The following is a 144,179-nucleotide window of genomic DNA, read 5'->3' on the forward strand; positions in this document are numbered from 1 at the left end:
AGCAAACAGAGAGGACGTGTTTCCAGTACATAGAATGAGTCACAGTTTGCAAAGCTCACCCAGGTACAAAACCTTGTGCAGCTCCCTCAACCACGTCATCGGAGAAGCTGTGTCATCCTCCTCATGTCACAGATAAAGAAACTCACGGAGAGGTTGAGTCCCACCCAAGTGCCACACTCAGAAGAGAAACCAGATTTGAGCCTGAGTCTGATGACTGAATCCCAAGTAATGCCCACCTCATGGTGCTGCTGTCCTATCCCTCACAAGTGATAGAGAAGGAAGGGCATTTTCATCAGATTTCACCTCCACTCCTGAGAGTCTAACAGGATCAGGCCCCGTCTCCGAGGACAGATTTTTTTTTTTTTAATAGCTTGCTTTCTGAATGTCCCCAGGGATAGGAGATTCAGCAACTGAAGCAGACCTCAGCCAGAAAGAGGGTCCTTCCCACTATTCCCCACACTCCCCCATATCCCTTCCACAGCCACACCTTCTGGTTCCCCAGTGCCTGCTGGGGTGAGGAAAAGCTCAGACCCTCAGCCTACAGGCAGGCCATGCTCTTCACACACACACACACACACACACACACACACACAATCTCTCTCCCTCTCTTTCTCTCTCCCTCTCTCTCTTCTCTCTCTCTCACTAGCACTGGTGCTAGCTAACAGCAGTTAGCTGTTCCCAAGTCCCCAAAAACAACAGGTGTCCCATGGCTAATCCTGCTTCCTGCCTCCCAAATAGCACTTTGTACACCTTGCTGGTGACTCACTGATGTCCAGGGGTGATTCAGTGGAGGATTCCCAAGACCACAGCTGTTCAGAGTCAGGCAGGCAGGGTCAGGGTGCAGCTCTGCCCTTCGTAGAAAGTGATTTTTGCCTCTTTAAATGCTACTTCCAGGATGCCTCGGTGGCTCAGCGGTTGAGCACCTGCCTTAGGCCCAGGGCGTGATCCCACAGTGCTGGGATCAAGTCCCACATCGAGCTCCCTGCATGGGGCCTACTTCTCCCTCTGCCTATGTCTCTGCCTCTCTCTGTGTGTCTCTTGTGAATAAATTTTAAAAAATAAATGTTTTTAAAATAAATAAATAAATTAGCGCTACTTCCCTCACCTCTCTCATAAGGATCATCATCCCAAACTCGGGAAACCTCAGCGAGAACGAAGGGGGCATCACACTTGAATACGCCTCATCCAATACCATGTCGTTCGCATGCGCCAGAGGAAGTGCTTCGTGAACAAGATGGCCCTGAGCACTGCAAATGCCTCCATAAATTGTGAAGCCAGTTGGAAACCACAGAGATGGAAAGACCAACTGTCATGTGCTAGAAGAATGTGCATTGTTATCATTTTTAGACAAGAGTGGGTGTTCCACAAAGACTCATCAGTTCCGCAGTTTATTGAGTGCTTCAGTGTTCCAGGCACCATGCCCAGTGGGGGGTGAGTGGGGGAGCGGTATTCAGAATTCCTCAGTGGCCCTGGGCTACAGGCAGTCCTCACTCAGCAGGAATACTGTACTCCTTCCCCTTCTCTTAAACTAACACAACAAAGACCAATGCGTATCTGCAAAATAAGGCCACCTCCAGCTTAACAGGGGAAGCAACCTGGTGCATCAGCAAGGATAGAGCATTAGAACACCTCCCAGGGGGCACCTGGGTGGCTCAGTTGATTGAGCCTCTGCCTTCAGCTCAAGTTGTGATCCCAGGGTCCTGGGATTGAGCTCCGCATTGGGTTCCCTGCTCAGTGGGGAGTCTGTTTCTCCCTCTGCCCCTCCCCTTGCTAGTGTGCGCTCGCTCGCTCTCTCTCTCTCTCTCTCTCTCTCGCAAATATATGAATAAAATCTTTAAAAAAAAAAAAACCCTCTCAGCTCCCCTCTGACTCTACCACATACATGCTCTGTGTCCTCCGACAAACCACTTATGTCATCTACCATATGAGTACTTACCCAGGCAGTAAATGAAAATAAAACTTATATCTAAGCAGCAAAGCACCAAGCAAATATTGTGATAAAGACTTCTACTATTTCTCAATGTTATGTCTCTGTTTTTCCAGAGGTGAGCACATGGCTGGTCAAAATCAAGGCTACACTTCCCAGACTTGCTTGCTGTGAAGTGTGGTCATGTGACTAAGTTCCGCCACTGGGATGTGAACAAAGTGTGGTGGGACAGATTCCGGTAGATTCTGGAAAAGTTCCTTGGAGACACTCACCCAACCCACTCTGCCCCTTCTTCCCACCTTCCCTCATGCTCTGTTTACAATGTAGATATGACTAAGGAAGCTCTGTCGTGGGCCAGGAAGAGTGGAGTGGAGAGTGGAGTGGAAAGTTAGAATGGCCACAGTCCCAAGGACTTTGTGGAAAGAGCTATCACAGCTGCCCTGAATGGGATCGCCTATGAATGCTTACATGAGAGAAAAATAAGAATCTATTTAAGCCACTGTCATTTCGAGTGTTCTATCATTCACAGCTTAACCTGATTCTAGCTGATATAAATATAGTTTTCTATATTTAGAATGGCCTTTCTGACAATGGGCATTGTACAGTAGAATGGAATGGATGAGTAAGAAAGTCAACTCCTGTCACAAATAATACTCAAAAAATTACTGTATGAACTTCTGTTAAGTTATAGAACCGAATCTTACACCAGCTAGATTCCAAGGACCATCTAGATTCCATGTCCAATGGGCATGAGACCAACGTGTATGGAAAGATCCCTGACAATAATCAACCATATCATGAATAATTCATGCAAACTATATTCCCAAAACACCTACCATGGGCCAGGTGCTGGGACTATAGAGGAGCTAAGACGTGGTCCCTGCCCTCAAGTGGCTCACAGCCTGGTGAGGACCACTAATAGCACCGCTGCGGGATCTGGGTTATAACAGAAATGTTTGAGGTGTTACAGAAACATGGGAGTAGAGATATATGGTATCTCTGGTAGGAGACTAAAGGAAAACCAGGGAAGGTTTCATAGAGGAGACTTTTGAGCTTGATATTAATGGGTAGATGAGAGCTATCCAGAAAAAGAAGAGTAGAGAAAGTATCCCAACAAAAGCACAAAGTGCAGAGGCAAGAAGGTGTGGGTCGAAACCCAGCGCAGGGGATCCAGCAGAGCCCACCCACTGCAAACCACAGAGCAACACCTGGGGGGAATCATCACCCCAGGAGAACCCCGCCAGCCTCCAAGACAGAGCGGCAAGCCCAGGTTTCACTTTCCACGGTGACTCAGAGGATGACATAGGATGGCTGTGGGCTCCCCAGTGATTTCTCATAGGGGCCGCTTCTGCATTTAGAGTTCTTGCTGATGAGTAATGAGACAGAAAGTCTTTACAGAAAGAAAGTGAGAATATATCAGAGTGCTCAAAGCGGGAAGAGGGAGACGTGGGCCAAGCAAAAGAGAAATGAGTGTTATTAATTCCATTTTTAGAGACAGCGCAGGGGCCGGTCTCGCTGCCTCCTTGTCCGCCCCTCAGAAGGAATGGAGGATCTCAATCCCACAGCTATGTCAACCCAAAGGTCAAGTCGAATGTCCATAGCGCCTCCCCACATGTTCCTGACTTTTCTTCTACATCAGAACTGAAGCTTCGCCCTCTGGAGAATATTTGGACGTGGCTTTGCAGTCTCTGAGAGCCATCCCTGCCCTGCCCCACCACCCTGCCAGAGCTGCCTTCCAGAAATCGAGGACACAACTCACATCTTCTTGGACCTGCTCACACACTCAGCCCCTGGCCTGCCTGGAATTCAGCAAAAGCCTCCATGTAGAAAGAGTCCAGGTAATAAGAAGGATGACTTTGGGGGGAAAGCGTGCCTGCCTCATGTAAAATCCTATGTGAGGATTCTTTCAGCAATCCTCGTGGAAGGCGTGTTGATCCACCCTGCTCAGGGGAGAAACAGGTTTGACCTAATTGTACCAGGGCTTGTAGCAAGTCAGTGTCCCCCGTTACTGCCTTCCCGAGGAGGAGGTGTCCATTCCTGGTCCCAAACACCCCATTTTTGCATGGTATGTATGAGTAAAGAGACTCACTGTCCGCCTCCAGCTGACAACATTGTCTGGCCCATCCTGGGGGCCACAGAGATATAAAGAAACATGAAGTACTGCCCTTACCTTGTAGGGCAAGCTCATTTAAGAAATGGGTGCTGTGGATCAAGCACTGTGCTGGACGTCTAGCATGAATCACGTATTTAATCCCTATAACAACTCCAGGGAGGTTAAGGTTACTGTGCCTATTCTGCAGACAAGGAAGCAAAGACACACGGAAGTTAAAAGTGATTCGTCAAAGATCCAAGAAAACCATGTCTCTCCATGATATTATGGTTGGGGAACCGTGAGAACCTGTCCTATGTCAGCAAACCCCGAGTTGGAGAATCAAGGCTTCAATGCCCCCAAAACCCTAGTGAATACTAGACAACAGGCCAGGATTTGTCACCGGGGGTACATGTGACACGGGAGGCTGATGGCAGAGCTGTTGGGTGCATGGCCTAGGCAGCCAGATCGCTTGGGTTTGAAAGCTGGCTCTGCTGGATATAAGCTGCATCTCTTCTGGCAAGTCACATACCTCCCTGTGCCTGTCTCCTCATGTGGAATTTCTGGGACAAAATAGTAGAAACCTATGGGGTTATCCATGAGATTGAATGAGCTAAATGTTGAGAGTTTAGAGCCCCACCTGCCATAGAGAAAGCATCCAAAATATTGTTGTCATCGTTACATGATTAATTGCCCAAAAGGGCACGGGGGAAAAGGAGACTACCTGACACTCTAGTTCCTGAAGGAGAGGTCAAAGGGCAGAGTCCCAAAAGGATTTGGGTGGATAAAGTGAGAAGAGATTAAATAACAGCTCTTTCTTAAGTTTCGGGGCCGGTTCTTCCGTGACTGTTTGTCATTCCTTGGGAAATGTCACCAACCAACAAGTCAGTGCTGTCGAGACGGGTCATGAATCACTCTGCAGGGCTGAATCACTGCCAAGGCACAAGGTCTGGGGACCTCCAGGTGAGGCCGGGTGGACACTTCTCCTTTCAGAGGCGGACTCCCCACCCGGGGAAGTGCACCTCGTGTGCTGCGGGTGGCCACCAGGGGGAGTCCAAGGGGACTGAAATGACCTAAAACTCCCTGAACATAGGGTGACTTCCCAGCCCACCTCCTCGTCTGCAAACTAACCTCAGGCCAGAGGCTTGTGTTAGGGGTCAGGTGAGACACAAGGAGCTCTGAGGCTTTGCCCTTCCCCTTGAGGGCAAGGGCACGTCTGGTAAGGAGGGCCTGCTGTGTACCCGGCATTCCGCTGGGCGCCTAACCTACATTGTCTTCCTTAATCCTTGCAACAGCTATGATGAGCCAAGTTTTGTATATTGTTCAAGGCTCAGTTCAGCAGGGATAATATTCATGGCATGATTACTAAGTGCCAGGCACTGCGCTAAGCACTTTATGGGGATTAGCTCATTTAATTCCGAGAACTACCCAGTAAGTAGGTGCTACTGTTACACCCATTTTACGGCAAAAGAGACTGAGGCTTAAGGAAATTAAATAACTTCCCTTGCCCAAGAGCACAGATCTAATGGGGGGGGGGGGATGTAACTCAGGATATGAACCCATGGAGTCTGATTATAGAACAATAGCAGTACCCTGGCCACCCCACTGATCTTTCCAGAAAGCCCTTCGCTTGTGGCTACACTGTGCTCCCTCTTCTCCAAATTCTGATCTTACTTACAGCCAGTCCAATGAAGAGATTTGTATTCATTTCTTCTCTCTCACACTCGGCTACATTCCACTGTCCCATCCTATCCCCACCCTACCACCTTCCCTACCACCTTCCAGGTAAAGAGTCAGTTCCTTGAAGGCGATCACCCTACCTCAGCTTCTTCCTGTGTAGCTGCCATCTATTACCCACGCAGGGTGTCTACCATCATCAAGGGCACTTTCATTCTTTAAGTTTGTTGTCAATTTCGTCTTCACAGTAATTTGGGGAAGGAAATCATATCACCCACATTGTATAGACAGAAGAGTAAGTCTTGGAATCACATGACTCTAGACCCATGAGTGTCACCTAGCTAGCAAGTAGAATAGGGAGGACCCCAAGCTTACCAGCCCCCACCCCTTGCTCTAAGCTACTATCTGCCCCTCCACCTTGCATAGAGCTGCACCCAGAGTGAAAAAAATCATCAGAACATGAGCTTGAAGGCTTCGGCCAGAGTCCCTGATCAATGATTGACTAGTAGAACTTGAGTGGGTCATCTTAGACCCTGGAGATTGGGGCCAAAAGCATCATCTGTCAATTCCTGTCCTGGTGCAATTTTCAGACTCAGGCTCTCCGCTCTCTTCAATCTTGTTCCTGCCCCTTGGGATTGCATGCTTGAATGTCACTAGTCTAAGACCTCCTTTAGGACAAGAACCTGATCATATTCACCATCATGTTCCTGGAGCAGAGCTAGAACCCCAAATATGGTGAGCTCAATAGATGATCAGTAAATAAAGGAGAAAATAAAGTAAATTAATATATCTAGTCCCTCGAACACTCTACACCCAGATCCTCACTATGAGCTGGCTTGGGCACTTCCTACCAGTCTTCACCCTCAATTCCATTATGCAAATTTGGACAACAAAAAAGGATTTTTCGAGCTTTATGAAATGCAGGGGATCTCTCTCTCTCTCTCCTTACCTCTCTTCCCCTCTCTTCCCAACAATCAACTCTGCCTTCCTTGCCTTTTGAGGAGAATTCCATGGGATGGGATTAGGATTTCCCATAGTCACCTCACACTTTGGAAGCCCATTAAAAAAGATAATACTTCATCTGCGCCTTGAATCCAGAACATTGGTAAGAACCTACGAGATAGTCCGTCTGTCTGGAACCCTGATGCCAGAACAAAGAGGCAGAAAAGGGTTTAGTCTCTTTTCAAGAAAGTAGTGGTGTCAAGAGTCCAGCAACAGCATGAAGTCAGATGGGTTGTCCACAGTGCCAGTGGCAACATGCTGGTGGTGCTGTCCAGGGCTGACCTTAGCTGTGGCTGCTGCTGTCCAGTCTCCCTGGGTTCACATCCTGGTCCTCCAGCAACAACCATTTGTTGAGTGTCAGGCAATCCACATGCACAAACCTATTTAATGCTGAATGTAACCATCAGAGATTCGATCTGTTGGGGTCCCTGTGAGGACAATGGGTGTTAGAGGTTTGAGTCACTTGTCAAAACCAACAGCTAATAAGTAGCATCTACTCCCCTCTCTCCTGTAGGCATGAGCCTCTCGCCCAACACTGGGTACACCTAGGAGCAGACACATGACCTTGATTTAGATGCCACCTCTTTTTTTACTTAAAACCCTAGAACTAAGTGCTGGTTATACCAGTGAGTGCAATTATCCAAATACAAACTCATTTTCTTGACTTGGTATCTTCCAGCTGGTCTGTGGGACGCACTGACTCTAAAGGTCTGGCCTCTGTGGGCTAGTGTGATGGAAAAGGCACAACTGAAAGACCCCATGTTCCCAGGCCTGACTCTTAGCCCCATCACTTACCAAGTCACTTAACCTCGGTCAGCTTCAACTTCCTTAACTGGAAAATGAACATATTTATACCTCAGAGTCAGCTGTGAAGATTAAGTACCAACCCAGCATGAGCCCAAGCACAGTAGATGCTTCCTGTCCAGTAGTAGCTCTGTCCCTTCCCCTATGGCTGTTCCCAACATTAGGCCAAAAGAGTGACAGCCCATGGAACAGCCAGACATCAAGGCTTGGTTGTTACTGTTGTTGATAGGTAGGGATGTGGGGTGTGGGTGCTACATAGGAATGCATCGTGATATATAAGGATGCTCTGAGGAATTGGTTAGAAATAGAGATTCTTGGATTCCACCCATAGAGATTCAGATTCAGTAAATCTGGATTTTATTTTTAAACCAGCTTATAGGGCACGACGAGACAGGTGGTCACCAGACCACCCTCTGAGGGACACCGCCCCGGGGTCACCTTATTCCATTCTCAGTGTCCATCTACTCCTCATACCGTCTCACTATTTTTAGCTTATTTTTTTTTTAGTCATCATTTTTCTTCCCGTCAACATGCTTTCATAACTAAACAAATCTATTTTTAAGACCTATTTCACATGAGTACCTTAAACGCAAATGTATTGAAAGGAAATATGACAGGCGGTTAACAGGAGCGTGGGCCCCGGAGCCGAAACTGCCTGATTGAAATCCCATCCCTGCTGCTTCCCGGCTGTGTAAGTTTAGACAGGCTATTTAAAGTCTCTGTGTCTCCATACACCATGTGTCCAAAGCGGGTAATAAGCGTAACTACATCACAAGGCTATTGTGATGATGAACTCTCTGACTTCCTGTAAAGCACTTACCCCAGTGCCTGGTACATCATAAGCACCTATAACATGTAGATATTCTTTAAAAAAATTTTTTTTATTTATTTATTTGAGAGAGAGAGAGCCCAAGGTAGGGGAAGGCAGAGGCAGAGGGAGAGGGAGATGGGAGCCCTGATGAGGGCCGCGATCCCAGGACCCTGGGATCATGACCTGAGCCAAAGGGAGATGCTTAAACTGACCAAGCCACCCCTATAGTTATTCTTATTATGACTAATTTTTTTTTCAAAGTACCCCTTGCTACAAATAAAAAATAAGCACCAAAATACATGCACAACTGTGAGAAATAACTGAAAGTTCATCCATAAACCATCTGAAGTCATCCAAGTATCCCAGGCCGTGCACATTCCCTGCTCAGGCAAACATTACTCTGGAAGGTACCGAGTGGCCCAACCCAGTGGTGCCAATCACTGGACAGACAGACTGGGGAGGGAGTGTATTTTGGAGTTGCTTTGGATGGAATTTTGAGTTTGCCAGTTAAGCTGAGAGCTTGCATACCACTAGGATAAATTTCCTTGGGAATCCACTGTTTGGGTTCCTGGAGAAGCAGCCTGGAGACACCGTCTGCCCGGGGATTAGGAGCTGATCCCTCTGTGGGAAACAAAGCAGGTTGCCCAATAGCAGCCTCATTAGCACTCCGTGCTTATCTACAGATCTCAACGTGCCTCAAAACATTCATTACTGCTCACAACACCAGCCCGTCAGCCCAGAATCACAGTCCCCATTCTGCAGATGGGGAAATTGATAGAAAGGGCTATTAAGTGGCTGTGCTATTAAGGCCTGTTGAGCAAACCAGGGGCTGTGGCAAGAAGGAGAGTAATGACTCCTGAAGGGGGGCAGCCCGGGTGCTTGCCCTGGACGGAGATGCACAGGAGGCAGGAGGTGCCCTTTGCTGTCCTGTCCGTGTGGCGGGCTAGGAACAGGACCGGGTTTCTGGAGAGTGTTACAAGAGGTGGCCTAGCCATGGGTGGAGCAAAAAGTGTCACTGGATTCATGGGCAGAGAGGTTTTCCAGAAGGAGTCTAACTTCCCCTTCCCATCTAGTTCTCCACCAGAAAGAGAAGGTAAAGTCAGGAGGGTCCAGAAAACAGGGCGGATTTGGCTGAGGGTTGTGACCCAGACTGACAAAGGTCGTGACCATTAAGGAAAGCCCAGAGCATGGCAGGCATCAGGTCCAAGGAACAAGATGAAGGGCAAGAGAGCCCAGGAGCAGGGCGCCTGGGGGGCTCAGTGGGTGAAGCCTCTGCCTTCTGCTCAGGTCATGGTCCCTGGGTCCTGGGATCAAGCCCCATGTCAGGGCCCCTGCTCAGTGGGGAGTCTGCTTCTCCCTCTCCCCACCCTCTAGCCCTGCTCATGCTTACTCTATCTTTCTCCCTCTCAAATAAAATAAATAATAATTTTTAAAAGATTTTATTTATTCATGAAAGACACAGAAAAGGAGGCAGAGACATACCCAGAAGGAGAAGCAGGCTCCCCTGCAGGGAACCTGATGCAGGACTCCATCTCAGGGCCCTGGGATCATAACCTAAGCCAAGGCAGATGCTCAACCACTGCGCCCCCAGGTATCCCAATAATAAAATCTTTAAAGAAAAAAAAAAAGATAGCTCAGAAGCTACAGACGAGGTTCAAAACTTACTCCAGGAAGATGTAGAAAGAATCTTCAAAATGTTTGTTTCAGAAATTTGTCCAAAGCAAGTAATAGGACAGTTATGTAAAGATTTCTATAAAATCGTGTGAAACTATCCATAAGTGACATTGTTTGCAACAGTCTAATTTTTACTCACAAAAATTATAGGTCATCTAAACATTCAAAATCGGGAATTGATTATAAAGAGGTTATGGCATACCTACACTATGAAGTCGTTAAAAATATATTAAGGATATTTAATTATATGAAGAAAAGAACATATAAATAAGTGAAACTTCAGAACACTGAATAATAAACACGATCATAAAGACATAAAAGGAAACAGAGTTCTACACTTAAGAAAAAATTAGAAAGAAATACCACTAAAAGCATGTGGATGATTGGGGTGATAGAATCATGTGCGATTTGAATTTTGCAAATCTGTTTTTGTATAACACGCGTTTACTACAATTTCAACGATAAGTCTGTATTATGTAATTTCAAAATGTTAAGTTTTTTCACCTTTACTGTGAATATTGTTGGGCTTTTAGTTAGAGACTCGCTCTACTTGGGGGGATGGCTGTGGAGTTCTAAAACAGATCCACAGATTTAAAGGAGTAGGTTGTATTTGTTGCCTGGATACTTCATGGGCTCCAAATAGCCAAGGTGCTTTCAGCCCTCTGCATTTATGAAAAGCATCACAGCGCAGGAGAGTGAACCCCGAATCAGGAGTCAAGAGATCCAGTTGGTTGTCCCAGATGAGCTCCTTACCCACTCCACACACTGGAGCAAAGCGCTTCACCTCAGATTCCTCACTTCAGATGGGAAAAACGGTGCATGCCTTGACGATCCCACAGTTGCGTGGTTTGTAAGAAAAGCATGCGCAAGTCGTGGTTGTCATATATAGCATCCTAGACCTTGACCCAGTGAACAGGGTCAAAGCCCACCCTCGGTAAGCTCTGCCCATCCACGTATATCTACTCCCTGGATCGTCCACCCACTGGGAACAAGTTTTCACAGTTGCAACCTTAGAGATACATTTTAGCTCCTGGAAGACCTTCTGGATCGTCCAAGAAATACCAAATCGGGAGTGGAATTCTTGGAAATGCATAAGCACTTATGTTGAGGGTGACTCTCAGCGACTCAGGATGTCTTCATTAGCTGAAAAATCCCATCCATTCCAGACTCAACGGGATTAACACGAGAGAGCCACTGGTGGTGGGTGGTGGAGCCTATGGGTTATTACTTTGAAGGACATTACCCATATTCAACCGCTGACACACATTTGTGCAGAACCAGGAGCTTCATCTTCCTGTAGAAAGCCCCTGTGCAACTCTTAACCGCCTAGCAAATATCCTTTGTGTCTTCACAATTATTCTGCGCTAAACATAGATATTGTTAAGCCCTAAAGAATGCTCAGAAAGTTCCCTGTCCACTTGTGACCCCAGGGAGTCATGCCTCTGAAACATTAATTTACTGATAACCCACCTGACCCCCCCAACCCCACTGGGCATGCGCATAGCTATGCTTGAACATGGACAAATACTTTTGATTGCTCTTTTCTACTTTGTAAAATTGTCTTGCTCATAAATACCCATGTGTTAGTGGCTTCCATGATCTCAACGGATGTACCAAACCATAAAACAAATCACTGGACATTTAAGAAGTCAAGACCTCAGTGCCATGAGATTGGGAAAATGGCTTAACTGCTCTGACCTCAATTTCTCTGTGTATAAAAGGAGGTTGGACTTCCCTAACTTGCCTTAAATTTCATCAAATTTAAACCCTATACATTTTCTGGATCTTCCAGGTCTTCAGAACTGGGAGTAAGAGAAAGGCAGTGTCAACCATGTGCAAGGACCACGCCAGAAGCTTTATATGCATAACAGACAATGCAGGACTCGATCTCAGGGCCCTGGGATCAACACCTTCTCAACACCTTCCCCCTTGATAGCATTCCCATTTTACAGGTAAGGAAAGTAAGTCTAAAATCAATAATGTCCAGAGTTACCGCTGGGAAGTGGCATAACTGAAATAAGAACACAAGCACGTCGAGTACATCACACCGACCCCACTAAAGACCAGAGGTGAAGGGCATGATGACAATCCCTTGTTCTGTGGTGTGGATAGTAGCCTCTGCTGGCAGGCGTGGCATTCAAGGTGTTCTCTTTATCTGTTGAAGGAGTCTTGTAAGGTCTCCAAACTCGGAAATGAAAATAATAGGACACCAAGGAAAAGATACCAATCACATATGTCACATGCCCTTTGCTCCCTCTCAGATGTAGTACTTACCATTTCCCACACTGCTTCCAGCCCTCTTGCTAAGGGCAGGATACTCAAAGCCTGAGTGGTTCTGAGCCCCAGCGATACCTGACTCTGGGCCACCCCAGGGTGGGGGATAGGGCCTGCCTGCAGCTTGCAGAAGAGGACATACAGGAATTACTGGGCATGCTCCAGCAAAGGCACAGGGTAGGAGGTAGGAGGATGGAGGAGAAAGATGGCATAATGATTTAGTCACTTTCCCAAAGCATAAGTTGTGGGCCCATGAAAAATCCAATTATAATTTTCTTTCATCTCATTGGAAAACAAAGAGATGTTTTTGCTTCAATCTACTTATGGAATTACACACATCAAGCACGATTCTTGAACAGAAGGGCCTCAAGCCAGGGCTCCCATAAAGGTGCTCACTGGCCCCTGGTGTGGGGACACAGCCCACCTTCAGGAAATGGTGCTATAGACTTGACATGCCTGGCTGCAGAGCAACGGCCACAATCCCTCATCTCAGGTGGGATCCCCAAGAAGGAAAAATACATCCCAACCATCCCAACACATTACCATGGGCTCTACTTATTAGAGAATTTTGCCAAGGATCTCCAGGAAAAGAGGAAACACCTTTGTTCCATCAAAGGCCATCACTTGAGCAAAAATAGGAAACCAGTGGTCCTTCAAAATTATCCTGAAAGTGTTGCTTTTACTCTGGGACTCTAGTAGTGATCCCAAATTTCTCCGAAAAATTAGGACAATTACCCATCACCATCTCTGACTTAGAGGCTCAGTGCCTTGATGTTTTGTAGGCTGATGATTTTTTGGAGGTATCCGGTTGTGTTACAGGTTGTTATATTTTTGATCTAGAATTTCTCTGTCCCCCTCCAGGCTCACTGTTTAAACCTGTGCACACGCTTAGTCTCTGGCCCTGGTTGTGGAGCCAGGGAGACAGGAGCACACCCAAGCTACGGCTGGTAGGCTGTGCTTTGGTTCTTGATTCTTCACACCTTTTCTAAGACCACGCTTTCTGCCAAATGGGCCGTGTCCACCACAGCATCAAAGACTTTAAGAGCATGGAAGAGGGAAATGTGACCTTTAAAATTCTAAGGAAAAAAAGACTGAGTCCTTACTTGTTTATTGTTGTTGTCGTTGTGCAAGACAGAGTGTCACTAAGTGTGTCTGAGGAAGGCCACCAGAAACTGCAACCAGGATCAAGACCTCCAATGAACTCAGATCCTCCTCATGTTTACAGGGCCTCTGAGCTGGTGTACTTTCTATGTACACAGGTGATCTCCTAAATCCCCAAAAAGTAACTTTGGGCTTGTGGTCTTGCATTACCTCATCAGTAGGAGGAGCTCCTGGCCATCTTAACAGATCAAACCCATGTCATCTGAGGACAAGCATAAAGATGCTTCACAAAGATTCTCCTTCTTTTGCCAACTTTGAAGGACCTGGCTTCAAATTTATTAAAGGATTTGGAAGGACACCTGGGTGGCTGGGAGGTTGAGCCTTCAGCTCAGGGAGTGATCCTGGGTCCGGGGATCAAGTCCCACATCGGGCTCTCTGAGAAGAGCCTGCTTCTCCCTCTGCCTGGGTCTCTGCCTCTCTCTGTGTCTCTAATGACTAAATAAATAGTCTTTTAAAACAAAATGAATTTGGAGAGTTTTCAGCTGAATCCAGACCGTGTGCTTTTCCCTCTTCTCTACCCACTCCCCCCACTCCCCAGCCTCTTCAATAGGTCTGTAAGTAGCGAGAGTGTTGGGGGATAAGAGATTATTAGAGTTTAGAGGACACGTAACCAGTCTCTAGCCCTGGTTACTGACCCACTTACAGCTATTTTCAAAATGTTCTATGACCTCGTCACCTTGTCCTGCCTCTCCTGTGATTCTGTAGTTCAAATCGCATGTCACACACTCATGCTTTCCCCCCATCCTGTCATCTGAAGCCCATTGTTCTAGACTGCCAGAGTTTGAGTTCTGAGGATCAGCCAAGATCCTCAGGGGGGCTACATTCTCTGTGGCATCCACAAACCTAAAAAGCAGGGGATCTCTGCCTTCGCCCAAGCCACCGATTAAACTGTTGAACAACATCGGGTAGGGATTATGCTCTTCATGTCCTCTCCCAAGACTTGTGTTAATTTGCTAATGAGTACTTTTAGGGTAGATCATTATTTGGGCAACTTAGAATCCATCTAACTATTTTATCATCCAGCACCCATGACCCCAACTTGTCTGAAAAAGACCCCAACTTATCCACAAAAAGATCCCATTGAAGGCCATACTGAAATCCAGACAATTCTGCTCCTGAGGATATTATGAGACAACTAATCTCATCACCGTATTCCAGAAAACAGCCTTTAACTCTAGGTGGTGGCCATAAGGCAACAGATTCTTCTTCGCTAGCAGATAAGCAGGAAATCTCCATGGGTTATCATATACTTTATTCTTTATGCATGTGAATCCAATGTGAATCCAATGTGGGTCAATCAGCTGTCTTCCACCTTGTTATTTTGCCATTTGGAACAGTGGCCTCTGAGGCTGCCATGGCAGGAAAGAGGCTATTGGAGGCCTGCCAGCTCCTGCCCCCACTCACCATCCATTACCCAGAAAGACGCGTATAGCTCCAAACTGACTCCAAGGACCCCTGTGAAATGTTGAGGAGAAAATATTTGGTGACACGAACCACTTCTGCCATAGTCGGGTTATGTTTCTGCGTGTGATCCCATGATCATATTTTCCCTCTTGTGTGCTTGCAAACCTGATCATCCACTCAGGATTTCTAGAATCCTCCTCCATACGGAAGTCTTTGGACAGATTTCATTAGCAGCAACCACCAGAGTCATAAATACCGGTACAATAACCTAGATGTTCCAAAATACTGCTTAAGAAGTCCCTTTCATGTAGCTGGAAAAAAAAAAAAAATCTAATACTCTGGCCACTCCTGGATAAGAACTCCCAGTTCCGAACAGCATGCTTGACTAAGTCTGATTAATGAATTTCTGAAGTTATTTTTGTTGATCCTCCCACCCTTGACGCCATAATTTGCCTGTGGCAACATGTGTGTAGATTAATGAGGCTTTCAGCAGCCAGTGGAAAAGTGTTCATTAGCTTAATTATCCACACCTTCAAACCGAGGGCAACTCAGGGCTGTCAGGACACAGCAGAGAATCTGTGCTAGGGAAGGGCACCTACTCAGTGCTGCCCAACAGGGCAATCTTCCTTCCAGAGAGGAGAGGAATTGGGGAAAGAAGTGGGTACACAGGAGACAAAATGGCAAGATTCAGTGTGATTACCCAACTGCACACTGAATGTAAACCTGAATAAGCAGGTACCTCCTAGGTTTCCAGCCTGCTTTCTCCTCATGCGCAGGACAAGCCCCCAACTCAGAGACCAATCCCTCCTAAGTCAATGGGGACCAGATGTACGGATCTTTGTCAAGCAAATCAAATGGCAAAGCCACGTCTGTCTTATCCTGCACCTGTGTAATTTTATTGGTCAGTTGTAGTCAGCTCCCACCTTGGACATGGGACTTAGGACACAGAACCTTCCCAGTGATCCTGGTCCCATGCCTCCAGTAGCTCCCATGTAGCCCCCCAAGGAGCTAGTCCTGCTTCTGAGCCCAAGCCTAAGGGGGGAAATTTCTCCTGCCTCTTCACATTGACCCTCTTCCTGCAGAGATCTCAGCCTGTTGCTTCTCCAGTCTCTCCATTGCTATGCTCCGCCAACTAGGACCCATTTTTTGCTTATCATCCCAGACACGGAGCTTTCACTTTGGCCTTCTCCACCCAAAGGCTTATAGAGTTCCCTGCTGGAAGTTATGCAAGACAGAAATGGTCCTATGGGAGTTCCTGGCTCTTAGGAGGTAAGACTCATACACGGAGCTGATCACTAAAGGGAAAAGGGCTTCAGCATCTTGTAAATTAGTCTTTCTCAAACTTGCTTGGTCATAAGAATGACCTTTTAAAGATACAACTTCCAAGGTTCTACCCATGAAGACTCTAATTTAGAAAATCTGCGGTGAGACCCAAACATCTTCCTAAGCACCCAGGAGATCCTTATCATGAGGCAAGTTTGCAACACCAGTAAATGACTATATGACAGTAGTAGTGACTATTGACTAAACCTTCAGAAGCCTCTCAAGGTACTAAGAACTTTACATATATTGACTCATTTAATTATTGCAACAAACCATTCCAGACAGGTACTAACTTCTCATTCTAGTAACAAGAACACCCAGATCCAGATACATTGACTTATTGCTCAAAATTCCACATTTATTAAGGGGCACGGTTAAGATTCAAAACTTCATCTCCCTGGTTCCTGATCCACATCAACTAAAATAACCTGTTTGTAAAAGCTAAATGCTGGTGTAGACCAGCAGTCTCTGAGCTTTTTTTGATAGAGCATCTATCAACAAAGAAATTTCAAGCACAGACCTTCAATGTATGCGTATATATTTTTAATGTGTATATACACATATTACCATTCTAGTATGTTATCAATATTATAAAATATACATAAAATGGCTATTTAAAAGGTTGAAATCAAGATGAATTAAGCAATTCTTAGTAATTTTAATTCTATTTAACAACACTAATGAATATTTTCTGCTTTTTAAAAAAGTTATCGATACAATAAAAATTCTTTCAGTGAGGCCAATGTGATTTTGAAAGGCTTTTCTAAGTTTTTTTAACCTTGGATTAGGCTGTATGATGTAGTGATTAATGGTTTGGTTCTAAATTCAGTTTGTTCTGACACTTGCTTTTAGTGCATGTCATTGCTGGAAAAGATGCCTTACAAAGATGCATAAATTCAGATGAAAGAAATGCAGCGTTGTTTCCTTACCCAGTCATAATGCTCATTTTTCAATTCCATCTACCAATTATGCAAAGATTCTTGGTGAAATTTAGCTAGTAAATTCCCAAGCTCCCTGATAATAATCGATTTTCTCCACAATTTATTGAAATCAAAAAACAAAACGGGTTCAACATCCAGTAACTTTACATTTGCAAACTTAAAACAGGCTAGAGTGTTCTGTTTCAGTCTTCCCGGGAATAGAGATCTCCCTTACAGGCATCATTTTTTTTTTTTTTAAGATTTTTATTTATTCATTCATGAGAGACACAGAGAGAGAGAGAGAGGCAGAGACACAGGCAGAGGGAAAAGCAGGCTCCATGCAGGGAGCCCGACGTGAGAGTTGATCCCAGGACTCCAGGATCACGCCCTGGACTGAAGGAAGGCCCTAAACTGCTGAGCCACCCAGGGATCCCCCAGACATCATTTTTAACAGCGTTAACACTGGAAAGATTTCAAATCGCCAGTGCTCAGTCTTCAGGGGAAAAGTATCGTTTTTCCCTTTGTATTCAAGAGTAATATGCATACAGGAAAATATACACAACATAAGGGTATAGATTAAGTGTATTTGCGTTTTAACTGAGCACACCCAGTTGAAGACACAGAAAAAGAAACTGAACATCATCTGCAGCCGCATTATCAAAAGGCCCTTTGTGCCTTTTCCAGTTATTTCCACCACCACCACCACATTCCCCCCACCCCCGCCCCACGTAACCATTATCCTTGTTTTCAGATTCGTTTTGCCTGTTTGTTTTTTTAAAACTTCATGTAAGTAAAATCATACAGGAGGCACCTTTTTTGTGTGTCTGGCTCATTTTGCTCAAAATCTCATTTGTGAAATTCATCCATATCGTTGAGGTTCTCGTGGATTGCTTATTCTCACTGCATAGAATATTGTCTTCTGGGCAGCCCCGGTGGCCCAGGGGTTTAGTGCTGCCTTCAGCCCGGGGCCTGATCCTGGAGACCCGGGATCGAGTCCCACATTGGGCTCCCTGCATGGAGCCTGCTTCTCCCTCTGCCTGTGTCTCTGTCTCTCTCTCTCTCTGCGTGTGTCTGTCATGAATAAATAAATAAAATCTTAAAAAAAAAAAAAAGAATATTATCTTCTGTGAAATAAACAAGTGTATCCATTTTGCTTTTGATGGGTGTTCGGATAAATCCCAGTGTTCATATATTAGCAACTGTGTTGCTATGTGCATTTCAATGCCTGTCTTATGGACAACATGTTTGCATTTCTATCTGGGAAAATCCCTAGAGTGGAATTGCTGGGTCACTGGGTTTGCTTATGCTCTGCTTTTTAGACACTGCCAAACAGACTGGTTCCATACATTTACATTCTCAGCACTGTGGGAGTTCTGGGTGCCCCGCATTCTCGCCCCCTCTTGGTATTGTCTGTCTTTTTTCATTTTAACTATTTTGGTGCATTTATGATGGTATCTCATTGTGGTTTACCAATTTCTTTGAAAGACAGTTACTCTCTCATTATTAAGCTGTGGCATTTACCCTGAGGGGACAACTTAAGTGCACATTTGTGGGTTTTTTCCTGTATCTGCTATAGCTTATTCCTGACAGCCACTTGCCAGCCTGGAAAAGATCAAATAATTTGAACCTTTGATTTGATTCACTCACTATTTCAAATACTCGGCCAGAAGAGCATGAGGGAATCTCTGCCTGAATAAAGTATTTCCAGGCGTACTCCCTATCTAATTAGAAAGTATTATAAAGACTGCTATATTTTAAACTTCTTGCTCTGTATAATGATCCACATCAGAGAGATCCTACTGTGTTCTGTGCTTTTGTGGCTTTAACTTCCTGGCTTAAATAGCTTGCGATGGACCATGCAGCAAATAAATTTCACTTAAGGTGGTAGCTCATGAAATTTGTCTGTTTCTTTTTCACTCCAGTCAACATAAATACCCAAAATATTGCTTTTGTTAAGAAACTCACTTACTGTTAAGAATGTAATTTTTTTCTGGTACATCTTTCCTTTAAGAGTTTACAAGAAAGTGTCCTCCAATGTATTTCATTATTGAAAAGCACAATCTAGAAACAGCTTAAGCTGAAATGTGTTGTAAGTATCTATATTTCCCACCAATTGCATAGCAAATCTGTCACGCTGAATTATTTGTTTAATGTTCCTTCAACTTTTTGGCCACAGATGCTATGCATCTTCCAACCATGATGAGCAAGGAGTCCATTTGGATGTATCACCAGGTAGTGTTCAGATATTTCTTTAGCCATTATTACCATAGCAAGAGGTGCAAGCATTTGACCAATGTATTATGGCTTCTCAGTTACACTTTTAAGTAATAAATTCAAAATTATCAAATTTCACTAAAAGTTGTAAAGGGCTGGATTGAGTATATCATGACATTAACTGGTTGGAAAAAAAAAAAAAAAACTCTGAATGTCTTCCTAATTGCAATGGCTTCACACCCTCATCGATTATGCCAAGACACAAGGAGAAACTCATCATTAACCACAGTGGATGAAAGATCATATTTCAAAGAGTCTTCTTCATAATTTTTTAAGTCTTTGGACCAACTCTGTGATTGATGTGATTAGCCTGCCATTATTTTTATCCAGTCATTAGCTGAAAAGCAGCAAGCACTAGGACTTGCAGAAGTAGCAAGCCAGCCATTCTCCTGCTCTCCCCTTGGGTTTGCCTCATTAATATTATCTTCAGCTTACAGTTCCTTCATGGACTCATTTAAATCACTTGTCCATTTGATAAGGATTAGATAAGTTGAAATGAGGTATCATGGGCTGTAAATCCATTTGACGGGCACATAGACACAAATCAGCTAAATGCTTATAGGAGCCATACAAATTTCCATTTTGGGAAGATTCTCTTCACATTGAAGAGTTCCTCTGTGAGTGCTTCCCTGCACTTCACCATCACGGTTTCCAATGTCGGAGCTGTAAGATCTTCTAGAAAGCATCTTGCCAGCCTCTTCACCTGACAGATGAGGAGTTGGAGGCACCAGAGAGGAATAGAGGCCATGTGGACTGATGGCTTGGCATGCAGGGCCTGGTGATAGGGAACATGGGTTCAAATCCCAGCCTCTGCCACTTCTTCTCTGTGTAGACTGGAGAAAATTATTTTATCTCTCTAGGCCTGTTTCATGAGCTGTATACCTAAAGAGTATGAGGGTTCCTACATGTAAATTTTATCTCCACAAACCTAGTTTTAAAAGGAAGAGAGGGAAGAAAGAAGGCAGGCAGGCAAGCCTAGATGCTGAGACCTGAAATTAAATAGATATTCTCTAATGAGCCTAGAGGCTTTCAAGGAGTAGAATTTTTATCTTAATTATCTCTGTGGGGATCCCTGGGTGGCCCAGCGGTTTGGCGCCTGCCTTTGGCCCAGGTCGCGATCCTGGAGACCTGGGATCGAATCCCATGTCAGGCTCCTGGTGCATGGAGCTTGCTTCTCCCTCTGCCTGTGTCTCTGCCTCTCTCTCTCTCTCTCTCTGTGTGACTATCATAAATAAATAAAAATTTTAAAAAAAATTATCTCTGTGGTCTGGCATGCTTAGCACAGTGCCAGGCACACAGTAGATACTTAAAATTATTGCTGATTAGAGTGGATTGAGGGTGGCCCCAAAAGATATGTCCACATCCAAATCCCTAGAACCTGTGACTATGATCCTATTGGGAAAAGCGTCGTTGCACATGTAAATTAAGGATCTTGAGTTGAGAACATCCTGGATTACCCAGGTGGACCCTAAATTCAGTGACAAGTGTCCTTGTAAGAGACAGAAGAGAAGACACAGAACACAGAGGAGAAGGCCATGTGAAGATAGAGGCAGAGATTGGAGTGATGCAGCCAGAAGCCAAGGACTGCCAGAGCCAGCAGAAATTCAGGAAGAAGCAAGGAGGGATTTGGAGTGAGTACAACTCTGCCAACACTTTGATTTTGAACTTCTGGTCTTCAGAACCATAAGAGAATCCATTTCTGTCATTTTAAGCCACCAAATGCGTGGTAATTTTTTTACCTAGGAAACTAATATACTGATCCTCTTGGCTTCACATAATCACACAGTTTGTTATTACCTAATCCAGTGATTTCCAAACTGAAGTTCTACAGAGCCCTCTGTGGCTGTCCTGGTTATGACATTAACAAGTATGGTACAAGTATTAACAAGTATTGTGTATTTGGAGGTACTGTTAAGATTTCTTAGAACAAAATATTTTGCAGCTAAAAATATATATATAACAAATTTAAAATTTTGATCAGCCAACCCTAAATCTTGTCCAGCTCTATGTGTTAACACTGAAGATCAGAGAAGTTATGTAACTTGTCCAAGTTCTCTTGGAAGCAAGAGGCAAGGCCATAGTCAGTTCCACCATCTTCCTCTCCATGGAGAGCTCTACTTGGACACCAAAAAGCCGCAATAAACTACTGTCCTTAGTAAAGAAAGGAAAAAACATTAGCAGCACTCCCATTATAGTCAAAGACAATAAAATATGCCCATATTATCAGCACTGCCATTCAACATTAAGCTACAGGGTCTGAACACTGTGCCAGGGAGAAAATGCAAAAGAAAGAAGAATTCAGGTAATGGGTGGGGGCTGTGAGGGGTGCTTCTGACTGGCTATAGGGGATTTAAGGAAAACACTCATGCTATACATACCCAAAGAGGGAGAACATTCTTCCTCCACAGTCTGAGCAGTTAGCACAATCTGTGTCATCTTGGAGTCAGACAAAAGTGAATTCTATCTTCAATAAATGGTGCTGGGGAAATTGGACAGCCACATGCAGAAGAATGAAACTGGACTGTTCTCTTACACCATACACAAAGATAAACTCAAAATGGATGAAAGACCTAAATGTGATACAGAAATCCATCAAAATCCTAGAGAACACAAGCAGCAACCTCTTTGACCTTGGCCACAGCAACTTCTTGCAAGACACATCACTAAAAGCAAAGAGAACAAAGGCAAAAATGAACTATTGGGACTTCATCAAGATAAAAAGCTTCTGCACAGCAAAGGAAGTAGTCAACAAAACTAAAAGGCAACCTACAGAATGGGAGAAGATATTTGCAAATAACATATCAGATAAATGGTTAGTATCTAAGATCTATAAAGAACTTATCAAACTCAACACCCAAAAAAATAAACAACCCAGTCAAGAAATGGTCAGAAGACACGAACAGACATTTCTCTAAAGAAGACCTACACACGGCCAACAAGCACATGAAAAATGCTCCACATCACTTGTCATCAGGGCAATACAAATCAAAACCACAATGAGATACCACTTTACACCAGTGTGAATGGCCTAAAATTAATAAGATGGGAAACAACAAATGTTGGTGAGGATGTGGAGAATGGGCTCATGGACAACTCTTGTTGCACTATTGGTAGGAATGCAGGCTGGTACAGCCACTCTGGAAAACAGGGTGGAGGGTCCTCAAGAAGTTAAAAATAGAGCTACCCCATGACCCAACAATTGGATTACTGGGTATTTGCCCCAAAGATACAGATGTAGTGAAACAAAGGGGCACCTGCATCCCAATGATCATAGCAGCAATGTCCACAATAGCCAAACTGCAGAAGGAGCCGAAATGTCTGTTGACAGATGAATGAATAAAGAAGAAGCAGTATATGTGTATATACAATGGAATATTACTCAACCATCAGAAAGGATGAGTACCTGCCATTTACATTGGCACGGATGGAACTGGAAGGTATGCTGAGTAACATAAGTCAATCGGAGAAAGACAATTATCATCATATGGTTTCACTCATGTGGAATATAATAGTGCAAGGGACCATAAAGGAACGGGGGGTGGACTGAGAGGGGAAGAAATCAGAGAGGAGGACAAACCATGAGGGACTCTAACTCTGCGGAACCAGTAAAGGGTTGCTGAAGGGGAGGTGGGCGGGGGGATAAGGTAACTGGGTGATGGGCACTAAGGAGGGCATGTGATGAAATGCGCTTATCATGTTATACCATATGTTGGCAAATTGAATTTAAATTTTTAAAAAAGAGCAAATTGCACCTGCCACCCTATCACTTATATCTGTGCGACCTTGAGCAAAATTAACTTCTCTGAGGCTCAGCGTCCTGAGCACATGGTGGCTGTAGGACTTCAATGAGATGACACAGCCTAGTGATTCTGACCCCGAATCTGTGGCTAGGCTAGTAGACTCTCACCTCTATGATACTAGCTGTAGACTTTGGGCAATTACCTGTCTGTGCCTGAGTTTCCTTACCTGTAAAATGGGGATAATGCTATCTGCCTCCAAGGGTTAGCATGAAAGTTAGAATAAGCTAATAGCTATAAAGTACTTAAATAGTGCCTGTCAGAATAGTGCCATATGAACACTTGTTAAACTAAAAATCAACATGAAAATGTACCTAAGGAAGAGGTGACAGGGACGTGGAGGGCTACAGAGGCAGTGGGAGGTCTAGCATCTGTTCTGGCCCAGAGATGACATAAATAGATTCCCTGGCTCCCTGTTCCAAACTCATATGTTCACAGGGGACCAAGTACAGCACCCGTGCCTGGCGCAGGGGGCCAACTGTGTGTATGGGTGGCTGTTATTATCAAGCCTAGGGTGGGCAAAGCATGGGCTGCTCCAAAGGAGCACCCTTGGGTGCTGGATAGGGAGCTTTCTGTCCTGGGCTGTAGAAGAGCCCCATCCGGAGTGATAGAGAAGGACACATCCTCTGGGAAGACCCCCCAGGCAGGTTAGGGAGTGGGGGCAAGGCTCCCAGAATTCTGCAAGGCTACCTGCCCCGTGGTCCTTCCAAGAGACCAAATGCCCCTCCACCTGCCATGCTTCCTCTATTGGGTGCTCAGATGGGAGCTCAATGGGAAAGATTTTACTTTCCAAAGGAGGGTCCGTGAGGGTTTGATGACGGGCTCCTCTTTCCAGGCTCTCTGTTTCCCCTTCAAGGGGTGAGTCGCACTGCTGCGAAATGACAAACTCAGCTAAATAAGATAATAGGAAAGACACTTGTGGCCCAGCTGACACAGACACCCACCCAGCGGGGCTCGCAGGCCCCACTCGGGCAGGAGGCTGCTTTTGGTAAAAGAGAATGGTTGTGAATAAGGGAACCACCCAAGATCCTTTCTTCTCGTCCTGATTGCTGACAGCATTCCACGTGGTATTTTCTTTTTCCACCAGGAGCCTGGAGTCTGGCAGGCATTGGTATCACTCACAGGGGAGGGAAGTGAGGGCCAGAGAGGAATGAGTGTGTGCCAACCTTCCTCGGACAACCTGGGAAAGCATCAGTGCCCTCCACCATCACGGGGACTGACTCTACCCCCAGCACCGACCTATGCTTCACTTTGTCTCCCAAAGCCTCCACCAAAAAGCATTTGGACACTGAGGGATGCATGTGTAAAACCACAGGATGTCTACATTCCACAGTACATTCCACAGTGGAATTTTAAAATTCCACTCCCTGCTTAAAATTGACGGCAGGTGATGGGTGGAAAGAGCTTGGCCGAACCCCGGGACCTACAGGAGGGACATTGGGGTCTGCTAAGCTATTTCCTCTACTTTTGTGTAGGCTCAGCAATTTCCATAATAAGAAAACCTTTGTTGTTGTCACTGAGGAGCTTTGGTCCAGCCACCTCTCAGCCTAGCCCTTAACCTGCTAGAGCAACCAGAGCTTGCTGGGAAAGTTTAAGCACCTCACTTCCCGGCCACGTCCCGTGATAGAGGAGGGCACTGGCTCCAGTACTCTCTGAGCCTTGCCCAGCTCTGCTAGCCCAAGAGCTGTTGGTCCCTAATGTGTTCCAACCTTTCACCACCCCCGAGCACCCCAGGCCTGTGTGTTTGTAGCAATCTTTCATGGCATGCAGAGGGCAACGTAGTTAGAGCAAAGATTCTGGAACCCCAGTGCCTGGTTCTGAATCCTGAGTCGACCACACAACAATTACGTGACTTTGGACAACTCATTTAACGTCTCTAGGCATCAATTTGCTGATCTGAAAAATGGGGATAATGATATCCACCTCATGGAGTTATTATAAGAATTTGAGGAGTTTATATTCATAAAACACTGAAAACAGTGTTTGCCATATGGTGTTACAGAAATCATAAATCGTTAAATAAAGAAAAGGAAAAATTTCAGAAGCCGGCTGGGTTTTCTGTGTCAGGCTGGCCAATTTTGTCTCCAAAGTGCCAGATAGTAAATGTTTTTGGCTTCACTGGTCATATGGCTTTGTCACATCCAGACTGAAGGAATTTGAAGCCGTTACCCTCCTCCCTCGGTCTCTGCCCTTATGTCACCTGTCACCAAGGTTCTATGTGCCAGATGGTGTTACCACAAAATTAAAGCAAACTCGCAAGATAAGCTATGGTATTTATTAAGCCACTGCAACCTGTGTGGCTTCTTTAGTGCCTGTGACACAGCCTGGCCTAGCCTGATGCACGGTAAGCACCCTGGAGGCCATAAGAAGGCACCTGCTGCTCCCTCCCAAGGGGGGGGGGAAGTTATGTGAAGTGCCCCAGTTTTGTTTCTTTCCATTGTCATACATCATTTCAAGTCCCTCTACCCTGCTGGCTGTCATCTTCTGAACACCTGCGAATCTGTGCTCTGCCTTCTCTAAGCCCATACTCAGGATTGATCATGATTCCCAGATGGAACTGACTTTCAGCAGAACAGGACCACCTAGGGGAATGCACCTAGACTCACCGCCAGTGTGCGTGGAGAGAGGGAGGTCAGATCATACTGTTGATACATATGGTGTCGCCTCTGACTTGAAACCCAGGCTTGTGCTGAGCCCACCTTTTTATACAGTTTCTGTATAATTGGCTTTTAATGGAGATCAAGATGCCCTGTTACATTTCCTCCTTAGGCTGTCATCCCCTTTGACACTGTCACCCAGCTGAAGAGAATAGGACAACCTGGGAAAAACAGAAAGCATTGCAAATATCCACAGTTCTCTGTCTCTTGCATATCAAAGTCCCACATTTTTGGAAGGATTCTGAGAAATGATAGTTCAGGGGGAGCTGTAGTTCTGGGGACTGTTCTTTCCAAGCTTAAAATCAGGATAGAGATTTTTTAAAACTGCACACTGCTTCTGTGCGGGGCCCACTGGGGGGATTCCTTTGGAGGCTGACATTGAGGAACAAGGGAAGTATTGGCAGTCCTTTGAATGGAAAGGAAAGCACTTTTGGCCTCTGGGCTCCTGAGGCAATCTGGAGGGTGCGGTTATCACAGATCTTGTGGTTCAAGGCTTCAGAGAAGGAAGGACTCTTAACTGCCATCATAGGGACTATAGGAGGAGTAGAGGACCTGACCTGCTGGGTGCTATCCAGCTCGGGAGCAAATAAATTGGACTTGGGCACTAAGCAGGTCTGCAGTCAAATCCTAGTTCTACCTTTAGCTCCATGCAAACCTCTGGCATGTCCCTAAACTTCCTTTGAATTCCATTGGAACGGCGGCACCTGGTTTGAAGACTTGGTGCAAGGATTACATGGCAAAGGTCTATAAACCCCAGGATCTCAGAAGGTGCTGGAGCTAGGAGTGCCAATGCTCACTCATTCTTCTCCTTCTAGATGTCAGGTACTTCTTCCACAAGGTACTAGGTACTTCTGCTAGGTACTGGGTACTTCTCCCACAAGGTACCAGATACTTCTGGTGGGTACTAGGTACTTGTCCCATTAGGTTCTTCTTCTACTAGGATAAAGGATAGAAGAAACTGTAGAGACAAAAAGATTCACTTTATTTAAATGTTTTGTGACACTCTATGGAACTGGAGTCTGCCCAAGGGCAGTGGTTCATGTTACATACTAGAATATGGATGTGCAATCATATCCATATTTTGGATATGGGAAGCTTTTAAAAAAAAAATCCCAATGTCTGGACCCACCACAAGGGATTCTGACTCAAGGGTCAGGGGGACTATGATATGCAGCTGGGCTCAAGCACCATAGCTCCAGCACCTCCTACCTCCCAGCAAAGGGACCCCTACCCACATAGCAGTCTCAGATCAGAGTGATAACATTGGTGGGGTCCCAACAAGCACCCAGACTTAGAAGTTCTGTCCTTGACGGCCAAGCACCATGACTGCCTACCATGTGACTTTCCACTCTCTTTTTCTCAAGAGAGAAAAACGTGGATTTGATAAACTCTATCTAGGAGAACACAGTACCTCAAGCCTTGGGGCTCCTCCTTTCCCAAGAGATAATTTGCTACAATAAAGAGAAGGGAATGCAAGATGAGATGTTCTTCAAAGTCTCTATATCTTGCTGTAAATCATGAGAATTTTTTCCTGTGCCTTCTACTCTGTAATAAACCCATTAGAGATTAGAGGAAACCTGGCTCCCAGGGCCCCAGATGTGAAATAAGAAATAGCAATTGAATGCCACTGTTGTCAGAGTAGAAACGTCTCAAGTATAAAAGAGGAAGTCAGGTCACCTTGTCCCTAGGCAAACAGTGACCAAGGATGTCTCAGGACCTTGACCATGAAAGAATGTCCTCATCTCCCCTCCTAAGGTAGGGGTGGTAGGAATGAGGAAGCAGGGAGGGGGTGGTTTTCACTGTCCAGAATTGTTTGAAACAATCCCAAGAAAGAAATCTCTGCAGCAGAGAACAGAGAATGCAATGCCAGTGATGCCTGATTGTATCCCAATATTATCTTGAGTAGACAATGGAAGGGGTCTTGTTGAAAAATCCATTTGCTGATATATGTCTCTTGGAATTCTAAAGCTTTCACACCTAGCTAGTGAAAGCTAGCTTTTTTTTTTTTTTTTTAAATTCATCAAGAGGCTGGCACAGAAAAGGAAAACACCTCTGTTCTTGGGCCAAAAATGATCCCAAACACAGAGAGAGAGAGGGTAGTTAAAACATGAAAAAGTAAAAGTGCAAGGAACCAGGTCAGAATCGAGGCGGGTCCAGAAAAAAGCAAGCGACACGAAGGCTCAGAATGTTAGCCCTGCTCAACAGACAAATGTGACCCAACGAACACCAGTCCTTCCCGGTATCCCCAGTACAATGACATTTCTGCCTTTCCCATGAAAATATGAGTAAAACCGTAGACACAAAGAAGATCTGCCCCTAGCACTTCCACAGTGGACAAATATATATGTTCCTGCAATTTTACACATCTGTATGCCAAGGCAAGGAAGCAGGGGGTGGAGGGGCATCTGTGGAATATTCCAGAAATCACACCAGCCCCATAAACTTGAGGGATATCTCATTATTACTCTCCACGTGTTCCTATAATCTTTATTTATGCAACCAACATGTACGTGCCCAGGCACACAGTAGGTATCCCAAGAACCAAAAGGAAGTAGAGAAGTAGAAAAAGGGATTGACTTCCACCAGTGAGGTAAAAATTCCTGACTTCACGGTGACATTCTGCCAAGAAACAAGGCTGTCTTCTCTGTCAGACAGTCCTCTGAAGGCTTCAAACCACCAGAGTCTCAGCCCCCCAGCCCTGCACATCCCCTCCTCTGTTCCCAGCCTGGGCTCTGACCTGAGCAAGTCATCCAGGCCCTCTGCACCCTAACTCCTTGCCAACTAAAATGATGGCAGTTGCCCTACCTGCCTTGCGGGGTTGTTGTAAGAATCAAGGAAGGATAAAAGCAGCACAGTGACCTGCAAGGCTAGGCATGCACACAGGGTCTACTAGAACAGCATGGGAGGTGAGGAGGTGGGGATGTACCCTGATAGGGGGGAAGAGGAGGAGGCTGCCGCCGATGGTGATGACCAGGGTGACCACAGCCATGACCGTGACCCTTGTATTCTCATACTACAGATTCTGTGCACACAATGAGCAGTGACCAGGTGTGAAAGGAAGAGACTCATTGGCAGATCACTGTTTTTCCTCCCCCTGCAAGCACACCTTGGTTTAGGGCATAATCCTAGACAAGGACACTCATACTACTGAATTTCTTTTCTGCAAATCATTTGCAGCATTTTCTTTTTTGATTACATTAAGGATGAGTACTCCATGGAAGTTGTCAAAGATGCTCCGATAGGAGCAAGTGGCAGTGACTACCAATGACACCCAAGGCTCCACGCAATAACGCCAATATTCTGCCTCTCTGCCTGGGCATGCAGCAAGCCAGTGCGGATGGGATCTCCCACATGCACCCAACAATTCCTCTGGACCCATGGGAAAAGTACAGCACTCCTCCCTCCGTGATGCTCTCCCACGATGTTGCAACAACCTTTCTGAACCAGAGACCAGAAGAGGGAGGAAGGCAACTAATGTTTATTGAGTGCTAACTAGGTACTTTACTTAATCCTCACAATTATCCTATGCAATAAAAATCATTACCCCATTTTATGGATGAGACAACTCCAGGTCTCAGAGATAAAGTGACTTGTCCAAGACCACGTTGCTAATAAACGATGGAACTAGAGCTTGGGAGAGGCCTGGGTCAAAGCACAGTAAGGGCTATGGCAAGTGCAGAAATAAATATTCTGAGGTAAATACACCTTTAAGGAGCTTTTGGTCCAGGGGGGAGACAAACAGGTGCAACTAACATGAAATACAAGTAGAATGTGAGAAACGGCAACATACAAGTAATGGACTCCAGGTGCCAAAGGAAGGAACAATGAATTCTGAGCCCAGGATCCAGGAAGTCTTTGAAGAACAGATGGCATTTGAAGGGGACCATGAAAGATGGGTAGGTCCGTAGCAGGAGGAGAATGGAGAGAGGAGGGTGGAGAGGGAGGATCATCAGGAAGAAAGAGGAGACCTGGTGAAGGCCCAGGAGTCTGAGAGCACCTGAGAGGTTGCCAAGTCAAGAGGGTGGTGACCACATCACCTCCCTGCTGCTCATCCCTTTCCTTCATGAGTATGGTCCAGGCCTCTGGACAAGGTTCACCAGGACCTTCAAGAACTGGGCTTCCTGCTAAGTCATGAATCGCCCTTGTGGTGTCAGTCTCCGGAACGCCCCACACCCTCTTTCACACCTAAGTCATTCTTGATGAGACATATTTCCACTCCCAGCAGCCACCCTTATTCATCTTTGAGTGCTAGACATGGTATCCTCACCCCAGGCAGAGTTAGGCTTCCCCTGAGCAGGTTCTTAGAGACCCTCCACTTCCATATTAAGGTGCTTAGCAAGCTGCATGGCACTCGCCAGTGTGTGTGTCTCTATCTGCCATGAGGCCGTGAGCTCAGTGAGCTTGGAGGCCTTACTTTGTCCTCCAGAGTGACCACCTGGCACACAGGAGGCCATCAGCAGATAAAGCAGAATGGTTAACTGAATGACCCAACCGGGGAAGAACTGAGAAATGAAACAAGGAAGAAAATGTGGGCCAGGTTTTGAGTTGGGGGTGTGGGCAGAGCTTTCAATGCCAGTTTAATTTCTTGCATTTTTCCTGGGTGGACAAGGGGGAAGCATTGATGGGCCCCCGAGGAGGGGAAGTGGCCTGTCCTATGGATCAGATTGCAATGTGACAGATGCAAAGAAGAGCAGGACCTGGGAGGCCCCTTAGGAAGCTTTTGTGATGGTCCCGACAAGAAATGAGAAGGTGGACATGCTACTCACTTGAAGAAGCCTTTTCAAAACGGGACCCAGAGGGCAAAGTGCACATCCAAGGCTATAGCTGAACAGCCAAGACGGGTCCTTGGGGGTTAGCAGCGCTCTTGGTGATGCCAGAGGGGACTGTGTGGACAAGTCAGGGGAGGGTGAGAAATTGTCACGTGCACAAAGGAACTCTTAAGAAATATGACACAAATAAGTGGAAGCATTGGCAAGGACACCCCTGGGAAACCGCCTAGTAGATGAGTCAGCCCCTGAGAAATCTAGGCTGATGGTCTGGCAAAACGTTCGCCAGCCGAATCTATCATTGAAAACCTCCGAGGGCTTCTGGGAGCATGTGGATTATGGGCTGTGGGAATCTTGGGTCATAAAACTTTCGCCCAGCTGCTCAAGTGCCTGGCCGGGCAATTAAGGAGGATTCTTTCAAGCAGATCAAAAGGCTCTGATGAGGTGATCTCAGGAAGCTTCCTGCCCTCCCTGCGAGGAAGGCAGGAGTCAGGTCTCATTATCCTCATTTTACAGATGAGAAAAGTAGGTTCCCTGGTGACTAAGTCCCTTGCCCGAAGTCAAAAAGCCAGCAAAGGGTGGAACTCAAAATAAGCGTCTTGATCACCCTACTCCGAGGACACTGGTGCTGCCGAGCCTCCCATCCTGTGGAAGACAGACTGTTTCTGGGAAGTTTCACACTTGAGTGTTAGAGTGTGGCACGCGGTTCACAGGTGCCATCCCAACTCAGCACGCACAGGTACTTCCCAGCACACGCAGTCACTTGGCATCTGTCATGTGCAACATCAGATGTTTGACAGTCTTCTCACATTAGCATTTTATAAAACCCGGGGCCCCGATCTAACAATAAGAACCCGGTTAGTCTGCGGCCCACCAAGACGTAAACCATCTCAGAGGACACACATGATCTTAGCAGCCTTCTTAGGGAACTTCTTCCCAAGTTCCTAGAGTCACGCCTGGCCTCCAATCCCAGGTCTGCCCCTGCTATTCTCAGGACCTGAGCAAGTTCCTTAATCTAAGTCTCCTTCCCAAACCTAAGAACTGGAGATTTCAGAATATCTCTCTAACTGGGTAGTTGTGAGGATTCGGTGAGGTCAGGCATATAAAGAACACAGCCCAGACCCCAGCATGGAGGAACCATTCAATAAATGTTGACAGTTCCTATAGCATTGATCATAAGAGTGACTTGAGTTCGAAAAGTTATTTGTTCTCTAGCTGTTCATTTTCTGGATATTAAGGATTTGAGTCCAAATCTTAGTATTTGGCCAATACCCCCCTTCTGGACCAAGGCAGTTCATTTAGACTCTTAATAATCTTAACTATCTGTTATGTTTTAAATGAGAGGTGACTTACAACTCTTAATGCAAAGGATACTTGCTACAGTGAGAATATTTTAAGACTCACAGAGGTGGGTCCAGCTTTTCATGGCTTCAAAATTCTCTCTGGGGTCCTGCCTTATACCTCCTTGCTCTTGCCATTGTTACCTAGCCATTAATGGGCCCAGCTCCAACCAATTAAAGGCAACCCACAAAGAGAGGCCCAAGGCCCATGTGCTGATGCAAGGAGACATGTGTGTTTCTGTGGTGCCTGGCTCCAACAGCATCTTTGTTTGAGTCAGTTTTATAGTGTCTTGTGACCTAGAAGACTCTCTCTCCAAATGAGCCCCGGTTGTTCAACGTGTTTGAGAAAGCATGTCCTATTATCGGTTGTTACTCCCTTGGGTATTATGGTTACACTTCATACACACCAGTGTCCTGCCCTCACCCCATCAGCTCATCCCACAGGTCACCTGCAGTGTGGTGACAGTTCACATACACTCCTCTGCCTTCATACTCCAAATTCTTACTTCTCTTGATCTGTGCTCTTTCTCTGCCATGACAGTGCATTTGGTCCCCTCTCAGGGCAGGCCAGGGAGCTGGAGCTTCCAAGAATAACCCTCAACTAATACAGGACGAGAATTAGTAAATAAATACCCCAGTCGTCTCACCCCTCAGTGGGGTGATTCTTACATAAGCCAAAACTGTCTCTTAAAGTTGCAGGTGCCCACAGTGGCAAGAGACTCACTCATGCACTTTCACTGGCTTCCTCCCTTCCTTGGCTCACTTCATCACCCCTAATGCAGTTTCCTCGGATCACCTCCACATTAACTACTGTCATCCAAATCCCTGCCTGGAGTCTGCTTTGGAGGAACTCAAACCAAGACAAATTCTTCAATGAAAAATAACATTTACATTATAATAACACAAATTGGGGCACCCAAGTGGCTCTGTGGTTGAGTATCTGCCTTTGGCTCAGGTTGTGAGCCCAGGGTCCTGGGATCGAGTCCTGCACTGGGCTCCCTGCAGGGAGCTTGCCTCTTCCTCTGCCTATATCTCTGCCTCTGTGTGTCTCTCATGAATAAATAAATTAAATATTTTTAAAAATAAAAATAAAATAAATAACACAATTATTTAGCTATTACTACCACATTAAATAGACATTGGCACTGACACAGGATATGGAGCAAGTCTGAGAAGAAAGTCCCTAATTTCGACATGGTGCTTTGTCTCCAGAGACTCCTCTAATACCAGCTACTAGTTAACTGAAGGTCAGGGCCTCACTCTCTGGTCAAATTCGTCCCAGTTGTGGATGTGATGTGAATGCTCCCAGAGCCTGTGGCCAGCCCAAACTAAGCACTCACAAGTAAATTAATTAGACTTCCCACGGCTGAAAGACCGCTGCTTTTTTATTCACTCAACATCAACTTCCCGCCATTCTCTTTCATCCTTTTTTTTCCAGATCACAAATGGAAAAGGGAAAAATAAATATACCCTCTAATCCTTTTCTGGCCCAACCCTCAGAAAGTCTTCACTCAGCTGATGCAAAGTGTCTTCTCAATGACTCTGGATTGGCCACCTTCTCCTGGTTGTCTCTGGCACCCCCATCAGAAAAGTGCTCTTCCCTCTGCTCCACAGATGTTGCTCACAGGTCTCTCTTTTCCACCAAGACTTGTTAAACTTGGCCTTACGGGCTTTGTCCTTCAGAAGATTTCATAAGTATTTGGAACCTGGTGGCAATTTGAAACAAAATTACATAGTTAAACTTACCATGCCCTGAAATCGTTTTTAGATTTTTGCATGTGTCTTAGAGTGGGTGCATTAGTTTTCTATTGCTGTGAAACACAACACCACAAATGTAGAGGCTTAAAACAACACACACCTGTGTTGTCATGGTTTCCACAAGCCAGAAGTTCAGGCATAGCTTAACCGGCTTCTGTGCTGAGGGTCTCACTGGATTGCAATACACATGCCAGTTGGGCTGCCTTCTCATCCGGAGGCTCAAGTGGGAAAGAATCAACTTCCAATTTCATATAGGTCGTTGGCAGGATTCATTTCCTGTGACTCTCTCCCTGAGGACCCTGTCTTTTTGCTGGCTGTCAGCAAGAGCCTATGCTCAGATCCTTGGGACCAACTTTAGCTCCTTGCCAGGTAGACTTATCTACTTCATTGAGCCCACAGGGAGAATCTCTGATATGACAGTCTTATACGACCTAATCATAAGAGTGACATCCCACCCCTATTGCCATATCCTCTTACTTAGGAGCAAGTCACAGTTCCTGCTGGCAATCACATTTGAAAACCACCTGTACTTCATATTTTTCTCTGAATTGAGTCCCCCCTCTTTCTTAGCCTCTTCTTTGGCAATAACATCCAGTAACATTTTCTTACGGCACTTTAAAGTAAATGGCTAATGCCTGATTGTTTTTAATCATAATTTGCTCAACATCAAAATTAATTTCACCCTACCCCCGTCATCAGTGGTACACAGCCTCTGAGATGGTCCCCAGTGCTTCTCATCCCCTGCTATTCAACCCTCGTGTAATCCCTTCCTAAGTATGGACTGTATCTAGCTATGTGTTTCTAATTAATAAACGTTGGCAAAACTGATGGATGTCACTTCCAAGATAAGGTCACAAAAGATTGTGACTTCTATCTCGTGTGTGTTCTATCTTGATTTTTCACTTTCTCACTATGATGAAGCCAGTACTTGTTGTGAGATACTCTATGGAGGGGCCCATGTGGCAGGGCACCAAGGAGGGCCTCCAGCCAACGGTTCCTGGGGCACTGAGGACCCCAGCACAAGAGCTAACAAGGAACTGAATCCTGCCAACAGCTGTATGAGTGAGCTAGAAAGCAAGCTCACAGCCGAGCTCTTAACACGACTCCAGCCATCTGAGAGACCTAGAGCCAGAGAAATTGGTTAAACCTCTCCTGGATTGCTGACCCAGAAAAACTGTCAGATACTAAATGGTGCTGTTTGAAGCCAGTCAGTGTTGGGGTAATTTGTTGCACAGCAATAGACAGCTAGTACACCCCTGAACAATGGTTTATGCCCTGCACCTAGAAAATATAATTCTAAGGGAATAGGGTTAGGTGCTGTTCCAGTGGGACAGGTGGGGTAATGGAGAGTGGCTTGAATGAGTGGCTCAGAAGCTTCCCAATCTGCCTCTTTACATCAGCCTTGGAGCTTAGATAAGAAGCTGGGAGGGGGGAAACTGAAACAGAAGAAAACAAAACAAAGCAAAAAATAGAATTATGTCCTTAAAATATCACTGAGCTACCGGGAGGCAAGGTGGCCTTGCTTGGGGCATATGTGAGCAGATAAGATGTAAACAGAGATGGGCATTCTCCTTGGGTCAGCATGGAACACAGTGGTGCTGGGGAGAGACAGTAGCCCCACCACAGATACCAAGCACCGTGGCCTTGGCAAGGACCTCCAAAGCTTGGCTGTGAACATCAGAGCAGAAAGCTACAGCTGAGAAGAAGGAGAGTAAACAAAAGGCTGGAGCCAGAAGGACAGAGTTCACATGTACACAGGAACCAGACCCTGGGACTTCCAGAAATAACCGAGGTGAGGTCCTTGGCAGGGAACCTTAGACAGTGGGGTAAGAGACCGACACAAGGTTAGCATAAGGTAAACATAAATATTTATTGGCTATTGACAACACAGAGGGTGTGGTGGCTATGGAGACCCTAATCCTCCCCATAGGCTGGGGTCCCTGGGGACCCAAGACTACACAATATTTTTTCTTTCTGATGGTTTGTAAGTCCCAGAGTGCAGCCATTCCCTTGCCATCTAGTGTGATGTATGCTGGACACTCGGTGAAGAATACAGACGGAGAGAAAGACACAGTAGTGTTTCTCATTTAATGATTTTAATACAGATTTCTGCATCACCCCCTTGGCCTTGTCCCTTGGCTAGAGGCTGCTTCATTTGCAGGGTTTGTCAGGGGCAGAAGCCTATACGTATGTCCAGTGGTGCCCCGTGCAAACATCAGCCAGCCACCTTCCCCCTCATCACTTCGCAGCCGGACTCCAGCTCAGATTGTTGAGAAGTATAACCTCAAAGTCCTCCCAGACTGAACCCACTCTTCCAGTTCTGGCGGAACAATCAACCCAGAAAATGTGGGATAGAGGAGAGCATTAATGCCTGCATGAACCATTTCCAAAATAATAAATGATACTGTTCTAAACCATTAAGTGTTCGGGTAATTTGTTACACAGCAAGAGATAACTAATACGCCCTCTCCTAATGCTTGTGTGTCATACCTAAAGGAGCAGCATTAAGACACCATTCCAAGGTGGGTAGGTGGGATAATGATGAAAAAAGCAGGACAACTTGGGTGAGGGGAATTAGCTGACAAACCAAAGCCTTGGGTTTTAGTCCCAGCTGTCCCAAGATCTATCAGCTGTGATACTCAGTGAGATCATTTCCTCTTCTGTAAAGTGGAATTAATGATAAATGCCTTTCTTACATCACACTGTTATTATGAAACTAAAATTATAGAACCCGAGTAAAAGCTTTGTAATATGTGAGGTTATACACTGAGTAAGGGGTTATAATCATCAACATTATCATTATCATCTTTATTGCTGGCTGTTCTAAGGTAAAACCAACAAAAGTTTGAGTATCCCAGTTAAAGTCCAACCAAGTAAACAGAAACCACTCTACGTATTTGGAACAGGAGGAAATTAGTGCGGGGAATGGGTTATACAGGTGACACAAGGGCTGAAAAACCCACCAGAAAATAATGAGGCAATCCAGAAGTGAATAATAGCAGAAAGCTGCTACTGCCCCTTAGCTGGAGGGACAGAGGAGGAGGCAGGGGTATAGGAGACCAAGTCCTGGGGTCACCCTCTAACCATGGTGGGATCCAGAGTCAAGGAAGCTTCTTTCACTTCTATTCAGTGAGAAATGCCACAGCATGCTAGAAACGAGAGTAACATAATGGAGAGACTCAAAGTCCCGAAGCCTCAGACCCCAGGAGTGCATGGGAATTCATCTGGTCCAAGCCCTCATTCTCCAGGCAAGACCCCAAAGAAGAAAATGATGTGACTTGACCAAGAACATGACACAGCTGGCATGGGGCAGCCTGGAACCCAAACATCCGAAGTCACAGCTCTTTTTCACAACACGAAACTTTACAATGACAAACAGCAGAGGCAGTTCAATTCGATGAAGAGATGTGCTCCAAGAGTTCATTTCTAAGACTGTTGTGTGGACCATAGAATTAATTTTCCCACAGAAACAAGGTTATGTTGGCTGATTAGGTTTCCCGACTGGCTGTCAAATGCCTATTTAACTCGCAACATGGGAAGGAAAGGAAGCTTCCTACTCCAGAGTAATGAGAAATCCAGAAGCTGATGGACATCCTTCTCATGCCTTCCACCCCCAGGCCCCCAGGCCCAGCCCAGGGCAGAACAGAAGAGAGGATCCTCCCCCATCTCCCTCTGCCACACCGGTTGATGCTTCTCCTTGCTCTGCAATTAAAGGGAGATGGGTGGGGGGCTCCTCCTCACAGTCTGCCTGGTGAGAAAGTCTTCCTTCACCACCAGGTCCTTTCCCCCCGTTTGCTCCTATGGTTGCAAGGCCAGCAACAATGGGACCAGGAGCTTCTGGAAGGCTGAAAGAACGTCTTTCTTTCTTCTTTTTTTTCTCTTTTGTCCCTTACACCTTGGAACCCTTGAGGCCAACCCCATCCTGCCTTCCTCACCCACAACCATGTCCTCCCTAGGAGGGTCTAAATGAACATCTTCAGGAAGGGGATTTGGGAAAAGCATAGTCCTTCTAGAATAATTCTATATTTAGAAAATGCAAAACAATTCCTTGCATTCTCATACTCTAAGCTAAAGTCACATGCGTGCAAAGGCACAAATTCAGCAAAATCCTAATTAGAGTAGGGATGCTTCTTGAGCTAACCTTAGACACTTGAGAGAATAAATGTGACAGGGCTTGCGGATGGTGAGGGTGCGAGGGACAGCTGGCGAGGTGAGAGTGCTGTCTTCCTCCTTTCTCAGGGGCTGCCATGAGCTCATTCCCCTCCAGGGGAGGGGGGCAGAGATTTCCTCGGACGGTTGTCAGGTTGCCCACATTTGATGCTCTGGTCTGACACATGTCACCTGCAGCTGGTGAGCTCCAGTTCCAGGAGCCAACCACCCGAAAGAGAGGAACTGGGCATTCTGCCGAAAATTAGACCAAGGGCGAAATTCCTGGGAACTTAAAATGAAATGCAACTTGTAGCTAATGGAGAAATGGAAACTGAAAAAGATTTTCTGCTCCGCTGGTTGAAAGGCAGAGATATATTTCCTCAAACCTTGACACCACCTCCCCACTGAAGAGGACAGGAAATCAAAGTTTGTACGGCTTTGGCAGCACTCACAAGGCAGTGCCCTTTGCTGTGAAGCTTCCTCAGTCTGCAGAGGCGGAAATGACTGTTCCCCATCCTTCACCCCTTGCCCCGGCCCCTTGTTCTCATCTCACTAGGTCAGGGCCACCGGATATGGCCACACTGGCAGTGCACTGCACAAGTCAAAAGGTGCTGTTTTTTCACCCACTGCAGTGTGGATGGTGCCCCCTGGAGTTGTACTGTGCTACTATTAGAACAAAGCTTGCCAGTTGCCTTGTATTGAGGCTGACACCCACAAAGCCAGGACCTTTTAGCTGAGTTGCGGTCACTTCTGTATCCCTGGCACCTACAACAGTGCCTGGTGCGGAGTAGAACCTCAATATAAACTCCTAGGGATTTAAGAAGCAACAAATTCAAGAGGCACCGAGGTGGCTCAGTGGTGGAGTGTCTGCCTTCAGCTCAGGTCGTGATCCCGGGGTCCTGGGATCGAGTCTGGCATCAGGCTCTCTATAGGGAGCCTGCTTCTCCCTCTGCCTATGTCTCTGCCTCTCTCTGTGTGTGTCTCTCATGAATAAATAGAACCTTAAAAAAAAAAAAAGCAACAAATTCGAGGAGAGAGTCAGCCCCAGTCTTAGACAAAAAAAAAAAAAAGTAATTATTTGAAATGGAAGCAAAATCCTAATTAGAGTAGGGAGGCTCCTTGAACTAACCTTAGATACTTGAAAGAATAACTATGACATACGTGGTTAAGATCCGGTTCCAGAGTCAGAAGGATCTGGGAATCGAATCCCAGCTCCACAGCTTACTAAACCATCCCAGGCACATTTCTAAACCTCCCTAAGCCTTAATTTCCTCCCCTGTGAGGATCAAATGAGCTCTTGCCTTAGCATAGTGCCTGACACGTGATAATGGTCCATACCTCTTAGCTGTAGTGATGAAGTATGTTGTTAGTGGCGATGAATCAATACAGCAATAATCCCAAAAGACAAATTTTAGCCATTGATATTTATAATCCACAAGAAGAAATATAGCCAAGGCATAGTAGGTGCTAAATTAATGCTTATTGAAGGAGAGAGGCGGAGAGAGGGAGGGAGTGGGTGGGGAGAGGGCACTGAACGGGGAATCAGAAGCCGGCTTCACATCTGCCATCACTAACAGTGTGACTTTGGGCAAATTCCTTTCTCAGCCTCAATGTGCTCCTTTTTAGTAAGGAAGGGCCTGGAAGCTGTCTCGAGTGCCTGCTGGATCCCCTCCCGCAGAGAGGAGCCCTCCGGCCCCCATCACTTCTGCTGTGTTCCCTCATCTCCTGCAGGGGGTGCTGCTGAGTTAAGAAGGAAACCTGTTTTTCTGCAGCCTGGTTCCCAGCTGCCAAGTTTCTGTATTAACAGCAGAATGGGAATTAGGGAAATCACTTACTTGTTGCTGAAAATGCCTGAAGCAGTAAACGAGTCATTCCATTTCCTTTCTTGCACTTGGCCTCTCCCGGTGCCATGAAAGCACCATGGGTGTGGGGAGGCAGCTGGCCCTGGATTCCAAGTCTATTCCTCTACATCCGGCCGGTGACCTTGGGCAAAGGCATTTGCCTTCCAAGAGGGGGCAGGGGCCCTTTGTAGTCTGCCCAGTGAGGGTAAGAATACCACCACCCCGGGAACTTTGGGGGAAATTAATGAAATAGCGTTCAGCAGTTAAAGAGCACTGTGTCTGGCATGTAGGGGGGTATTCCAAAAAATGCTAGTTCCGTTTCCTTGCCCTCTTTTCATTCACCAGAGTCCATGGTCAGGGTTTGAGAAGAACTGAACAGGGAACGGTGATAGAGCCATGAGGAGGCAGCTTTCCGAAGGGGCTGCTGGAGGAGAGGACACGCCATCTGAGACAGGAAGGATGAGAGAAAAGGTGTCCCGGGGAAAAGAACCAGCAAGTGCAAAGGCCCTGCCCATCTCATCCAGCTTCCCCTCCCCCATCCCTTACAAACTGACCCACAATCCAGTGGCTCTGTCCTCAGAGCCCTGAGGCACACCCGAGGACAGCAGTCATCTGCCCAGTTATATGAATTATGTACCAGGTCATGTCTCTTTGAAGACCCAGGAGTGCATTTTATTCATCTCTGTCTTCCCAGAGCTTAGCACAACAAATGCCTTGATGAACAAATGAACCAATGGAAGTGCCGCATGCGTCTTCTTTCCAAGTCTCTTATCGGCTGTGCTTGTATACATGCATCCTGACTTTTAGCTGCCACCCATCTTTGCATATCTTGCACTTGGTACATTTATTGGGTGCCCAATGAATGCTTACTTTGTTGAACTCAAACTGCATTTTCATTTAGTGAGCACCTGCTGTGTGCCAGGCATTTTGGTGAGTGCTGGAGATGGAAAGATGCATGGAAGGCCCCTCCTAGAAGAATAAAAGTACAGGGTCACATACTATGTTCACATCTCATGACTGGGTGCTCTTGATACATGCTCTTCCACTAATACCTCACAAAACCGTGCAACGTAGGGTCTCTGACTGCACCATTTCACAGGTGAGGGAATGAAGGCCCTGGGAGGGAGACTCACACAGGGTGGCAGAGCCAGACTGAGAGCCAGGTGTCTGGTGCAAGAGCCCCTGCCAGTCACCACTTTGTCGTGTACATGCAATTTAGACATGAGTTCAGTTTGGGAGAGCAAGTGAGTGGGGATGACAGCTGGGCAAGAGTCCCCAGAAGACAGCAGGCGTGAACCGGACCTTGAAAGACAGGAGGAGTTCTCCAGATGGGATCACGGTGGCAGTGAGGAAGGCACAGAAGAGAGGGAAAAGGAAACGTTCTAGACAGAGGGAAGAGATGTCGCAGCCCAAGGAAAAGACGGCGACAAGGAAGTGACACAGAGCCGGTCCAGGAAACACAGGCTGCTCCTCCTCTCTGGAAAGTCAAGAGCTGAATCTAAAGCAGGCCTCTAGAATAGCATTTTCTAGAGACAAAGTGTCTCCCATAGGAGTTTCCACCCTCTTTTAGCAGCTGATCTGTGTGACTTGCCCGCTTGTAGTCTGGTCCCAAGCACGTAGTCACCATGCACTAAATGGTGTGCCTGGCACCAGCCACCGGAACTCCCACTCTCAGTGGAACACCTGAGGTTCGAACCTCTCTGGGCTTACACATCAACTCCAGTGTTCAAATGCCACCTTGCACAAGTTATTTCTCTGTGACCAGTTTCCTCGTCTGTTAAGTGAGAAGAGCGATCCTGTAAGACCGTAATCTTAAATGAGTTCGATCATGTAAAGGGCTGAGGACACAGCCTGGCAAAGAGTAAGCGCTGAGTAGACGCTGGATACCACCCGTGTGCGCTGCTGTCGAGGACACCCTCCTCATGTGATGCTTATGAAGCGCCAGGCACTGGGCTAGAAGCACAAGGTTCAGTGATGAGTAAGACCAAGCCCCAGCCCTCCGGTGGGTCAGTCTAGAAAGAGTGAGGCTTACAAAAGGGATTATAGCAGGGGGAAATAAATTAATAATAAGGAAGCGCTAGTGTCTGTGGTGGGATTTCTGGGTGCCCGGTACCATGGAAAGCTAGCATATATCCTACCCTCCACCACCACCCCCAGAGCTTTAGGGAGATGCCCCAGGTTCTAGGTTCTACTTAAGGAACCAAGGTCCCTCATCAAGGGATGCAGCTGGTGTCCTGGTTCAAACCAGAGGCCGAACTTCTACACTTCTCCCGCGGTGTGCAGAGGAGGAACGCGGCACAAGGAGGAACAAGCTCGTGCTCCGGTGGGTGAATGTGGAGGCCACGCAGAGGACACGATATTTAAAGGGTCTGTGATTTGGGACACCTGGGTGGTTCAGTTGATTAAGCACCTGCCTTCGGCTCAGGTCATGATCCTGGGGTCCTGGGATTGAGTCCCACGGCGGGCTCCCTACTCAGCAGGGAGTCTGCTTCTCCCTCTCCCTCTGTTAAATAAATAAATAAAATATTTTTTTAAAAAAAATTTAAATAAAGGATCTGTGATTTAAAGGATGCTGGCAGCACAGGATGCGAGGTCTAGTGGTGGGAATGGTACCGTCATTTATAGAGAACAACGAAAAGTTGTCATGCCAGAAGCGGAGGGCAAGTGTGGGAGCTCCGGCGGGAAAGAGGCCTTGAACGCCGACCTATGGCATTCAGACTTGTTGCTGGAAAAGCCAGAATCGCTGAAGCTTCTAATCAGGGAGATGCTGAGCAAAAGAAACAGCACCCCCACCTCCACTCTTCTGATGCCCCCACCCCCGGCCCCCAGAACTGGGGCCAAGGCAGGATCCACAGGCTTCCAATTAACACACCCCGTCAAGGAGCCTGTCCAGCCTCCATATGGTGCGTAAATAATTTACAGTGACGGAGCGTGTTTATGTGGGATGGCAGCCAGCCGCCTTGCTCCTTCAGCCCCAGTGCTTCCTCTCGCTCCACTGGCCAGTGAGGTCCCCCCGGACCCAGGGGGAGGAGGCCCGGGAGCACCCAAAGACTCCCTCCAGCATGACCCGCCCCTGGGGAGGCAGAGATTTCCCAGTCCAGGAAGGCTGCAGAGCACCCCCAGCCCTGGTTCCCAGGGAAATCACGTCCAAGCCGCTGAGGCCTGATGGGGCCTTGTGTGTTCTCAGCACATTTCTCAGAAACAAGCCAGAGAGGTCTGACGTGGCCTAGGGGACAGGGCTGAGGGCAGGACCCAGACGGGAGAGGCGGGGTGGCGGGGGCCTGGCCGGCAGGGCTGCTGCCTGAGGCTTCGGGGGCTCCAGCTCGGTCCCCAGCTGCTTCAGCAGCTGCAGCCACTGCACCCTATCACCCTGCCCACGCGGGTCCCAGAGCACCCTTCGGCCTGTGCACCGGCTCTCCCTCAGTGCCAAAATTCAGTCTACCAGATGCAATAATCACAAAGGTGATCGCGATTCATAAGAAAAAAATAGACTTTTATCTCCCTCTTCGCTGTTCCTGGCACAGGTCTCCTAAAACCCTTGGAATTTCCTAAGTGAGGGGGTGAGCGAGGTGTCCTTTGTTATGTTAAATGAGGTAACTTTTGGAAAGCCCCTAAGTCACCTAAGGCTGAGGGCTGGCTGCCAGGGTTGGAAACTTCAGCTCCACCCTCTGACCTCCTGAGAGAAGAACAGGCCTGGAGGTTGACTTCTGTGGCCAATGGCCAATGATTGAATTGATTGTGCCTATATAATGAAGCCTCCATAAAAACCCCAAAAAGAAGGGTGTGGGACAGCTTCCAGATTGGCGAACCACAACACTTGACACACTGCTGGCCCCCAAACCCACGCGGACACAATTTCCTGCATTTGGGACCTCGCCCTATACCTCTTCATCCGCCCGTTAATTCATATCCTTTAATATCCTTCGTGATGAACCAGCAAGCCGATGGGTAACCTGGTTTCCTGAGTCGTGTGAGCTGCCCTAGCAAATTTATGGAACCCGAGGAGGGGATTATGGGAACCTCTGATTTATCACCAGCCGGTCAGAAGCACAGAGACAACCTGCCCTTGTGATGGACACCTGAAGTGGAGACAGTCTTAGGTACTCAGCCCCTTGGTCTGTGCAGTCAGATGCCACCTCAGGTAGCAGTAGACAGTATGAGAATTTAGATTCTAGGACACCCTGGTGTCGCAGAGAATTGCTTGACGGTGTCGGAAAGTACCACACATCCAAACTGGTGTCAGAATCCTAGTGATGAAAGCAAAGTGATCTCCAGTTTTAAATCCTCCTATAATAATCCATACCAAAGTCATGGGACTTGGGCACTGGGACACCACGACTCACCATTTGTATCTAACTGGTGAGATGTTGTGAAACCAAGTGGCCATGGCAGTGACTTCAGGCCGAGTAGAAAAATGCCTTTTGCTCAGATCTCGGCCCAAGAGGAAATGGTTAAATTGGATAAGGATTGCCATCCGATAGGATTAGGAAGAGAGCTCCCAGAGTTCACCTATCTAGGCTTGGATTTTACTAAACTCTTGCTGCAACTCTGAATTATCTTGTTAAATATAATAACTTGTAATATTGAGCAACAGAAATACTTGGCAGGGGCTTAATGTTACATGCAAGCAAACACACACACACACACACACACACACACACACACACACACACACCAATTCTCATTATTCATGGTAATTGTGTTCTATAAAGTTGCCCTGAACACTGAATTAGTGAATGCTGTATCATCGCTCCTAGGCGAGATGGAAGGTTAGGGTCTGGGGGCCTCTGGCCACAACATTTTCATCAACTCATCAATACATAACCTTGTGTTGTGTGTGTGTGTCTCTGTTTAAAGGCATCCTATTCAATACATATTGCTGATTTATCAGCCCTGAACTCGTTGCCAACAGCACTGTTATCTCACGATCTGAATGAAGCTTATCTCACACACCTGTTTTCTCCAGAAGGCACATCCCTGCCCCTGTGCCCAGGAACACAGCACCAAAGGCAGTGGCTGGGAAGCCATTTTAAACAGTGAAATCACAGGGAGAGAGAGGAAAAAAAAAAAAAAAGGCACCAAGATACTCAAAACATGGTACTGACAGGTTACAAAACGGACCCTTGTTGACAGGACAGGAGCTGAAACGAGAAGTCGGAGCATCATCCCACCCGGGACGTGTCAGGGGAGTCAAATTTTGTCACCGCTCTGTGTGTGTCCTTGAATGGTTAAAAGGGCCACCGAGTATTGATTTGGAGGTTACAAGCAAATATTAGCCAACAGGGGCAAATTTACAAATGCAGAAACCACAAATAATGAGGTTCCACTATGTGCACGTGTGTGTACATATGTACCTATTGCACGTACATACAATACCGTGTGTGTGTGTGTGTGTGTGGTATGATACTTGACTGTGGTCCCCAGGGAGGCCAGCCACCCGAGCTCCCTCCACTGGGCTCCCCAGGAGACGGGGAACAGCTACGGCTATGCTTGGCAGCTCCGGGATGCCAGAGCTGGAACGTCCCCCTGAGCAGCGCTAACGCCACACCTCATGCAGTAAGCACTGAGCGGAAGCCTTCTCTGTGGACCACTGCAAACAGCCTATACTGCCCTCTGCCCGGAAGTCATCCCCTCACATGACCTCCTGGTTAGGGACAACTGAGGCCCACAGGCCCACCCAGCACCTCTCTCCTTGGAGCCCCTCCTGACTTGCACACAGGCAGTGGCCCCCTCCCTCCTCAGTGTGTCCTCCGCGAATCCTGTGGGGTAATGGGGTTCCCTGTAGAGCCTGCTTCCTCATCTAGACTGTTAGACCCAAAAGGCAGGACTCCTGCCTTGTGTGCAACTTTATACTCCTAGCTCCCCGCCACAGTGCTCCGTGAGCAGGAGCTGTTGAGTTTTCTCAAATCACAGATGGCAGAAGCGGCAGGAACATTCCCGATCAGCCACCCCAGGACGCTCAAAGTGGGGGGACAGGAGGGGGCGTCTATGACCAATCGGCAGCGGCAGCCTCACCAGGGGAGCTGGTTAGAAATGCAGATTCCAGGGGCCCCTCCCCAGACCTTCAGAAATGGAATTCCGGGGACAGGGACCCAGCAATCGGTACTGTAACAAGTCTTCCAGAATATTCTTATGCCTACTAAATTTGAGAAGCTATGAATCTGTTCTACTCCTCCATCCCCATGGAGACTTGGTGAAGGAAGCTGTTTCCCTCAAAATCAGACATTTGGCTAAGGGCATTTCAGGGGGAGGAGGCCAGCAGGTGCCATCGCTGAAAGCAGCCTTTCGAGGTGCTTCTCAAGACAAGCATGGTTCTACCTTTGGTTCTCATTCACGGGGCTTCTCTTCTCTGCTCCTCTCTTGTTCACTCCTCCTCCTCCTCCTCCTCCTTTCTCTCTCTCTGTCCTTCCCCACTTCTCTGATGCTCCCTTCTCTCTCTCATCCGGGGGAAATAGCTCATACTCTCTCGGCCCCTATTTGACTTGCATGTCACGGAAATGACCCTGCCTCCCCTGGCCAGCTCAGGTCAATCCCGAGGACACGTTACTTCCAAGGGGATGTTTTTGTGACAGCTGGAGAAAGGGACGGGGAAATTAAAGCAATCCACCCAGAGGGCAGGAATTATCTTGAAGCTCTTCCTGCATCCAGTTGTCATCCCTGTTTTCCCCCACCAACCCTCGCAGCACCCCCCTGGCACCCCCCTGGCACCCCGCCACCCCCCTCCTTCAGCTGTGACTACAAGGTTTGTTTTTCTCTGCAGTGGGCTCTGGGTTAGACATACAGGCAACTAGGTGAACGTTCTGGGAGGCCCGTTAGGGTTTCTCAGAATGAGTCATTTTTTCAAAAATAACAAAACCTCTCGACATCACTTGATTTCAGCATTCTCGCCAGGCTCTTGTAACCTCTTTTGCAATTGCATTCCAAGCACGCCTGACTTCGTTCTCAGGCCTGATGGCAAGTCCTCCCTCCCTGCAGGACTTTGCTGATAGACAAAGAAACCAGGCTCAAGATCTGCAGGTCCTGGTCCAGAGCACATTTAGTGCAGATGACGGGAGGAAAGTATATGGAGACTCTGGAGGGCAGTGGGCGAGGGGGGCATGAGGTCGGAGAGGCTGCCCTGGCTTCTGACCTCCAGTCACTCTCTGGAATTTGACAAAGCACCCCACTACAGTGCCTTCATCATCCTAATTAGGGCCGGCTAAGAATCCCAAGAGAAATCACTACCATTTTTTTAAACACGTCACAGTTGTACAAAGTACACTTCACTTCCATCTCCTGGTGTACAGAGGAGGACAAATGAAGCTCCCGGAGGCTTGGAGAAATTGAGTGTCTTGCCCCCGTTCTTACCACGATGATGCTTATTGGGCCAGGCACTTTGCCAGCCGTATCTCGGGGGTATACATTTCATTCGTAGGTGCCAACAGGAAGGGTATTAGTCTCCCCATTTTCTAGATGGAGAAACTGAGGCTCAGAAAGGTTAACTAGCTTGCTCAAGATCACACAGTGAGGGGCAGCACTGGAAACTGAGCCCAAGTGTGCACGGCTTCAGTGCTTACATCTTCCAATGCATCCTATGCAAATACCGCTCTCAGAGCACCGTGCACCTTTCTCCACTGGCACTTATATAGTGGATTTGTTTTTTTTCTTTTCCTTTTCTTCAGAGAGAGAGAGAGAGAGAGCACACGTGCAAGTGGGGATGGGGGAAGAGGGGCAGAAAGAAAGAGAGAATCAAGCAGATTCCATACCCAGGCAGAGCCCAACACAGGGTCTCTGAGACCATGACCTGACTCAAAATCAAAAGTCAGACACTTAACCGACTGAGCACCCAGCTGTCCGTTCGCATCATGGGTTTTCGTTGACACTTGAAGTATCTTTGACCTGTGAGCTCTTTAAAGCACGGAGAATGGGTTGCTCATTTCTGTACACTAGGGCACAGCTCACTCGCTGACATACACATGCAAACACTGTTGGTTAAAGGCGGGGTGAACTCCACCTCTGGCCCTCAGACCACAAACCTGGATGTGTCCCCTCGACACACTGCTGCTCCCATTCCAGAGCCATCAGAACTTGTGGTACCCGAGGAAGCCACATCTAAACTTGACTGCTGTACTTCCCGGCCGTGGTGAAGACACCTCACCAATCTGGGTTCCAGCCTTCTCATTGGTACAAACATGCTGCCGGACAGGGGATGCTCAGAGGGCACCCTGGGCTCTCACAGATGATGGTCCTGAAGGGATGTCGAGTTTTCTCAAGAAGACAGGGTCTAGGGCAGCCCCGGTGGCTCAGCGGTTTAGCGCCGCCTGCAGCCTGGGGTGTGATCCTGGGGACCCTGGATCAAGTCCCACATCGGGCTCCCTGCATGGAGACTGCTTCTCCCTCTTCCTGTTCCTCTGCCCCCCTCTCTCACTGTGTCTCTATGAATAAATAAAATCTTTAAAAAAAAGATTAAAAAAAAGAAGAAGACAGGGTCTAGCACATTTGTTGGTTATAATAGTTTTTTTGCAGAAAAAAAAAAAAAGGTGGAGCAAAACTCCACAGAGTTTGTAACATTGGCCCAATGGTATTCTTTACATTTGCTTTTGTCTCTGTAAGATCTTTGCACAAAGGAGAAGTGAAACCTCAGAAGACTCAATGCGATGTGACTAAAATCCTGTGTGAATGAGATGTAGCATGCCCACCCACTATCATTATTGGTTTTTGCTTCCACTTTGAGACGTAGGCTAGATGTCATTTTCCTACCGCCCCCACCCCCTTGCTGTCACCTCCATCCCCAGGCTAAGCTGGGCTGGGTGACCCTTCGCCATGCTTACCTCCGGGCATGCATCACTTTGGACTGAAACTGCCTGCTTATTTACCTCTCTGCCAGGAGACTGTGCACCCGTGTCTGTCGATTCCCAGCTCTCCTCTGCCCGATGGCTCTTCACATCTCCAGCATTTATCCATTGGGCAGCCCAGAGCTGCCACCCAAGAAATGTTTGATGATTGCACAACGTCACCAATTCCGTACTCCTGCAGGGTCCTCAGCTCATCTCAGGGCCCAGCCACACGCTTCCTCCACATGATAACCCTGAGGACTCCGCAGCGTTTCTCTCCTTACGCTCATTTTAAAGACGAAGATGCGAACTTATCCACCACCACACAATCAGGAAACAGCAGAGCCCACACTCAAATCTTAAAATCAGAGATAATGAGGTTTTGAGAAGACCTCAAAGGCCACCTGAAACAGAATTCTTCAACCTGTTTTTATTTTTATTTTTTTAAGATTTTTCTATTTATTCATGAGAGAGAGGCAGAGAAGCAGGCTCCCTGCAGGGAGGCTGATATAGAACTTGATCCCAGGACCCAGGTATCACGACCTGAGCCTCTGGGAGATGCTCAGGCACTGAGCCACCCAGGTGTCCCTCTTCAACCTGTTTTTAGCAAAGGAATCTGTTTTTTCTTTCTTTCCCCTAATGAAATCAAACTCAAAATCATAATATGAAAAGGACCTGCTCTTGATGAAGGAAAAGTAGAAAAACTGAACACCCACAAGCTCAGCTCCTCAACCTACCCTCAAGAGGGAAGGAGAGGGATTACGAGCACTGATGGAGAACTGCGGATCCAAACAAACATTCTAGAACATCTAGGTCTATGTTCAAATCCTTTGTCCATTCAACTATAGCACCCCACCTCCCTGACATTACCTCCCTCATTCAAAGGCTCCCTCTCAGTCATTTCTGTGTCAAGCATTGTGCTAAATGCTGTCGAAAATGCCAAATATGTCGGGATTAGGGTCCATGGGTGCACTTTGGTCCCCAATCCTACCGTTTCCTGCCTGAGAACCTTGGGGAAGTCCCTTGATGGGTTCCTGTTCCTTGGCTGCTTCATCTGCAAAATGGCCCCACGGCTGAGGTTAAATCGGAGTCAACTGGCCCACGAACATTAACACTCTGTGCAGGACTCGACACCCGCACATGCTCCCAACGCATGATGGCCTCTGCTGCCTCAGAGCTCTCCACTGTCCAATGCAGAAACCACTGGAAGGGCCTGAGATCACTTGTGTCAGGATGTGCCCTTTATTACCTTAATCACTGTGCCCTTACACTTACAGCAGTTTGCCTTACGTCACAAGGGAGTTGGGTTTACGTTTATGACCCCATTCCTGTTAAAGACATTGATTTAAGGATGAAAAAAAAAGGGGGGTTGACTTCATCTTGAACATCCAGAAAGCCAGCTTACAGATGGGAGATGTAGGGGGCCAACGTGGTGCGGAAGCACCTGAGCATCAGGAAATCAGGAGACGGGGACACCTGGGTGGCTCAGCAGTTGAGTCTGCCTTCGACTCAGGGCGTGATCCTGGGGTCCCGAGATCGAGTCCCACATCAGGCTCCCTGCATGGAGCCTGCTTCTCCCTCTGCCTGTGTCTCTGCCTCGTTCTCTGTGCCTCATGAATAAATAAATAAAATCTTAGGAAAAAAAAAAGGCAATCAGGAGACTGAGGAGCAGAGAGCTGATGAGAGTCCCCCGCAAGGAGGAGGAAGAGGAGGAGGGAGAGGAGGAGCACAGGTAAGGCGGGGGCGGGAGGACAGCCACTGCCTCTAGGCACCCTCTGCTCTCCCCACCTCTGGTCGCTATCTCTCTGGAGGTGACAACAGGTGTCTCGGTGGTATAAATTCTCCTACCGGGTTGGAAGCCTCCCAGATTCCCTGCAGGACTCGCAGGGGGGTGGGGGGGGGTGGGGGAGGTGACAAAGATGCCACAGGCAGAAGCCTCCAGGAGTGGCTCTTCCCCTCTGCATCCTGTGTCTTCGGCTTGATCTGAACACAGTGGCTGCCTGGCGGCGGCTGCTTCCACAGAAGCCTCTGGTTCCAACGTCGGAGCGGACTGTTCTCTCGAACAACAGGTGCTCCGATCTTCCAACAGGTGCACTGTGCACCTGCTCCTTTCGCTACATGGCTTCCCTGCTTTTTCGATCTCGTGTCTTAGGGAAGAAGGTGGACAGAGGCCCTTAGCCCACGGGTGCTGGGGGGCACAGAGCACCCAAGAAGCACCTGAGGGTTGTCACTCTACCTCCAGCCCTCCTTCTAAAAGCCTTTCTTTCTAGAAACATCCAGTAACCTGAGCCCTCTAAGGGGGTGGGGGGAGAGTTGGAGGGCAGGAACACAATGCCCCTTGCCTTGCAGACTCCCCGGTCAGCCAAAGGGCGCTGGCAGGCCTGAGGCCTCGTGGCATGACGGCATTGCCTGGGGCAGCAGAACAGCAAGGCCCAGCCAGCGGCACCCTTGTGAGTTCTTGGACTGGCCTTCGGCCTCCAGCACACCCAAGCCTCTTGTCTTCCCTCTATGTGTGAGTCAAAGGAGGCAGGTTCCCCTGGGGTCATCCATTGCCTTTCCCTTTCTCTTAGTCCTGGGGCCCTCAGACTGAGGCCAAGTTCAGAGGTCTTGGGGCCAGAGTGGGAGGCACCTGACGCAAAGCAAGAGGCCAGGGTTCAGCATTAACTGAGGAGCTCGTTCAACATGCACACACCCCCCGTGCTTTCCTTCAGGCACGTCAGAGTGTCCAAGTGAGCAAGGCAGTGTGTTTGGGACAAGCTCTCTGGCTAACTCATGCTTGCTTCACCACAGAACACGGAGCCAAAGAAGGCACTTTGTTTTCCAAAGACAGACAGGCAGAGTCCTTGAGAAGATAAATGCTGGGCAGGGATGTCAACGCGTGCATCAAAGAAATTGGGCTCCGTGACTCTGTGGCTCAGGACCAGGGACTCTCCTCTCCGAGCTCAGTTCCCACCCTAGGACAATGCCACTGTTAAGTCCCTTCTAGCTGACACTCTGCTTCTACAGGGTGTAAGTCCAGCCTTGGTCCCCCAGAGCCGAGCAGGCCTCCAAAAGAACAATTCTTCGGAGCCCTTCTTTAACGGAACAAAGATCAAGCTTTCAGGGTCCCACCCCAACACCTTGAGATTTCTCATTATCAAAGCAGGCATAGAAGACAAAGGAATAAGAGGACGATGAGGGAAGGCAGGACAAGGGCAAGCGTGGTGGCCCTCAGTGCTCATTCCTGCACTCCTTCCTGCTGATTTCCATCTGCCGGGTTCCGAAGAAGCTGACTACCTCCCGCTCCAGCAATGGGACCTTGGCTAAGCCCATCACTGAGGTCCATCTATCTGCAAACAGTGATTGGTCAAAGACGGGAGTGAATTTCAGGGTATTTGCTGAAAACATAGGAGAGAAATCATTTTCTGTCACTTTCTGGATATCAACAAAGTACATAACCAAGGAAGTACAGGAAGCCGCCTCACAACCAACAAGAGAACCAGCTTTAAATGACGTTGACATCATAGGAGGCCGAGTGAAGAAACAGAGAAAAACCAAGTCCTCAGAGGCATCTTTGAGCTGCTGGATCAAGCATGGCCTGAAGCACACATTCTAGACTTTTTTATTTATATAAACCAATAAATTTTCTTTATTATGTAGAGGTCAGCTTGAACTAGGTTTTACTACTTTCAACCAAAAGACTCCTGATCCTACCCTCTGCTAGTTGTGAAGCATGATATAATGATTTAGCTGTTTATGGTAATAAAGCTCCTTCCTAGGCCATGTCTCAGCTGCTATATCGAGCCAGGTGAGTGTTATTTGCCTGTGAAAGTGGTGAGCTTCCCATCTCTGGAAGCATTCAAGCAGAGGCTGACTGGCCCTCTCCAAACATTCTGAGTAGAGAAGAATAATAGCAGGTGCTAAATCTGTGCTAAGAATTCTACAGACAGGATCTCATTTACTTCTCCCACAATGCATGTGAGATACTCTGTGTGTTATCCTGGGACTCTAACTTCCTGTCTGCAGAGTTTTCGATTTATCATCTGCTTCAACTCCACTCTCCTATCAGGTGTCTTCTTCGGACGAGCCCAGCAGCTGCACAGCCAGTCTCTCTCCCTCCAATCCATCCTGTGCCTGCTATCATCATGCTCAATGCAGCCCCAGAGGGACCTGTGCAAAATGCAAATGGGCAACAATCTCTCACGGCCCTGTTCACACCCTCAGGGGCTCCCCAGGGCCTCAAAATAAGCTCTCAGCCTTCACATAATATACTGAAGTGGCTCCATCCAGTAAGTCCTTACATGGACTATCCTGCTTACACCAGAGAGACCATGGCCTCCTCTTCCCCACCAGCTCATGGCACCACGGGAAGGCACCTGACCACAGAACAGCCAATCCATCACTGGAAAGGGGCCTCCCAAGTGACTGTGGTGTGTGGACCCCCCAGAACTCCCATATTGAAATTCTCACCCCCAGTGTGATGGCTTCTGGAAGTGGGGCCTTTGCTCTCTTGCCCTCCCTCATGTGGGAGAAAATGGTTGAGAACCAGAAAGCCCTTCACCAGACACCAGGTCTACTACTACCCTGATCTTAGACACCCCAGGCTCTGAACTGAGAAATACATGCTTGCTGTTTAAGCCTCCAGTCTGAGGTCCTTTTGTTACAGCGGCCATAACTAAGACACCTGGCATGAGTACTTTGTCAATGGAGATGAAGGTGAGCACCCAGATCCATCAGACCCTCCAGGGGGGTGCAGTTCATCTGGGCACTCGCCTACTTCTCCCAACCTCCCTGGCAGTTAGGTGGGGCCATCTGGCTACTTCTGACCAATGGATTGTGAAGACAAGCAGCAAGAAGATTAAGAACTAGTGGGCCTCCTTTGTCCCTCTCTTCCCTTGCCATGAGAGACTCTGGAGGCCACATGTTCCAGGGGACACTTTGTGTAATTGTATAAAGCCACCAGGGCTTCGAGGACTATCTGTTAGCACAGCAGAGCCTAACGGATCCTAACCAATACGCCCTCAGGAATTTGACTGAAGATGCACAAGAGGGTATCATGGTAATGTCAAAGCTCTAGGTTGGCAACCAATGAGTTTTGCTGCAGAAGATGAAATAATTCAGTTACAAAAAGTAGGTTCGGGGTGCCTGGGTGGCCAAGTCAGTTAAGCATCTGCCTTTGGCTCAGGTCATGATCCTTGGGTCCTGGGATTGAGTCCCATGTGGGGCTCTCTGCTCAGTGGGGAGCCTGCTTCTCCCTCTCCCCTTACTCCTCCCTACCCTGGCTCATGCTCTCTTGCTCTCTCTCTATCAAATAAATAAATAAACAAACAAACAAATAAACAAATAAATAAAATCTTTTTAAAAAATTAGGTTCCATCCTGAACAATTATATGTTGTCAAAGTACCTTCCAACCTCCATGAGGCCTGACTGTCCCGAGGATCTCTTTCATCCTGCGATGCTTGTTATGGTATATGACTGGATCTCCAAGAAGTTTGGCCCTGATTCTGGGAGCTCTTTTATTCCCACGTGTATCCTCACAATTACTTCATTAGTTGAAGTTACCTGAACACCCCTGCAGCCCAAAGAGGCTGCCAACACACTGGACCTTTTTACAATCTGGCCCCTGCTGACTTTTCCAACCCTATCTCTTCCATATGCTTCCCAAGTCCCCCAGGCCCCAACCCCAAGCACCAGTCACCTTTGCCACAGTCATCCAGCCCTCTCATGCATCTAGGCTTTATAGTTCCTGCTTTAGCCAGGAACACATTTCCCGCTGCCTCTTCTGCTAATTAAAAGGCCGTTCATCCCTCAAACCCCCATTCAAAGCCACCGCTTTCATGAGGCTCCCATGAGTTTCTCCAGCTAGAATGAATCACTTCCTTTCCTTCACGTCCATAGTAGTCAAACACCAAGTTGTTTTGTTTCATTTTGTTTTTACCTATAAGACAGGTATAATAATAATAATTCTTACTTTACAAGGTGGCTGAGAGAGCCAAAGGAAACAGTGCGTGAGAAAACCCTTGGAAAAACGTAACAGACTATGTCAACACAAATCTGTATCGTGACTGCTCTTCCCTGCAGGAGCATGTTTCGTTCTGGTTGACATTGGTGGTTCACTGTGTGCCTTCCTCTCTTCCTTGCATCTATGAGGATGGTGTTTGGGTTGCGTAAAGAAATTCTGCTTTCCTCAAGCACCCTCCCTATAAGAAAAAAGTGCAAAGGAAAGAAATAGATTGGGTAGCAATGAAGAGGCGCATTTGGTTGCAAGTAAGGGAACTTCCCAACAAAGCAGTTTAAAGCATAAAGGATTCTGAGCGAGAAGTCCAAAGGGAAGCTGCTGCTTGATGTCACCAAGCAGGGCTGATATCTGCGCAGTGCTTTCATTTTTAAAAAACATTTTATTTATTTATTCATGAGAGACACACACAGAGAGAGAGAGAGAGAGAGGCAGAGACACAGGCAGAAGGAGAAGCAGGCTCCATGCAGGGAGCCCGATGTGGGACTCAAACCGGGGAATCCGGGATCACGTCCTGGGCCAAAGGTACACGCTCACCTGCCAAGCCACCCAAGCATCCCAAGTGCTTTTAAACTTTTCCTCATGCCCACAAGGTTTCTGCCACAGCCCCAACCATCACGTCCACATCCCAGCAGGAAGGAGGAGAAAGGAGAGAGACCTGCGGCAGGTGGACACTCACATCTCATTGGCTAAGCCACATGGCCACCCTAACTGCAAAGGAGTCTGGCAGGTAAGCTCTGAGCCTTCTGCTTCCTAGAATAGAGAAAGCACAGCCTGAAGAGCGTTGGCATGTGTGTTGAGTGAACTAACCTAGAGTACCTACCCCCCAGAATCCCTCAGAAAGAAGGAAAAGCTGAGTAGCCAGATGGCAGGAACTAACAGGCAGTTACCATCAGGTGCTGCTCCCTGAATCACTCAGCTCCTGCCACTTTTAGTTCTTGGGTCACAATTCATTTCCCAATGTCCCGTTTTCCAGTTTGAGACAAACAGCCACCCCTTGAAGGGGAGAATGCAGGAGACTTGACATGCAAGGCCCCAGTGTGGCATGCAGTGAGGGAAGGGGGGACCCCAAAAAGGAAATGCAGGGTCTGTCTGGGCAGATGACTAACAGTCCTCTTACGTTTCCCCTATTAGGGTGTGAGCTCCCCAGAAGTACCGAATCCCCTGACTTTCCCATCTGTGAATCTGCCCCTCTTCTCAGCCAAATGATGTGCTCACCAAATCCACCCCAACTGGAGTGACTTCATCCTTCAGCCTGCAGCACCAGCTCATTTTCTCCTCTCTGCTCTGATCTGTGTGGTTGTTATCTTCGTCCTCCTAGAGATCATGGGTCGGGAAGCCGGACAGACCAGGGATGGAATTTCAGCCCCACGAACCCTCTCTCTGTGGCTTTGCTCCAGATACCTTACATCGCTATGCCTCAGTTTTCCTATCTGCAAGATAGGAAGAAGTCAGTCAATCTCAGGAGGTTGCTATCAGAACTCAACCACGTGCTACATGGTGTGGGACACAAGGCAGGCGCTCCAATATCAACGGCCCCGTAGCATGTTTTCTGTAGGAATTTGAAGCCGTGAGAGTGCGATGGATAGCTCCCTTTATCCAACGCCCCAATAATTCCTGTTTGGATTCCTACCGATTGCAGGTTTGATACTCGAGGAGAGAGCAAAGTTCTAATCTTTCTAGCTCATCCTAAAAATAGTTAGATCTTCTCTGTACATTCTAACAGCTCAGCAATTCCCATCTAGGGAACTGGGAGATTGTGAAAGGCAATCTTTCTAAACTGGGGTCAAATGTTTTTCTTTACCCCAGAGTAACTCACAGAAGATGCACATGAAGAGAAAGCGCTGGCCTGGGAGTGGGGGGGGGGGGGGGTCTCTTCCCACCCAGGCTGGGATCTGGCGTCCGGAGCCTCAAGGGTGAGAGGCAAATGGTATGTTATTCATCCCAGGAAAAGGGGTATTTTTCTCATATTTCTTCATTCAACCGTTCAAGTTATCTGGAAGGCATTATCCCCAGCTCACAAACTGGTAAATGCAGCAAAGACAGAAGTAATTAAATGTGCTTGCCCCCAGAGATCTCATGGTAAAGCTATTTGTGGAAATATTCAAGCATTCGATAATAATAATAAATTCTATTATTTTTATTGAGCAGTTATTAGGTGCCACCCACAGTTCCAAAGCTTTGCGCGCATTGTTTCCTCTTCATCTTTACCTTAAACTAACCTCACGAGGTGATAACCTTATACCCATTCTGCTGATGAAAACATACGGGTGTACCAAGAGTGAAATAACTTACCTGGTCCCTGCAGAAACCATCAGGAAAGCTTTCCATCATCCCCGCCCCGCCCCCCCCCCCCCCCCGCCCCTCAGCACTGGGGGGGCATCTGACAGGTGAGCGGTCAGCAGTTGTCATAGAAACAGCAAAAGAACTCAAATCCAGTGTCACTTTGCTGCTGGCAAGCTAATAACACCCCCTGGACGAATCCTTCTCCATGTTTAAGCTGCTGTCTCCCTGAGAAGTTCTTTCCCACCAACTTTTCTGTGTAGCTACAACCTATCTGTCTTTCAAAGTCCAGCTCCACTGCTGCCCCATCAAGAGAACTTTCCAGAATCCCCCACCACCACCACACACACACACCACCTAGCTATGATCTTTCAAACTTCTGTTTGGCCATCTCTGTTGACCCTTGGGTTCTGCCAAAAGTTATAATGGGCTGTGTGTTTGGCTTATTGGTTTAATGAGTTTTCCTCCAAAGCAGAGATGATGCTTTGGTCAACTTTCTATCTCCAGGGCCTGGAGTTCATGTGTGGATTAAAGGGGTACTAAACCCCTTGTGCCTGGCTCATAGCAAGCCTTAGTGGGTGCTCGGCAACTACGGACAGAATGGAATTGAATGTGGAAGTTAACAAAATGGCAGTGTGAAGAGAAACTCTTGCGTCCCAGAGTGGAAGCACGTTGACGAGACGTCAGCAGGTGCTTCGAAGAAAGGCCAACAGGTTAGACAACCAGACCTTCTAAGATTTAACAATTAGACTGCCCTTCAACTTAACTAGCTGTGTCCTCTCAAGCAAGATTCCCCAGTTGCCGGATTCCCCAGTTGTCATCCAGAGTAGATGAAAAACAGAAGTCATATTATTATCTTGTGCAACTTTTGGGGAAAACCACAGCTTTGACTCCTATGGCTTCCACACCCTCTTCTGTCCTTCTCTCCCCATTCAACTTTTTCCTCCCATCCACAGGGAAAGCCAAATGTGCCTTGCTTTACAACTTATTTCATAAAAATCCAGGTTTACCAAGAGTATAAATCAGTTAGGAGTAATGATTTACTTTACCAGAAATCATTTACTTAAAAAAAAAAAAAGACTCTTTAATTGGCAAATTACCAACATGGAACATTGAAAGTGCACTTTAATTTTCAGAAACTCGATACATAAGTTTGTTTTTCCCAGAACACATGTCAGGTGCACTACAAAGTCAGTGAGGTGGAGTGAAGATGGAATATTTGGGGAGAAACTGAATAGGGAGGGCTACTGAGAATGTAGAACTTGACTCCTCCCCCAAAAAACCATCTGCAATGCCTCCTGAGCTGATTTTCACAAACTATGGGCCTTGAGCTGATCCACCAGAAGTAAAGAGTCCCCATAATTAAAAGAGTTTAACAAGTATACTTGCTCTGTCCTGCCTTTAAAGATCCTGGTTATTTAAGACTGTGAGGAATCCAGAAGTAAAGCAAGCTTGTTTCATTTTATATAATCCTATTATTACAGAATTTCTAAAAACAGACTGTAGAATTCCTTTCCAGAGGAGGTGAGCTTGAGAAAGACTAAATAAAGTGAAGTGGGTAAGAGCCTGGTGTCTGCGGCCAGACAGCCTGGGTCTGGATCCCAGCAGTGCCCCTCACTCTCTGTGTGACATAAGCACGCCACTCTACCCATGCTCTGTGCTTTCATTTCCTCATCTGGAAAATGTGGATGATAAGAGGACCTACCTCAATAGGGCGGATGTGAGAACTTAAAATACATAAAATCCTTGGAACGGATCTCTATATACAGTAGGGGCCCAATAAATATCCATTATTTAGAAGGTAAGGCCCACATATTATCCAACAGCACGAAGACTCGGTTATTAAACATCTCAGAACATTGTTCTTGATTAGCCCCAAATTTCTGGGGGGACAGTAAAATATAATCTAACTATACTAGGAAAACCCAGACAAGAAAAGATGGGGTGTAAGGAAGACATGACCAGATCTAGGTAGTGATTCATGATGACCCCAAAACAGTGGAGAAGAGAATGGAAGTGGTCCAAGGCTCTTGGTTTCTAGCACGGCCGGTGCAGGAGAACCGCTGAGGGCAAAGCCCAGTCACACCTGGTGCATGCTTGGGGTCTGAGACAAGACACCTCACCTCTCTGTGCCTGCGAATAAGAACAGCACCAACCTTTTAGAATTCTTGTGAGGATTACATGAACAATTAGGTGAACCGTGTCCAGCTTCTAGCAAGTACAGTTTAGCCCTGATCATTCTAGTCTTACAACGGTGATGTCTGTGTTTTTGCTTTTAGTTTAGTTTTTTTTTTTTTTTTTTTTTTTTTTTTTTTTTTTTTTAGTTTAGTTCAGTTTTTGTTTTTGTGGAAACACATAGCCTCATCAACTCTTAGAGTTTGAAAAGGGTCCACAGGAATATCTTTATTTTGCTGACAAAGAAACGAGGCCCCAGGTGGGGGAAAAAGTCCTTTTCCTTAGGTCGCATGGCAAGTGAGAGGTGAAAGGAAGGAACAAACTTCACTCTGTGAGGTGCAGAAAAAAATGGGTAACCCTTCTCTGACTGCACCCTTCTCTGATTGCACAGTCTCCCCGGGAGGAAGTGGGTCTCTAGACAGAGGCGTGGGAATGGCAGGAAGTGGGCAGGCATTCCGATTTCCGGAGAGCAGAGGAGAGCCAGCCGGTGGGAAAAATGATCCCAAATCAAACGACCCCATGAACACTGCTGATGGTCACGGCGGTGCAAGATGCCTGTCCATGAGCAAATGGGGAAAAAAATAACTGTGATTGGCTCATGCACCTTGCAGTCCTGCCCCTGAAGCACATTTATCATCAACAGCTCGCCTGATTTTATCCTATGGTAGGTGCCACTCTCCTTATTTTTAAAGATTTTTCAGAGAAGGTAAGGACAAGCTGGTAAGTAGCTCGGTGAGGACCCAAAGGCAGTGATGCCTGACTCCCACTGCTGACCCAGTGCCACCCACCCCACATGTGGGAGACCTTAGCTCTAATACTTGGATTTAACACAGATTTGAACAGTCTTCCAAGCCGCAAGACAGTCCTCCTGCGATGTCCCTGCAGCTTGTGTCTCCATCTCACCCCCTCTGAGGGACCTTCTCTGACCAGCCTGTCCATTGAGCCATCCCAGCTTCTCTGGACTCCTCTAGGGCTTGCTGTCCGTGTCCTCATGGGCACCTGTCAATCACCGGCTGGTTCCAGAAAGGCTCAGCGTCTGTCTCATCCTCTCGTGGTTCAAACTGCGGTTTAGGTAGCAGTCCCTATGCGCCTACTGTGTGCCCGGCTCCGTGTCAGATAACTTCCACACTCAGACTCCCGTGATCCCTACAACCAGGCAAGGGTGCAGGGTCTGTGGTCCTCCTATTGCCAAGGAGAGAACAGAAGCTCTGAGGCCTGAAATAAGGGGCCGTATGTGTTTTCTCTTGTGGCCTTTAGAAAGTACCACAACCTCGGTAGCTTACAGCACATAAATTCTATTATCTTATCATTTTGTAGATCCAAAAGTCTGACCTGGCTCTTTTTATTTTTTTTTTAATTTTTATTTTTTGCATTTATTCTATGCAGAATTTACTACCGGGCCATAAGTTTTTGTTTCTTCAGTTTCTTCTGGGATATCTTTTTCTTCTGTGTAACCTCCCCTTCTGGTTTAGGAACAATCTGCTCTTTTTCAGTAAGAATCATCTCGCTGTGGCAGGGAGAGCTCATGTGTGGATTAATCCGGCCATGAGCCCTATAGGTTCTATGTCGCATCTTGGGGGCTTTGACCACCTGGATGTGCACAGTGACCAGAGAATCTACATCTAAACCCTTACGTTCAGCATTACTCTCCGCATTTTTAAGCACGTGTAGTAAAAATTCAGCACTCTTCTTGGGCCACCGACCCTGCATCCAGCCCCACTGTTTGGCCTGCGCACACCTACCAACTCCACCATTGTAGCGATGGAATGGCACACGCTGCTTCTGCAAAGTGACATCTTTCAGATACTTGGTGGCTCTTCGGATATGCATACCCTTGATGGCCTGGGCAGTTTCACGCGTGTTCTTAAAGTGAACAAGAAGATTTGGACCTCTCGACTTGCGTGATTTTGTAGGGTTTTCTGGGTCCAGCAAGTAGCGAACCATCTCCAGAGGTTACCTCAGGCCGCTCAGGGGAAGAGCAACCCGGATCTCATGGAGTTAAATTCGAGGTGTCAGCAGAGCTGCAATCCTTTCTGGAGGCTCCAGGGGAGAATCCATCTTCTCACCCTTTTCCAGCTGCTTGTGGCTTTCCCATTCCTTGGCTCATGGCCCCTTCCTCCAGGTCCAAAGCCAGATCCTTCTCACATTGCACATCTCTGATCCTTCTTCTCTCTTGGCAGCTCTCCCTCCAACCACAGCCGGGAAAGGTCTTTCACTTTTAAGAGCTCATATGGAGAGATTGGGCCCATCAGGATAATCCAGGGTAGTCTCCTCATCTCAAATGTCATAGTCTTGATCGTGTCTGCAATCCTGTCCCTTTCCCCACATAGGGTAATACCCTCACAGGTTCCAGGGATTTAAGGGTGGGCGTCTTGGCAGGCCTTCCTCCTGGCGGCCACCTTTGCCTGGGACCCCGTCGCTAACAGGTACAGGAGCCCCGATCCCTGCCAGCCCTAGCTCATTTCCATCTGGCATTCACTCCTGGCTCTATTCCATTCTCCCAAGAGTGACACCAAGTCAGCAAAGTTTATGCATGCAACTGAACACCTTCACTAATTAACTGATTAATTAACTAATCCATGTATGAAGAGTCTGACCAAGTCAGGCTACTCCGTAGAATAACAAACAGAGGAGATCGATGGAAAGAGCACAGACTTTGAAGCTATGAAGCATTGGATTCAAGCTCTGGTTCTCCCATGAAGACACGATCTTGGGAAAATCACTCTACCTTTCTCCACCTGTACAGATGAGAGTGGTAATCCTATAGGGTTGTGGGGGATTTGAATGATATAAAAGCCCTTGCATTGTGCCTGACACCCAGGAAACATGGAATAGAAGCTATCATTACACAGGCTACTCCTACGCCATGACGCCCATTGGAAGAATAGACCACAGGGAAGGCGGATCGGCCCTCTGGATGTGATGAGCACTACCTCAGAGCCAATAAGAAAGACTTATGACGTGTGGCGGTCAAGGAGAATGGGAACCCGGGGTTTCATTGGCTTGAGGGCGGAGGAGCCTGGAATCTCATTGGACAAGGAGAATAAGGTTATGAGGTCACCTCGGTCCCAAGGGGGCACGTGGTACAGACCTGAGGCATCCCTACCTTAGGCCCAAGATTTGAGGCTGTTCCTTTTCCCCAGGCCTGAATGTTTAGAATCAGGTGGGTAGGTTGCAGCCTCAGTTAAGCATCTGAGTCTCTGTTTCTGCCTCCCTGACATGGGATGATAGTCCTGTTTATCTATTCATTCTCTATGAGGATGATACAATCCTCACAACAGCCCTAAAAGGTAGATAGTGTGGTCCCCATTTTAGAAATGAGGAACTGAACCTCAGGCAAAAACCCTATTCCTATTAGCTTGCACAGCTGGTGGGGTCATGCTGCTGCTGCCGCCGCTACTGCTGAGAACTATAGCAAGCAACTCCCCGTGTGGCCCTTGGGAAAATTCTATAAGCTGTCCTGTGTCTCGGATGTGCTAGTGGTGGCACTGGACTGGGCTTGATTGTCATCGCCGTGGTCCCTTTCAATAGCCAGAGTAATCCTTAAATCTTGATCACCCCTGTGCACTTCCCCATGCTTCCAGTTGCCCTCAGAGAAAATCCAAAGCCAATTCTGAGGCCCTCAATGCCGTATAAGACCAGCTCAGCCGCCTCGTTGGCCACAAGGCTCCAGCCTCCTCTCCTGGGATCCGCCCGTGAGCTCCCACCTCAGGGCCTTTGCTCTTGCTCTCCTGTCTGTGCAGTGCACTGTCCCCCATACATCAGCAGGGACCCCGTCCTCGCCTCCTCCCAGTCTCTGCTCTAGTCTCACGCTCCTCCACGACCACCCTTTATAAGATAGCACATTCTGTGTCCTCATCCGGTTCGATTGCCCGTCTAAACAAGCACCCCCACCTGACCAATCAGGATGATGCATCACTTGGCTTATCGTCTTGTCTCTTTCCCCTGGAATATGAGCATTTGCTGCTGGAGCCCCACTGCCGAGAATGGGGCTAGGCACACAGTAGGCGCTCTGTGCATATTTGTTGCACCAGAGAATGATCTCCTCGGCTCCTCTGCATCCCGGGCAGAGAAAGCAGCAAGCTGGGCAAAGTGGGAAGGGGAGCAGAGGGGGAGCAGAGCCATTCTGAAGGAGGAACTGCCCGGGCTGCTGACAGCTGCCCGTGGGTGCCCCTAGCAGGGCACAGCTGGGTGCATATGCTCATCTTCCCCCTTCTCCTCCCCAAAGTGCAAGAGCAACCCAGAGCCACCGAGAGCTGAGCCCAGTCCCAGAGCCGGCTAAGAGAACTGAAAGCCAAACCTAGAGTCTTCAGGGTTGAAGCAAACCCTCGAGTCTCGGTTTGCTGACCCGCTGCTTTATTTAGGACAAAAAAGATGAAACAAAGGAGGGGACGAGAAGTTCATCCCAAGGAAAGGAAACTCGGGCCTACCAGGGTATTGATGATAAGCAGAACAGTGGGTGTACTCACCCTTATGGACTTATGGGGTTTACCCCAGAGGGTGTAAATGAAGACAGGGCCGCTTAGAGATGGGGGGGGGCTGCTGCCGAAGCTCCTGGAAGACGGGGAGGAGACACTGAAAGGGTGATGGGAAGAGTCCATGGAGGAGCAGAGCCAAAGAGGCGAGCCTCTCCTGCCCACTGGTCCCTGCCAGGACCCTCCGTGGCTGAGCTCCACCAGAAGCCAGGACAAGGGAGCAGGGGACGCGGTCAGCAGGGTCAGCCGGTAGGGCACGGAGGCGGTCAGGGACATACTCTGTGAACCGCGGAGAAGGGGCAGCCCTTGGCGGGGAGCAGGCCACAGACAAGGCCCTCGGTCCCTATTCGCTGAAGGTTGCCAGGTGTCCCCAGCCCAACACCCAGCATCCTCTGCAAACTTCTCAGTCTCCAATGCTCCCCACAAGCACCAAAGCCTTGGTATGCGTAGGAAAAGCTTTCATCAAAAATAAAATAAAAATAAAAATAAAAAATTTAAAAAAAAAGAAAAAGAAAAGCCTTCATCCACACATACACAAGCTCCTGTGCAACTCTCACGCACACACACATACAGCACATACACAACTCTCACACGTACACCGACACACTCACACGCGCACACACACCTATACACGCGTATATGCTCAGTCTCATGCACGCATATGACACACACTCGTGCTCAGGGGCGCACCCTCACAGATACACATGAACATTCACACACCTATGCACACTCTCACATGGTCACACAACACATGTGCACCTTCACACACACAGACACACAAATGCAAAGACATGCACATCTGTATGCATCCTCACACACGAGACACATCCACACCTCCACAAACAGACCCACACAGCTGAGCATGGGCTCATAGCCTGTGTTCACTACGTTCTCAGAACACCCCATGAGTAACCTCGCCCTTGTCTCTCTCTCCCCAGACTGGGAGCAACCCGAAGGCAGGGGCCGCGGCTCGTTATTGTTGGATGTGTTAATACGAACTTGGCACGTGAGTGCAATGATGGGGGTGGCACGGGAGGCCGCTCCTCCTGAGCGCCCACTATGTGCTGCGCACATCTGAGGGCCTTTACACTCATGGTGTCACTGTCTCCCCATGAAGTGGGCATGGGTGTCCCTGTTCTTCAGATATGAAAAATGAGACCCCGAAAGGTTGACAGCTTTTCCCAAGAGAACTCAAGTCGTGAGGGGCAGAGCCGAATGCAAACCCCCTGCCTCCCAACAGACACGGTGCTTGGGTGTCTGAGCCCAGCTCAGGTTTGCAGGGCGGAGAGGTCAGCGACTAGAGGCCACAGGGAACTCGCCCTGCGTCTCCACGTGGGGGTCAATGGTTAGGAGCCTGGCTCTGAACATCCTGTGTCTCCAATCCAGAATCACTCAGGGTAAAATGGGATTGCCCTGAGACAAGCCTGTGGGAGGGCTGAGGAGTGGAGAACAGGCCTCCTGCTGCCCTGGGTCACGGTGACTGCGTGCTGAGCCGGGGGGAGCCCGTCAGCACCTACCCGGGGCCGCACAAGCTCATCAGCGGCAAGTGCTTTACTTCTGTGTCCGCACCTTGGAGGGAGACTGGCAACCTAGGCAGAGTGCAGGATTTGTGGAAACCCACCTACTCCAAATTCAGAAAATGAACCCAGAAAGAACACTGCCTTGATGGTGCAACTCTTGTTTGCCTACCATTTGACTTCTAGCAGGAAGTATTTTTAAAGGGTATTTTTCTCCTTTGCTGGCCAGTTCCTCATTGAGAAATTCTCTTTTGTGACACTTGGACATCTCAGCTCCCAAAGTGATGATGGGACTTTTTTTTTTTAAATTTCCACTTCTAGGTTTGGATTCACTTCTTCATTCATCTGGAAGAGCAGAGAGGATTTCCAAATGCTTACAGAATGTCTCTTCCGAGCACCAAAAACTGGCCTGTCCCCAGACCCTGTCACTTCTTACAACCGTGTGGCACAAGATGGGATGTCTCCACCTCCTCTTCCTCTCCCCTGACCCCTACTCACGCACCCTGCACAGTTTATCAGCACCCTCCACATCCCACCATACGTTATGAAGCAACATGATAAAATCTCCTGTTAGATTTGGTAAGAAATAGAATGTAACCCGATGGTGAAACCTTAATGGGCTTCAGAACTGAACGGGAACATGCTGAAGCTGGACACTTCCTTACTCCCTGCCCTTGGAGACCAAGAAAGCCGAAACTGTCATCCCTTCTGGCTGCCCAGCAGCAGGGTTCCCTCTGATGCCTTAGGCTGCATGAGAATTTGCCCATCACCAATCTACCAGGCCCCCCTGGGCTTCCATCCTTTCGGTGATCACAGGGTATGAGCTCCTGCTTACTCTGCTAGCCTCGCCTGATGCTCCTGCACTCAGACTCTATGTTGGGCAGCACCAGGCTCCTGCTATGCTTTCCGTAGGCTGTTCTACCTTTGGCTCACAGTATTTTCTATGCCTGGGATACCTTTCCCCCTCAGGTTTTATCCAGTAAGATCCTCCTTATGCTACACTCACACTGAGCATCATTTCCCAAGCCCCAAGCTACACAGCACCCCCTTGGAACCTCCAAGCTTCCCTCTGCCCTGACCTTCACCACCTTGTGTTGAGAACATCTGCCCTCTGGTCTACCTCTTAGTTCTGAGTTCTGGGAAGACAGAGGAACCACGTCTGGTTTCATCCTGATGCCCAGAGCCCAGCACAGGGAAGGGTGTATTATCACAGAGGAGTACTTTGTAGAAGCTGGCTCAATACCCTTCATTCGCCTTCATCCTCTAAATGGGCGCGTGAATTGGCCCAACCTGGGCTCAGAGAAAACAGGAGCCTAGAGATAAGTACAAAGTGACTGAGTTCCCTAACCCCCCCAGGTGTTGGGTGAGAAACAGCAAGCAGCCCAGATGGGAGCCCCAAGAAGCTGTCAGTGGTGGGACTCCCCAGGGCAAGATGATTCCAGGAGGGAAGCAGGTGACCCTGTGTGGTTGAGGTTTCATGGGTGGTTCCAGGAAAGCCCTAGGGCAAGTACTTCTAAGTTATCTTTATTTCTACAGCTTTCTTTATAATCATAAAGGTTCTGTTCTAGCAGGACCTGTGTCCATCATCCAATTAATTTCATATCAACTCTATGAGATCAGTATCATTGTCCCCATTGATGAATAAGGAAATTTAAGTAGAGAAAAATTAAGTTGCCCAAGATCACACATCTCAGAAATTGTAGAAGTAGAATCCAAACTCAATTCTGCTTGGCCACATGGCCCTTTCTGTTACCCAAAGAGTTGAATTTCCTAATTGAATAAGAGAAAAATTCTCCAAACAGGAACCAGGAGAAATGCCATGTGACTTTGGCCTGGTCATAATCACTCTGGTTCTTGATTTCCTCATCATTTCCCTGTAAGTGTACACTTAGCTCAAGGCACATTTAACATCACCTCCTCTGTAGAACTGCTCCTGACCACTCCATGTTATAGTTGACAGCTAACCAATCCTTCCTTTGTGCTCCCACCAGCGTCTCTGTCCCAGCACCTACGCATCAGTCAGCTATCACTGTGTAACAAACCACTCCCAAACTCAATGGCTTCAAATCAGGGATCAGAAAACATTTTCTTCAAAGCCTTAGTCTCTTGTCACAACTACTCAGCTGTCTTTATAGCTCAAAGAAACTGTAAGCAATACATAACTAAATGGGTACATCTATATTCTAATAAAACTTTTTTACAAAAAGTGGTAGCTTGCTGGGCCACAAGCCATAACTGGCTAATCCATGCTTTGAGCAATAAGTGTTTATCATTGTTCATGAGTCTATGAGTTGGCCAAACCAATCTACTCATCTGGACCAGGCTCAGCTGATCTTGCCTGAGCTCATCATGCATCTGTGTTCAGCTGTCCAGATGCCCAGGGGGTTAGTTGGTTTAGATGCTCATATGCATACCTGGTAGTTGGCCTGCTATCAGCAAAGGTAATAGAGATGACTGAGCCATGAGTCTCTTGTCATCAAGGAAGCTATCCTGGGTTTGTCCTCCTAGAAGCTCTGCAAAATCCCTAGAGATGGGGGAAGCACACAAGGTCAGTTGAGGCCTAAGTTCAGAATTGGCACACCACTACTTCCACCACATTTCATTTGACAAAGCATATCACAAGACAAGCCCAGGTCCCAGGGGTAAGAAAATAGCTTCAGCTTCTTAAGAGGAGAAACTAGAAACTCACATCACCAAGAGTGTGACTACAGCATGAACCAAGGAATTGTGACTATTTCAACCATAGGTGCACCTGTATGTGTTATATACATGTCTCCCTCTCTTTGGACTATAGGCCCCTTAGAGATGGGTTTCCATATCTTATTCATCTTTGTGTTTCCAGTTTGTATCACAGGGCTTGGAACACATCTATTTCACCTTAAGAGCCCTCAAACCCATCCATCTCTGTCATCACCTCCCCTCTGGTCCAAGGTATTGTCAGCTCCCACCTGGCCCACTGCCACTGCCTCCTGACTCTGACTGCTGGGGGTAGGGAGAGATGGTTAACATTTACTAGACATTGGGAAAGAGTTTATATCCATTGGAGCCAGAAAACAAGGCAAGTGCAGAAGAACACCAAGCACTTGGGAGGGAGAGTTGGAGGCCTCTATTAATACAGGGAAATAGGGCAGAAAAGGAAGTTTGAGGATGCTGGTGCTCTAGTCATGACTCTGCTCAGTGTTTGGACCTGGTGCAGGTCCTATCAGGACACCTGAGATCAACAGTGGTAGGAAAGTTCAAGAACTTACAGAGAACCCACATGGCCAGCCAGAAGCAACATGGCATTAGCATTGAAATCAACACCCAGCTCTGCCTCCTTACTTTACAGATAACTTAACCTTTCCATGCCTCATTTCATCATCCACAAGATAGAAATAAAAACAAATAACTCCCTCTTATCATAAATATAAAACTCAAAATCAAAGAGTTTATGTAAAGGATGTTGTAATGAGACCTGCCACTCATGGTGTGTCGGGACACATTTTACATGCTGTACAGCTCATCCACTCCCCACCAAGACCTCAGAAGTCAGGCACTGCTATTATCCCCAGTTTACAGATGAGGAAGCAGAAGCTCAGAAATATTTAATAACTTGCCCAAGTTTGCACAGCTAGCAGGACATGGATCTGGAATTTGAGTTCCCTCTTTTGTTCCAGAGCCTATGCTTGTTATTACTCGGCACGCTCAACAAACTCCAGGGGAGATTACTATTAAGGCTCTCAGGGCTCCCCAAGGTCAGGCACGCCTTCCTCTTCCCTTCCTGTCTGTGTGTGCCTGGCCAAATGGCAAAAGAGAGACCCATGTCCCATGCTTGCCTCTGCTACTTCTTCACCCCTTGACCTTGAACAAGCAAGGTCACCTGGAACTCAGTGATTACTCTTTCCATAAAATGGGTCTGATAATTCATGCCACCCTAACAGATCATCACAGGGAATAAGACCAACATGACCACACATGGCAAGTTACCCAGCAATGCCTAAGTCGAAAGGGCTATGGGACAAAGCACTTCCAGCTGAATGAACATGACACCAAAAGCTCAGCGCTCAATGAGGGGCTAGCTCCAGTGGAGTGGACCACCCTTGCCCAGAGGCCAGCTTGTTTGTGCAGTGATCGACTCATGTTGAAACTCAAGAGTCTGCATCTGCCTTCAGACCAAGCCCAGACGCCACTTTCCTCTTCGCTTCACTGGCTTCAGGTTGGTTTTTTTCTTTAAAAAAAAAAAAAAAAAGTTTGGCAAGGGATGTTTCCCAAAAATTTTAAGTGGTTTGATTTTTTTCTTTCTTTTTCTTGATTTTTTTTTTCTTTGATTGCATGCAACTTCAAACAATGGCGTCATTTACAGGCTCCAGGCGGCCTCCCGCCATGGGTCCCATGGTGAGCTTTGCTGTCTAAATCATTGGCTGCTGCCATTCTGACCCTGAAACCACAGCTCTCCTCTGAGGTTGGGTCACGTGGCATCTGAGGGCTCCGTAGCCTTGAAGTGAAGTACGGGCCAGCTAGAACTCAGATTTTCTATTTTAAACTCATCCGTTGTTATTCTATGTCCAGTGGTACATTTTTCTCTTTCTTCCCAATGAGTCTCCAAGATTCTCAATGTTAAGCTCCATGGGTATAACCCTCCTCCCACTCTCAATTCCTTATTCTGGGAGATGTTATAAATAAAGTTGGCCATAGTCTGCCGCCCTTAGATGTGTTTCGTGTTTATAACATGGGTTTTCTACCATCCTGGATTCCTGGAATTAGGACACTTTATGTTAAGACAATATTTTGGAGGGATCCCTGGGTGGCGCAGCGGTTTGGCGCCTGCCTTTGGCCCAGGGCGCGATCCTGGAGACCTGGGATCGAATCCCACGTCGGGCTCCCGGTGCATGGAGCCTGCTTCTCCCTCTGCCTGTGTCTCTGCCTCTCTCTCTCTCTCTCTGTGACTATCATAAATAAATAAAAATTAAAAAAAAAAAAGACAATATTTTGGAGAGGAGATACCTTCAACCCTAGAAGTCATTTACACTGGAGGATGAATTGGCCTTTTTTTTTTTAACAGATCTGAAAGCAGTTGCTAGATGGAGAAGGTGGAAAGAACAAGACTTCTAGGAGTTACAAGTGGAGCGAAATACCAAAGGGTGGGAAAGGGGTAGGAACAGGATTGTCACACACTGAAAATGAACTTCACCTCTGTCATGAATTTACTCTGTGCTGGGACCATGCCAAAGATTTACTCTGAAAGGAGGTTATCATCAAAGAGACCTCCATACTGTGTCTGGGATTTATCTTTATTTATATTATCTAACAAATTTTATATAACACATTTCTGGGTCAGGAGGGGCTGTGTCTTTACATATGTAAACTCATTTAATCCTCCCAACAACCATGTTAGATAAGTATTATTACGATCCCCATGTGACAGATGGGGAAACTGAAGCACAGAAAAATTGAGTCATTTGCAGGACGTCCCACAGCTTCTGAGGGGCAGGGCTGGAATTCAAATCCAGGCAGTCTGGCCCCAAAGTCCATGCCATTAACATCTAAGCTGTAAACGCAAAGGGACATAAAACCATTGGTATGATTTTATTTTCTTTTGGGGGTAAGTAAATGAGTAAGCTCTTGTGATGAGTAAGTCATTTCGCCATTCAACTTGAAAGGCATCATCAAGACTGTCAGAACCGGTAACCAGAGAGTGGCTTATGAAATTGACGGCGACATTGATTAATTCATCTTCTTGACTCATTCAACAGGTATTACCAAGCACCCTCTATGCCTTTGGCTGGACACTGAGTAGACAATCATTAGTAAGACGGTCAGGGCCTTGCCTGCTCAGAGCTTACCATCTGGATGACACTCAGGCCCCAAGTGATAATTGCAATATGGATGGCAAGTGGCAGGTGGCAGGTGTGGGCCAGCCTGCTATAGGAGTCCCAGGATGCAGAGGGCAAGGTCTAGAGAAATGAAACCTATGCTGAGCTCTCACAAATGAGCAGGAGTTAGCCAGATGACAAGGGAGGGGCAGAGTGAACCAAACAGCAAGAGCACATACAAAGTCCCAGTAATGATGGAGAACAGGATGGTTGGGAAAACAGAAAGTTGAGTGAGGCTGGTGTGGCAGGGGGGTGTGAGGAGAGGGTGAGGGCTGAAGGTGGACAGACAGCGGGGCCGGATGCCACAGGGCCATGTGCCCTCCTGCCCCCGTGCAGAGTTGAGGCTTATCCTGAGGTCAAAGGGAAATAAATCCAGGGAGGCACGAGGGGTCTTTAAGGCAGGGAGGACCAGGGGCAGATGTGAGCAGGAGAGGACCTGCAGGCAGTGGTGGCTTCCAGTGACCGCAGGGAGCAAAAGACACATCTCTACCCCTAAGCTGGGCCTCTAGATCTGTGGGTTGATTACAGAAAACTGGGCCTGACCACCATAAGTTAAATATAACAGTTTACCTCAGATGTCCCGCTTCTCCTTGAAACAATACAGACTTGGCAGAGAAAACACGCCCATAAAAGAAACCAGCTCCGGTAATGAGAGAAGCCAAACTAAAGAGTCTGTATGATTGCAGACTAGAAAATCTGTGTATCTGGTTAACTTTCATTTCCCTGCGCCCCATCAGGCAGGACCAAAGTGAAGACCAATGGGGTCACAGTCATGGTCTGGAAACTAGACCCCACCAGGGCCAGTCGAAGCCTCCGTCCCCCCCTCTCAGATTCAAGGAGGTGTTGGCATGCTTCCTGTGCACAAGACAGTGCTCCCCTTCATCCACTCATGTCATTCACCTTCCCTTTGCCACTCACCTTGTGTCCCGGTCACATCCCTAGTGGCCTCCATCGAGGGCTCCTCACGCTGCTGGGATTTCCCAGGCTCTTGCTTCCCATCCACCGAGCCAGCCCGCTGTCTAGCCCGCTCTCTTCTATACGGTCAGGCAGATGGTTTTGGAAACTCTTTGACACAGTCACAAAGCTGAGCGAACCTTAGATCCCTGGGAACCTGCAGGCACAGCCAGTCCATTTCCCTGTTGAGCTTATCTTGACTGCTTGCTGGAAAGCCGAGCACTGGAGACACAGGCATGAATGAGACCCATCTCTGCCCTTGAAGGGAGCCTAGCCCCTCCCTTTAGAAGACTTCTTAAAGCCTGACGCCCAAGCATTGGCACCAGTAGAACATCACCAGGGGATGGTCGGGGAGGAGGCCCTCCAGGAAGAGGATGCACTCAAGGTCCAGTCTTGGCCTGCTCCAGCGTGAGGGCGAATCTCCCCACTTAGTGCAAAAGAGAGCCCTGGGGCTCTGCTCCATCTTGAGTTGAGAGAGTAACAGCAACAGTGAGGACAATAGTAACTTACTATGTTCTAGACCAGCTCCATCCAATAGAGTTTTCCGTGATGCTGGAAACATCGTATAATCTGTGCTGTCCAATACACCAGCCACTAGCCCCATGTGTGCATTTGCAATGTGGCTAGTGCGACTGATGAACTGAATTTTTTAGTTTAAGTTCATTTAAATAGCCACATGCGACCAGAGGGTGCTGTATTAGACGGCACAGTACAAGGTATTGTGCTAAGTACTTGATGGGTAATAAATTAATACTAACAAAGAGCAATGAGCTAAGCATGATTATCATGTTCATTCTAGGAATGTAGAGACTGAGGTCCAGAGAGGTTAGATAATTTATCCAAGTCACTTAGTAAGTGTAGAGACAAGATACAAATCCCCAAGACTGGGGAGCCCGGGGTGGCTCAGCGGTTTAGCACCACCTTCAGCCCAGGGTATGATCCTGGAGTCCCGGGATCGAGTCCCATGTCGGGCTCCCTGCATGGAGCCTGCTGTTCCCTCTGCCTGTGTCTCTGCCTCTCTCTTTCTCTATCATGAATAAATAAATAAAATCTTTTTAAAAAATTATTTTAAAAAAAATCCTCAAGATTAAGCCTGAAAAGAAGAAACAGTTCCCTCATTGTTCATTCATTCATTCGCTCACTCTAGAAGCACAGAGTTGTGCCCATCGTGAATCCTGGCCCGTGCTATGCGGTGGGGATATAGACATAAATAGGATGGGGCCCTTGGCCAGAGGGAGAAGACCATCTAAAGAGGGAGACAATCCCTTCTTGGCCTCTTGTCTAAGATCAAATATAAAGAAGGAGACAGACAGACTAAAGGAAACCTTCACATCAAGAGACAACTGCCATGTTCAAGGTCAGCTCACAGTGCTGGGGAGCCCTCAGCTGGGACTGTTAACCCAGCATAGGGACGTTGGGACTCTCGAAGACAAGCAGGATTTCTATATTCACAAACAGAAGCCCCAGCCAGGTGCTCTCATTCCTTTCCAGGCCCCCCCTCCCCAGGATGAGGACCTCTTGAGAGGACAGAGGTAGACAGACCCAGGGAGGTGGGGATAAGGTCACCCCTGCCTTATGAAGCTCATGGGACACCCAGCAACTGAAAACCTCCTGTGACATGCCCTCAGTTGTCCAAATTGCCCACTGGTAAACCATTCAGACTGTGGCTTCCAGAGCTTTCCAAGATTTGCATCTTCCGGAGCCTAACCTAGCACTCGATAATAGGTCTGCAATGAAGGTGTGTTTAGTGTCAAGTGCCAGCTCCACCACACAGTGGTCTGGTGACCCGAGGCAAGCTTTTTGTAGCTTTCTGAGCCTCAGCTTCCTTATCTGAAAAACATAGAGAACAATATTTATTTTCCAGGTTTGTTATGAGGATTAAATGCGTATGAAGCCCCTGATATTCTGAAGGCCATTAGTAGATGGCTACTATTATTATGAAGATTATTGTTGATTAAAGCTAAAAGTAGACCGTGTCCCCTTGCTCCCCAACACTTCCCCCAGAGTACTGAGGCAAAGGAGAAAATCCAGAGTGTGGAAAGTGGCTGAGTGTGCTGAGACCTGGGGTCCTTTCTGAACCCGATCACTGATTTGTGTAAAATTGGATGGCTCCTAACCCCACCCTGGGTCTCAGTTTCCTCATCTGTAAAATGATACTACTAGCCCAGACCTGGCGATCTTCCCAGCAAATGCCTAAAGGAATGGGGCGAGGATAAAATAAAAATGAGCCAAGGGAACCTAATGTCAAAGTGTCTACCATTCAGTTGCTGCTGACAGTGCCAGATGGGAACATGGACTTACTTTTACCAGGTTTTCTGATTTTCAACAGAAGCTAGACATCTGGAATTTTTGTTTAAAAAAAAAAAAAACACAGCAACAACTTAAATTATTTTTAAATTATGTATTTTTTTTAAAAAGATAACTATTTCAAACTTTCAAACACCATAAAGTTAAACATAGCGGGTCTTCAAGCCAGGGCTAATCCAGTGGCTGGCATTTTAGCCTCCGCAGACCAGATAACCTCTGGGCACCTCTCGGTCCTGATGGGCAGCAACTCTGCCCCCAGGCCCCACCTCAACTCCATTGCCCCCTTTGCCTGTTTCTGAGAAAACACATCTTTCAGGTCCCCTTTTCAGTTCCTTCCCCCACGTGCGTCACAAACCTATAAGGCCTCAGACGATGCCCCGTTGGGGCCCAAGACTCCTAGAACCATACAGAAATGCGTCCTAGCAAGTTCTCCTTGCATTTCCAGAAGCCCCTGTACCTCTCAGTTCCTGGTTCTACTTTGTGACGACTGATTTCCTACACTGACCTCATTCTCCACTTCACCAAATGGAAAGGGTTGATGAAATCATCATTTCAGCCCCAATGTGGCGGAGCAGGTGTGAAAACCAAGGCTGAGCTGACAGCCAGAGCATCTTAAGAGCCATCAACATGCCAGGCACTGTTGAAAGCCTGCGGTAGGCGAGCACCTACTTAATCTTTGTGGCGAACCCATAAGGTATGTGCTATTATCATCATTCTGTAGGTGAGGGCAGAGGTTCCAAGAGGATGAATGTCATTCATCCTGCTCAGGGTTGACCAGCTGGAAAGTGGCACCGCTGAGACCCAGGCGGTCTGGCTCCAGACCCCTTATGCTGAAATGCATGGTCAGCCTCCTCCTAACCCTTCACAGGCTCCCCAGCACAATCAGGAGGAAGTCCAGCCCTGCTTGCCGGCATCATGTCTCCCCCTCTTCATGGGATCATGTGTGCCTCTGCACCCTTGTATATTCTGACCTCTCTAAGATCCTGATTGGCGAGTACTGGAACTGACCCTTCAAGATATCCCCTCTGTGAAGTCATCCTGGGCTTCCTACATCTGCGTAGCATGTATGTCTCATCATTGCAAGCCTCCCATTGAACAAGCACTGCACTGTGTGTTTGTCTCCCCCACGGGACTAGAAACTCCCTGAGGGCAGAGCTAGGGCTTACTCATTTAATCCTGACAACACAGCAGGCTTAATACACGCTGTCCAAGGTGGCCTACTCTGAATCCCTCCTCTTGTCCTGCCTGCACTTCTTGCATATTGGGGTTAGCCTAACCCCAGAGGAGCCCAGATACCATGGCTGGGAGACATGGCCATTGCATCCACCAATGGTGTCACCCTGTATCAGTTTACCAGGACTGTCACAACAAAGGATCACAGACTGGGTGGCGTAAGCAACAGAAATTTATTTTCTCACACTTCTAGAGGTTAGAAGTCCAAGATCAAGGTGTTGGCAGGAGGGTTTCCTCTGAGGCCTCCCTCCTGGCTTTAGATGCCATCTTCTGGTGTCTCCATGGTTTTCCTTCTGTGTGTGTCTGTGTCCTAGACTCCTCTTCATATAAGGACATTAGTCAGGTTGGATTGGGACCCATCCTGATGACTTCGTTTTACTTTAATGACCTCTTTAAAGGCCCTATCTCCAAAAACAGTCACATTCTGAAGTTAAGACTTCAACATCTGGATTGGGGGGTGGGGTGGGACACAATTCAGGCCATAACAGACCTCAATTTCCCTCCTTCCTGCTTCCCAAGGTAACCTACATGCAGCTAGAATCATTTAAGATCAGTCTGGGAGAGCCGTTCATGGGCTTCCAGCCCAAACTTTGCATTTCACAAATGGGAACACTGAACCTTATAGAGGGAAAATAGCTTGCCACTAAAATCATCCAGCAAATTATGTCAAAGCTTCCGACTACTGGCCCACGAGTCTTCCTGTGACCCCCACACCCATTTATAAACACCATTTTTGCTATTTTGAGAACCCCTCTCACCTGCAGAGCAGAAGGTAGGCTGATGGGAGACAGGAGCAGATTTCCTGCCAGTCACTCTCCTCCCTGGTCCTGCTCAGTGAAGGCCAAGTTTCTAAAGTTGCTCCCAGCCACCTGTGAGGGGTGCACAAAATGCCCTGGTCACTCAACTTGACCTCAGAGCTCCCAGAAGGGGTATTTGATTAAAATATCAAGCATTTGATTTTTCTCCTTCCAGTTCAGAGAGTGTCCACTTAAAGGGCCCTCTTGCCACCCCACATGCCTCCCAGGACCTGAGAGCCACCACCATTGCCCTGGAGGCCTGTGGAGCAGCACCTGCACCCCTTGTCCTATATCCACTTTAAGCTTGCAGAGGCCAGGCCAGGGCAGCTCACGTCTGTCTAGTCCAGGCCTCTTCAGAGCAACCCTCAGTGCTTCTACACTGGGACAACCCAAAGGCCTCCACAGTTTCACATGCCTGCAAAAGAAAGTTGGTCCTCCCCCAACTGCTTGGGTTCAAATACTTTCTCTAGCCTCTTCTAGCTATGCAATTGCACAAAAGTTAAATAGCCTCTCTGGGGGTTGGTGGAGGTGTGATAGCAAGACTTTCCTTATAGAATTTTGTATATTAAATTCACTCATATGTGTACAGCACACAGAGTAGTGCCTGCATATATTAAGTCCTACGTAAGTATTTGTTAAATTCATATATACGTGCTCTCCACTCTACCCAACACACCCAACACAACAACGACAAGCGTTCTCAAGAACCTGCGATGTGTAAAGCACAGTTCCTGGCAGGAAAGGCTTATGGTTACAGGTGAACTTGATAAGGGCCTTGAAGGTTAGGGAGAAATTCCTGGGGCATAGGGGAAGCTCTGTAGAAATCCAAGTAAAGGGAGAATCATGAGTAGGGTCAGGGTGGCTGAAGAGCCCATGGTGTTGGGCAGATACTGGGTGTGGCTAAGGCTCTGAGCAGAAGGGGAGGTTGTAGAACCAGAGGCTGAAAGGACAAGAGACCAAATCTTGGCGAAGTGGGATGCTGGGGAAACAGGCCTCAGGGATGCAGAGCACTTAGTCCAGGAATGCACCATGCATGTGCCCCTCGCTGGGCCTTGCTTATTCTGGTCCTGTCCCGGCAGCTCACGCTGCCACGTTTTGACTCTGTTCCAGCTCAGCACTAGGCCCGGGATACAAAACTGGATCCAGAATGAGGAGATGTACATAGTCTCTGCTCTAGAAGCAAGCACAAAGTTGAGAGGGAGAGGGGGCAACTAATGAGCCGCTTCGAGAGTGGTGTAAAGAAAGAATGAGACCCTGGACATGGAGCAGCTTCAGCTGAACACGGGAGGTCAGGGAGGGCTTTCCAGAAGATGGGACATGTGAGCACAGTGATGAAGGGCACCTGAGCCTTCGCAATAGGGTAAGGTGAGGAATGTTCCAGTCTGTGAGTAGGCACCAGAGCGTGAAATGTAGCCTGGCATGGCTGGAGCAAAGGGCATATAGAGGCCAAGAGGCAAGGGATAGGGCTTTGGGGGAGGAAGTAGCCAGAGCTGGTGGGGCCCTGTGGGGCAGGACAAGGAATTGTACTATTATTCAGGAGCTAATGGGCTCTAGAGATGGACTTTGGGAGGGGAAGGGCACAAACAGAGCTACATTTTAGAGCAAACCCTGTTGGTTCCCCCACATCAGAGCCTGAGACACGAAAGTGACTGGCAGTGGTTTGTGAGGTGACCCCAGGAAGCAGCAGTGACAGAATGAGGAGAGTGAGTTGGGGATGGGGGTAAGACTAGAAGGGGTGGGGTTACTGAACTGGTTACTCCTGTGAACAGCAGAACTCAGTCCCATTGGGGACCCTCTGAGAAACCATTAATGAATGACCTTGACATTGTCTCCAACTTTCAGTTCCCACCATTTTTTTTTTTAAAGATGTTATCTATTTATTCATGAGAGACACAGAGAGAAAGGCAGAGACTTAGGCAGAGGTAGAAGCAGACTCAATCCCAGGACCCCAGGATCATACCCTGAGCTAAAGGCAGACACTCAACCACTGAGCCAGCTAGGCATCCCCATTCCCTGCCATCTAAAGGCTGCCTCAGGAGAAACTCATTCTCTCTCCACCCATTGCTCTTCCAAGCACAGACACTGACTGGCTTTCCACTGACTGTGGTTTTGAACAAGCCCGGCATGTGTGAAATAGGACAGTTACAGTGTGCATGAAACCATCCTCACTGCTGTGCTGAGGTCAGGTGGTCTAAGGAAGGTGTGGGGGGCACAGAAACATCTGCAACTATCCCCTTGAGTATAAGATACATCTGTGACAATTACCTTCTGTTGCAATTAACAGAAAAACAAAATCAATAGTAGCTGAATCAAGTTAGATTTTTAATTCATCCTTGCATTAAAGACGTCCAGAAATAGTGGCTTATGGCTGGTGTACTTCCTGAAGGGCATTCTGCAAAGGCCATTCTCCAAATGGCCCAAGGTAGCTGCTAGAGCACCAACCATCAGAACCAAGTTCCAGGAAGCAGAATAGAGCCAGGAGAAAGAGGAATGCGTGCTCTGCATTTTAAGGAAACTGTCTAGCACGTCCACATGACACTTCACTTATATCTTCTTGGCCAGAGCTTAGGCACAGAGTCATTCCTAGCTGCAAGAGAGGCTGGCAAATGTTGTCTTTTAGCTCATTGGCCATGTATCTAACTAAAAGTAGGCACCCTATAGCTAAGAAGGGAGAGAGAATGGACCTTGAGAGGCAGCTATAAGCCCCTGTCACAAGGATATGAGGCAGAGCCAGGAGGTTAATTCAGAAGCAGTTGTCATAATCCAGGGAGAGATGAGGAGGATCCAAGCAAGGGGAACGGCAGGGGTGGATGAAGAGGAACTGTGCATGCCAAACGCCTGGGTATGGATTTGGCAGAACTTGGAGAGGGGTGTAGAGAGGAAAGGAAGGGCAGGAGTCAGAAATGAATCCCAGGCCCTGACTTGGATGGTGAGGTGAGTGGCGATGCCGTCCATGCAGGAAGAAAATATGAGAAGGTAAACAGTTTAGGAGAAGGTGATGAGGTCCTCTGCAGTCATGCTGAGTCTGTGATGCCAGAAGGATACCTAGAGATGTCCAGGAGGTAGACATTGGGTGACCAGGTGGTCAGGCAACAGCAATTTAGGGGCATCAGCCAGTGAAGCAGAGGAGCCCTCAGAGTGAGGACACGGAGAAAGGGGGAAGGGGCTCATGCAGCAAAGCAGGCTGACATCAGAGGATAAAGAGTATGGGAAGCTGGCCCGTGTGAACTGCATCAGAGGGCAGGAGGAGAGTCAGGGGTATTTATGCCCCTGGTTGGCCGTGTCCCTCCTGTAGCTACACTCTCTGGGTTCCGATAACCACTTGGCCTTCCCATTGGGCCTAGAGTGGGTAATGGCTCCCTGATATTATTCATGCTAGAGTGCTGCACCATTTCCTGGTACATTCTCTTAATTCTTCCATACTTTTTAAAGAGTGCCTTCATCATACTCTCCTTAATCAGGTGATAGATAGATAGATGATAGATGATAGATAGATAGATAGATAGATAGATAGATAGATAGATAGATAATAGATAGATAGATAGATAGATAGATAGATAGATAGATAGATAGATAGTTAGATAGTTAGATAGATAAGTGGATGGGTAGATGAATGGATGAGTTAGATGGATGGGTGAGTGGGTGGAGGGACGAGTGGGGGAGTAGATGGATGGATGGGTGGATGGGTGGATGGGTGGATGGATGGATGGATGGATGAATGGATGGATGGATGATGGATAGATAGTTTGGATGGATGGCAGATAGGTTGCAAGGGAAGATGAGATCACAAGAGAAACTGGGAAGCGACAGCAAGGGAGGTAGGAGGAGAACCACAAGTCAAAGGAGAAGTGAGCTCAGTGTCTAATGTGACCCCCACATTAGTTAGGAGAAGGGCTATGAGACATCCACTGGATTTGCCACAAGAAGGTCACTGATGACCTCGGTGAGAGCAGTTCCATGTTATGGGAGAAGCCAGATTGCAATGGGTAGAGCTGGAGAAATGAGTGGGAGATGAGGAAGTAAGGCCACTGCTTTCTCCCTCATCTCCCCCTAAAAAGTCTGGCTCAAATGTCACCTCCTCCACAAACTTTCTCTGAATCTCTGTTCTTCTTCTCTGCTCCCTGAGCATCCAGCTGGCCATCTGCCACAAATCCATGGCTGAGCTCTCAGGGTCAGGGTCTGTGATACTGGACATATACAATACCATGGAAAGAGCACTGGACTTAGAGTCTAGAAACATGGGCTGAAAGCCTAAAAAACCACCCAGCCTACCTCCTCCAAGCTCCTGAGAAAGAAACACATCTTGTCTGACTTGGTCAGAAACAGGTTCTGGGACCCTGGCCAGTACTCACTGCCCCATACATGGAAGGGTGCCCCTCCAACTGCCGTCAGTTGTGTGGCCTCCTACCAGGTCAGCATCCAGTAAAAAGATCACAGCCCACCCTGCCACTGCCCTCATCTGCTTCCTTAGCCGTGAGAAAATGTAGAAGCCTCCAATGGTCATGGCCATCCCTCTTTCCCACCATCTCTAGGACTGGTCAAGGCCAAAGGCAATCTCTATTACAAAATAATAGCCGAGTTGTTCCTGGGGGCTCACTGAGGAGCCCAGCTGCTCCCACTCAACCAGGCTGGGCTGTCACTGCCCGAACCTGTCACTTCCGGTTGAGTCAGCTCTGCCCTACCTGACCGCTGAGACCAAGGCACCAGCCAGGGTTCCAACACTAGCAGGAAGAATGATCTAGAGCCAGCCACGAAGCTGACCTTTATGGGCTACTTCCTGTGTAGACGGAGCTGTTCTAGCATGGTACTTTCATCACCTCGGCCCTACAACAGCTCTATGAGACATGCCCTATTCCTATCTCACTTTATGAATGAGGGACCCAGAAAAGATCGACTCCTGGAATAATTTGACTTCTTCAGATCCAAATATCGCTTCTTGGCAAAATTATGAAAGAATGAGCATGGAAGGAGAAGACAACGAATACTTTTCCTGGGCACCTTGTATATGCCAGGAGCGTTGTCCCGTTTGATCGTTACAACAACTCCCGGCAGGGCTGTATTTTATGGATTTGCAGATTGAGCGTTGGAGAGAGTAAGGATTGCCCAGAGAGTCAGGCCTGAGGCCCAGATTATGATTTACACCCAGGCCACTCCTTCTGCTTAATTTTCTCAACTCTGCAAAGCAGGCAGTGTTATCCCCATTACACAGACGAGAAAGCTAAGACTCCGGAAAGTCAGAATGACTTGCTCGAGGTTGCTGTGTAATTTGTGAGATCTGAGGGCAGCAGAGGAGGGAATGTAAGGGGAGAGCAAGGATTCAAAGTGAGGTTTCTGACTTTGCAGCCTGTTGACAACAGGCAGGGAAGACGGGATTGGGGGACAGAGGCTTTTCTCTGCCCTTCAGTTGTGCCAGGGCTTCTGTGGCTTTTATGCACCCCCCCTCCCCGGTTTTTTGCACTTTCAGCCTAGCTCCCCACCCCCCAGCCACAGCAGGAGACGTCAGGGGTGGGAATTTCAGCCACCACAAGGGGTCCATTCCCAGTCCCATCCTCTGACCTCCTTGCTCTCAGTGGAGAAAGGGAAGACGGAGGATAGGCCTGATAGCACTGGCACCTCCCCATCTTCCCAGCTCCACTCTGCCCCCGTAGGGCTACCACTCTGGACCTGCGTGAGGGGCGCGGTGGACCAAGGATGGGTTGGCTTCCTCGAAAAGTGATTCATTCACCTTTCACAGAAAAGACACAGACTTTCTTATTTTCTGGGCCCAGATCAAGGTCAACTTTGTGCACCCCTGTCCTTGGGGTCTCCTGGGTGATACCCAGTCTGGAAATGTGTGCCTTTTTAAGACTTCAAACCTGTCCAGGGTCCTGCTCAGCAATCGGTGCCCTGGGCCTTCCCCCAGGTCTTGCCTGCAGAGAGATGCTTTCAGTCCCCACCCCAGATCCTGAGGACCAGCCCCACCTCCCACCCATAATGACAGGAAGCCTGCATGGTGATGGCTTTCACCAAATGCCTCGCCACCTTCCCAGCCCTGAGAGTGGCCTGTTCCCAGGATGGGTTGATTTAGATACTCTCTGGAATGGTTCCCCAGATGTTTCCCCAGTTTATTTAGAGTATCTACATAAACCCAAATGCTGTGGGGGTTACCATCCCCATAGTAAGGTGTGGTGGGGAAAAACGAACGGATATCAGAGTCGAACAGATGTGGCTTCAAATTCTGACACCACCAAGTTGCTTGAGCCTCTGTGTTCTCATCTGTAAAACAGAGCTGGTTATCAGGAGTGCTGAATATGGACACAGTAACGCCTCTCAGGATTGTATGAAAATTGGAGAAATTAAAAAAAAAACCTGGAGAAATCAGCACCTAGAAAATGCCTGGCACTCTGTCCAAACCCCATTGCCCATCTTCAGCTGCCACTTCATCACGTGATCCTGCAGCCTCCCATGAGCCTCACGCCCACTCAGCATCCCCAGTGCCCCTTGATTCCTGCCTTGAACCATCAGGGGTAGGTCTTTCCGGACTTCCATTGCCGGCATTTCATCCATCATCCCTGGGACAAATGTCTTTTGCCTTTACATCAAATTCTTTCTCAGGATTATAAGCCCCAGAGATAGACTTTCTCATTGTTGGCTCATGTCTCGAGGGCTGAGAGCGTGGGCTTTCTCTGCAGCATTGACCCCTGTCCTTTACAGGGTCATCGCATCCCAGGGCTAGAATGTACCAGGCCCCCGTTCAGAGAGAAGGTTCAGCTGCCCCTCCCGCTCCGGCGCCGCTGCCCAGGCTGCACAAAAGTCCCTTAGGGGTCTCTCCGCTGCTAACCAGCTATAAGTGGTTATGGACTTTTATTTCCACCTCTAATTCACACACTTGGCAAAGTTTAGCAAAGACCACACAATACCTCATGACCCCACTGACTGATGGTCATGGCACCTCCAGGGTTCTCTTGTGCACCAGATCCTGTCCACAGATATAAAGCCAAGGAGAATAATACTAGCTGAAGAAATCAGCCCTTGGGACTCCACCCCCCAAAAAGCAGCAGGATAAAGTTCAGAGAAGATGAACAGCTTACTGGGGTCACACACAGAGCTAGTGTGAAGTAAAGTCAGGGTGACCTTCGCCCCTGCACCCTACCTGCCTCCACAGGCAACCCACCTGTGGTCCCATTTTTGCCGCTTACTATCCCTTCTCTGGACCCTGGACATCAGAGAAGTCAACGACTCCTATACTATTTACCTTGAATCATATGTTCCACTTGACAAGCATTAAGACCCTGGACAGCAGAAGAACCAAAGAAGCTTTTTTGAAAGGCGGTTGCCTTGGCCCCACCCCAGACCCACAGGCTAAGAATTTCCCAGGGGGCTTCCAAGCATGTCTCTTCCTGAGAAGGGTGGTTCCGATGTAGAGCCAGGACTGGGAACCACCAATCTAAAATTAATCATAGGAAATGAATAATGAGCACCTACTAGGTGCCAAGCCGTGTCACTGTGGCTAATTTTGCCACAACTCAGCAAAGTGGGCTTTCTCAACTCCACTTTCTGAAAGGAAGGGAAAGCTTCAAGAGGTCAAGGGGCTTCCCGAGACACCCAGTTGGTGCGAAGCAGAACCAGGGTTTGAATCCGGTCTTTCTGATCTCAAAGCCCACACTTGCCTGCACCCTTTATGTGCAGTCCTACTGTGTGAGAGCCCTGCGCTACCAGAGCCCAGGGGAAGAGGATGAGTCAGACCCGTGCCTGGTCTAGGAGCTCACACCTGAGTGGGGGTGGCTGATACATAAGCAGTTAACTTACGCACAAAGCTGCCTGAGAAGGATAAACAGAGGTTCCAAGGGCTATGAGAGCCCAGCGGTGTGTGATGGGGACACGGGGAGGGGGGGCAACCGAGGAAAGCTTCTCGGAAGAGGTGACGATTGAGCTAGGTTTTGAATGATACCATAGGTACTGGTATCTATCACACCATGTGCCAAGTTCTACGTCTGATCCAGAAGAAAGAAAGATACATAGGACACGGTCCTTGCCCTCACGATGCTGGGAGTCAGCACGTTGCCTTCTCTGAATCTCCCATTTTCTCTGCCAGAAATCCCTCAGGTCCTCCCTCCCTCTTCCCCAGTCCCCATCTCTCTGCTCCCTTTGGTGCCTCAGCATCCCCCTTGGCCCCACACAGCGAGCCCAGCCTTCTTGGTTGTCCTGGAAATGGGGTGCTCCAGGCCCAGAACCAGGGAGGAGAGAGGCACGGGGGCCCCACCCAGGCTGGGGGACAAGGAGGTGAGCTTCAGAGCCACAGAGTGAGTCACAGCACACAGACACCTAAGCGATGGGGATAATAAGATACACTTCCCTGGGAAGTTGGGGAGAGAGATGAGATAGGAAGAGAAAGTGCTTTGAGCCTCTCGGAAGAAAGAACCCATAAACAGATCCAGGGTATTATTACCACGGTCATTACCTGCCTCAATTAAAGGGGTACGCATCTAACTACATGAGGAATCATTAACTCGTTCTGCAACCCACACCTGGTTATATTTTTTAATATAATTTCATTTTTATTATTAACAGATAAGACCGGGAAATATTCTGCGAGTCATTCTGACATGTGAATACTCCCCTTTGGCTTGGGTGGGGTGTCATCCCTCCCACAGGGCTAGGCAAGGGTCCAGCCCAGGGGAAAGAGGCCGAGCCTCCCTTCCCACTCCAGCTCCTCAGCCCCAGGTCTTCCTCAAAGAAGTTTGGAACCATCTCTTGGTCCCCGATCCTATCCCCCAAACTGCCCTTCCTCTCGGCCCTCCACACCTGTCTCTGCTTCCCACATCTACCCACACCTGCCCGACTGCTTAGTGGGCAAGGAGAATGAGTGAACCACTGGGTGCCAGGCATGGGGGGGGCGGGCAACGATCAGTTAGACACAGTCCTGCTGGTGAAGTAGGTAAGTGCACTGGGCCCATTCATTCATTCACCCAGTTGGCTCTGAGCCTTGGGCTCTGGGAAAGGCAGGTGAATGACACATGTCCCCACCCAAGGAAACTCACCTATGAGGGGAGACAGACCCTCCAAACAACCACAGAAATCTCTACCAACGTGTGCTGTAGTAAAGCAATGCCCCCAAGAGCTGGGGAGACTCAACAGAAGACTTCAATCTGCCTTAGAATAGGACTGGCAGGAGCATGCCCAGGAAGGTCCTCCAGAGGGAACAAGACAGGAGCTAGGCCTCAGGGTACTTAGAGAAGGAAGGACATTGCCGGCTGAGGGAACAGCATGAGCAAGAAAGAAATCAGTGTTCTGGGGCAGGCTGGGGTCGGGGGGAGTCCACTGTGGCCGGGGAGGTGAGGCACTTGGGAGGAAGGAAGAGAAACGATGCTGACGTGGAGTGGGGGTGATCCAGAAGGGCCTGGTCTACCATGAGGATACCAACCGGCAGCATTTCCAGAACCCTCCGTGAGCCAGGCCAGGGCAAGGCGCTTTCCCAGTGACAGCTTTGTAAACCCTCAGGGCCGCCCCACCTAGGAGGCCCTGTTACCACCCTCTCTCTACTGAAGACCCCTGGGGTCAGGGACACACAGGCTGCCCAGCAAGGAGGGGGAAAAGCAGGCTCACAGGCACCCTAGGGTTTAATGCCATATAAGAACTTTTTTTGAGGCTAGAAGGGGAACTTAGTCAGAGGGGAGGAGGAGCCACAGGCTCCTTGGGGTAAAGTGATGGGGTAACTGGGGGACCCGAGGTGAATGGGGCGCATCAACCACTTGGAGAGGGCAATGGGGGATAAGGCTGCAATAGGTGGGTGCCCCTCCTCACTGCGGGGAGCAGGCCGCCCCCCAGGGAGAGCCAAAGTCCCCACAGGCAGCCCAGCCCAGCACAGAGTGCATCGCAAAGGGCCAAGCTGGGAACAACCTCACGGGAAATAGGAAATCTTCAGGTTCCCCTCCTGCATAATTTGCCAGGCTGCCACCCCGTTAGGCTTCCAGCGCCCTCAAGCAAGTCAGTAGCATCCCTTGCTGAGATGGCGTTAGATGAGGTCCAAAATGTCTCTCCTGGCTCAGAAGGTTCTGGGTCTGCTCCTCACCTCCCCACCCCTGTCTCATTGACTCGCTCCGTGCTCTGCTCCCCTCCACACCCTGACTTCTTATACTCTGGCCACACAGGACTTGACTGAGTGTCTCACCGGCGCCTGGCTCTCTTTTCTTGTGACCACCCCCTCCTTATCCTTTAGGGTTCAGCCCTCGCTGACCCTCCTGCCGCCCCCCTGCCTGTCCCCCACTCCCATGACACTCTGGTCTTCCCCAGCCGATGCTTTTCTTGCTAATAATCTGGTCGTGATCTGGCTCCTCACAGCTGCCGAAGCCAGATTTGTTCCCCGCTCGGCTCCCCAAGGCTGAAACAGTGCCTGGCATGGAGTGGGGCTCATGAAGTCATTTTGGGGGTGAATGAGTGAGTAAACAAGAGAACGACTGAGCAAATGAAAGCGTGTGCAAACCCTGCGTCGTACTTTAGCTTGTAGATTCCTCTTGCCTGGACCATCCCCTCCCTTCTTGCCCACAGCCCGCCTTGGCCCCACCAGCTTCGAGAAGGTGTCCTTGGGATCTATAACACAAGGGGAGGCTCCTCTTAAATGTCCACCGTAGGACACGTTGTCTGAATATCCCGAGGCTGCAGAAAATCCTCGTGATCACGCTCTGCTCTGTGAAAACCTGCCCCCACCCCGATACAAGCCAGCTCACCAAGTCCCGACGCTGCTATACACAAAAATGGGCAGCAGAGAAGGGAGGTGAGGGGTGCACATGCCTGAAAGTGAGCTCAGCCACCAGAAGGGGATGACTCACTGTAAAGGGTTTTGAACATGACATCGCATCCTATAAATGTAGCCTCGCCTGCTTTCCTTTTCTGCACTGATCAAACACTCCCTACACAGGAAAGAAGCTGACGCTCCGATCCCGGGGTGCTAAGACCTTATGATCGCGTTGCAACATAAGACCTGATCACAAGCAATCACCATAGAAGACTATCAGCTAAGTGCCAAGAGAACCCCACCTCCGGAACTCCACGTCTTTATCAGGGAATAATCCCCAAATCTGGCCCCACGCCCATGAGCACCTGGGTGTTCGGTTCCCTTTCTCACTGAGCGGTGTTCACGTCCCCGCTGGGTCTCCTATTTGCATTTTTCGTTTTTTATCTCCTCTGGTGGAGAGAGAGAGTTACAGTGAGCCTGCCCCAGACCAAGTGCATGTTGCCAAAACCAATCCTGAGCTGTCTGCAGAATTTGCTGCCTCCCGTGCCTTGGAATTATTTATGAGTGCTTGCACTCAACAGCTTGCCTCCAGCAAGTTCACCCAGTTGGGCAATGTGGCCAAACGGCCAATGGGGAGGGTAAATGCTCCCCCCTGGAGTCCAAAGGTTTCAATGAGTATTTGGAGTTTGTAAGCACACTTTCAAGATCCTTTAATGGTGAAGGCAAAGGTGCTTTAGGCATATATACGAAGAGAGATCCCTGAAACCGTAGGGCGATAGATGAGTCGGGTAAGGTGGCTCTTGGCACTCCTCGGGGACTGAGACACGAAAGTTGCCAAAGCTTCTCAGATCCTATCACCCCCACCTTGAGCTGCCTGGATGATGAAATACTCTGAAGAGTCTGAATTGCTTATACTGGTGAGCTGAGCTAAACCCAGCACCCCAACCTACCTCGAAGGTGATCACAAAGGATGATGGGTGGGACCCGTGGTGCCCCCACTGGCACTTCACAGACCAGAGCACAGCTCCCCTCCTCCAGGGCCACCAGCCAGCATGGGGGAGGAGGTCCTTCACTTATTAGTTAGCAAATGAAATGCCAGGTGGAAGCACAGTGTTGAAACAAAACTAGATGCATCTCCACCCCGAGGCGTGATGAAACACTTGGAAGAGGCCTTCACAGGCACTTGGCACATGCCTGAGAGAGCAAGGGAGGAGGTGGGTGCTGGGGCTGAGGACACCCTGGCTGCACTTGAACTTGAGCATACCGTGCCCAGTGGTGGAGAGGCAGAGGATGGGGCAGGAAGGGGACTTCGGGAGATTAGCGTAGCTGCCTGGGGGAAAGCCCAACCGAGACCAAATTTGGCCAATAGATTCAGCCTTTGGTGACATTAGAGAGTCTTTCCTTTCTAGTTGAGTATTCCAGCCTGAGCCTGGTAGTCCTAATAATTCCCTAAGACGTCACTGCCAGGAAAATCAGGAAGAGAGTTCTGCTCACAGAGCGGGGAGGGAGCAGAGGAAAACGGAGGTGAGGAGGGAGGCGGGAAGGGAGGGAAGCCAACAGAATGAAACCTTGGAGATGGTATCTGTAATGTTTCTGATCTGAAATATCCAGAGCTTCCAGCCGTTTGAAAAAATTTCCCCATTGAATAGATTGATGTGTGTGAAGCAAGCAGATACATACCCTATGTGTGTGCTAGAATGGTGCGTGTGTGCGCACCTGTGGGTGTATTTGTGCGTGTGTGTGTTTGTGGGTGTGCACAAGTGCATATGTGATAATGTGTGCATTTGCATGGTATGTACGTTTGCGTGTGAGAGTGCATGCAAGTGTGCACATGTGTGCATATTTGTCTGCTTGTGCAGCATCTCAGATTGAGAACAGCTCTGGAATCAAGCTTCAGTAAAGGAGGGATCTTATCCTGATCCGCTGCTTACCAGCTGGATGACCTTGAGCAAGGCACCTCATCACACTGGGCCTATTTTCTCACTTATTCTAACTCCCAAAGCCATGCCTGGTGTGTAATAATCACTCGATAAGTATTGATTCAATGAGCAATTGTTATTTAAGGATAATGCTGCCTGCCCATTTCTTTGGGTTGAGGAAACGACAAAATGAGAAAACACATGCATAACTACCCTCATACTCTCGATGCTTGACACGTAATAGAAGCCCAATAAGCGTTAGCCCTACACCTCCCCAAATTCCGTTTTTATACCCTTGAGTAGAAAGAGGTTGATGAAGGAAATGAGGCATAAGATCACGTCTCCTACAGCTGCCATCCTTGGGCTGAATTCCACTGACCATATTCCTTTTTATTTTTAAATTTTAATTCCAGTACAGTTAACATACAGTGTTATACTAGTTTCAGGTGTACGATACAGTGATTCAGCAATACTGTACATGACCCAGTGCTCCTCATGGTAAGTGTACTCTTAACCCCCATCATCTATGCTCCCCATCCCCCCACGCACCTCCCCTCTGGTGACCATCTGCTTGTTCTCTATAGTTAAGAGTCTGTTTTTTGGTTTGTCTCTTTTTTTCCCCTTTGTTTTGTTTTCTTGAATTCCACATGAGTGAAATGATATGGTATTGGTCTTCCTCTGACTTATTTTACTTCACATTATACTCTCTAGCTCTGTCCATGCTCTTGCAAATGGCAAGATTTCATACTTTTTATGGCTGTGTAATATTCCATTATATATGTATATATGGCGGCAACATTTTCCTTATCCTTTCATCTATTGATGGACACTTAGGCTGATTTCATAATTTGGCTACAGTAAATAATGCTGCTATAAACATAGGGGTGCATGTATCCCTTTGAATTAGTGTTTTTGTATTCTTTGGCTAAATATCCAGTAGTGCAATTGCTGGATTCTAGGGGAGTTCTGTTTTTAACTTTTTGAAAAACCTCTATACTGATTTCCAGAGTGGTTGCACCAGTTTGCATTCCCACCAACAGTGCAAGAGGGTTCTTTTTCCTCCACCTCCTGGCCAACACATGTTGTTTCTTGTGTTGTTCATTTTAGCCATTCTAACAGGTGTGAGGTGATACCTCATTGTAATTTTGATTTGCATTTCCCTGTTGTTAAGTGATGATGGACATCTTTTCATGTGTCTGGTGGCCATGTGGATGTCTTCTTTGGAGAAATGTCTGTTCATGTCCTCTGCCCATTTTTAAATCAGATTATTTGTTTTTTGGGTGTTGAGTTGTGTAAGTTCCTTATATATTTTGGATACTAACCCTTTATCAGATAGGCCATTTGCAAATATCTCTCCCATTCTGCAGGTTGCCTCTTAGTTTTGTTGATTATTTACTTCGTCGTGCAAAAGCTTTTTATTTTGATGTCGTCCCAATAGTTTGTTTTTGGTTTTGTTTCTCTTGCCTCAAGAGACCTATCTAGAAAAATGTTGCCATGGCTGATGTCAGAGAAATTACTACCTGTGTTCTCTTCTAATTTTTATGGTTTCAGACCACTGACCATATTCTTAAGCCAATTTCCAGAGGCTTCTGAGTTCCCATTATGTTATATATTAGCTAGGCCTCTTCTCCCTGATTTCAGTCAAAGATTGACAGCAATTCATTTGCAAGAATTAAATGCAAGACTGAATTTTAATGACTCAGAAATTCGAGGCCAACTTTGCTTTCAGTGACCTTTAAGGAAAGGAAGCCTAGAAAGTGACCTGGTACCTGACCTTCCATCTGGTGGTATACCTGTGGGTCATGATCTTGCAAAAAATAGGAATAATTATCCTCATCATGCATTTAAAGGGACAAAAGCTTGGAGAGGTCAAGTGACTGGCCCAAGGTCACCCTACTCACTCTAGAGTCCTAGATATTCAGAAGCATCTGGAAAGTAAAGTCTCTTCACTCAGGCAGAGAGAAATGAGGTGTCTTAAATTCTGAACCCATAAACATCTCAAAATCTCTGACTAGTCAGCCCTGGTTGAGTATTGGCAGATAGAGCCAGGGCCATGTGGCAATAAGAAAACTAGTCAGGTGGGACTGGAACAGTGCCTCTGAGGTATTTCACAAACACGGGGAACAAACACATTGGTGTCGCAATCCTGGCCACCCGGAGCTGCCGCGTTGGCTGTTTTCTGAGCATGGACTGTGGATAAGGAGTTTGAGGGCTGAGGGCGCTAGGACTCCTTGGTGGGTGGCCATCAGCCCTCAGGGGACAGGTTTTCAGTCCTCAAGCCCCTTAGGGTTATAGCCAGATGGAACTACTCCTTCCAAAGTGCCAAGGGCTACTCCAGACCCGGGGCCTTCCACAGTCCAGAAGTAACCTGCATTTCCATCTTCTCCAACTACTCTCTTTGACAGACACCAACACCCAGACTTACTAGACTCTGACTGGATCCCAAACATACCTTTTTCTCCACCATTTCCATGCCCAGGAAACAGACTCTCTTCTGCCCTCAAAAGAACTATTCATCTCGCAATCCCAAAAACAAAAGTTAATTAAGACCAAATCTCTCTTAGCATTTCACAATGCCCTCTGGGATAATTAATATAACTGGTATGAACTGCTTCGTAAAGTCAGAGCACAAATATGGTCACATTCCACTTATTTTTCCAATTAATCTCTTAAGCACACATCTACATTAAAAGCAGAAAGTCCAGCATCTCCCTCTGGAGGTTCCCCTCCCTTCCAACAAATTGTCCCAAAGCCCTGGGGACAGGCCAAGTAAAAACAAAAATGAGCCTCGCACATACCAGGCAGAGAGGAACTGGAGTCTGTTCGGTTTAGAACTGCCAAGGATTCTCTCTGCCACAAATTCCTGCTACCACACAGTGTCACTGTTGAAACTCATGCCTGCACAATTTCTTGGATCCATAGAAAGGCGGAAACCAAGCCCCTGCCTGGCAGCCAGGGGCCCCGTGCAGAGCTCTGAAAGCATGACTCTTCTCATTCAGTTTCTCATACTTCGTTATTTCCCAGGGCACAAGACCACAGCAGGAACCCACAAGCAGGACCGATTCTACTTTCCACCCCAGACAAATCCCTTTTCCCTGGCCTGTGAGCGCTGACAGGGAACACGCTTTTAAATATCCGGAGTGGGAAACACCTTTTCGTATCCTTCTCTGCAGAGCGCGAGGGCTACTTGCTCTGCACCTGCCCGTCTCTGGGAAGCTGGCCTTGGTTCCTTTCTTCTCCTGCCTGCACCCTGATGTGACTGGTAACCTTCTCATGAAAGTAGAGAACAAAAACCCCAGTTAAATCTCCAGCAGGGCACCTCCTATTAGCACACCTGTGACATGTGCAGTAAATCTCAGGGCATAGCCAGAGGATAGTAATTATGTTTGGGAAGGGCCTACTGTCTGCCAGGCACTTTGACACATATGATCCTGTTTAATCCCACGACACCGAGCAAAGCAGTGAGAACAGCGTTTTCCAGCAGAGGGAAACGAGGCAGAGTGGTGAGGGGGCCCAAAGCTAGACAACTGTAGGGTGCTCGAGCATTCTCTGGGGAGAATGGCCTGGGGAGCCTGCCAAGGATGACTATCCAGGAGGCCAAACGGAGAGAAACAGCCCGAGCAGGCTGAAAGAGATAAAGGAATCCCAAAAAGGGCATCCCAAAGGGTTGTGTGAGGCCAAGGAGCGGCTGTTACTTTGGTAGAAGATAGGGAGAGAATGGGTTCATTACAGCCCCTAGAACTCAGGACACTGAGATCCAATAATGACAAACCAGTAATGGTTGAAGCAGGGGTTGAATCCCAAATTTATCTGGGACTTATCTACCGGGTCAGAGGTGAGGCTGGGACAGAGAGGGAGAAAGATAGGCCTCCTCCAGCGGGAGGACTCTTCTGGAGTGGACTTCCCCATGCAGGCAGGAAGTGAGCACAGGCAGGGAGGAATGACTCGCTTTTTCCTATTTGATAAGAGGCAGAGTCTCCGTGTCCACTAGGAAACAGCAGCACGGGGAACAGCAAACTGTAACAAATGAAATAAGACACTGGCTGCTTGCACAACAATTAGAGAGAAATTGGGATTATTTGCTCTAAATTTCCCCAAATGTGAGCATGGTAAGACGCGGAATGGATTGAAAGGCTCACGTCCCTCTCATCATGGGCACGGCATATCCAAGGCTTCTGTAAGCTGTAACTCCTTGTAATTTTCAGAGAAATGGGTGATGGGCACTGAGGGGGGCACTTGACGGGATGAGCACTGGGTGTTATTCTATATGTTGACAAATTGAACACCAATAAAAAATAAATTTAGTATTAAAAAAAAAAGAAATACTCTCATAATCACTGATAATATCCACCGATTGTGAATCACGTGCCAGGCATTGTTGTAGATGCTTCTATATGTTTAAATTCATTGGATGCTTATAGCAACTCTATACAATAAGTAGCATTATTATCCCCATTTTACAGAAGAGGAAACTGAGGCATAGGACAATTAAGGATTTAGCCAAAGATAATATGGGTGACAAATGGAAGAGCCTGGATTTGAACTCTGGCAGTCTGGCTCAAGAACTCATGCTCTTCTTTTTTTTTTTTTTTTTAGATTTAATTTATTTATTCATGAGGGACACAGAGAGAGAGAAAAAAAGAGAGAGGGGCAGAGACACAGGCAGTGAGAGAAGCAGGCTCCATGCAGGGAGCCCGATGTGGGACTCGATCCTGCGACTCCAGGATCACACCCTGGGCTGAAGGCGGCACTAAACCACTGAGCCACCTAGGCTGCCCAAGAACCCATGCTCTTTACCACCATCTATCCTGCCCTATAAAGTAACATTATTATCCACACCAAATAAATGAAGAGGTAGAGGTCCGGCAGATTATATGAGTCATTCAGTCATTTTGGCGGCAAAACCAACATCCACACTCTTAACCACGTGGCAATAGCAGCCCTCACCCTACCCTGACTTGCAGTATGATGCTCACATATCACTTCTCTTGATGCTTCTGTTTCTTCACCTGGAAAAGAGGAAGAAAAAACTTGATATTTTCCAAGAACCTGCTCAGCCCAGACCTCCCAGGACAGGTGAGAAGCTTGAACATCCTAGGGGATCACCTGAGTGCAAGACCAGTAACTTTCTGGCAGGCAAACCACAGCCTAACTCTCACCAGCTTTTCATTTGCACGCAGATAATCCGAGGTTCCTGTCATGAGTCCTCGTCCACCCCGTGGTAGAGTGTCCAATAGGGCTGCCAATGGTTTCTCCCATTTCGGTTCGTACATCCTGCCCCTCCCAGCAGGAGCTAGAGTCTATTTTCTCTACCCTTGAATCAGATCTGGCTTTGTGATTTACTTTGCCCAACCAGTGTGGTAGCAATGATGTCCTGTGACACCTGAGCATGGCCTTAAGAGAGTGCAGAGCCCCATCTCCAGTTTCTTAGGAGCCAGCTGCTAGACCACAAATGACGGTGAACCACATGGAGAAGAAAGGCCTGAATGAGAACCCATCTTGGATGTCCCGGCCCTGGCAAGCTCCCAGCCAAGTGCAGCTACTTGACTATCCCTGGCTACTTCACATGGAACAGAAAACTGCCCAACCTGGGGGAGGAATAATAAATCCTTGTTATTTTAAACCACTACACGTTGGAGTAATTTGTTACATGGCAATTGAAAGAACCCCATTTCCTCCACCTTATCTTTTCTTCACCACCAAAGATTACTCCATAACTCACAGGTGTCAATGTCCATTGGCTTATGGCATTTAGGTGTGCTCATACCTTTGTGATTAGGGATGACTAACTACCTAAGGCAAAGGGCAGTAATGTGGCTTCCTTCATTCAGTGTGAGCATCTATCCCCCAGGAACAGTCTAAAGACCCAGAGACAAATAAGACACAGTCCGTGCCATCAGAAAACCATGTTTTGGGATGAGCTGGGTCCCCTTTCAGCACAGCATGAAGAATGGGGTCAATTGTTCATTCATCTGATACCTATTGAGTGCCCACTACACACATCAGGGACCGTGCCACCCATTTGTGCTAGTGAACCAAGCCCTCATCCTACTTACATCTTAAGGCTATTTTATTTTATTACAATGATCACAGAGGTGCACGTGAAGCTCTGTGGAAACATAAAAGAACTAAATGTTGAGATGGTCGAGGTAACAGTTTATCACCATTATAGATTATGATTCTGATGCGGAGAAAAGGGAACCCTCTTACACTGTTGGTGGGAATGTGAACTGGTGCAGCCACTCTGGAAAACTGTGTGGAGGTTCCTCAAAGAGTTAAAAATAGACCTGCCCTAGACCCAGCAGTTCCACTGTTGGGGATTTACCCCAAAGACTCAGATGCAATGAAACGCCGGGACACCTGCACCCCGATGTTTCTAGCAGCAATGTCCACAATAGCCAAACTGTGGAAGGAGCCTCGGTGTCCATCGAAAGATGAATGGATAAAGAAGCTGTGGTTTATGTATACAATGGAATATTCCTCAGCCATTAGAAACGACAAATACCCACCATTTGCTTCAACGTGGATGGAACTGGAGGGTATAATGCTGAGTGAAGTAAGTCAATTGGAAAAGGACAAACAGTGTATGTTCTCATTCATTTGGGGAATATAAATAAGAGTGAAAGGGAATATAAGGGAAGGGAGAAGAAATGTGTGGGAAATATCAGGAAGGGAGACAGAACATAAAGACTCCTAACTCTGGGAAACGAACTAGGGGTGGTGGAAGGGGAGGAGGGCGGGGGGTGGGGGGGAATGGAGGACGGGCACTGAGGGGGACACTTGACGGGATGAGCACTGGGTGTTTTTCTGTATGTTGGTAAATTGAACACCAATAAAAATTAATTTATTTAAAAAAAAAAGATTATGATTCTGAGATCCAGGAGAGCTCAGACTTACTCCACCACTTACAAGCTGTGACCTTGGGCAAATTACCTAACATTTTTGTCCTTCACTTTCCTCATCTATAAAGTGAGTTTAATTATTATACCTACATCATAGACTATTACAAAGATTAAATGAGTTAGCGTTTGTAAAGCACATAAAATAATTCATTACACTTATTTAAATACTATATTATTCATTGGTAAATGAATTTTAGAAACAAAGCAGAAGACAGAGATATGACTGGCCCAAGTTCCACAGAACTGGATAGATGTTAGTTGGAACTGACCCCTGATCCAGTGAGCCTTCCACACCCCTCTAACCTGCTTAAAATAAATCTGTGTTTCTGTTTTCAGGGAGAGATTAAAATCATCTGTGCAATCCCTTCAAACACACATATTACAGGAAGACCCTTGTATGTCGCCTCATTAAAGGATTCAACAGAAAGGACTCTCAAGGTTCAAATCTCAGGCTCTTACGGAACATGTGCAGGGTGGAGATTGTTGATATGACTCAGGTTGAAGCTAATTTACAGATGCACATGCCAGAAATCATGCTCACACCCTAGCTATGTTGAGTGGGACTTGAAGGGTTAATATGCACCATCTTGCAGATGGGAACTGCCCAGGAGTATGACTTCTCCACAGATATTCCCACCTTCCACTATCTGGCCACCCTACTTCCATGACCCTCATCTGATGAAACTTGGCCATCCGAGGCTGATAGTGCCCAGGCTCTCTGCAGCTGGCATTGTCCTTCCACGGGAGTGGAAAGTAAGGGTGATAGGAAGACTATGGTCTCATTTGTAGCCTGGCTTCCCTCCATGTACCAACAATGACACAACACCCTCCTCCAACGAGCACTTCCAATCTCCACTGAGATCTGTTGGATGAGGAGCCAATTTCCATCACAGCCATGCACAGGCGGCTGTGGGTGGGGGTGTGGATGTAATTCTCTTCCACCCCAAGATCTGGAAGACAGAGCTCATCTCCTCACCAGCCAGAAGCCCAGCCAAGCATAATAGGCTGCTGCTAGGGGCCGTGAGGAACCCAGTGGGAAATGGCCCAACAGTCGGGACCGTGAAAGCCACAGTTGTCAGAGAAGCATGCTCATCTGCCCGCTGATGGAATTGTCCCAAAAGGAAAGATTTAACTTGTTTTAGGAACTAGTCAGAGCCTGGCTTGGGCATGCTGCCTGTGTATTACGAGAACAATCTCTGGAAAATGTGGAATAGAGTTATTGCCAAGCAGATCATAGCTCTGGAGCCTGATACTCAGTGGCCCTTGGTAGGCAGCCAGCCCCTAAATCCTCAGGACCCTCCTGACCGTTCCCAGTGCCAGACAGGCTGACCCGTGTTTCTCAGCCACTCGGCATGTGCTGAGCCCCTGTGACTAGCAGGAGCCTGGGCAAGAGGTGCAGTGACACGGCCTCTGCCCTCAAGGACTGCTCTCCCCAGAGCCCACAGAGAATTATAATACAGTATAACAGATGCCACAACGCCAGAGTTCCGGGAGCCCGGAGGAGGAGTGACTGTTCTGTCTGGACAATCCCAGGAGGATTCCGAAGAGGTGAACTGTGAGCCAGGCCTTGAAGGGTGAGCTCTGCTTCGCTCGTGTTTGTGAAGCGCCTGCTGGGCCCCGGGAAGAACGCCAAAGCTGGCCAGGGACAGTGCGCCAGATGCAGGGGGATTCCAGCCCAGCTCTGTTCCCACCCTCCCCACCCAGCCTGCCTGCCAGCCTTTCAAATGCCAGCTCAGAAGTCTGTCCTGGAAGGAACCATTTTCCGATTTCCACCAGCCCTTAACTCACCATCTCCTCTGGACCCATGACCTTAGTTTGCTCTTTTCATTAAACCAACCAAAAGTCATTTGTAGAGGGCCAAGAGTAGCTTAGAGGAGGTAAGAGCCCTAAGAGACTCCCCCAGCTGGTACTAGGCTCCAAGAAGAGAAGCAGTGTTCCTGTCCTCAGTTGGGTGCCCAACTGGTCATATTTAGAAGTTCATAGGAAACTAGAGATAGCATTAGGGATGAAGAGAAAGTTTATCCTCCCTGAGAATGCCAGTTGAAAAGGATCGTGGATTGCTTCAAGTGTGAGCCAGTGTTTGAACCCAGGCAAGCTAGCTCCAAGGCCCTTGAGAAGAGAGGGTTTGTGTTTTCTGAGTCTGGGTAGCCACACATCTCCACCACGATGCTCATACTTAACTTCTCAGCAGGGCCATCTATAGCACAGAATATACTTGCTATAGTCTGAATGTTGTGTCTCCTCAAAATCCAAATGTTGAAATCCTAACTCCCAAAGTTGATCGTATTGGAGGTAGGCCTCTGGGAGATGCTTAGGTCATGAGGGTGGAATGCTCGTGAATGGAATCAGTGCCTTATAAAAGAGGCCCAGAATAATACCCAGTCCCTTCTACCATGGGAAGACACAGCAAGAGGCCCCATCCATGAATCAGGAAGTGATCCCTCAATAACCACCTCACAGAATCTGCTGGCACCATGACCTTGGGCTCCCCAGCTTCCAGAACTATGAGAAACAAATGTTTTTTATAAACTACTCAATCTATGACATTTTGCTATAGCAGCCCACACAGAAGCCATTCTAAACAGGAAGGGTAGACACCTGGACAGAGCTGAATCTCTCCTGGCCAGTCTAGATGGTTCCCCCTCGCTGCGTCTGGGGAGACACTTAAGAGATTGGGATCAGGCATAGAAGCTCAGACATGCTATTTATCTGTAGATGGCAGAAAGGCAGAACAGAAAGAAGGAAAGGATGGGGCTGCGGAAAAAATGGAAGATGGAAAAAAGGAAATTAAGAAGGAAGGGTGGATATTTTTCAAGCACCTACTATGTGCCTGGCACCAAACTACCTCCTTTACACACATTATTAACTACTGTCATATTTAATTGCTGCTCCAAACCACCCTGTGAGAAAGGTTTCATTGACTCCACTTTATAGATAAGAAACTGAAACTCAGAAAATTAAGTAACTCGCTGAAGGTCAAAGCCCTAGTAAACAGGGATTCGATCCAAAATCTGAAGACTCAGAAGCCAGTGCTTTTTCTAGACAGCCTGGATAAAAATAACTGCCATTTATTAAGAACCCGCTACTTGCCAAGTCCTAGGAAAGCTCTTTACAAACACAGTGTCACACTGAGATTCTCACAAAGCAGATGTTCCCGGCAGAGCGGCCCCTGCCCAGGTGCTTGTCTTGCACAGGAGGCAAGAGGCAGCGTGACCATACCATCCAGCATCCAAAGCGGAGCCATGCTAAGCATGGCCAGGTGCATTATTAATAATTGCAATGAGCACCAAGTACAAATGTCTTGTGTGTCACCCTAGCTGTAGCCCGCCTTCCAACCACCCACCCAGCGCCCAGAGCAAATATGTTCAAAGAATTGGAATCCAACTTTACTGTAGGATCCTTGAGTCCTCTTCACTCTCCCCAACAAAGGGTCACTGGGCCGGCCACTTCAGGGTTTCACAGACACCGATCACACTGTGCACTAGGGAATGTAAAAGAAATTAGAGCAATGCATTTTTATTATTTGGCTTTTTGTGAAACCAATACTATCCATTTGAAGAATTAGGGCCTGTGCCTTGAGAACATGTCTTTCTTGCTTTCTTAAAGTTTAAAAATATTCTTTTTTCGGATTACATGAAGGCTATGACAAATTGAAGTTTAACTTTTAGTGCCTTCAGTGGACAAAATTAAAAGGTGACGACTTTACGATGTTAGTTTGGTTGGCTTTTTTTTTTTTAAACCATTTTTTAGTATACAGATCAGTGTTTCTTTTTTAAAGATTTTATTTATTTATTCATGAGAGACACAGAGAGAAAGACAGAGACAGAGACATAGACAGAGGGAGAAGCAGGCTCCCTACAGGGACCCTGATGCAGAACTCACTCCCAGGACCCGGGGATCATGCCCTGAGCCAAAGGCAGATGCTCAACCACTGAGCCACCCAGGCGCCCCCAGGTCAGTGGTATTAAGTACATTCACACTGTTTGCAACCTTCACCACTATGAATGTCCAGAACTTTTCCATCATCTCAAGCTGAAACTTTGTTTACATTAAACAATGACTCCCCCACCCTCAGCCCCTGGTAACCTCATTCTACCTTCTGTCACTAAGAATTTGTCTACTGTAAATACTGCTATAAGTAGAATCAAATAGTATTTGTTCTTTTGTATTGGTTTATTTCATTTGACCTAATTTCCTCAAGTTTCATTCATATTTTAGCATGTGTTGGAATTCCCCATCTTTTCAAGACTGAATAATATTACACTGTATGGATATGCCACATTTTGTTTATCCATTCATCTATTGATGGTGCTTGGTTTAATTTTACATGTCACCATAATCCAAAAACCTAGCACCACTGATCCTGTGTGTGCACATGCTTAAGTAATGGGGTACTCACTCCCTATCCTCCCCAGGACTTTATCCTATGGTTTCTATTTAATCCTGGATGACAAGAAAAGAGCAGACTTAACTGAGGAGGAACATGGTAATATGATGGAGAATGATTTTTCAGGCCTGGGAAGCCTCCCTACACTTCAAGATTTGATTCTCTTCTCTGGGGGTCTAGAAACCCATTGTTCAACATACCTGGGAATGATCAGACCCTAGAAAAGACAATCCATCCACCTACATCCATGGCCACCATCTTTGTTCATTCCCTCACTTGCTGAGATATACCCTGAACTCAGATACTCCGACCAAAAACTCCGGAGTTACCTCCAACTCCTCTCTTTCTTTTACTTCCCATATCCAAGCATCAGCAAATCTTGTCATCAGCCACTTCAAACTACAACTCAACCCAACCTTCTTTCACTGCACCACTACCACCCTAGCCCAAGCCACTATATCTTGTGCCAGGGCTATGGCAACAGTGTGCTAAATGATCTATCTCCTGGTATGAGATTTTCCTTCTTACAATCCTTCTTCTTCCCAGAGCCAGAATGTCCTTCTAAAATGTAAATGTAGTCATGTGAGTTTCCTAGAATATGGTAAAACTTGCCTGGGTTAACACAATAAAAGTGATGGATGAGTTTTTTTTAAAACCTATTCCAAAAAATAAAAAAATAAAAATAAATAAAAATTTAAAAAAAACCTATTCCAGAAATAAACCCACAACTATATGATCAATTAAAATTTGACAAAGCAGGAAAAAATATCCAAGGAGAAAAAGACAGCGTCTTCAACAAATAGGGTTGGAAAAACTGGACAGCAACATGCAAAAGAGGAACTAGACCACTTTCTTACACCAGACACAACAATAAATTCAAAATGGCTTAAATGCCTAAATATAAGACCTGAAACCATGAAAATCCTAGAAGAGAACACAGCCAGTAACTTCTTTGACATCGGCCGAAAAAACTTTTTTCTAGATATGTTTCCTGAGGCAAGGAAAACTGAAGCAAAAATAAACTATTGGGACTACATCAAAATAAAAGTCTTCTGTGTGGCTAAGGAAACAATCCACAAAACTAAAAAGCAACCTACAGAATGGGAGAAGATATTTGCAAATGATATATCTGATTAAAGTTTAGTATCCAAAATATATAAAGAACTTACACAACTCAATACCCCAAAAAAAACAAATAATCTGACTTAAAATGGGCAGAAGACATGAACAGATGTTTCTCCAAAGAAGACATCCAGGTGGCCAACAGACCAATGAAAAGATGTTCATCATCACTTAACAACGGGGAACTGCAAATCAAAACTACAATGAATATCACCTCACATCTGTCAGAATGGCTAAAGTCAACAACACAAGAAAGAATAGGTGTTAGCAAGGATGCCGAGAAAGGGCAACCCTCTTACACTGTTGGTGGGAATGCAAGCTGGTACAACCACTCTGGAAATCAGTATGGAGATTTTTCAAAAAGTTAAAAACAGAACTCCCTAGAATCCAGCAATTGCACTACTGGGTATTCAGCCAAAGAATACAAAAACACTAATTCAAAGGGATACATGCACCCCTATGTTTATAGCAGTATTATCTACAATAGCCAAGACATGGAATCAGCCCAAGTGTCCATCAACTAATTAATGGATAAAGAAAATGTGGTGTATATACATATATATATGTACTATATACATATATACATGTATAGATATACATATAGTATATATATACTATACACAGGCATAATATATTATACATATGAATATTACTTAGCCATAAAAAGAATGAAATCTTGCTATTTGCAACAACATGGATGGAGCCAGAGAGTATTATGCTAAGTGAAATAAGTCAGTCAGGGAAAGACAAATACTATATGATTTCACTCATGTGGAATTTAAGAAACCAAACAAATGAGCAAAGGGAAAAAGAAAGAGAGAAAGAAATCAAGAAGCAGACTCTTAGAGAACAAATTGATGATTATCAGAGGGAAGGTGAAAGGGAGAAATGGGTTAAAATATATATATATATATATAATTCCTTAATAAATGCCTGAGCTAATAGACAGAAAAGGTAATCTCTTAAAGGCCAGAAACAACAAGGAAGCTTGAATCCATAGCGGTGAGCAAACAGTGGGGTTGACGTGTGCCTGAGGCATGCATGATCCCCAGGCAGAAAGGAAGTCATAATGGATCTTATACACAGAGGTAGGAGAAGGTATGGTGGGGAACAAGAGACAAGGCCTGGGACCCTAGCAAGGTGGGAGGTTAAATTTGGAGATTCCCATTAAAAAGTATCCTCAAAAATGGCAACCTCTACATCAATGTAAATGGTAGGGTAACTGGGTGACAGGCATTAAGGAGGCCACATGATGAAATGAGCACTGGGTGTTATACCACATGTTGGCAAATTAAATTTAAATTAAAAAATAAACATAAAATAGGACAGGTTCTTGCAAAAATAATAATAAAATGGCAACCTTGGTGGATGAATAAAGAACCAAGACTCACTCCACAGAATAAAACTTGCTGGTCTAGGCTTCAGCTCTGAATGAAGTCTACACAAAGAAAAAGAAAAGACTATTTCCTAGAAACACCTAACCACAAGTCCAAATTCAGTGTTTGGGGTCATTATTTACATCTCCTATGTGGCCTAAAACAATCCAAATAGACCTAGGACCTAGTAAAAATACTGCAAGTATTCCCTGGAGGTGTACATTTTAAAGCTAAGCCTCAAAGACTTACCACAATATTGTTCCAGGGATAAGCTCACAATTGAGAATCGTAAGCACACAAATAAACAAATCCTCCTAAGCGAGAGGAAGCAGGATCAACAAAGTATGGCATCAACCTTATAAACTCTGCACATATTGGAATTGACAGATACAACATGTAAATCAATCATGCTTAATGCAGGTAAGGAAATAACAGAAAGAACCGAACACACAATAAAGGTATTAGAAACCAAGTAGGCATTTTTGAAAAAGAACCGAATAGAACTTCTAGAAGTAAGAAGGGGTAATAATTAAAATTAGAAGCCCAGTGGACTACTTAAACAAAATATTGACACATCTAAAGGGAAAATTAGTGAAAACAAATCTAAAGAAATTAACCAGGCTGCACTTCCAAGAGAAACAAACAGACATGGTAGATAGAACGAGGGGTCTAACGTGTGTCTAATTTGGTGGCCAGAAGAAGCAGTGAAAGAGATTAAGAAAGCAGTTGTATTTGAGCACATCAACCCCTTGCTCAAAATCTTCAATAATGTCTCTCATTTGTGGGGAAATTACAAAGTTCCTATCACGGCCTACAAAGTCAAACATGATCTAGATCCCAACTACATCTCCAGCCTCACCATCTGCTCTAGAACCTACCAAGCATGTTCCACACCAGGTCTTCTTCTGGGAGCATCCTTCCCCCAGGACCCTGCATGCCTTACTTCCTTGCTTCATTCTGATTGATTCAGCTGTAAGGCCACCTGTGACCACCCAATCTAACATTGTTCTCCATCCTAACCCCTACCCTGCTTTATCTTGCTTCTTAGAGTGTATCATTACCTAACATTATATTATACTTTTATTAGCTTATTTTGTATTGTTTATCCTCCTCCCAATATATAGAGAGATACCTGAATAGATATTGATTATTTTTTGAAAGAATGAATTAATGAATGAGTGAATGAATGAAACGTGTACATGCCTGCTGCAAGGTCAGTGCTGCAGGGGATGGAGATAGATGAGACAGAGATTTTGGATTGCCTCCTATTATCTACCCTTCCTTTCTCCCTTAATAACACAATCCTGATTTTTTAGGGGAAGCAGTGGGACCAGCTAAAAACCTCCATTTCCAAGGTATCCTTATAGAGAGAGATGATCATTTGGCTATATTCTGGCCTCTTGTAGGATAGGAATTTTTTGTTTTCTCTTGCTTCCAGGAAAATACCTAAAAAGGATGAGTAGACTTAGTTGGAGGACCTTAGTTGGAGGATGAGTAGATTTAGTTGGGATTTCTTTCTTCCTTCTCTTTCTTGCTATCTGGATAGTGGACATAAGAGCTGGGACTGCCATGGCCATTTTACAACCATAAGTCAATCTTAAGGATGGGAGCCATGAGCTAAAGATGGTAAAATAAACAGATAAAAGGAAACTAGGACATCAGTGATGTCATGCACCTGTCATTCTAGGCGTATCTTATTACCTCACTGACTTCTTTCAGTTACTACCCGCTGAACTTAACCGATACTCTAAGTACAATTGAGTCTGTGACTCCAGAAACGTACTACCAACAATGGATTTCAGACACACTCAGTGACCCTCAGGGCAAGAGGCTGACCAGAGTCAAGTGTTTTGCCCAGTGTGGGATTTGGTGGGCAGAAGGAGAGCACTGGTATCTCCCCAAGGAAGGATTGGGTCATCGGCTTGGCTTTCACACTCCCAAATTATTGGGTTAGGCAAGGACTGGCAGTGTGAGGGGTCAAACCACAGCAACTTCTACTCCTTCTGGAGTGATCCAGTGGGGGAAATGTCACAGATGTTCGTGAGCTGTCACCGGTCAATCATCAAGCATTATCTCAGCCTCACGTCTGTGCCAGCATGGTGCCAGGAGCCGTGTGGACTGTGTGGGGAGGCACAGTGAGGACAAAAATGTGGCTCCTGTCCTCAAAGAGCTTACACTCACAGGTTCTCACAAACAACCTTGGTTTCCTGGCCTCATATTTCCATGTGGAGGGATCTTATCCAGCGTAACACTTCCTGCCTCATTTCCCCACAAGGCTCACTCCTCATGAGAGGTGGAGCCACCAATCTGATCAATGAATTTGAGAAAAGAAACAGATAAGCACTTCCAGGTTCTCTTTCTTTAGGATTTGCCTTAAAGTCTACCAGTAGGATCATGAGAGGGAACCCTGAGATGTCCAGAGTATCCATTGATGGGGTGATCAAGTCTGTGTAACTCTGGGAAGCAGCATATGAATTTCATTCACTATGATCACATACCCATGCCACATCTTTCAAGCTCACTTTTATCTGTAGAAAAATCCATATTTTTATCTCCATCTGTCTTTTGGTTCTGCATTCAGAGATCAAGAAGTGAAGGAATAAGTTATTTGGGGCTCCTCTGGATAATTAAGGCTGACAGCTGTTATGAATGACCCCCAAATCTCACCATCTTACCACTACAAAAGTGATATTTCTCATTTCACAAAGTACAATGACGGTGTTTCTGGTCAAGCGACTCTGCCATACAAGGGGAACTTGGGGACCCGGTTTGCTTCCATATTGTGTTGCCACCATTATGTGTCTTCCAAGTCAACCCGGAATCTTCCAGCCCTGAGAGATGAGGAAAGCCTGGAAGATCAATGCTGCAGGATGTTTTCTAGTGTAAACAGCCAGGCCTGGAAATGTCATAGATCACTTCCACCTACGCTCCATGAGGCAAAATAAGTCATATGGCAACCCTTAGATGTGAAAGAGGGTGGGAAGTGTGGCTTATTCATGTGCCAGAGAGGAGAAGGAAACTGGATGTCAGTGAACTTTAGCATTCTCCACCACACCCCAACATGGTCTAATCCCTTCATCATGAAGATGATGATTTTTCTAATCAAAACATGGGACTAAGTAGCCTAAAGCACACAGCCATTTAGCAACAGGGCTGGGAAGGAAACTGGGAACGCAAAATGGGGTGGGGGTGGGTAGTGGGGGTGGTGAGACTGGGGGCCTGAGCTCAGGTGAGACATCTGCCCTGCTTCAGAGAGTAGTGAGCTCCATGTCACTTGGAGAGAGGCAAGCAGAGACCAATCACTTGGTGAAGATATGAAGAATCATTTGTTAGCAGACGACTACCGCAATTCCCACACTTTTTACTCTCAAGGGACCCTTTCATAATTTTTCCCTTTGGACTTCATGTTTTGAAAGATTTCGTCTAACAAACAAACTGCACTTGTTGAGCAATAACAAATACATTTCCCCACTTCTTCTTCATCAAGGTTGTGTGTGTGCATGCGCATGTGTGTGTGTATGTGTATGTGTGTGACCTCCAATCAGATATGCTCACTCTGGGACCCATAACTATCATGTGTTTGGTCTGCTAATCATATTCCCAAAATGCCTAGGATGTAATCACAGCCAATCTAAGCATCTGACATCCCTCATTCATGATTTAATTGCAGCCAAAGCAAAGAAACTAAGAGTTTGGTTACCCCTGTCATGGGGTGAATTAACAACTTAAAAAGAGTGTATTTAAAAGGGCTCCCAGACCCATGGTACTTCTTAGGCCTTGGATGACTCACTTGCTTCTTCACTGCAACCCCTTTGTTGCCCAAACAGAAAATGTCAGGGTGCCTTTTGTCCCCTCACTGAGTAGGAACATTCTCAAGGACAGGGACCCCATCTTTGTATGTCCATTGCCTGGCTGGGTGCCAAGTAGTTGCTCAATAGTTATCCATAAAAAATAAAATCTAGAGGGGCACCTGGGTGGCTCAGGGGTTGACTGCCTGCCTTCCGCTCAGGGCATGATCCCAGGGTCCTAGGATTGAGTCCCACATCACGTTCCCTGCGGGGAGCCTGCTTCTCCCTCTGCCTATGTCTCTGTCTCTGTCTCTCTCTGTGCCTCTCATGAGTAAATAAATAAAACCTTTTTAAAAAGAAGAGAAAAGAGGGATCCCTGGGTAGCGCAGCGGTTTGGCGCCTGTCTTTGGCCCAGGGCGCGATCCTGGAGACCCGGGATCGAATCCCACATCGGGCTCCCGGTGCATGGAGCCTGCTTCTCCCTCTGCCTGTGTCTCTGCCATTCTCTCTCTCTCTCTCTCTCTCTCTGTGACTATCATAAATAAAATTTAAAAAAAATTTAAAAAATAAATAAATAAATGAAAAGAAGAGAAAAGAAAAGAAAATCTGTGAATGAAGACATTGACCTCCATTTTTAGCTTTAAGGTAAGGCTGGGAGATCAGAAGAAAACCTGAAGCCTCTGAACTTGGCAGTTGCCATGATCAGAAGGCAAAGCCAAAGGTCAGATATTAGGTGGAAGTCTACCACTCTCCAGCAAAAAGTCCTCACTGTGTATCCTTCTAGGGTGGAGATCCTGGACAACATCATCTCTGCCAACCCTTTGTACACACGGAGTCTCTTCTGGCACCTGCTGCATCGTAGACCCTTCAAAGAGACCACAGGGCCTCTCTCTGGTACCAGCTTCCTTCTGCATCCCCTGATTTCTGCCCATGCCACTGTCAACGCTCCCAACTGCCTTGCTCATATCCAGGCCTGGCCCAAATTCTCAGGACTGCCCTGCATATGGAGTAATTAATTATGGGCCTGAAATCATACAGTCACCATAGAGCTCATGAAATTCCTACATTGGAGCTCAAAATTAGCTTTCTGGTGACATGTCCCTGAATGTGTATGATGGTTGTGTCCTATACCTTTCTTTCTTAGATTCCACCTTGTTCTACCACCCAGACCTGAGTGGAGTGTGAGCTGGTGGCTTCTCCTCTGCACTCCTTCGGGCCTGGTGCTCATGTTCTTGGTAGCCGCGAGTGGTTCCCAACCCCACCCCAGCCCCAGCACCATCCCCAGAGCCACTGAGTACAGAGCACCTCCCACAAGAGGGAAGAAGAGGGCAGCAGGGTCATGGCAAGTGTCCTCACCCCTCGCCCTGTTCCTGTTCTTCAAAAGACTTACCCCAGTCTATGTAAACATATATGCATGAGTGAATAATTGTTTATCTTCCATCTCCACACTAGACTGTAAGCAGGGATCATGTGTGTTGCCACTGCTGCATCCCCAGTACCCAGCACCACACTTACATCTTAGGAACTGTTACATACATGCAACAAGTGAATGAAGGAGCAAGTTCACTGCTAGTGAACTCTGCTCAGTTCACTAAAGGATAGTTTAGATCCTTTCTCCCTCCTTGCTTCGCTCCATGGAAGCTGTGACCCACTGGAACAAATATTCCCCTGGATGTGAAGAGACCCAGTTTTACAGTTCAGCTGGGCCTTTGTTGTATGATCTTGGGTATGTCACCAATCTTCAATAGGCCACATACTCCTCCTGTGAACAAGCAAAGAGGGTGATGTAGTTTTTTACAAACTGATCTTTCCAGAACCCCGGGTTCTGTAACAACCCCTCAAGGGCCACTGCCCAGAGATGGAAGGGCAAGGAGGTGGGGACCCAGGCCCCAACCATCTTTCTACCCATAAGCTCTGCTTTTAGCTGGGAAATCTTTGTCCTGGAGTCAGCAGTAATGCTAGGATTTGAACGAAGTATTCTGGCTCTGGCACCCGAGCTCTTAATCACAGGTCTGCACACTGGTGCCTTAACACAGAATGAAAGCAAAAATTCAAAGTGGTACAAGGTGTCTCAAATAGTATTTGGAATATAGCAGGTGTTTAAAATAAAAATACCTGTAAGTTGAATGCATAAAGTTAGGAACGAATGATTCAATGTGAAAGTATAGGAAGGTTTGTGGAAGAGGTGATTTTTTTTGAAAGATTTTATTTATTTATTCATGAATGACACACAGAGAGAGGGAGGCAGAGACAGAGGCAGAGACAGGCAGAGGGAGAAGCAGGCTCCATGCAGGGAGCCCAACGTGGGACACGATCCTGGGACTCCAGGATCACGCCCTGGGCCAAAGGCAGGCGCTCAACCGCTGAGCCACCCAGGCGTCTCAAGGAGTGATATTTAAAGTAAATCTGGAAGGATGTGTAGAAGTTTCCCCAGATGGGAAGGTGGGACCTCCATTCTGGACAGAGGCCATAGCAAAGGCAGGACGGGGGGAAGGTTCAGGAAAGTCAAAGAGGTTCTGATTGCCTGGAGAAGAAGGCTCTCATCTCCCAGAGAATAACTCCCAATCGTCCCTGTGTCTTTATTCCAAAACCTGAAGATCCTAAACCCCAGTGTCCAAGAGCAGCATTGCCAAGAGGCAGGAAGAAAATATCGGCCCTTTTAGTTTTTTGCAGCCAGGCCTTGTTCCCACGACATGCCACATAACACCCAAAATTTAGAAAAGGTTCAGACACTGGGCAGTTGAAATGCCCTATGCTCTCTGCAAAGGCAAAGTGGAAAATTCAGGAATGGAACTCAGTGTCAGTCCTCTGTGCGATTCCTTTCTACCGTCACTGTTCCTATAACCTTTCTATGAGGTTATTTTTTACATTTTTTTTTAACTATTCCATTTCTAGGAATTCGCCCTACAGATAAACTCAAACGTGAAAACAAATAGACACACAAGAACATTCACTGTAGTACATGTTGTAATAGTAAAAATCAACAAACAAAAGTTAAAAACAAATGAAAGTTCCATTTATAAGCATAAGTTAAACTCAATATGGTATAATTCCTACATTTGAACATTAAGGGGCTACTTTAAAAGAGTAGGCCAGTTTTGTTGATTTGGAAAGACACCCACGATAAACTAAGTGTGAAAAATCAAGATGTCAAACAATGTTACAGTATGCTACCCTATGTGGTGTTTCTGAGACTATGCAGTTATAGATTTTACACGTGGAAAACTAGAATAGTGATATGTAGAAATTATTGAAGGTGATTACCTCTGGGAAACAGAATTAAGAGTCTAAAGTGAAAAAAAATTATTTTTTCCTTTGTGTATCCTTGGCCTTTACATTTTTACCCTGTGTATTATTTCCATAGCAAAAATTAATGTGCAGGTCTATTCACTTGTAAATTAACTCTGTTAATTAATTTTAATAGAACATGTGCCATGTATACAAAGTCCATTTATAAATTCACTCAATTAACATTGAATAAGGGTTTATTATGCCCCCAAGCAAGTGCTAGCTCTTGGGATTATGTGTATCCACAAAAGAAAATTAAGATAGAGATCCTGCCTTCTTGTAGCTCATCGTCAAGAGGGGGAGCCAGTCAAATAAATTTGTAACAAGAAAAAATTAGCGTCATAAATGAGAAAAGCCCTGAAAACTATGGGACCATAGAATATGATACCTGACATAGATGGTATGTTGAGGAAGGCTTTCTTAAGGAGGTGCTATCTGCAGGGACTTTTGAGAGATGAATAGAATAGATTTAAAAGGAAGATGAAAGGGGAAAAGCTTTTCAGGAATAAAGAACAAAATCCATCCAGCACACTGGACAATATGGTCAGATGGGTGGGTAGATTTTTTTTTAAGATTTATTTATTTATTTCAAGGGGAGGGAGGAGCAGAGGGAGAGAGAGAATCTTAAGCAGACTCCCCACGGAGCGCAGGGCCCAATGCAGGGCTCAATCCCAACGCCTTGAGATCATGACCTGAGCTGAAATCAAGAGTCAGATGCTCAACTGACTGAGCCACCCAGGTGCCCCAGGATGGGTACGCAGTTTTAATCACAGCAAACACATACGTTGAATACTTAGAATTTAAAGATGCTCTTGTAATGGAATAGTATACAACCACTAAAAAGAAAAGGTAGCTCTGTTGGAACCAAGAGTCAGTTGGGCAGTGTTTAGGAATGTGGGCTTTGGATATTAGATATTAGATATTAGATACTGGGTTTAGATACTAGATCTGGTTCAGATCCTGGCTCTACCACTTGTAGGCTATGCCATGTTCCTTAACTTCTCTCTGTCTAATTTCCTCCCCATAAAAAGAAAATAATGACAATATGTTCCTCACAGGATTCTAGAGAGTAGTAGAATAAAGTGATATGTATAATATTCCTACCCCAGCGCCTGCCACAAACTTAGCACTGTATTCAGTAAGTAACAGTCATACTCCCGTGGACTGATACCAAGCTTATATTAAAGTGTGGGGGTGGGGGTGAGGGGGGAAGCCTGGGTGGCTCAGCAGTTGAGCATCCGCCTTCAGCTCAGGGCGTGATCCTGGGGTCCTGGGATCAAGTCCCACATCGGGCTCCCTGCAAGGAGTCTGCTTCTCCCTCTGCCTGTGTCTCTGCCTCTCCCTCTCTCTCTCTCTCTCTCTCTCTTTCATGAATAAATAAATAAAATATTTTTAATAAATAAATATATAAAAATGAAGTGCAGGGGGAAGGAGGCAAATGGCCTTTTATCTTTATGATATTATCTCATTTCAACAGGTATTTTTCTACTGTGCTCACTAAAATGTGCCCTTCGGTATATAGACAACATCCAATAAATGGTGGTTGAAAGAATTAATTCCTGTAAAAAAAAAAAAAATGTGTATGGCCTTTGCTAGCATATACAGAGAAAAAGAAACTCAAAAGGTATATACCAAACTACTAATAGGTGTTATCTCCAGATATTATGAAGGATTCACCCTCCTTAAATCCTACTTTCCTGTAACAAATATTCTTACAAGGAACCTGATACCTTGGAAAAAGCAAATAAAAGCAATAGTAGTGACAGACATTGTCCCTGCACAGGGTTTTGGAAAATTGGTAAACATGACTAAATGAAGGGCTTGCAAAACACTTGTAATTGGGGGTCAGAGCCCTGCCGCCATGTGAGAAGGCCCGAGCCAGTCTGCCGAGTGATGAGAGAAGGAAGTCCACTCCCACAACGAGCCAACAGCCACCCAACCGCCAGACATGTGAGTGAAGCCATCTGACACCAGACAGCCCCCTCCGACCACAGACACGTGAACCAGCACCGGCAGCCAAGATCAGCCAAGCTCAGCCTAGCCCAGAGAAGCACCTGGCACAATGACGACCTAAATAGATAGCTGTTATTTCAAGGCCACTGATTTCTGGGGTGACTTGCGGTCTGCCACAGAACAACAGGTAACCAATATAAATTATTTTAGTCACATGGCTTCTAAACAAAGTGATCGATTGTATATGATTTTTCAAATGGGGGAAAAAAATAAATAAAAATCCTGCAGCAAAATCACCACCAAGTATTTGCAAAGGACCCTTTGGGTTAAATGAAACTGTATCAAATTGGGGGCTGCCTTTTGAAAAGGACAACAGACACGAGAATATAGTAATGTAGTAATAGTTTATATATTATGTAAGGATATACAATATTCTTTTTTTAATTTTTTTAGGATATATAATATTCTTACACATAATATCTTTTAAAGATTTTGTTTATGTATTCATAAGAGAGAGGCAGAGACATAGGCAGAGGGAGAAGCAGGCTCCCTGCAGGGAGCCTGATGTGGAACTCGATCCCGGGACGCCAGGATCACACCCTGAGCCACCCAGGCATCCCCATAATATTTTTATATTATATTCTTACATGTAGTATTTTACATATATATTATATATCTTACATATTATATTATAATGCATTAAGGGCCCTAGCTTTCTGATCGTAAGAAGAACCAACACTCACCCTGGCATAATATATATTTGGCTTCCTTTTGAGATGATACAATAGGTAGTAAAGTGACTGATTAAATTTCATGGAATATTTATATATCTTCACGATGAAGTCATTTCCTAAAAATCACCCTGAACCTTTTCCTTTGGACATTCCTGAAGCATAAAGAGGCAGAGTCAACCCACTAGCAAGGACATACCTCTCGCGGCTGGGTTTCACATTAACACACGCATCCCCACATTTGTTCCTCCCCGCACCTCTGAGGATAGGTATGACTATTCCGATGTGACAACTGAGAGAGTGAGGCCCAGAGAAGTTAAGTGACCTGCCCAAGTCCACACAACAAAGAGCTGATAGTGCTAGCCTCAGGGCCAGGTCTTCTACGTCCAGATCTCTCATTTTCATCACTTCACCACACATGCTCTGAGATACTTTGGTGTCATTGGGGAAGTGAGATGAGTTTACCCCGAGCATCCAATAATCAATTGATAACATTCACGTAGTGTTTGCTGGATGCCAGGTGTTACTCGAAGCACTTTATGTACATGAATTCATTTTATCCTCACAGGCCTAGAGGTAGGGACTCAGATTGCCTGCATTTTACTAATGAAATGAGATGAACTGAGGTGACCGAGATCACATAGCAATTAAGAGACAGAGCCAGGATTCCAACCCGGGAAATGTAGTTCAGTAATCAAGACTCCCAAGCCAGTAAGCTGCTGCACCGCAACTCCTGTCCTGGTTTGCCTGGGACTGAGACGTTTGCATGGATGCTGGACTTTCAGTGCTAAAACAGGACAGTTCCAGGCAAACCAGAGGAACAGAGGAACACCTTGTCTGGAACAGAGATTATGAATCAGCAGGTCCCAAGCCACCTCGTACCCATTCTGTTTGAACCACACAGTATTTTGAGGAAAAATTGAGCCAACATCTAAAAATCAGAAGGCATCACATCAACAGCTGTACTGGGGGAGAGATCTGGCCCTAGGGGGTACGCATTTAGGCAGAGGAACAATCAGGTGTTGCTCAGTAGCCACTGTGCCCTGTTGTCCTGGCAACAGCCAACCTCGACCCTCTAGGCCCCACTATACACACGCAGTGTCACATGCACTGACCTCAGCCAGCTGGGCCCATTTCTGCGCCTGACTAGACATTTGAGTGTGGGACTCAGCTTCACGGCATCACCCTGATGCACTAGGTCAGGGCTTCCGCACCTTCAAATCACCCGGGGGGGGGGGTGCCTGTGAAGGTGCCCCCAACACACCTCAGCCTAATAGAATCAGAACTTGTGGGACTGGGTCCCAGCAGAATTCTTTAAAACTCCCAGGATTCCACTGTGCAGCCAGGTTGGCACACACCTCAAGATTCAACGTGCACATGAATCATCAGGACACCTTGTTAAGATGCAGGTTCTGATTCAAGAGGTCAGGGTAGGGCCCGAGAGTCTGCATTTCTACCAAGCTCCAAAATGATGGGAATGAAAATGCAATGAAAATGAAATGCACCATTTCCGGGGACCACACATCGAGAGGCAAGGGACCAAAAGACAGCACCTCCTTAGCTCTGCGTTCTTCCCACCTGAGCAGGCCGGTCTCCCCAGCTCCCGTCTCCTGGAGCCTCATCAGTGCTTTGGGCAGCAAGGACCAGAGAGGGGCAGTGAGCAGCCCAAGGCCACCCAGAGCTTCTCGAACCACCCAGAGCCCTGATCTCTGTTGTTTCCTGCCACACGGGGCTGGCTCCTCCGCCAGGTGACTTCACCCAGTCATCCAATCACAGCACCTGCTAGCTCACTTTGCAAGGAGAAGCTAGGGCGCAGCTCCCCATGGAGAAGTCAGCTCTGGCTAAATCTGCTCCTGGATGCATGCAGGTGTCATCCTGGGTGGAAGGGGGCCCGGGGGGAGGTCAGGTACCTAGCATGCATGCCCCTGAGAGAACAGGGACTGACGGAAAGGGGAGAGCATGCTGAGGAGCTGGAGCCCAGGATGGCCTCCTCCCCTGGCCCAAATGAGGACACCCCATGGTGCCTGAGTCAGAGGACCTGTGAGCTCAGCCCCTGGGGCTGCTGGGCTGGGAGGGTGAGTCAGAGGGTGTGTAGTGGAGTGAACTTCTCTCTGGCCAAATATGGGGCTCTGCTCTGCTTCGTCTTGCCATTCGGGCTGCCAGAGGCCAAAGGCTGGGTCTGCTCCGCATGACGGCAAGGTTCCTGATGAGGAGGAGAAGCTTTCCACGCTCTCCGACCCCTCTCCCCCCCCCCCCCCCCCCCCCCCCCCCCCCGCCCAGTGGCTGGCACTTGGCTCTGTCCTCTCCGAGGACCTGGTCAACTCCTGGCCCACACATCTGCTCGCCCCACATCGCTCTACGAAGCATAAAATAGAGAAGTAATAACACATTTTGAAACGGTGGTTTTGCGGTAACAAGGTCCTGCTCTGCTGTCCTGGATTCACAGGGCTGCAGGCCTCGGGGAGGTGGGGAGAGAAGAGACCACGTCTTACCTTTCCAGATGCCCCCCTCGTTCCACACACAAAGCCTGGGACGGGGTCAGCACGATCAACTATTGGTGAAGGAAAATGAATGATCACGCGCCTTCTGTGTACGTGGGTGTCACTCCCAGCCACTAGACTGTAATTCCTCCAGGAAATAATAATTTACATAGATTGCCCTATGTGCCAGGCACGGTTCTCAAACGCTTCTCCCAGGAGCTTATTAATTATGAATATTAACTCATTTCATGCTCCCAGCAATTATATGAGGAACGTACTGCGTTTACCCTCATTTTACAACTAGGAGCCTAAGGCCCAGAGACGTTCAGAAACTCACCCGAGGTCATCCAGCCCTAAAGTTGTAGAATCAGGATTCTTACCCCAACGGCGTGGCCTCAAATTCTGTGCTCTGAATGGTCTTCCATTCGTGTCTGCGCCTCTGATGCCCAGCACAGAGCCTGGCACAGGACAGGCGATAACAACTGTGCGTTGACTGAATGAATGGAATAATTGATTTGTTAAGTAGTGTGTGTGTGTGTGTGTGTGTGTGTGTGTGTGTGTGTCTCCCACCAGACACTGAATGTCTCAAAGTATTGGGCGTGGGTCTTGCCAAGGCCTTCCCATGTATTTAATATATGGCTTCAGGGAGAACGCATTGACGAATGGATGTTTCTAAATGCCCACATGCTTGGTTTGTGATCGGAGCACCCAGGCAGCTGACTGAGGTTTTCAGGGTTGACTCAGATGTCCAGGAAGAGACTCAGATGTCCATGGCCAAGAGTCGGGGCCAGCTTCACAGCTGTGTGACTTGTACAGTGGCACAGGGTCCCGTGCTCAGTAAGTTCCCTCCACTTGTTCAATGTTCTACAGTCACCATCTTGAAGTTCTGAATTTTTGAACAAAGGGGCTTCCTGGTTTTAGTTTACACTGGGCCCCACAAATCACGTAGCCTGTCCTCACAGGGGTGACTAAAGCCCACGAAGATGCCTATAGGAAAGGAGAGGTAAGGAAAGGGTCTTCAGGAGCAGTGTGTCCCTGGCCTCCAGGAGCCAAGCTTCGGTGGTGGTGAGCATCTTGGTGGTGGGGCCCCGGCTCAGGAATTCCAGCCCTGGCATGCCCCGAACCTCATCAGTTCTCCCTAAGAGCTTCTCCCAGAGACACCCTTGGTCGCCAGACTCCAACAACTTCAAACACACAGGCCAGCTTCTCCAGCCTTGACCCATTTCAACCGCAGGGTTGCTAGTGCCAGCACGTGTGGTCACAGGCTAAGCACCGGATGAAGCCCTCCCTCGTCTTCATTTGCTGCTCAAAACCACCACCCTGTGGGATGGGTTTTGGGTTCTTTTACCCCATTTTAAGCATCCAAGTTAATAAGAGGCATGATCAAGTGTAAATAAATTATTCCAAGACTCTTGTTCTTGACCAATGGCCCCTACTACCCCCCCTCACTGTTTGGGGTAGCTGTCTTTCTCTCTTCCTCCCTCCAAATCCTGTCTTCCCCCCTCTTCCCTCCCTTCAACTGTGTAGCTGGGGAAGCAATAGAATCAAGATTCCAACCCAGACAGTCCGCCTCAGATTCCTGCTCCTAAACATATTTGATATATTTGCTCTCCTTGCTTGGACCTGGTTTGGAGGTCTCAACTCACAGGAACACAGGCCTGGAAAGGACTTTACCCTCAGCTTCTTCATCTGTAAAATGGAAGCAATAAATAGACCCCACATGATAGACATGCTGGATTAAACACAATGCAAGAGGTCAAAGTGTTTGTTAACAATCTACGGGCCCAAGCAGTTACTTCTATTAATCACTAGTAGTGAAACTAAGGCTTGTTAAACATGGTGCAGAGGAAACAAAGGTCATTAACTCCCAGCCCCCACGCTCCAGTCTGTTCCAAGGCCAGCCACACCCCGGCCAATCACCGGTCAGGAAAGAACTGAACAAGATGCATCCCCGTCAATCACCGGATTTCTTCTGTGCTATCCTGCTATCCTGATTGTGTCACTTCTTAGCTGTGTGGCCTTGGGCAAATCACTTTACCTCTCTGAGCTTTGGGTTTCTCTTCTGCAAAGTGAGGTTGATGACGATAGTTGCGTGCAGCGTGGTTGTAGGGTGCCTGGTACGGTAGTCAGGAAGTGGTGGTTGGCCTTATTCTTAGAAAAGTTCTCATATACACGAGATTCCCTCTAAAGCACCATGCACCTGGTCAGCATCCGGCTTTTTGTGATGGTCAATTTTATGTGCCAAGTTGACTGGGCGAAGGGACACCCAAGAGCTGGTAAAATGTTATTGTGGGCATGTCTGTGACAGCGTTTCTCAGGGTAGCTTTTGAGTTGGTAGACTGAGTGAAGAAGGGGGTCCTCCCCAGTGCAGGTGGGCCTCAGCCAATCTGCTGAGGACTCAAACAGAGCATGAGGCGGAGGAAGGGCAATTTTGCTCTCTTTGGTTATGCTGGGACATCTGTCTTCTCCTGCCTTGGATCTCAATGCCTGTGGCTTTCAAGACTTCAGAGTCAGACCATGATTTTCACCACTGACTTCCCTGGCTCTTAGATCTCTTAGAGCTACCCCCCTCCCCCAGATTTCCTGGGTCCCAGTTCACAGATGACTGATTGTAGGACTTGTAGGACTTCTCAGCCTTCATATCATTTGAGCCAATCCCCTCATAACAAATTTTCTCTCCCTCTCTCTCTTTATATATATATATATATATATATATATATATATATATATATATGTTATATTAATATATATTATATATATATTAATGGTTCTGCTTCTCTGGAGGACCCTGACTGGCATAACACTCATAGAACCTATTTTCTAGGTGCCATCTGCCCCCTGAGGATGTAGTGCATTCCCAGAGCATGGCTGGGCACTCTACTGATAAGTCCTAAATAAGCCAACCTTGTAAATCTCTCGCCTGTCCAGACCTAGATGAACCTACCACATTGCCCACAGCTCTTCCAGTGTCTTCTTCTCCCTTCCCTTCCTTTCCCTTCCCTTCCCATCAGAGTGGCTGGGCTGCTCTGGGTGTAACTGGGGGCCTTTTGACAACACTCCTGCCCCTACCAATCCTTCACTCCTAAAATCAAGTTGGAACTTTCTCTTCCAGTTTTCTCATCTTTGCAGAGAGGGGAAAGATTCCGGGTGTAACGAGGAGGGGCTGGGTTACAGGATGTGGTGGGGAGTCCATTTAGAGTTGGACATTCCCTATTCTTACCCTACTGTTTCCTGTAATCAAATTTTTCATAGGAAAAGAAAATGATGCCCATCAGATACCCACATACCAGCTCTACACACACTAACTCCGTGAGCTTTGGCAGGATGCATAGTGTCTGTAAAGCACACCTAACTGGGAACAGTCAGAGTGCCTATCTGGTAGGGCCACAGTGGGGGCTAAGTGAGATAATCCATGCCCAGAGTCTAGCACAGTGCCTGGCACATAGTAAATACACGATAATGTAACTATTTTGTTGGTGGTCTTATTATATGGAATCAGTTCCAATTTGTGAAATGTACGTCACAGTTTTATTTGATCATAAAACAGTACTAACCTCACCTTTCATCATCATAGCAAAACTATGAGCATATTGATACCAGTCAACTCATGGTGATATTTCATCAGGCCTCGGTGCTGTCCTGAGGGAGAGAGAGGAAGGGAGGGCCTGTTGCCCACTGAGTTGTTTTAGTTCCTGTCAGTACTCTGCGTCTCTTAACAAAAATTTTAAAAATTAAAATATTTACTCTCTAAGGGCACCTGGGAGAGTGCCCAGTGGGCTCAGTCAGTTAAGCATTTGCCTTCAGCTCAGATCATGATCCCAGGGTCCTTGGATGGAGTCTTGCATGGAGCTCCCTGCTCAGCGGAGAGTCTGCCTCTCCCTCTCTCTCTCTGCCTCTTCCCACCACTCATGCTTGCTCATTCTCTCTCAAATAAAGCTTTATTTATTTGAGATAAATAAAATATTTTTTTAAATTACTTTCTATAGACTTCTGCTATTTTACATGTGATAAATTGCAGTTCATCCCTGATGCTTGTAATTATTTGAAGGCCTGATTAATCACTTTTCAGAAAACTTGCTAAGAGCTTCTGGGGCAAGTTAGAGGCTATGGCAGGTCATGGTGGTTGTCATTCATGGTTGAGTGACAGCATATTTCATCCCCATAGACACTGCATCAGGGGACATCTGGGATCCGTACGGGAGCAGGATACCGTGCTATCTCAGGCTGAGATCCTGTACATGATTCGAAATTCATAACCTAAGAAAAGGCTGCACTTTATCAACCCAAATGGGCCTTCAAAGTACAGAAAGTCCAGGGCAAATTACAAGGTGTAAAGAATCTGGAAAATGGATTTTTGAAGGCAGGAGTTCAATAGCATTCTATTCCTCAGACTCATTGTGCAAACAGGAAAATTGAGCAGTGGGAAGGGGACTTTCTATTTTTATTAGGGGAAAAAAGCTAACAATTTTCAGTAAACATGAGAGGAATAATATGGCAATTGTAGTTAGTAATGATTTATATGTAGTGAAACCATTGCAGGAAGAGTGTCATCAGCTCAGCCAAAATACGTTGCAGGAGAGAGTTTTTTTTTTTAATTATTATTTTAAAATACAGAACAAAGAATTAAGACCCATAGGTCAAACCTAGCCCCTCAAACCCTCTTACACTGTTGGTGGCTATGGAAGCTGGTTGCAGCCCCTCTGGAAAACAGCATGGAAGTTCCACAAAAAGTTAAAAATAAAGCTACTCTACAGACCAGCAATTGCACTACTGGGTATTTACCCCAAAGATGCAAATGTAATGATCCCAAGAGGCACCTGCACCCCAATGTTTATAGCAGCAATGCCCACAATAGCCAAACTATGGAAAAGGCCCAGATGTCCATCAACAGATGAATGGATAAAGAAGATGTGATACATATACAATGGAATACTACTCAGCCATCAGAAAATGAAGTCTTGCCATTGCTACGACATGGATGGAACTAGAGGGTATTATGCTAAGTGAAATAAGCCAATCAGAGAAAGACAATTATCATATGATCTCATTCATATGTGGAAATTAAGAAACAAAACAGAGGATCATAAGTGAAGAGAAGAAGAAATAAAACAAGACGAAATCAGAGAGGGAGACAAACCCTAAAAGACTCTTAATCATAGGACACAAACTGAGGGTCGCTGGAGAGGAGGGGAAGGGGATGGGGTAACAAGGTGATGGGCATGAAGGTGGGCACGTGATAAAATGAGCACTGGGTGTCATAGAAGACTGATAAATCACTGACCTCTACCTCTGACACCAATAATATGTTCCATGTTAATTAATTAGATTTAAATAAAATAAAAATCAAAAAACAAATATAGCCCCTCATCTATTTTTGTAAATAAAGTTTTATTGCCACACAGCCACGCTCATTCATTCATGCATTATCTCTGGCTGCCCTTGAGCTACAATGACAAGTGAGTATTTGTGACAGAGAGTTTATGGCCCATGAAGCCTAAACTATTTACTCTCTGGCACCTCACAGAAAAACTTTGCCAACCCCAAATTTGAAACACGAACATGAAGCTATGTTATCTCAAAAGCAAAATAGTGTTTAGGAGTATGTTTGAAATCAGAGTGAACCACAGAAGAAAAAAAGAACTTTATTTCTTCATTCCATGAATATTTAATTAGTGCCTACTGCATGTCCAGCTGTGCAAAAAAAGTAAAAAGCAAAACAAACAGACAAAAGTCCCTGTACTCACAGAACTTACCTGGACTGAGGGATTTACTAGCTAATCACTATAAAAGTGCACATATTTTTTTCATGAAATCTTTAAAAGAACAATGATGAAATCTTGCAGGGCCTTAAGAATGAGATCAGTGTTTCCCTGGCTTAGTCAATAATATATGATGAACCCACTGACAGTGTAATGAAAGAAGACTTGTCAGCTTGTGCAAAAGAGATCCAAGAAGACTTCAAGGCCCAGCATCAACAAAGAAAGGCTGTTAGGCTCATCAAGGTTGAAGGGAAAACTGGAACCAATTTGCACATGGTTGCAAAAACAGATTTGCAGGATGGAGTCGCTCTGAATAAAATTCTTGGCCGGGCCTATCATAGTGTTGCTAACAGGAGCAGGAAATTGGATGGATTCACAGCAACACGGGTGAAAAGGTAGCTAAGCATTCCACACACTTGCGTTTACACCGAGATTTGAGATTCAGTCGTACGTTTTCATTTGTGAGTGAAGAAAGAAAAGAATTCCAAAAACCTCTCGATGCTATCATATCAATTCATGCATCTGAGAAAAAGCTGACAATTTTTCAAAGCATCCCATGCACAGTGGAAGTGCAGCAGACAGGAAGCCGTGTTATTTCTTGAAAATGTCAGCCTATCCATTACGGTATGCAGTGTCCATTTGGGTTTAACACCCTCCCAGAGATTACAGAAATTAGGGGATTATATTTGATGATTCTTAAAAGATCAAGTGTCTGATAAATTGAGCAGGGTCCTGGGATTAATTCCCAACTTGCAGTTTATCTTTTGTTTGAAATGTATCATATATGAAATATTTCAGGAATCCTTTCAAAGGACTGCAAAATGAAATTATCATTATAGACACTTTTCTCCTTTCTTCATTATTTATCATCTGAGTAAAGCAATAGACATTTCAAAACTATTTAGGACCGTGTAGAATCATGCCAAAAATAACCAGGGAAGTTTTCATAGTTAAGAAATCCTCCTTTCAAATGAGTAGCCAAAAAAACCCTGGAAGAAAAAAAATACCTTGGGAATTTAGATAGTCCTTTTTTTCTCCTTTCCCTTTCAGAAAACAATATAACAGTGATGTTTATTACTAATTATTACTAATTATTAAATTTACATCTACATTTTCCGAACGGAAGCATAAAAAGAATTTTTTGAGATTTTGCATAAGTACATGCATGGATATGAACATATATGGAATAAACCATTAAGTGAAACAGAAATTTTCAGGAACGTAGATGTGCATATGATGTACAGATGGTGCCGTAATTTCATTTTCCTCAGAGTGATGCAAACCTTAATCTCCCTTGCAACTGCATCGATGTAACCAATACCGGTTGTTCCACATGGTCTTCACAAGAATGCTCTGATGTCTCGAGCCACCGCATTCTGCTTCGATGCCTCCAAGCACTGGCGCAGGCAGGAATGCTTCTTCATATCCCACAGCATCTCAGAACATATTGTGAAGGGCACTAGCCCTGGATGGGTATTAGGAGTGACTTAGTAACCAAACTGATGGCGCTCGAAGGAAGGGACCACTGGTGTTTGGAGAAGATGACCACGAAGGATGAGACGTAGGCTGTGTTTTACTGATGAAATTTCACCCATCAGAATTACCCACTCGGGCTGGTCCCTTGCCATGGCTGACATCCCAATCCAAAATCTAAGTTTTAAGGCACGCTCCCCTGGCAACAATTGGACACTGTTCCTGGGGAAGATGGTGACATAATAGAAATAATCATGTTGTTTTTATTAGCATATTCCTGCATATTCAAAGATCTTTGAAAACCCAATATGAAAGCCTGTTGTTCTAAAAAATCTCCCACAAAGCGCCTAACTTGTTTAGGTCCCTTGTCTGGAAATGTGCAGAAAACAAAATTAAGGAATCTGGATCCTCCACAAACTTCCCATCAGGCTCCACCTTGGCTGAGATTATTTCAAAATCCCATTTTATGGATGATGAAATTGAAGTATGGAAAGGCTAAGTCACTGCATTTCTGCTTTCCCAAGTCAGCCTACGGGGATGGCCTCAGTAGGTACCTTTGTCACTTTGAGCAGAGATTTATGCAAGGGATTGTTTATTTACACCAAGGCAATTAACCCTCAGAGTAGGCCTGTGTATGCCTAGTGTGTTTATGGCCCTGGGTTCTTGGGAACTCTGGATAACACCCGGCCAGAGGAAGCCACTTCCAGCTTCTCTCAAACATGACCCTGCCAATCTCCCCTCTCATCCCACTCTTCCCCTACCTCCCCTCCAGCCACCATGGGCTCCTCCCAGTCCCTGCACTCCCCATCACCTTCTGTTCTTTCTGGCTCCTTTACTGCTTCAAATTCCCCCTACCTTCCCTGGGCCTGAGTGCCCACCACTCATCCCTCATGCAAGTAGTCTTGTTTCTTCTAGGAAGAGCTCCAACCAGATTGCGGACCCCTCCTTGGTTCTCTTGGGGCCTTCCCTGCTGCCTCTCGTCATCCTGCAACGAATAAACTACTGATCTGGTTGTAGGAACAGGAGGTGGTGTCGCATAGTGGTTAAGGGCCTGGGCTCTGGAGCCAGTCTGCCTAGGTTCAAATCCTGGCTCTGCCTCTTACTAGCTCTGTGACCTGGAGCAAATCACTTTATCTCTTGGTGCCTCTGTCTCTCCCTCCCTCAGACAAGAAAAAGAATATAACCAATCTGTTGGTTGTGAAAATTCCATGAGTTAATACATACGAGGCACTGAAAACAATGCCTGACACATAGCAAGGGTTTGTTACTTATCAGTACAGTCATCTATTGTTTTTCTGGTCCACTCCTTCACTAGACTGAGTCCTTGATTGCAGAGATGGTTTCTTAATTTTCTCTTACCACAGCATCTGGCACATAGTAGGGACTCAGTAAATATTCGCAACATGAATGAATGAGCAGAAGAGGCCACGGCCTCTGTTGAACCCTCTGTCTACAGTTGAGCTTCTCTGGGCTCACCTTGGTTTTCTAGGCTCAGGGCCCATGTGGCTGAGCTGATTCGCTCAGGAGAGATAGTGGTGAGGCAGAGGAACTTTGCCTTTGCTCTTCCCAACTCTGAGCTCTCCCTCCCAACACAGCTGCTCATCCCACTGGAGTTGTGCAATTCTAGGCAACACAGCTTTGCAATGACTACTCCTTGTCTGCCTGGGGTGTTGACCTGTTTTCCTGCAATGAGACTTCCCCCATTGGAAGGTCCCAGGGGCTCAGACCCAGCCAACAGCCTCCCTGGCTGCTGTCTGAGTGGCTCAACCTCCCCTCACCATCATCCTGGCTGTGCCCCAAGCCCTGGAGCAGGCTGCTCCTGCTCTCCACCTGCTCTAGGCCAGCTCTGCCTTCATCCTCATGCTCAAAGGCCACCCCCCCCCCCCCCAGAGCCTTTCCAGACTACTCCCAAATGGAAATCATTTCTCACCACTCTGGACTCCCAGAGTCCTCTATCTACCCTTGTTTCTTCACCTCTGGGAGTCTTAGTTTCATTATCTGTTAGAGAGATAACAATGCCTACTTCAAAGGAGGTTGTGAAGATCGGGTTGCTCAAGCAAATGTTTCATATCATAAGCATTTTGCTTATTTACTACCTTGAAAGATCCTTAAAGCCAGGGCCCCCCCTATTTCATTACTGTACACCCCTTATTCTTAGCACAGCACCTGACTTGGGTTAAGCATTCAATAGTTATTTGCTTTTGATGGATTAATCAATCAAAAACTAATCAAGAAATACATAAATTATAGCAAGGTAGCAATATCCCACACCTATAATACAGAAAGGAATCCTTCTTGTGGGATTTTTTTCTTTTTTTTTTTTCCTTCTTTCTCTTTCTCTCCCTTTTTGAATTGTTCTCAGATTAGAAATGGCTAACCAAATCAATCATCCTTTTCCTGGGAAGTGAGTTCACAGTGCCCAGTGCAATCAAACTATCATTAATTAGCCAGAGAGCTTGGACTTAGGAGTAAAAACACAATCATATGTGCTCACACCCTGAGAATGATTTTCAGAAAAGAGTGGGTGCTTGCAATTCTCCTCCACGTGTAATGGGAACATTGGCTACAATCGGCCACCTCATTCATCCTCTTACCCCATCCTGGGCCCTTCCCTCCCTGCCATCCACATGCCACCACCTGTACCCAATGTCACCAAATGAAGTGATCACCTATTCTTCTTGACAAACAAAATCTCCTCTCCACAAGGAACTCTCTCGAAGCTAAAGGTGAAAGCCTAAGCCTAGAGAATTTCATTTTAGGGCTTGGGAAGCAAAGGTCACTGCCTGGTTTCTTATAAGCCCTGGGCATATGGAAACAGGTCCTGCCCTGTCTCAATGAGGTTCAAAGAGGCCTGTCACTTTCACTGGGTACGAGTCCCCACCCTTCTTTCCCTTGCCCATGCCCTGAGCCCCGGAGGGAAAGCCCAGATTCCCTACAAGGTGGTGCCGGCCAGAAATTGCCCCATCCTCCTTATCAGACCTACTTGCCTGCCCGACCCAGACCTGCCTCTGGTGCAGTCACGGGAGAAGCTCAGCCCAGGCAATTCCAACCTGCTCAGGAGAAGCAAGCTGACTTGCCTGAAAGCTGATGGTGAGCCAAGACCAAGCCACTCAAGAAAACCCAGAGCGGGTCAGTGTAGTAGCAGGATGCTAAGGGAAGGACATGGAAGGCCCAGGATGCCCCAGGCAATGCCCCAATCCACAGGAAGAGTCTACACTGCCAGCTCCGGGCAGGAACCTCAGCATCTGTTTCTCCTCCTCCCACCTCTGACTCTCTGCAGACAACACTTGCTATATCCACACTGCTCGGACCACACGGACTGGCACGTGGATCCACGCTGTGCCACAGTGCATCTGTCTAGGGTGCGGGTGTCACCAGGTGTGCCAGGATTTTTTGCACCTAGAAAAAAATGTTACCTACTAAATCATGACACAGTGGATCTTCATTACTTACAAAGTGCGTTGTATACTTACTGAAAGCTTTTTTAGATTTCTTTAGAATGGGTTCTTACTGTATCTCCATCCATCTCACACACGCGTGAAAAGGAAAGCATTAGACAAGGTAAATTGCTTAAGGTAATCCCAAAACCGACACATTGAGAATGCACATCCTGTGAATCACTTATTGGTTCCGAGTTGCCCACCTATATGGTTTGCCCACATCGTTGTCCGCTGTGCCATTGGGAGCATAGGGACGGTCACAGGAAGGACGCAGCACTTCTTCAGAGAGCGCCCCACTCTTGTCTGCTGGGCGGTCCTCCAGCCTGCCGACATCACTCTGCCACACGTGAAGTGCATCGCGAATGCCTCCATCACAAAAATGACTGATCAATGCATCCCATCTTCGTAGGTGATAGAAAGAAAGAGAGTGTGCATTTAAACGCATAAAATAGGGAATAGTGACAGCTAATACGAACGTCCCAGGAACTGCACTAAGCTTGTAAATTCTATGTGTTACCTTCTATCTTCTCTCTGAATAAGTAATAACGTGAGCTATTTCCTACTTGCCAGACCCCGTTTGAGTGCCTTACGTACATGCACTCATGTAATCATGCCAGCACCCTATGAGGTAAGTACTATTATTATTTCTATTTTGAAGAAGATGGTGGTGAGAATAAGTTATTTACACAAGATTGCATGGCTTGCAAGTGGTAAAACCGGGATTCGAAGTCTGAAGTCCAGTTCTAGAGTCTTCACTTAGCCACCCCACTACATGTGGATCTATTAATGTAAGGGAATTGAGGCACAGAAGAGATAGATACCTTGCCCAACAGCCCGGGTGGCTCAGCGATTTAGCGCTGCCTTCAGCCCAGGGCCTGATCCTGGAGACCTGAGATCGAGTCCCACGTCGGGCTCCCTGCATGGAGCCTGCTTCTCTCTCTGCCTGTGTCTCTGCCTCTCTCTCTAATAAATAAAATCGTTAAAAAAAAAAAAAAACCTTGCCCAAGGATACAGAAGGGCCAAGATTCAAACCACACCATCCGACTCTCAAGCCCATAGGGAAGACAAAAGGGCAAATGTTAAACCCGGATATTTCAATTTCATCTTGTAACTCCAGAATCCCAACTGGTATCAGTTTGATAAAATTAAACTTGCTGTCCTTTCTCTCAAAGAAGTGGGAGCACAATTTCCTTGCAGTGATCCGAAGGAGGTCTCATCCATCCAATTGTTTGTTCACTGAAGAAGTCTTTCCAAAATGTCCAAGGCCCTGAGCGAAGTGCTCCACGGAGCTTACAATGTAGCAGGTATAACAGACTGCCTACAAGTGATTGTCAGCATAGCCAAGGGGGGAGAAGCGCCATTGACAGCTGGAACTCTTCTGCCACTTAGGAGGACGTTCCAGGAAGCAGAGACATGAAAAGTGAGGGAAAGATGGAAGCCAAACCCTTTTATGGGACGTCATGGTTAATTTATTCAAAATTAATATATTTGCCTTCTCATCATGTACCTCCCTCTACCTCCCTAAACCTCCAGTAAAGTTTGCTGCACATACAAAGGCCTTGTGTGATGACTTTTAGTGGGATTTGGGAAACAAAGTTGAGTTCCCTACCTGTGTGAGTATGGGAGATGGGAAAACATAGGAGAGAAGAACCAAATATAATTTGAGGGTTAGGGGCGTGGGGTCAGGGAAGCCTGCTTCAAACGCTCAAATTTTGCAGGCCCACTATCCCTCGCTTGTCACCATTCTGAGCTCCAACAGGGCAGACACCTTGCCTGTCTTGTTCCTTTTGGCAAACCCCAAGCCTTGAAGGATATAGACACATAACAGGTGCTTAGTAAATGTTATTTATTGAATGTCGAGACAGAAGACCTCAGTAGCCCTTCATCATCTCTCCCAGGTGTGTTTTCCCCCCTGAAATATTCCCTGGTACATACCCTCAGGTGTCAGTGAAGAAACCCTGACAGGCAAAAACTTTTCTCCATAGTTCAGATCGTCTCTTTACACTCTCTTCCAGAGAAATTACTGGATCAAAGAGAGTAGTGACAAGTAAGACCTTGGATCTGTAGTACAAAATCCTCTTCAAGAGGAGTGCACAGTTCATTCTGGTCAAAGTATTATAGCAGAGCGCGTAGAACCATTTCTAATCCCCTTGCCAATACTTCGCCCACTCGCCATTCACAAAGAAATCAGGCATCTAAGACCCAGCTCACCTTGAGCTTCCCCCTTGATCATAGCGTCTTGCTTTAGACTGAACCCTTTGCATCCACTTCTGACCCCCCTCAAATGCATCCTCCCCTAACAGCCAGAGCAAAATCTGAACATGTTTCTCCTATTTAAAATTCTTCAATGGCTATTTTTCCCCCTCCCAAACCTCTCCTATCTCTAGGCCAGGAGCTGTGTGTTTTGTTTTGTTTTTTTTAAAGATTCATTTATTTATTCATGAGAGAGAGAGAGAGAAGCAGAAACGCAGGCAGAGGGAGAAGCAGGCTCCATGCAGGGAGCCTGAGGTGGGACTTGATCTCAGGACTCCAGGATCATGACCTGAGCCGAAGGCAGACACTTAACCTCTGAGCCACCCAGGCGTCCCTGAACCACCCAGGCGTCCCTCGGGAGTTGTGTTAAGTGTCCTCCCGACTTCTTCATTGACTCTTCCAGTCCATTCTCCCTCCCACTCCCTAATCTACTCTCCACCCCACACCCAACTTTAAATATTGCTCAGATCTGTCTCACTCCAAAACCCACTGGCTGTCCACCAACACGAGTGAACATTCTGTGCCCCCATAAATTAAATCATGTGAGTGATTTATTGGATCTATTTTTATTAGACTACCACGAGGCACAGAGATTCCAGAATTCAGATGCCACAGATACTTCTCCAGGATGTACCACGGTGCCAGGCATTGACATATTGTGGCATTTAATCCTCTCCACATCCCTACAAGGCTGATAAAGACGCAGAGGCTGAAAGGAGTGAAATAGAGAGATGCAATGGCCCCCATGGGAATGAACGAGAAGGGCTGCTGCCCCAAGTCTCCAGACTCCTAGGCCTGTGTGTTCAATAAGCATTTATTGAACACCTGTGCATAATGAGTATTGAACCGAGGAATTGAGATAAAAGGCAGCTGCTGGATCTCCCTTTGACCTTACAGCAGTGATGCTGGGAAGTACTTCCAGGTGTCTAATCTAAATTCCTTTTGCTACAACTCAATCCCATTCCCACCCCCTGCCTCACCCCTATCCCCAGATAAATACAAAAACAACAGTTGCTGATAAGATCGCCAGCTTCTCCTCCAATTGTGGCTTCTGTCTTTGGTTGCCACACAGGCCTGAGATAAGCCTCACAGAACAGGCTTCATATCTCCCTGGACATTGCCTCCACGCTGCCAGTCACTCCTCAGCACCACCGCCTTCCCCCCGCCCCCCACCAGACTCAGGAAGACCAGTAGCTTCAGGGGAACCTTCCCTGAGGAGAAAGGAGGAAAGACAGCTGAAAGTGGCAACTTCTCCCACTGATCACTTTTCAGGAGGTGGCAACAGGCAACCCTCTGTGGGCATATGGCTGCCTCACTTGAGAGGATCCCCAGCTTGGGGAACAGTGAGGGTGGGCCGCCGCTCTCACCCATGCCCTCCACAGCTCCCTGGTGGCTCCCGCAAGATGGATAGCACAGAAGATTTTTCTTCACTGGCTTATCAGGGAGGACAAGGACAACAACAGCCTTTCTATGGAACTCACAGATGAGTCTAGAAAGACCTAATACACATTCTATGAGTAAACGATTGAAAAAAAATAAACGAATGTGAGAGTAAATGAATTAGCATACCACTACAGAGGTCAATGAAGGGAACAAGAGAATAGCAGAATGAATCACAATGAATACATGAGTGAGTGAATAAAAGAATTAATGTCTAAGCACTTGAATGAATCCATGAGGGGAAAGAATAGCAATTAAATGAATACATGGATAATGGGTGGGTGGACGGATGGATGGATGGATAGACCAATGGGGTGAATAATGAATAGTCACAACTTCTTAGAGGAAGACTAGGGGGCTGAATGATGGACTCTATCCTGGCACTGCCCCCAACCCTACACATTGTCCTACACATAGTCAGAATTCTAAGTATTTGACAAATAAATAAGCAGATGGATAATTAGACATTCTCCTTTTTTGCAGTGCATGGTACTAAAACTAGCCCTTGATGGAGACCTACAAATTTCAAAGATTCTTCATGTAAAAAGAGCTCTGACTTCTTGAGTTGGATGGGCCTGGTCTTAAATCCAGCTCTCCCATTTCCTAAGCTGGGTGGTTCATCAAAAGGCACTCACCCTCTTGGAACTTGAGCTTCGTCTACAAAGTGGAGACAATCATGCCTATATCATAGAGCTATAGTAGAGATTAAAGAAGAATATGTGTATCTTGCACATAGGAAACACTTGATGAATGAATGTTTCCTTTCTTTCCTAAGCACATCTTCTGCCCTCTATCCATCCAAAACCCACCAGCTCCAGTGCCCTGTGAGGCTCTCCCTACTCAGGGGGCCCGCTTTTCTAGCAGCTGCCAGAGGACCCACCTAAGCTGCACCAAGGATTCCAAACCCACACAAATGGTGAGGTAATGAATGTTTGTTGTTTTAAACCACTGTTTTGAGGTAATTCGTTATGCAGCAACTGTTAACTTATACATCTGTTTTACACATGGGGAAGGGGAGTGAAAACTCAGCCTCCCTGTAGCTTACACCCTCGGTGAATGGTGGTTTAAATAAGAAACATGATACAGGATGACATCGCAGCCCTATTTGGCTAAGCCTCGTGTTTGACAGAGTAGGGCTCTTCTCACTCCCTGCAGGATCATACAAAGATTTTTCATCTGTCCCTAGTTCCTAGCACAGAGTTTCCCAAAGCATTTCTAATTTCTTGGTGATAAGGTGATGGGAGCCTTTTTGTTCTAATGAAGTGAATCTTGGTGGGCTCCTACATAGCTCCAGGCTGGGGACTAGTCACTAGAAAGAGCCAATCTTGAGTAGAAGCTTAGAACTTTCAGCGCCACCCTCCAACCCTGGGGGAAGGGAGAGGGGCAGGGGATTGAGTTAATCACCCACCAAAGGTCTATGATTTAATCAACTGTGCCTACCTTATGAAACATCCATAAAAAACTCCTAAACAGTAGGGTTCAGAGAGCATCTGAGTTGTGAACACGTTGATGTGGCCGGAGGGTGGCGCATCCCAACCCCAGGGCAGAAGCTCCTGTGCCCAGGCCCCTCCAGACCTTGCTCTATTTTACCTCTTCATCTAGTTGTTCATTTGTATCCTTTATAATAAACCAACAAAGGTAAGTAAAACATTTCCTGGGGTTTTGTGAGACATTCTAGTAAATTATCAAACCCGAAAAGGAGAAGGTGGGGGGGACCCTCTGACTTTGTAACCAAGTCGACGGCAGTGTGGATAACCTAGGGCCTCAATACTCATGACAATCTTATGAGACTGAGCCCTGAAACCTGTGGAGCCTGGTACCCACTCCAGGTAGTCAGTGTCAAAATTGAATCAATGTAGGACACCAGATTGCCGTCTGAGAGTCGGAGAACTGGTTTGTGGCAGGAAAAAAAAAAAAACCCACAAGGTTGGAGTCAGAAGCGTTATAGGCAAAAACAGCTCACCACACTGGCAGGTCCCTGGGTTGGGGGATCTAATCCCTCAAAGGCATTAGAGAAATGTTGCCTAAAATTGGCAAACTCCCAAGCCCATGAGGAAGGTGGGTAACAAGAGAGGCTGACAACCAGCTCTGACTTTTGGAAAACTCCCCCATGAAACATCTCCAGAACCTGTGGGCTCTGGGTCCTCCCATAGCCTCTGGGGTCAGAAATTGCCACCCCATCCGCCTCAGAGCATCTTCCTGAGATGAGAAGAAAGAAGTGGGCTAACCCCAGAGCTGGAATCCATTCTCGCTTTTACTTGAACTCCACCTAACCCCGTTACACGAAGTCCCTTATTTGATTCTCCCAGCCCTGAAAGAGTTGATATTCTTACCCCACTTGACAGAGGAGGGGGTCCTTAGTCCCACTTGGCTTTGTGAGGCTTCCAGATGCCATGCTGGTTACTCAAGATCATACAGTCAGAAGCAGTGCCAGAACTAGAAAGCGGGTCTCCTGAGCCACAGTGGCCCAATGCTCTCAAAACACCAGCTATGCTTCCAAGAACCAAAGAACAGAAGGAGTGACATTGCAAGAGAAAATCCCCCCGGGAAAGAAATAAATGAAAATTAATGATGCACCTGGACACACTTGGTTTGCCTTTTGAGCAGAGATATCAAGATTGATGAGCTACAAGATTGTGCTGCGCTACTCAAGCCACGGAACCTAACACACATCCTCTTGCCCTGTGCTTACGGATGTGCCTGACTCTTTAGAAATCAGTCAGATTTGGGGTCATTTCCTTCCCCCTGAACCTGGAGGACTCCTGAGTATCATGGAATCTTGGTGTAAAAGCAGCAACCAGGAGCTGGGGGGTGGGGGCCGGCTGTGATAGCGTATTACGGAGTTACTGCATAATGCATGGTTTCAGTTGGGATGATGAGAAAGGTCTGGAGGTGGATTGTGGTAGCGGTCATACAACAATGTGAATGTACTTAATGCCACTGAACTGTGCACTTTAAGATGGTTAAAATAGTAAATTTTAGGGGTGCCTAGGTGGCTCAGTAGATTAAGTGCCTGACTTGATTTTGGCCCAGGTCATGATCTCAGGGTTGTGAGACAGAGCTCTGTGCTGGGCGTGGAGCCTGCTTAAGATTCTCTCTCTCCCTTTCCTTCTGCCCCTCCTTACCTCACTCATGTGTGCTCTGTCTCTAAAAAAAAAAAAAAAAAGAAAGAAAAAGAAAAAAAGAAGTAAATTTCATGCTATGTCTATTTTACCACACTCAAAAGAGAGAGAGAAAGAGAGGGTAATTCACCCTTGAAAAAAAGTAAACAGTAACTGAAAAAACAGTCCTCTCGAGGCGCCTGGGTGGCTCCGTGGTTAAGCATCTGCCTTTGGCTCAGGGTGTGATGCCGGGATCCTGGGATCAAGTCCTGCATCGGGCTCCCTGCTTCTCCCTCTATGTCTCTGCCTCTCTCTGGGTCTCTCATGAATAAATAAATAAAAATCTCTAAAAAACAAACAAACAAAAAAAAACCACTCATCTCTTGGCTAAATGGGAGGATGGAGGAAAAAAAAGATACCATGTGCTCAGTGGGGTGGGAATTCTGGGAGTCCTTCTTAGACCCAGAGACTGCCCCAAATGACACCAAGTCTTTGTCCCAGCATAACTGGGCCATGTACTGCCATTTGGGTCCTCCCTAAAGGACCTCCAAGCTCTGCAGTAAAAGAAAGATAAGCAAACAAACAACTTCACAAAGCAGGCACTGGGCCAGAATTTCTAAGATGCCGGCCCAGGGAGTGTCAGAGCTGTGGGGCCTCCTAGAGGTCCTCTGATCCCACTCGCTCGTTTTATGGATGGAGGAATTAAGTCCCAAAGAGGAGAAGCACTGGCCCACACAGCAGATCAATCGCAGCAGAGCCAGAAGCCCTGTGAGCATTTGCCTAGTGGACATGAGTTCAAGTGTGGCTGGATCACTGGAGTACATGTGACTGTTGGCTGACCTCACCCCTTCCATCTTCATCTTGCTGGTCAGTAAAAGGAGAGCAAAGAGAGCAAGGATGACACTGCCTTGCTCTTCACATCTTAGGTGAGGTCAGTGAGACTGAAGATCTCAAGTGCCTCGCCCAGGGCCTGGTCCATGGTGGGTGCTCTCTGCCCATCCTATTCCTTTGGTCTGGACTGTCGGCCAGTGCTCCCCCTGCAACCTCTCTCTGCTCTTATTGCCAACAGATTGAGAAGGTGGGAGGTGGAAGGACCTGGGTGTCCCCCACAGCGGGGTAAGAGTTACCTGCTAAGGCATCCAGCCTGCTCGGATCCTGGTCCAGGGATAGTCAGAAAACAGAACACCCACTTTTGCCAGCAAAAGTGGCAGGGGGTCCAAAGGCAGCTCCCAGTCAGAGGATGTCTCATCTCCCACTGCTATGTTCCCTCTTTCCTGGGCTCCTCACCGCCCCCCCTCCCACCCCACACACACACATACACACTGGTCTGGGACTTCCAGGAAGGAAGATTGGCTGGGACACAGAGCGCCAGTCCATCCTCGAAGGGCTTCAAAGCACCATTCATTCAACCCTCACCCCATCTGGGTCAGGGAGTGACACCCCCATCACAACTGAGAAAATTGAGACCGAGAGGTTGAGGAGCCTGTCTGACCTCACGGGGCTAGGAAGTAGTTGAGGGACAACGTCCACCTGGAGTCCAGAGGAAGAGGCAACGAAGCTGGGACAGGGCTGCCTCTATCCCGCTCTCTTCCTGGACGTTCCTGGACCACAGGATCCTGGGCACGTTACTTCAACTCTTAAACTCGATTTCCTCACAGGTACGAGTGGCATCCGGAAGACGGGCCCTGCCTCATGGAACTGTCATGTGAAAGCACCTGGCGCCTGGTAGGCCTACTCCGGAAATGACCGGTTCTCTTCCCTTCCCTGAGGGGTCACCCCAACACTTCCCCACCTCCCAGCCAGCCGCCTGGCTCCTGCCCCTGTTGTTGACACCACATCCGGGCGCATGTTGTCACCCTACATTACACCACCACACCTCACCAGTGACATAACCCCCTCCATCTCCCTCCCCACCCACCCCAGGCTGGCGTAACCCGGGCTCTGCTGACACGTCCTCACTGAAATTCAAAACCAGATACTGCGTGTTGGTTTGCTGGTTTGCTAGAGGGCAAAGCCAAGTCCTGCCTCTTTTTCTCTTTGCTCTCTCTCTCTCTCTCTCTCTCTCTCTCTCTCTCAATATCTCTCCGGGCCTCAGAGCCCCGAGGAGGCTACCAGGAGCCAGGAGCTGGGTGGGGGCACGCACAGCCCCAGAGCCAGGCCCAGCCCAGCCAGCTCGTCCCGTAAGCTCCTGAGGCTGGATGGCAGGAGCCGTGGGTGCAGTAACACGGCGGTGTGAAGAAATGGGCCTGCCTGATGAAACCCATTTCTCAGAGATGAGAGACAGGGAGAGCTCCAGCCGGAGTTCCCAGAAATGTGTCTCCACTCTCTCGCCCATTCAGAGAGCTCTGGAGCACTGACTGTGTGCTAGGGTCATTAGCTGGAGACACTGTCACAGGAAGGCCGGATCAGAGGTCCCAGCCCCACAGAGCTGTACCTTGCCATGGCTTAGCACGGCCAAGCAAACTCCTAACAAAGCAAAACCAGAGAGCTTCGGATCATGAGAAGTGCTTGGAGGGAAACAGATGGGCTGATGTGACAGCAATGAGTCCCGGGAGTGCGTGCTGAGTGGAGTGATTCAGGAAGGCTTCTCTGAGGAGGTGACCATGAGCTGAGACCCAGCAGGTGGGAAGGAGCCAGCCATGTGAGGAGCTGGGTGGACTGTTCCAGGAGAACGAATCAGAAATGCAGAGGCCTTAAGATGGGAGATGAGGAAGTGACCGTGGCAGGAGCACAGAGGATGAGGAGCAGGGTAAGATCTGAAAAGTCTCCAGACACTAGATCACGAAAGAAGAGCCTCCTGGGCCACAGCAGGAGCTCGGATTATATTCGAAGAAAGATTTGAAAGAACCCTGGAGGCCCCTTCCCTTCCTGGAGCCCCAAAACCTGGGGGACGAGGGTGACCAATGTGACTCCCAAACACAGGCACCCGGACAGTGGGACATGCAAGGAATCTCAGGATCTGTCGAGATCCATGCCCTTCTGCTCTGTAGGTCGGGGGACAGCCCCCCGACGGGAAGGGGCATGCCCACCACCTCACCGTGTGGCTGTGGCGGGGCAGACCTAGAACCTGGGACCCTGCAAGTGAAAGTGGAGCCCGCATTTTTCACAGTTAGCATTATGATTTCCTTTCACTCCACATCAAACCCATTCTTTTTCCAAGAAGAAAGGGAATATGGATGGTCTCCTCAGGTCACACAGTAGGAGGAGCCGGGGAGTCAGGCTCCAAACCCAGGTTCTCCTGCTGCCCATGTCCATGCCCTTTCCAGTGGGCTGTTTGGGATTTAGGTTCTTCCCGAAGGCTGCTGGAACCTTAGCCCTCTCAAAGGCTTTTTGGGAAACACCACAGGACCCAAGCAGGTAAAACAAATGAGCCAGGTGACCTCACGCATTGGTCCCTGACATGCACGCAGTTTTTAGAATAGATCAAGGAAACTGTCTATAAATAGTGATCGCTGGGCATACACTATCCGTGATCGTTTCCTTCATAAATGATCCACTAGAGCTTGCTCCCCGTAAGACTGCAGAACTCAAATTCCCACTACATCAAACTAAATGGGAGGGTTTGTTAAAACACTGGCTGCTGGATCTTGTACCCCAAATTCTAAGTCAGCAGGTCTGGGATGCGGCCCACGAGTTTGCACGTCCATCTAACAAGTTCCCAGGTGATGCTGATGCTGCCGGCTTGCGGAACCCCGCTTTGAGAACCACCGCTGTATCACTACACTGTGATGTCTGCCCAGATCTCTTTTAGGAGGACCAAGGTCCTCATTCATCCAGGGATTGTCCCTCCACAGGAACTACTCTTAACAGAAGGGCCCACCTTACACAGAATTATGTCCCCTTCGTGCAAGCAGCCTACGGGTCAATAGAGACGTTCCAAGACATTCCAAGCTGGGCACAATCCTGCAGGGCCGGGTCAGCTTCAGAGCACCCTGTGGGACAGCTCCAAGGTTTCTGCTGTGACTACTTCCCAGTTCCACTTCTCCTGCTAAATCCCACATTCTCAATTCCCTTGCAGGTGTTCTTCCCAAAAATACTTCCCATTAAACACCCTGAATTCAAGTTTCTGTCCCAGAGTCTATTTCCCAGAGTGTCTGACTTTAGGGACTTGGTACAAGAAGTGGGGTGCTCTAGGGAAGCTGGATCACCCACTTGCTGACTGGCTGACAGTGAGTACTCCAGCATTCGGGGAGGGGGGATCAGGGCACAGCTCCCGGAGTGTAAACATGAAGCCTTGTCCTGGTGGCAAACTGGAACGGATTATCTCTAGAAGGGAATGAACTGGTGGGTGCACTATCCCAGGCCCTTGAGAGGCTTGGATGAGGTTCCAATTATAATGACAGTAAAACTGATGGCTCTCACTGAATGCCATGAATGCTCTAAAGAAGGACAATGAAAATCACCCACATAAGGCACAGTGTCAAAGTCACAGGGGCTCTTTGGCACGATCTGAACAGCTCTCAGCTGGTACAGTGGTAGGTAGAAAAGGCTGAAGCCTTCACCGGAAGGGTAAGAGATCACCAGAAAATTCTCAACCCTGGCAACTCTGTTACGCTAAATTCCGTGCTTTAATTAGAAAGCAGCAGAGAGCCCTGTGACTTGGGAGAAGGACATTAGTGTGGATGGCTCAAGAACATCCTTGGAGCCCCAGAACATCCAGAACTCTCTAAGCCTGCACAAGTGGCCTAGGACTTCTAGTAAACACCAGTTCTCCCACCTAGCTTAAAGATGATGCCCCTAAGAGATACACATCCCCCCTACACACACGCACACACACACACACACACACACACACACACACATCACCCCCCAACTGCCAAACTCTTAACTAAGGCCACGTTGTTGTTATTCAGCCAGAAAACACTGGGTCTGCCAGGCTTCCCTGATAGGAATAAGAATGATAGGATCTCAAAATAATAGATGCCAGATGGCACTTACCTATCAGAAGCGAGATGAGTGCAAATATTGTGATAAGCCACAAAATCACTGAGGCAGCTGGGGGCCTGAGCCACAGCCAGCTATGGAGATGTTAATAAAACTCGACATTCCTAAAGGCGTGCTAGATGACCAGCCAGCAAGAGAATTGCTCAATCTATACAATCAGAATAAATCAAGGATCGAGATCTCTGGCCAAGTTTCTAGACCTCAGCCCATTTTCAATTTTGAGGACTGTTGGATACAGGGTATGAGTTAATACATGATACCCAAAATACTTTCGTGGCTCCTGTTAGAATGAGAATGTCAGGGAGCCAGGTAGCAACTGGAATCTCAGCTCACAGTAGGTCTACACATTCACCAGCAGTCATTTCCACTTGAGCTACAAGTGGAATGGAAAATACTTGACAGTTGGCAGAACTTCCATATTGTTTCCTTGGCCTGTGAGGTAAGAGCTATCACAGTGGGGAAGGGCAAGTAGAAACTTCTGAAGCTGCCTCCACCCACCCCCCACTAGCTGAGATAGTGAATCGAAATCAATATTGCATCATGACAGAGATGAATGCCACCCTTAAAGATCTAAAAGATACAGGAATAGTAGTTCCCACCATGTCTTCATTTTAGATGCCAGTCTGGCCATGAAAAACGACTAGAAGGATCTAGAGGCTGACACTGATGTCAACACAACCAAGCAGTAGCTCTAACTATATAATTTATATATAATGTATGTATATAATGTATGTCTACTGAGTAGGTTAACCCAGCCCAGGATGGATATAGCCACTGAGGTGATGAGCGTGTTCCTCTACATCTCTCTCAGGAGGAAGGACCAGAAAGAGCTCACGTTCATGTGGAATGGACAACACTGTACATTTGTAAGTCTTTCCCCAGGGCTACACTGACTCTTCTCTTCCCCATCATAATACAACTTGAAGAGAACTGGACATTCCACAGAATGTTACATTGGTCGACTATATCTCATTCCTATGACTTCCTGTTAATGAGTAATGAGTAAGAAGTGACAAGTACATTGGAGGTCTCGATAAGACCTTGATAAGAGCAAGCACTCTGGAGGATGGAGACAGACCCCATGAAGATTTAGGGTCCCTCCATATCAGTGTTAATGGGTTCTGGGAAAGGCCAGGATATCCCCTCCAAAATAGAAGGCAAATGATTACGTCTTGCACCTCACACCGTGAAGATGAAGGCACAACACCTGGAAAGCCTCTTCCGGTTCCAGATTTAGTATATCCCACATATAAGAATATTGCTCCAAGCCCATCCCCAAATAGCACAAAAGCCTGCCAGCTCTGAATGGAGCCCAGAGGAGCAAGGTGCTATGCAGCAGGTCTTGCCTGCGGCACAAATGGCCCAAGCACTCGAGCCTTAATCCCTGGCAGCCTCAATGGGATTAGAGGCAAATCTGAGGGAGCAAGGTGCTGTGTGGTGTTTATGGCAAGCCTTAGTGGGAGACTCATAATGCATACTCCTGCTGAAGAGCTGCATGGGCGGGAGGGGGATGGGAACCCCTACGTGCCATGGAACACATTTTGGGAACCACTGAGTAACGCGCTCTCAAGACTCCCTCCAACTCAGATTCTGTAGGTCCTTCTCACCCTGGGTTTGCTCAAGCCCAGGTCTATATAGGTCCTATTTGTCTGGGGGCCAATTCTGTCTGTGTGCCTGGCCAACAGCTGCCCAGGAAAAGGCTCCCCACTGCTCTCATCTGAGAAGTTCTGGCTCAGAACGGGCTATCTGAGAGTGCCAGCCAGGGATACTGCCAAAGTGTTTCTAGTCAGAATAAGAGCTGGAGATCTTTCCCGGACTCTGCCTTTGCTTTAACTGCAGAAGCTAACTAGCGTCGGTTTGCAAAACCTAATATTTTTTGCATGGGACCGTGTGGTGTGTGTAAATCCCAGACCACAGTTTAGTTGTCTTGCCCCGAACCTTGCCTCTTCTGCCGTGCAGGGTGGAGATGAGACTGAGGGAGAGCCTCTGTTGCAGACGATCCTGGTGCCTTGGAGGGACAGCTCACCCACCAATAGAACCCAGTTGAAGAAGAACGACTGGTCTAATTCTATCATGGCTTTGCTGTCTGGGAAACGCCTTCCCCTCTCTGGGCCTCAGTCTCCCCATTATAAAATCAGGGCGGTAGACCTAATCTGTCTGTCTTGATGTTCTGTGATGCACAACTTGAAAAGGCAGGGAAAGAGCTGCCTCTCGTCTCCCCTTCATCTGTGGCTCCTATTACAATCACCTGCCTGCATTCAATCTTGGATCTATGTCAATGTGTGTGTGCTTCAAGAAGGGAAAGAAATGAAAAAATGCACCCTGAAATAATGAGAGGCCTGGCAGATTGAGTAACCTCCCAGCTGGGGCAGGTGTGGGGGTGGGGGGCCCGACCCCAAGCAGCTCAATGATGCATAGCCTTCATACCTCACCCTGCCGTGTCGCACACAGAGGGTTGGCTGTCTGTACCAGGACACGTCCTGGAGAGAGAGCCCTTCAGACTCAGCCCAGCACCTTCTGCGGTGGCCTCACTGGGAGACTGTTGGGGCAGCTCCCTTGTCACCCCCTGGTGGGTGCGAATTCCGTGGGGCGGGGAAAGAAGACAGGAAGCACTGTCAAAGTGACTTCACTTCTCCTGAGAAGGGACTATTCACAGTTTCTAAAGTAATTCCTGGCACACAGTAGGTACTCAATAAAATGTTGTTACTGGTGTCTTCGAGGTAATACAGCCTAAGAGCAGTGACTTTCAAGTATTTTTGACTGTGAAATGCATTTTGCATAATGACACAGAACACACACACACACACACACACACACACACAAACACACACAGTATCCAGTGTGTATGTGTGTATCTGAAACAAAATATTTTCAAAAATTAATCCTTAGGGCATCCTACAAACAATATGCCCATGTTTTCTCTTCTATTTCCCTTTCAAATGATGATTATGATCCACTAAATTGATTTCATGACCCACTAATAATGAGCAATTTCCAGTTGGAAAACTACAGGCATAGAAATAAACCTGTGTTTGAATTCATTAGCTGCTACTTCCCAGCTGAGGCCAGTCGAACATATTTCTCAGCCTCTGATTCCAGCCTGTAACCTGAAGATTTCCAGACCCACTCCTAGAGAAGGTAAATGTGAGGATTATATATACATAAAGCCAAAGCAGCATGCCAGGCCATCGTAAGCACCCCGCAAATGTCAGGTGTCATGATCTCACATGAGGAACTGACACTCTCAGTTGGAGGAGTGAGGATCCCCTGTCTAATCCTCTGACACCTTAGACCACCCACCCCCAATCTGAAAGCGTCAGGGAACTAACAACCTCACAAAGGCAGCTGGGTCAGGTGCTGAGCCACATGCTTTAGAAGAGGCAGCCACAAATTGGACACTAATCCTGCCCTGGAGGAGCTTAGATTCCAGAGATGAGTCATAAACCCCATTATTACACAGAGAGATGGCATCTTATTCAGAGTAAAGGCAACAGGCCTGGGGTTCAAGGCAAGAGTTGTTTCTTCCAAATGAGGCGATCAGAGTGGTGGGGCCTGTGTTTACCTGATTCAACAAGGGAGCCCAGTGCAGCTCTTGGACTATGAGAAGTGCCTTATAAATATTTACATATGAAATCAGTGAATGCACAAAAAAAAAAAAGAAAGAAAGAAAAAGAAAAAGAAAAAGAAAAAAGATGTTCAGGGGAAGATCCAGATGTACACAGGCAAGGAATCCTAGGCAAGGAATTCTATGAGGAGTCACTTCCAGGAGGTCTAGGAAGGTGTTGAATGAATGAAATCCAAACCCACCCAGGGAACCAGAACCAAACTCCCTACCACCCCTATCCCTACAGCCCTGTATTGGCTGAGAAAAACAGAAGAAGGAAAATAGTGGTCTAGGTGTGGGAACTTGTTTTCCAGCCCAGGGTCGCTGGCATGTGATCCTGGGACAAGTCACTTACTTCCCTTAGCCTTTCAAATGAAGGGTATTGGGCAAGATACTCTCTAAAATCACTTCCAAGTCCATAAGCTCTTTGCTCTATAAGCCCTTTTTCTTCCCCTTTCTCTCTTCCAACTACCCCAGGGCAGCCCACTGTGTGTTGCTGTTGTCATCTTTCTGGATATTTGGCCCAGAAACACAGGCAACAAAGAACTGGCTGGGGACAAGGTGTTCTGGCTACTATTGCTATGAAATAAATTACCCAATACTTAGAAGTGTAAAACAATCACCATTTTATGTTGCTCAGGATTCTGTGAGTCAAGAATTCAGAAAGGGCTGGGCTGGGCAGTCCTGGCTGAGACCTTGCATGAGATTGGAGTCTATTCCGATTTGGGCTGCACTCATCTGAAGGCTCGGTTGGGCTGGACACCGATTATTCAGTCGCATCCAGTCCCAGTCCCAGATGGCTGGCAGTGGAAGCCGGTTTTTGGCTAGGTGCTCAGATGTGCCTCTCCAGCATGGTGGTGTCAGGGTACTTGGACTCGAGACATGCCAGCCAGCTTCCTCTAGAGCAAGCGACCCCAGAGGACCAAGCAGAAGCTCCATAGGCTTTTTTTTTTTTTTTAAGATCTTATTTACTTATTCATGAGAGACAGAGAGAGAGGCAGAGACATAGGCAGAGGGAGAAGCAGGATCCCTGCGAGGAGCCCAATGTGGGACTTGATTCCAGGACCCTGGGATCATGACCTGAGCCGAAGGCAGATGCTCAACCGCTGAGCCATCCAGGTGCCCCTCTATAGGGGCCTAGTTTTTATTTTATGACCTAGTTTATGGAAGTCATGCAAAAAACCTCTACTGCATTTTACTGCACTAAGCCAGTTCAGATTTAAGGGGAAGGGTCACCCTTCAATGGCAGATGTGTCAATGAACTTGCAGACAGGTCTTAAAATTGCCACATAAGATGCCAGTTGATAGAACAGTGATGTACTCATGTGTTCACTCCATCTCTTTGGCCTCAATGCCCTTTTTACTATCCTGGGATACACACATATATCCTGATGCCCCTTACTTTATTAGATCTTTTCCTATTAGTTTCCCTCTTCTCAATAAAACCTTGCTTATTCTTATGGACTAAATGTTTCCCCCTTCCCAATATTCATATGTTCAAGTCCTAATCCCTAGTGTGACAGTATCAGTATACGGGGACTTTGGAAGGTGGTTAGATTTAGGTGAGTTCATGAAGGTGAGGCCCCGTGATGGGATTAGGGTCCTTTTAAAAAGAGTTAGGGAGACCAGAGCTCTTTCTCTCTCCACTATGTGAGGAGACAGCAAGAAGACAGCTGTCTACAAGCCAGGAAGAGAGCTCTCACCAGGCACCAAATCTGCCAGTACCTTGATCTTAGACTATGAGTCTCCAGAACTCTGAGAAGTGAATGTCTAAGAATGTTTAAGCCACCCCAGTCTGTGGCATTTTTTCATAGAATCCCAGGCACACTAAGACACCTGTCCCACATCCTATTCACTCAAGATCTCAGCCTATGTATGATTCCAAGGGATCCTGATGAAAAATAACTGGATACCTGATCCCTCTTGGACATGATCATCTCTAGAAGGTCTCTAACTGAGTGACCCAAAGAAGGCAATTTCAGACATTGTGGCAGGTAAGAAAAGGAGATAAGAAAATATAATTTCAATATCCTGATGGGTTTCTGAGGCCTAGTGAGGCCCTAGATTTGGAGTATATCATCAAATGAAAAGCCTATGAAATCAGTAGGACTACAGGTGGGGAAATAGATGTGAGGCAATCAATTTCTGTTTTGTCTCTAAAACTGGACATTGGGAGAAGTGGGGGAGCCTGAGTGGCTTAGTCGGTTAAGCATCTGAATTTGGCTCAGGTCATGATCCCAGCATCCTGGGATCGAGTCTCATGTCAGGCTCCCTGCAGAGCCTGTTTCTTGATCTGCCTCTGCCTCTCCCCCTGCTTGTGCTCTCACATGTGCTCTCTCTCTCTCTCTCTCTCTCTCTCTCCCTCTGTCAAATAAATAAAATCTTTAAAATAAATAAACAAGCAAACAAATAAATGAATAAAACTGCACATGGTTTTAACAGATGGCTAAAACTGTCGAACAACTGTCCAGATTTGAGCTGAGCCCGATGAGACAGCACTGCCTTTATCACCATACCTCCGGATTAGCATTTATTGTACCTCCACCTGTTACCTCATATTAGCCTAGTAACCTAGTTGGTTAAGCTGAGTCAAAAGAAACTAGTTAGGACTGAACATAATAAAATAGCAGAGCACTTAAGGGGTTGGGAGAGGGTGGACAATCAATAACAGGATGAGATGTAATGTGTGGAGTAGAATGAACTGGAAGAAAATGTGCTCAGCATGCTCCCTGCTCAGGCCTTCATAATTTCTTTTCTTTTTCTGGAATGCTCTATCATCACATAACCTTATCGCAGCTCCTTCACGTCATTCAGATCTCTGCTCACGTCACCTTCTCTGGCCACCCATCAACTCTCACACCCCTTTCCCTGATTTCTTTTTCTAATCTCCATTTGTAAACATTCTCTATATATTGGCTTATTTCTGTCTTCCTCTTCTAATCCCATGAGAGCAGGAACTTTGTCTTTGCCAGCTTCCTGCTGTTGCCTGCCCTTCCTAGATCGATATCTGGTATACAGCAGGCATTCAATAAATACTATTTGAACGACTGAACCGTTCACCGAATCAATCTTGTTGGAATGTATGCAAAGAGAATGGACCACAGTAGAACCCAGTGGAGGAGAGTAGAACATAAAAGGGGGAAGATGGAGTGGAGTGAGCCAGGGTAGAATGGCGTAGGGAGGGGCAGGTAGCTTAGGATGAAAGAAAGGAGAACAAAACTAAATTCAGAACAGCAGGATGGAGTGGAGCCATGGCTTTTCAATCCCCCATACACGCTGGCACCATCTGGGGAGCTCTTAAATCATGCAATGTCTGGATCTACCCATTCAGATTCAATTAGGCTGGGGTGGGGCCCAGGCACCATTATTCTTTACAGCTCTCTATGTGATCCAAATTTGCAGCCAAGGGTGCGAACCTCTCTATTAGGACATTCCGGTTATAGAAATTAGGTTAA

At 47.1% G+C, this 144,179-nt stretch overlaps 1 protein-coding gene and 2 long non-coding RNA genes across 8 annotated transcripts; 1 reads left to right on the forward strand and 2 right to left on the reverse strand.

Moving 5' to 3' along the window:
* Positions 1-33,282: 33,282 nt before the first annotated feature.
* Positions 33,283-87,833, reverse strand: LOC121499032. 6 transcript variants are annotated; one of them, XR_005989979.1, is made up of 5 exons: positions 87,130-87,270; positions 76,012-76,122; positions 71,678-71,935; positions 39,643-40,617; positions 33,283-33,606 (listed from the first exon to the last, which is right to left on the reverse strand). It is a non-coding gene; the product is annotated as an uncharacterized LOC121499032 (long non-coding RNA). The 6 variants fall into 6 exon arrangements; XR_005989980.1 differs by lacking the exon at positions 33,283-33,606 and having other exon boundaries at positions 38,977-40,093; positions 40,519-40,617; XR_005989982.1 differs by lacking the exons at positions 33,283-33,606; positions 87,130-87,270 and adding an exon at positions 87,715-87,833 and having other exon boundaries at positions 38,977-40,617.
* On the reverse strand, positions 58,880-61,356 carry LOC121499030 (60S ribosomal protein L17-like). The gene has a single exon (XM_041769493.1). The coding sequence runs from the start codon at positions 60,857-60,859 to the stop codon at positions 60,308-60,310; it is 552 nt and encodes a 183-aa protein (XP_041625427.1). The 5' UTR covers positions 60,860-61,356; the 3' UTR covers positions 58,880-60,307.
* A 65-nt stretch (positions 87,834-87,898) lies between the features above and the next one.
* LOC121499031 lies at positions 87,899-94,312 on the forward strand. The gene is made up of 3 exons (XR_005989976.1): positions 87,899-87,978; positions 89,124-89,181; positions 94,040-94,312. It is a non-coding gene; the product is annotated as an uncharacterized LOC121499031 (long non-coding RNA).
* Positions 94,313-144,179: the final 49,867 nt, after the last annotated feature.

Source organism: Vulpes lagopus, chromosome 9 (assembly GCF_018345385.1).
Source record: "Vulpes lagopus strain Blue_001 chromosome 9, ASM1834538v1, whole genome shotgun sequence".
NCBI lineage: Eukaryota > Metazoa > Chordata > Mammalia > Carnivora > Canidae > Vulpes > Vulpes lagopus.

Coding starts and splice junctions, on each gene's coding strand:
- LOC121499030 (XM_041769493.1), bottom strand. CDS start 60,859: ATGGTTCGCTACTTGCTGGACCCAGAAAACCCTACAAAATCACGCAAG.